Source organism: Denticeps clupeoides, chromosome 5 (genome assembly GCF_900700375.1).
Source record: "Denticeps clupeoides chromosome 5, fDenClu1.1, whole genome shotgun sequence".
Classification (NCBI taxonomy): Eukaryota; Metazoa; Chordata; class Actinopteri; order Clupeiformes; family Denticipitidae; genus Denticeps; species Denticeps clupeoides.
The window spans coordinates 11,858,350-11,994,586 of record NC_041711.1 but is presented as its reverse complement, the minus strand read 5'-3'; the positions used below and the strand labels follow the sequence as shown (position 1 = coordinate 11,994,586).

Below are 136,237 nucleotides of genomic sequence, written 5' to 3'. Positions count from 1 at the left end.
CGGAAGCAACCCAGTCACATCCATTCATGCACTTCGCCGCACTGAAACAAATTGATAAAAGGACTACAAGGGTAATCAGAGGGAATAAAGCAGGTGTATTTAACACAAATGCAACTGTACAACGTGACAAACCGACAATAACAAAGACACCTAACAGTTCCCCATGCATGTTGTGCCAGGACGCACATTGTCACGTCCATGCGGGCATGACGCGGCGGGTGAACGGAGAGGAGGACGAGGAGTGACGAGGAATGACGAGGAATGGAGGACGCTTTCACCTGACATCACGGAACAGGGGTTTAATGGTGAATCACAAGACAGGGGAGACATCCGAGACGTAGACACTAGTGAACACGGAACATAACTTCAAAGACCTGACAGCAGACAGAAACGAACAGGGCAGCTTTATACAATTAACACAGGTGAAAACGATTAGGGAACATTACACAGGACAACAATAAAACTCCGGTCCGGATCCTGATCCTGACCCGGACAGGAGTAACCCCCATTTCGGACCGGATCCTGACACACATGAGCTTCACAAATGCCCAGACTTCTTAAATATGTCTCTAGAAAATAGAAAGAAATATGTGAGAGAAATATGTGTTATGGACTGCAGACGCCGCCTCACTTGCGAAACCTGCACAAAGAGACATCCTGTGTGTCTTCATGATGAAAATTACAGTAACAGTTTGCAAAGACAAACACGTGTGAGTACGGAGAATGCAAATCACCTGAAACTGCAACAGCCATGTCACTTAATGTTGCCAGATCAGAACAGACCGTCAGCACCTCAATGATAGTCCCAGTATGGCTGTCAACCACCACAAATTCCACTCAAGGAAAAATTGGTCTATTCATTATTAGACACTCAGAGCGATGCTGTCTTTGTGGATCAGGATGTAACGCATGAGCTGCAGGCAGATGTTTGTCCAGTAAAGCTGAAATTGACTAACATGCTGGGTAAAAATGCTGTCATAAGTAGTGGAAGGGTGTCTGATCTCTTGGTGAGAGTTTATAACTCAGCCACAGTCATAAAGCTCCCCACGGCATACTCCAATGATTGCTTACCTGCTAACAGGGAACACATACCCACATGTGAAACAGCCAAACAGTCATTTACTGCCTATTGTAGATGAGATCCCTCCACTCCTCATCCTTATAGGTTATACCTGTCCCAGAGCTCTTGCACCTAAACAAGTAATCTTAGGAAAAGATGGTGAGCCCTATGCTATTCGCACAGACTTAGGATGGAGCATAGTAGGCAACTCAGCACTGTACAATGAAACGGATATAGACAGCAGCCTCTGCCACAGAGTCACAGTTAAAGAAATCCCTCACTCTACTCCAACAGATGCAATACTTGCTCTGGAAAGAGATTTCAAAGAGACGGACAGGAACGAATAGACTGTATCACAGGAGGATTTAACATTCCTCCAAAAGCTTGAGCAAGGCATAACACAGATGGAAAAGGGACATTTGGAGATGCCATTGCCATTTAGAGAAAAGCCACAAACTTGCTGAAAACAGACCAAACCAGTTCAAACGCAAACTCATGAAAGACGAAAAATACAAGGAGGATTACATGAAATACATTAATGACATCATCGAAAGAGGTGATGCAGAAGAGACTGATGATATCGGACTCCCTGGCAAGACATGGTACATACCACACCACACCATCTATCATCCTATCATCCTGACAGGTTACGTGTGGTCTTCGACTGCTCTGCCAAACACAAAGGTACCTGCCTTAATGAACATTTACTGATTGGCCACGACATGATCAACAGTCTTACTGGTGTTCTTGTGCACTTCAGACAGCACCACGTCACCCATTCCAAACCAAAATGTCCACATGACCAATGTCCACTAGCCAATAATGTTTGACAAGAAGGGAAGGTGCAGGGTTCCTGGATGCACAGGAAAACCCAAAGTTGTGTGCAAAAAAACTGGCAGGTACGTGAAAGTGTTCAGTAGCAGGCAGCGGCACGCACCAGAAACAGGTGGAAAAGAGTAGCAAGCATCTGGTTTCCATGGTGATGTGCAGGCTGAGGTGTGCGCTGCAGCGAGGAGCCGGGCAGGAGATGAGGTAAGGAGATGAGTTGTGGGGGTATTAGGTGCCACAGCTACAAATAGAAAAAGAGGCATAAGGTTTTTTTTTCATTTATCTTTCCAGAGGCATTCATCCTCCATTCATATTTAATATTACTAAAGCATTAAAATAACACAAAATGTGGATGTCTTATTTCAGTATTAGGTGCCTTTTTTGTTAAGTACATAACTCCACATGTGTTCATTCATAGTTTTGATGCCTTCAGTGAGAATCTACCAATGTAAATGGTCATGAAGAAAACATATTAAGGTGTCCAAACGTTTGGCCTGTACTGTATGTGAAGTTATGACTGGAACGTCTGGATTTCTACATTCTCATGTTAAATGTTAATCACAAAACATTTGTGGGTTTTTTTTTTATAGCAGATTACAGTAACCCTGAGCAAATCCTAGATTCTCATAAATCCAATATGTTGAACTCATAAGTGTCAGGACATCTGGACAGTGTCAGGAGAGAATATGGCATAGACGTCACTGCTGCATCGGTCTACTCTGGGATATGTGTGATGCAAACACAAGTTCAAGTTTAATGTTTAGGTGTGCGTTTTCATTCAGGTTTAAATGCATTATGTCTGTATAAGATGGAAGGACACTTGAAAAGAAAAAAAAGGAAGTAAAAACTGGGTGTCACAGGCAAATTTAATCTAGGTATGTGACTGGGATACATGTACCAATGAATGCTGCTGACAGTGTGGCCTTGATAGTGGGCAAGCAGCTGTCGTGGCCTCACAAAGAACATGGACCATGCGGTTCTTCAGGAGGTTCTTGGCCAGAATGCTTCCTTTCAGGATGTCCACCCGCTTTCTGTGAATCCTGTCTTTGCTGGTGAGATGAGGTCACCTGATGCAGAAATGGCCACCTCTCCAGGCTGGGTGGGCGTCCCTTCTGGCACTGGGAGCGTTGGTGAGAGAGGTAAAGAAGAACCCAAAGATGCAGTCAGAAGATGGAAGAAAGTTGTAGAAAGTCAAGTCGGGACTTTATGGCAGAGTGGCCTGCCAGAAGCTTCTACATTTTGGCCTTAAATCTAAGAGGTATGTGTGGAGAAAACCAGGCACTGTCCAATCCAGTCCCAACAGTGAAGCAGGGTGGTGGCAGCATCATGCAGTGGGGCGGTTTTGCATTTGCAGGGGAGGACGACTGGTTGCAATCAAGGGAAAGAGAAATGCAGCCAAGTACAGGGATATCCTGGACAAAAACCTTCTCCAGAGTGCTCAGAAACGCAGAATCACCTGTCCAATACAGTCCCAACAGTGAAGCATGGTGGTAGCAGCATTCTAACAAGACAATGACCCTGAGCACACAGCTAAAATTACGAAAGGGTGGCTTCACAACAACTCTGTGCCTGTTGAATGATCCAGCCAGAGTCCTGACTTAAACCCAATTGAGAATCTCTGGAGAGACTTAAAATTAGCTGTCCACCAGAGTTTACATCCAACCTGCCAGAAGTGGAGAGGATCTGCAAGAAGGAATGGCAGAGGATCCCCAAATCCAGGTTTGAAAACCTTGCTGTATCTTTCCCAAAAAGACTCATGGCTGTATTAGATCAAAAAGACGCTTCTACTAAATACTGAATACTTAGGACCATGTGATATTTCAGTTTTTCATTGTTTATAAATCTGCAAAAATATCAGTATTTTTCTGTCAATATTCAGTGTTGTATGTACATTAATGAGGAAAAAATGTACTTAAATCATTTTAGCAAATGACTGCAATATAACAAAGAGTGAAGAATTTAAGATGGTCTGAATACTTTCCGTACCCACTGTGTATGAATGGTTCTGGCCCATGCGTGTCTCACTCTACACTCCCTCTGCAGTTCTCTGTAGCCCAGACACAACTCCTTGCCACCTTGGTCACCTTTTCCCACTCGCTCATAAACCTCGGTCTTATCCTGAAGTCACAGATACACAGAGCGTACGAACCATCAAAATTGAAGTGAAAGTGAAGAGATCGTTGAGCAGAAATTCATTACATTACATTACATTAACAGCATTTATCAGTCACCCTTGTCCAGAGCGACTTACAATCAGTATTTACAGGGACAGTCACCCTGGAGATAACTCAGGGTTAAGCGTCTTGCTCAGGGACACAATGGTAGCAAGAGGAGTTTGAACCTGTGTCTTCTGGTTCATAGGTGAGTGTGTTACCCACTGCTTTTAACCATCACCCTTAGTGAGCAGTGGGCAGCCATGACAGGCACCCGGGGAGCAGTGTGTGGGGTTGGTGCTTTGCTCAGTGGCACCTCAGTGGCACCTTCGCGGATCGGGATTTGAACCGACAACCTTCTGAATACGGGGCCGCTTCCTTAAAGCTACAGACACGGAAATGGCACATCCTGGGGAAATCCCATTGTGGGACTGGGTCAAAGTAGTTATTCTGCACCAAGGCTCAATTTCAGATAGAGACTTCAGATTCAGTATTAGGGGACCAACAAGACCAAAAAATTAATTACCTCAGGAGACATTTAAATATGATGGCGTGCTGTATGGAATCCTTAAAGTCATTGACTCTGAGTTTAGTTACACGTGTAAGTGTTTGTGTGTGTAAAATAAAAAATCACTCAGCATTTTCAGAAAGTAGGTGGTTTCTACAGAACAGAACACAAGCAAGCGCGTTCACGCAGGCGTACCTCTTCCTGATCCAGCATCTGCTGCTGTATTTTCTCCACAAGCTGAGACTCATCATCCCACAGAGTAACAGGACATGAAAAAAATTGTGATAACCACATATATTCAAAGAAAAAAAAAAATTTAGCCTCCTTTAGCTAAGGCTTTAAATCAAAACTACCTAAACAAAACACAATTCCAAAGACATGCACATAAACGAACTTCACCAAAAACTCTGCAGGACCATGTCTGACGATGAATAAATTCCAAATAAATCAGCAGCCTTAATACAGTGCCATGTCCATGCCTGGACGTATGGTGTGTGGTGAATGGTGTTGATGAAGTTATTTCCACAAATGCTCCCACGATTCTACAGGCTCAGACGATTAAAACAAACTATTCAAATCGATCAATGCGATCGCGAGATATGCCTGCACGTATTGTACAGAATAACAGGCAAAACAGTCCACAACACAAGACAAGCGCCACTGTTTCTGTAGATTCTGAAAGAAGACCAAACTATGATGGCGCAGCAAAGAAGCAAGTTTTTTACGACTGAGGAGGTGCTGGATATTCTGGTGCAACACAGCAGTCCAGCTATTTGTACTGTTCAATCTTCATCTGATGAAGAGGATCTCCTGTGTGCAGAAGAGGTTGAGGCATTTTCAGATCCCTTCTTCTGAAAGGCATCTACTCTCTGTTTTAGAATTTATTATTAAAGAAGATTATTCATATATTTTTAATGTTTTCTCCCTATACTTGATGTTCTTTGTTGAATTGCTGAGTACAGTATTGTTTATTTCAAATCAGTTACATGATCAAATTTTTTACTTCATATATTTTCTACACCCACCTCTCTGCCAAGCGGTGACGGGATACTGCAGGATGCGGAATCTATAGGGTGAAAACACGTCTACACTGCAGAAAGTGCCAGGCGCCACGGTGCCTCACATCCAAAAAAAATGCAATGCCATGATACTCAATAATGTGTATACAGTTCATTTATTCCAGAGATTATTGGAATAGAAAATAGTTTATTCATGTTTTCATTTTAGTTTTACTTTTGATTGAAATTTGATTTTCAAAACTGTCCCAGAACAACAGTAATTAGTTGAAATGAATACTTATAGTTTTCTCTGTTTAATTTTGGGCATGTCCATTAAAAAAAGGGGTCCAGAGCTCATCAATCAGCAACACTTCTGTCTTCCAGTTGTATTTTATACAGGTAAGGAGCCTGAGTCCTTCGATATAGCAAATTGTCAGTGATACTTAAGTGTGGGAACTGTATGGTTTTTATGTGCGTTCCCATGCTGCAGATCTTACAAAAACATGGAAATCTAAGCTCACTGTCGTCCAGAATAAAAAAACTGCATCTTTAAGGTTACTCCATTTAAACTGCAGTCCACCTTCACTGACCCCACCGCTGCCAGCGCACTCAGAGTTTCCTCATTTTGCTCCACGTAGCGCAAGAGAGGAGGGAAAAAGTTCAGCCTGAATTGGGGACGGTGCAGCATGACATACCGCTGATCTGCATGGGGACAGACAAGAGTGGAGGAACTGATTGGGTGAGTCCAGGATTCGGACAAGTGCACCTCTTTCCTGGTCTGGGGATGTCGGGTGGTGTACTGACCTCTCGCTGCTTCCTGTATTTTGTCTCCGGCGCGGATGTCTCTCTCCTGGCTGATGACCTGTTCCAGCCAACAAGAAACACAGGACATCAACATTAATGTATTGTACCAAATTTAAATTGTATTACACTGTAATAAAGTAAACATTAGCAGGCAAATTCTCAACCGTTTGTAAGCGCTTCCATGATGCCTGCAGAACACCAGGAGTCGGTCTATAGTCTACCGTATACGGTCTACCATGTTGTCCCTTCACAGCATTGTCTTCTAATATCATGGGAAACATCTCTGGGTTCTGCACTTGAGGTTGCATCTGCATATTTTAGATCCTTTGAGCAGAGAACCAGGAGAAGTTAGCAAAGTTAGTTATCTAATTGTACATTGCTGTTAAAAAGTACTAAAATATAATCTTCAATTTTTAAGATGGACTAGTGGTGCAGGTTCAAATAGTGTTGGTGGACAAAGTGGACAATGAAATTGCAAGTATTAAGCTCTGGCCTCCACAGTCACAGGACCTGAACCCAGTCGAGATGGTTTGGTGTGAGCAGGACCGTAGAGTGAAGGCAAAAGGGCCAACAAGTGCTAAACACCTCTGGGAACTCCTTCAAGACTGTTGGAAAACCATTTCAGGTGACGACCTCTTGAAGCTCATCGAGAGAATGCCAAGAGTGTGTAAAGCAGTAATCAGAGCAAAGGGTGGCTATTTTGAAGAAACTACAATGTAAAACATGTTTTCATTGTAGTACATAACTCCACATATGTTCATTCATAGTTTTGATGCCTTCAGTGAGAATCTACCAATGTAAATGGTCATGAAAATAAAGAAAGTACATTGAATGAGAAGGTGTGTCCAAACTTTTGGCCTGTACTGTAAATACCTGGGCACCATCCTCGACCCCCTGCTGAAGTTCTCCTGCAATACAGAGGGGTTTCTCAGAAAGTGTCATCAACAGCAAAACCTCCTTAGGCAGATCAAATCCTCTGGAATCAGGAAATATATTTTACAGACTTTTTACTACTCCTTCATAGAGAGTGTCATATCATTCTCAATCATGTGCTGGTTCCATTCCACCAGCACGCAGCACGCAAATCGGATAAAGAGTGCTGTATTATTGGACTGACTAACTTAGGGTCATTAAAGACCCCTCACACTCTCTGAATTCTGCCTTTGAGTAGCTCCCCTCCAAATGCCGGTTTCGATGCCCTCGGCTGCAGGACACAGAGAAGGAAGGTCACCTTGGTTCTCAAAGTTGTTCTTCTTTTGATCTCCTGACATCCCTCCAAATCAACCATTATCACCCCACACACTTCTTAAAAGTATGCACCTTACTGCTTCTGTTATGTACAGTTATTTATCATTGTTCATAGCAATATACAGAAAATTGCGATTTTTATGTTGTGTCTAATGTAACAATGTGCAAATCTCGGTCTGTTTTACATTTTATTCATTAAAGCTGCACTAAGATCAGGCCTTCGTAGATGGCGTCCATAAGCATCATGAGATGTGGATGTTCTTTAAGTAGTTGTTTTTGACAGAGTGTCTGTACTACAGTGATCAGCGGTTGGTCATCACTTAATGGCTGATCAAAACAAATGTTTGCTTTAACTGTGATGTGCATAGTATGTCCACTCTGATACTGTCTTTTACATCAGGAAAAATAAGAGCATTCATGTAATAATTTGTGCCAAGCCAGACATGAGATTTAAAATAGCTTGATATAGGAATGCACAAAATAATAATAAAGTAATAAAGCTGACAGCACATCTTTGCCCTACATTACTTATAGTAACTGCTTGCAACACAGTCTTCCCCAGACTTTAAAAACTCTACAACACTAATAAGAGATCATAATAATGTAGAAAAAAACCATTTCAAATACCAAACCTGACCTGAAGTGATGGCTGCTGGCAAAATGAAAAATATAATCAGCTAGCTCTGATTTCAAAAGTGGTTATAAAATACACAAATATGAGTTATGCATCACATGCAATCAGCATTTCATCAGAATCTTTATGGTTTAATTACTAAAGCTAGCTAATATCTAATGCTAAGTTAATGCTTACCTGCTTTAATCAACATTATCTGGTGATGTGTTCATTGCCTCAAACCAATTTCGCAAAGTAAAGCCGGTAGCATCAAATACATTTTAATAATCTTACTTTGTATTAAGCGCAGTGAAAAATCCATTCACGGATCCTGCCACAGAGACATTTTTTTAAACTCCATCTGCCCCCTCCATTTCGTTAGAACCCCGCCTCCTCTACGATTTGACTGGTTCTCTCTCTGAACCAATCAATTTTCGTTCTGCCCTAAAAGAGAGAAATACAGGCACTACGCTTTTTCACGTCAGATGTGAAATATGTAAATATAACTATGATGTATGACAATCTCCAGCTTAGCACCAAAAGGTAAATTAGCTTTGCAACTTACTGGTACATTGCTGGTAGGCTAATTGCATGAAGTTAACAACAATATACTGAGGCCTGGTGCTGGTTGTCTCTGTGTGGGTTTCAGCATCGAGACAGGAGGAACGATCGCTGGATCCTTTTTATGGATTCCCATTTTTCCAAATGTACGATTAGCAAATGTCCAATGTGAGCTTCAGATAATAACTCTTAACTTTTCTCCCCATCTTCTATACCCAATATGGAATGATTTAATGACAGCATTATTAAAAAATATATACATTATAATTTGTGACATTACACACTCACCGGCCACTTTATTAGGTACACCTTGCCAGTACCACGTTGGACCATTTTGCCTTCTGTAGTTATATATATTTTTATTTTCACATTCTTGTGTGTTTGTGGCAGTCATAAACTGATGTAATCCTTAGATCATTTCAAGTATTTGGCTGCTGTTGCCCTGAGCATGGTTTCTTTCAGGCATCCAGCACGAGATTGATTCCTCACCAGTGCCATGTTCTCTGTAGGAAAACTGTTACAATTACTCAGAGGAATTAGCAGACTGTTGTAAACATCATGTTGAAGTTCTTCACAACATGGAAAACTTCCTGATTTATGGTAATAATAATAAAGTGAAGTGATTGTCACATTTGATACACAGCACACAGTGAAATTTGTCCTCAGCATTTAACCCATCACCCTGAGTGAGCAGTGGGCAGCCATGACAGGCGCCCGGGAGCAGTGTGTGGAGGGACGGGCGCTTTGCTCAGTGGCACCGTCAGTGGATCGGGATTCGAACCAGCAACATTACACAGGACGAACATGGAAACTCCGGTCCGGACTCGGGACTCCGGATCCGGAGTAAACCCCTGCCGGTCCGGATCATGAAAGTCACACATAGACCGATGCAGCAGGGACGTCTATGCCATATTCTCTCAGTCTGCTTCATATAATAATAACGTTGTTTAAATTTCAAGATAATCGCATCATAATTCTGGTTCTTCATGCAGGTCTGGATGATAAAGAAGTGGGCGAACATCTCAGTCAGATTTCTGGGGATTTATTTACTGTCTTTCTCATGCAAGGCTCCCACATAACGTAGAAGCTCCTTTATCTCATGTCAAAAGATTATTCTGTTTTCTTGAGCCTCATCACCGATCCTCTTCATGAGAACTCATTTTTGTGGAAGTTCAGCAGAAGCTGGACTAAGACAACCAAATACATTTCCCAGAAAGGGAGCACAAAGCATGAGCTATATGTCTTTGTTTGATGCTGCTTCTGCCCAGAATGAACCCTTGGTCTTCACAGTTCTGATGAGTTTATCTTGTCCAGGTACAGGTTCAAAGATGTCCTGACACTTGATGGAGATGTTTTGTCAGTGCTTTTTCAATCTGCCATACCACATGCATATGTGGTATATGAGTTCAACATATTGGATTTATGAGAATCTAGGATTTGCTCAGGGACACCTGTAATATGATATAAAAATTGTTTTGTGATTAACAAAAAAATGTTTTGTGATTAACAGAATGTGGAAATCCAGACGTTTCCAGTCATAACTTCATAACAGTACAGGCCAACGTTTGGGACACACCTTCTCTTTCAATGTGTTTTCTTCATGACCATTTTACATTGGTAGATTCTCACTGAAGGCATTAAAACTATGAATGAACACATGTGGAGTTATGTACTTAACCATAAAGGCGCCTAATACTGAAATAAGACATCCACATTCTTTTGTGGTTTTTTTTAGCAGGTTTAAATTAAAACACACATTATATGTAGTGAATACTTGTTTTTTCAATACAAAGAAATTCTGAATTGGTGAATTTTTGAAGTGAAGTGAAAAGTGATTAGTTAACACTTTCATGACAGTACAGCACCAAGTGCACACAGTGAAATGTGGTCTCTGCATTTAACACATCCCCTGAGGGAGACAGTGGGCAGTTATGATAGGCGCCCAAGGGAGCAGTGTGTGGAGACGGTGCTGATATCCAATCCCATCCTCGACCACCAGGTGAAGTTCTATCTAGAAGCCCAGTAATACTCCTGATACTTTATGTTCCCAGGATGTAGATACTCCTTTTGGTTCTAGTATAATCTATGTAAACCAAACACACATTACACCGTTACATACCTCCAGGTCCATGCCTGGAATGATTTTCACTGCCAGATTTCCTTTTTTGACAATAGTTTCACAAGTTAAGAAACATCATCTTGATTGGTGTGAAGTGTTTCATTGCTAATAGCAACCAACTTTAAGTACAGGCCATAGGAACACGGCCTGGACACAATTAACAGAATATAAAAGTACAGTCGCATGCTCACAATTGGCTAATGTGTATCCCACACAGCAATTTCAGTTTTCTTTTAAGGTTGACATATATAAATTCTAAGATGATTTTAGTGGGGTTTTTTTTACGTTAAACCCTAGGAGATTTTGAAAGGTTTATTAATGTTTGAGACTCATCTAAAGACAGGTAATTTAATCAGAATGTTCAGAAGAGAAAAAAATAATATTACAGTAATATTACTTCTGCCTGTTTTAACTACTTTAATTTAAATACAATTATGTTCATTTTTGCTCATCATCTAACCATTGGTTATCCACCTGGTGAAAGACAACACACATTTAAAGATTTAAACATTTTATTTTTCCTTATTTAGATGTAATTTCTTCTCCAAACAGGAGCAGTAAAGCATCGTGTCTAGACGGCGTCTCCTCTTTCTCCTCAAAATTAGTGCTGACCAGCTGGCTGGCGCTCCTCAGGGACATGTCCCAGGACCGCCTACAGAACTGCTGAAATGGGTGGGCCAGGGGGACATGAAATCAGGCAAGTGATCAACATTATTAGCGTTAACTGCTGGTTTTATAATCCATCAACCTGCTGAATAGTAACGTAAAAGAATTTCACAGCTACAGAGGACAGTTTGAATCTTTGCTGAAGTTAAAGGACGCTAGATTAGGGAATAGCCTCATTTAATGCATATAAAAATGCAAAAAAATTGCACATTAAAACGTTTTAGACATTAGATAAGCAGCCATTCTGAAAACAGACTCCACAGGGAGTTGAACCCTGCCCTGATCCTGAAGGTCAAGAGTGCCACCACTGGAGCCTTTTTATTTGCTTTTTTTTTTGCTTCTTCTGTTAATTATTAAACTGTTTAAGGAACTACAGGTTAAACGGTGCCAAGTTGTGTCCAATTCATCTCCAATTGGCCTAGTTGTTTTGTGGGGGAAACCGGAGAACCCCGGAGAAAACCCACGCTGACACGGGGAGATACATGCAAATTTGCAAATCTCCACACAGAAGGGACCGAAACTCAGATCTTCTTGCTGTGAGACAAAGTGCTAACCACAATGTCACCGTGCCGCCGCCCGTCACTAAGTACTTACCTTCATACTTACCTTCATGCTTACCTGTACTAGTGATCACTATTGGTGCTGCTAGTGCTACTAATAGTGGTACTAGTAAGGTGGAGGGAGGAGGGACATCTCGAAATCCATGTCCCAGATGACAGGAATGTTGTTCAGCTCCTCCACAAAGTCCTCCAGACTGGCTTCCTGTTGGGGTCCCTGTGGACTGTCTGCTGCTGGGTCGCTGGACATCATTTCTACCTCCATCTGGTCCTGAAGAACCCAGCACTCAAGCTCCATGGATGATGTGCTAGTGGAGGGCTGATGAGCGCTGGTGACGGAGGTGACAGGGACCACGCCGGGCAGAGGGGAGGCAGGACCATCCTGTACCTGCGGCCTGCTCCATGGAAGCAAGATGCCCATCTCCACAGCCAGGTCCCAGATTCCAGGAACAGAACTCAGCTCGTCCACAACGTCTTCTGGAAGAACAACCTCCTGAGTGTCTTCCTGCTGGGGTGGCTGTGGAGTAGCCTGCAGCTGCTGCATACAGGGAATGCTCCACAGCAGAGCTGGAGGGGAGTTAGTGTCCCTCACACATGCCCACGGTATACCTGAGAAGTACACTGACATGAATACATTGAGATCTTTGGTGATAATTTACAGACACTTGATACCTTACAATGGACCATATATGTTTACTGGATACACAAATACAGGATTTACAGTGAGCTGCACCTGTTGTTTGTTTTTCTTATTGATCCTGAGTTATGAATATGAGGAAATCAGTAGAATAGTCAAGAGAAAACACAGTATTATGTGGAGTTTCTTAATGTCTTACCAGTGTGAAGCATGTGAGCTGGTATTTTTGGCAGGATCTTGCGCGGTGGCCTCCTGGCGACTGGTGGTTCCTTGGCCTTCCGAGGGCGGCCCATCCTTCACCTGGAAAAATATCTCTTTATAACTAAGTTATGCTACGCTAAATTATGCTAAGCTAATCTCTCAACCATAAGCTAAAATGAAGAAACTACTGACTAAATTAAGTTAATTTAAGTCTAAACCGTAACACTAATTAATAACAATGCTAAAACAGTATAAGAAGTTAGCCTTTAAAAAGGCTTTTGGGGTAAAAAATTCTATTCGTTGTCTAAAGAAAGCAGGAGTAATGAAATAACAACTGGCTCATTCGGTGTTGCCTAGCAACTGTATGTTGTAAACATACCTTCACATGTAACAGCACTGAGCAGCCAATCAGGAGCCAAATATTAAAGCAGAAATATTTTATAATATGCACAATTACACATCAGAACTGAAAATTTATATATTTTTTGCAAACAAATGTTCAACATTTGGGGCAGTGGTGGCCTAGCGGTTACAGAAGATGCCCTGTAATTAGAAGGTTGCCGGTTCGAATCCCGATCCGCCAAGGTGCCACTGAGCAAAGCACCGCCCCCAAACACTGCTCCGTGGGCGCCTGTCATGGCTGCCCACTGCTCACTCAGGGTGATGGGTTAAATGCAGAGGACAAGTTTCACTGTGTGCACCGTGTGCTGTGCGGCTGTGTATCACATGTGACAATCACTTCACTTTATTTTACATGTTTATTTTACATGTTCAAATAAATGAATTAAACCTTTAGTCACTCAATGTTATTTCGTTTATTTAGTTTTACTGTGATCTAAAACTATTAGAGGTTTCATAGATTCATGGATTGAAATATCTATTTTAAAATATCTACTCAAAAGAGGGAAAGTACAACTTTAAGCATTCTTAAATGCAATGACTTCTTATGTCCACTAGGTGTCTCACTCCACTGTGGTCCCACTGAACAAAGCACCGTCCTCACACACTGCTCCGTACACTGTCATCGTGTGCTGTGCTGCGTTTCACAATGACCTTCACTTTCAAACACTCATATGGTAGTATGGTCTTAAAACGGTCTTAAGTATTCAGATAACTCTGCACGTGCCAAGCAGGCACCACCCTGTGGTGATACACCTCTGTGCATCATTTTGCTTGAGTACCTGTCCGAGTTACAATTTGATTGCTACTTGTAATACACTTTTTAATTTGTATAGATGTTTTGTGGACACCCTGTATAAATGTACCAGAGAACTTGCATGTTTTGTCAAAAAAAAAAAAAAACTTCACAACAATTCAGATTATTATGAATTATGTTCCCCACTAATGATGTATGACATTGAGAATATGGAGGATGTTCTGAGATAGTCCTTTTTGATGAGCTGAAGACAAGATAAAGTCCTACACAGGGCTCCTTAATTTCTGCTGGCACTGGATATAGCCTGAACTTGATGCCTCTACATTCAGTCCTGGGTCAGATATGGGAGTTTGATAGGTGGTCACGTGAAATATGTTTTCTGAAAAAACTTCAGACCATATGCAGGTTAGGTGAACATTTATAAGTATAAGGTAATTTAATATCAAGTGAAACATTAGAGCAGAAAATCTCCAAATTCCTCTCATTACTTAAACTATTTCATCTAAAAGATGAAAAGAAATTACCAGACATTGGTATTATGAGATGCTTTGCAAGTGTGTGTGTGTGTGTGTGTGCCAACGTGTTTATGTGTTTGTCCGGGAGTGTGTGAGTGTGTTTGTGTGTGTACACAGCTGTTTACAGCGCAGCTTGTTCTGTGGAGAGCAGGATGATTTGAAAAGTGTCGGCCAAGTGAATGAGACCAGCATGCCTTGCGGGTTTGTATGTAAAGGGAATTTACTTTTAGTGTGTGTGTGTGTGTGTGTGTGTGTTGGAAGCGGGACACCGTGGAATAGATGTGCAGCAGCAGGGGGTAAAAGTTGTCTGTTGGCTCCATCTGCGGACCTCAAGACGACTGAAGCGTCTCCTGTCTTATCATCCTGACGCCACAATAAAACTATAAAGTAACATACAGAACTTACATGTCACTGAATGCTACTACATTGAAGTTGAAGTTGAGCTTTATTCTCATTTCAGCTATATACATGTTAAGACAGTACATAGTGAAAGGAAATAACGTTTCTCCGGAACCGATGCTACATGTAACATTTGAACGATTAAGTTACATACTGACATTGGTTGATTATTGAAAATCTGTAATTAGGGGGATAAAGAATTAGGGGATCACCGCTGTAAACGCTGAAGAGTTTAAAACGCCAGTGAGTTTTAACATCAACTCAGCATCATCCTGTTCCTATGTCAAGTGGAGGATTACTTTACTTTAATTTACTTTATTTTGCAGACGCTTTTATCCAAAGCGACTTACAGGAGGAAGACACCAGCAATTCTCGTTCGATTTCTATTGAGGTTACAAAAACTAAGAGCCCTGATAAGGCCTAACTTGTCAACTTGTCTTGGATTACAGCAGGAGGGAGGAGGTCCATCATGTAGTTCTGCTAGACCTGAGGGTTTTCACTGTGGGAGACAGCAGAGACCCCAGCAGCAGCATCTCATCCATGTTACAGTGACCAACTCAGCTACGTCCAGGACCTCACGATCCTCTCTACGGATCTTCTCCATATACAGTGCTTTATGGAAGAGTGGCCCGACAAAAGCCTCTCCTCGGAGCAAGACACATGAAATCCTGCATGGAGTTTGCTAAAAAATCAAACACCTGACGGAATAACTTTATATTAGTTCATGTGATGCAGTATGAAATTTTATTATAGCGCTTCACTTAATTCGTATGACATGCATGCTCAGGTAAAAGTAACTAACATTTAAAGGGAATGTGAGCAGTTTTTTCTGTTGATGCAACCTGTACGGATATTTTATGTCTTACATGCCTCGCACCATATATTGGCCCTCATTAATCTCCACTCTTTATCCTGGGCCAACAGCAACAAAAGAGGAAAGGGAATGGACCTGGACCTGGTCTTCATTCGTCCGTCTCCACCTACCGACCTTTCTTCCACTCCACTTCACATCTCTGACCACCACATTCTGTCCTTCACCCTCACTTTACCTATCGGATCCAAGACTGACCACCATTAATTACTCGTTCTACATAACCTTCACTCGGTCTCACCTTCATAGGTATCTTCCTGCACTCTTTCACATCTTCCAACCTCTGACTCGTTCTTCTCCTTACCCCTGGAAACCACCACTAACATTCTCCTCACTTTTCCTTTCTATGGATCACCTCTGCCCTCTTACTTCCACACCCCTGCTCCCTGGCTATCTGAGACGTCGCACAGCAGTCGAAGGGAACAAAGAGGATGATGGTTAAAAGCAGAGGACACATTTCGTTGTGTCACCATGTGCTGTGCTGTGGTTTCACAATGACGATCACAAAAAAAAAAAGTGTCAACCTGAAATTGAACAAATAAATGTTAATTGGCTGAAGAAAAACATGAGCCATAGCTGATATGGATAGACCACAATGCAAAGAGGATGTGAGGCATGTGGGATGGTGACCTAGATGTTTAGTTTATCCCTAGATTGTCCAGCATATCTGCGACACTCAGGATGTTGCTGGAACAGAAAAATGAGCAGCAAGAGAGTCGTTTCCAGATGATGAAGAAGAGAGCGGCAGTTCAAACAGTCTGATCTGGAATTTGTTCCCTTATGTCATCATTGCAGTTGCTCTCTGAAAATGAGCACAAATGTATTTGTTTAGTTACTTCATGCAAAAGGCTGTAAAAACAGTGATTTTAGAATAATGAATAGAATTAAAACTGTCTGCACCAGACATTGTAATTGGTGAATGGTGTGATGATGTAATTTCCACTAATGTCCACTCAACTTCTATAGGTCGCTCCCCTCCTCATCCCGCCTCTCTCCTCCTCATTAGCATTTGAAAGCTACAGACATTCAAACAGAAATCTCATTTTTGGACTGGATCAAAGTGGTTGTAATTCTGCACAAAGGGACTTCAGATACAGTATTAGGGGACACCAACACTGATATAAAAGCAAAAAAATAAAATAATCACCTCAAGAATCACTCAGCATTTTCAGAAAGTAGGTGATTTTTACACAAGACTTGAAGAATATCGGGGAGTGGGTGGGTGTGTCGGGGAGTGGGCGGGTGTAAACGTACCTCTCCCTGATCCAGCATCTGCTGCTGTAGTTTCTCCACAAGCTGAGACTCATCATCCTACAGAGAAACGGAAAATGAATATATGTGGTTATCACAATTTTATCAAGGAAAAACTTATTTATTTAAAAATAATTTTATATCAAAACTACATAAACAAAACACAATTTTAAAGCATGCACATAAACAAATATTACCAAAAAACTCTGCTTGACCATGTCTGACGATTAATAAATTCCAAATAAATCGGCAGCCCGATACACAGCGTAAAAATCGCACACCTGCCGCACGCCTAAAAAGGGCAAAGACATTACCTGTGACGTCCCGTGGCAGAGTATGGGTGTGTTCTGTTTGTGTGTCTCTCTCTCTCTCTCTTGCTGTCTCTCTCTCTCTCCGTAATGTTGCAGGTGGCTCCATGATTGGACTCCTCCCACTTCCTGCCATGATTGGTGGGCTGTAATAGGGAAGAGGACTCAAAATGGCGTCTGCTTTGGGACAAGAGGAGGATGTGGTGTGAGGAGAGAGTGTTGTTGGTGATGCGAAGAGAGTGTTGGTGTGAAGCAAGAAGGATTGTGACCAGAAGACAAGAATAACTTAAACTGCCCAGACCTGTTTTGTGTGTGATTTGTTGTTTCAATGTCCTTGTTTGTAATAAACGGTTAGCCATAAGTGTTGTTGCTGCTCCTATGTCCCATTTGTTATGTCCCTGACCCTAGACCAGGGACGTAACATACCGTAACACAGCCTTCATGCCCGCACGTATGGTGTGTGGTGAATGGTGTTATTTCCACAAATACTCCCACAATTCGACAGGCTCAGACGATTAAAACAAACCATTCAAATCGATCAATGCGATCGTGAGATATGCCTGCACGTATTGTACAGAATTACAGGCAAAACAGTCCACAACACAAGACAGGCACCGCTGTTTCTGTAGATTCAGAAAGAAGACCAAACTATGATGGCGCAGCAAAGAAGCAAGTTTTTTACGACTGAGGAGGTGCTGGATATTCTGGTGCAACACAGCAGTCCAGCTATTTGTACTGTTCAATCTTCATCTGATGAAGAGGATCTCCTGTGTGCAGAAGAGGTTGAGGTATTTTCGGATCCCTTCTTCTGAAAGGTATGTACTCTCTGTTGTATAATTTATTTTACGATATTTTTCATATATTTTTCAGTTATATATTTTTTGTTTTCTCCCTCTAATTGTGTGATGTTCTTTGTTTATTTGCTGAGTACAGCATTGTTTATTTCAAATTAGTTATATAATCGAAATTGCTGGCTAATAAATGAATACATTTTACTTAATATTTTTTCTACCCCCACCTCTCTGCCAAGCGGCGATGAGATACTGCAAGACGAGGTGATCAAAGGGTGAAAACACTGCAGAAAGTGCCAGGAGCCACACGTCAAAAAAAAAAAACTGCTTCAAGCAATGCCATGATACACAATAATGTGGATACAGTTAATTTATTCCAGGGATTATTGGAATTTAACATAGTTATTTTATATCGTTTTAGTATTACTTTTAATATTTTTCAAATTTCAAATCAATACATTTTGTTCTTGTTTAGCCAGTTTTTTTTGCAAGTTGTTCTTTTGATTGGAAAATATAAACATAAAAATGGGGAATATACATATGATGTGATATTTTCAAAACTGTCCCAAAACATCTGTAATTAGTTGGAATGAATAACTACAGTCACAAGTAAGTTAAAAAAAATTGTTTCCTCTGTTTAATTTTGGATATCACTATTAAAAAGGGCTCCAGAGCTCATCAATCTGCAACATTTCTGTCTTCCAGTTGTATTTTATACAGGAGCCTGAGTCCTTCAATATAGCAAATTGTCAGTGATACTTTAAGGTTTGTACTGTATCTGTATATCGTATCTTGCTCAATCCAACAGGGCTAGCAGGGACGGGTCCTCCTGCTGTGCTCTTCTTGGGGTCAGAAGCGCCGTTTATCTTCCTCCCTCAGGTTAATCCGCATGCTGGGGACAACAGGTTCCCTATAATAAGTGCGTTCAAATGGACGGGGCAGAGCAGTCTAGCTGCATCGCCTTTGCGTTCCCACCAGCAACAAGGAGCGTGCGTTCCCATGCGGCAGATTTTACAAAAACATTGAAATGGACGATAAATGTCATCCAGAATAAAAAAACTGCATCTTTAAGGTTACTCCATTTAAACAGCAGTCCACCTTCACTGACCCCACTGCTGCCAGCGCACCCCGAGTTTCCTCACTTTGCTCCACATAGCGGAAGAGAGGAGGGAAAGAGTGCAGCCTGAACTGAGGACTTTGCTGCATGACATATCGCTGATCTGCAAGGGGACAGACAAGAGTGGAGGAACTGATTGGTTCAGTCCAAGATTCGGACCAGTGCACCTCTTTCCTGGTCTGGGGATGTCGGGTGGTGTACTGACCTCTCGCTGCTTCCTGTATTCTTTCTCTGGCGCGGATGTCTCTCTCCTGGCTGATGACCTGTTCCAGGCAACAAGAAACACAGGACATCAACATTAATGTATTGTACCAAATTTAAATTGTATTACACTGTAATAAAGTAAACATTAGCAGGCAAATTCTCAACAGTTTGTAAGCGCTTCCATGATGCCTGCAGAGCATCAGGAGTTGGTCTATAGTCTACCGTATACGGTCTACCATGTTGGTAAAGTTAGTTATCTAATTGTACATTGCTGTTAAAAAGTAATAAAACATAACCTTCAATTTTTAAGATGGACAAGTAGTGCATGTTTAAATAGTGTTGGTGGACAAAGTGGACAATGAACCTTTTTGCAACAGACATTGCAAGTATTAAGCTCTAGTAAGGATCATGTCTTCAGTATTGATATGTGCATATATATGAATAACCAGAATTTAAATAATTAATACATTAAAAATATATTTATATCTGACAACTGAAAATCAATGATCTAATTTCTTTGTATACATAAATCTATTTCTTCACTAAGACTCTTATTTGCTGACTTGTCCTCAGCTTTCAACACCCTGCACCCCCACATCCTGGCTAATAAACTTTCCTCCAACTTTCATCTGGACAACGAGACAATCCTGTGGATATTGGACTTTCTGACCAACAGATCACAGAGAGTACTGCTTAACAAAACTCTCTCTGACCTCTGTTATACCGCCATCTGTTATACCGCCACCTGGTCGGCTCTCTCCTCTGCTCCTCATCTTATATACAGATGACTGCAGGCACAGACACCCGGTGAAGGACGCCAAGGACACAGTCCTCCAGACTGTCAGGCCCCTCACACAACCATGGTCTGCTTCTGCAGGAGTTTGTGGACTGGTGTGACACCTCATGTCTGGAACTGGACATCAGTAAAACCAAGGAGATGGTGGTGATCTTCACCACTAAGCAGGGGGACCTGGCTGCAGCAGTTACCTCCATCCACAGGAAGCCAGTAGAGCTAGTTGAGGATTATAAATACTTGGGCATCATTTTCGATCCCCTGCTGAAGTTCTTCTCCAACACAGAGGAGATTCTCAGAAAGTGTCACCAGGCAGCTCATGTCCTTTGTAGTCAGGAAAGAAATTTACGGACTTTTTACTATTCCTTCATAGAGAGTGTCGTATCATTCTCAATCATCTGCTGGTTCCATTCCACCAGCACGCAGCACACAAACCGGCAAAAGAACGCTGTCAGGCAGACTCAGACTCCGATGTTGCTGACTGGAAAACACAGAGGAGGAAAATCACCTTGGTTCCCAAAGCTGTCCTTCTTTTGATCTCCTGACATCCTCCAAATCAACCATTATCACCTCACACACTTCTTAAAAGTATGCCCCTTAATGCTTCTGTTATGTACAGTTATTTATCATTGTTCATAGCGCAACATACAGAACATTTCTATTGTGTGTCACCCCAGGATCTTTAACCTTCTTTATACGAGGGCAATAACTTTACTGTATAACTAATCTGAACCACCAGCAGTAATAATGCTGACAGCACAGCTTTGCCCTACATTACTAATATTAACTACTGCTACAAACAGTCTTCCCCAGACCTTCAAAACCCTACACCACTAATAAGAGATCATAATAATGTAGCAAAAAAGCCATTTCAAATACCAAACCTGACCTGAAGTGATGGCTGCAGGCAAAATGAGAAATATAATATCTCCGTTTTTACAGCAAACTTTGATTTTCATAATTGGTTATAAATAGGCAAATATGAGTCATGCATCACATGCAATCAGCATTTCATCAGAATTTTCGTGGTTGGTTTACTAATAATGCTAGCTAATAGCTAATGCAAAGTGAATGCTAACCTGCTTTAAGCAAAACAATAATGCTCAAAGCCTTAAACCAATTTCTCAAAGTAAAGCCTGTACATTAAATACATTTTAAATAATCTTACTTTTGTACTAAGCGCAGTGAAAAATCCATTCACGGATCTTGCCACAGAGACATTTACTTTTTAAACTCCCACCTGCCCAATCACTTTCGTTAGACCCGCCTCCTCTACGATTTGATTGGTTCTCTCTCTGAACCAATCAATTTTCGTTCTGCCCTCGGAAATTTGTGAGTAAACTCCCACAAGAGAGAAATACAGGCGCTACTGCTTTTCACGTGTGAAATATGTATATATAACTATGATGTACGATGACGATCCCCAGCTTGAATATTGCTATTATATTAATAAGATTATATTAATAATATTGAATATTATTAAAAATATATACATTTATATTTAGTGACATTATACACTCACCGGCCATTTTATTAGGTACACCTTGCCAGTACCACATTAGACCATTTTGCCTTCTGCAGTACACTCACTGTCATGATCAGAAAACCAGTTTAATATGGACGGTTTTAAGCACAACTATTGAAATGTAAGTTCAATGGGCAATTGCCAATGCAATATTCAATTAGTGCATGTAAACTGATGTAATCTTTAGATCATTTCAAGGTTTTTTAATAAAAAATATAATAACAATTCACTCAATTGCATTCCGTTTTGCCATGGGTTTTCTACATATTTATTCAAAAGGAAATTCATTTTGCAAATGGCAATTCAATGTCCAAAGTGCTGATGCAATCCTTTTGTCATGATCCGGACCGGCAGGGGTTACTCCGAATCCGCAGTCCGGACCGGAGTTTCATGTTATTCTCGTGTAATGTTCCCTGATCGTGTTCACCTGGTGTCTATTTATATAATTGTATAAAGCTATCCTGTTTGTGTCTGTTCGCAGTCGGGTCATTGTGCGTGTTTATGTTCCCTTGTCTCGTGTGTGGTCTATATTAAACCCGTCGCGTGAAATCGTGCGAATGTGTCCTCCTTCATTGCCATGTCCAGCCCCACCCGTGACACCTTTATTAACAAATGACTAAATTGCAAATCTTTTGCTTTAGCAGAGTACATGGAAAACAACAAAAGTGGTCGACCAGTTTACAGTATCTTTTTACACTGATAATGTCAGCTCTATTCAGCTATTTTTGTACATGCTGTATATTTTTTCAGCTGGAAGAATTAATCAAATATTGCTGCTACCACTAAGTATTAGTATTGTTTAGTTTAGTGTATTGCTGGGTTTTCTTAGCATTGCTTCAAACTCATCTCAACAGGTTCCGAGAACAACGGAACTTCAATTACCTGAGATGCGAAAATAACCAGTCACCATACCAGCTGAATTCAGTTAACCTGAAACATCCTAAAAGAAGAGAAACGCATTCTTTTCTCCACATAATTTTGCCACACGCAAATATATATTTTTCATTAAGGTGTGTTTGGGTGTGTTTGTGGGACCCTACCCAGAGGTCCTTGTGACTTTAGAATGATTGTGCTAATGTAATCTAATGTGATCTATCATATGTGCTAGATGTGTTTACCATGAAACATCTCTGTGATGATGCAGAATCGAGATGCAGAATTTTGTTTTAGGTTGATGAGCTTTATGGTGCAATGGCCCAGACTTGGCAGATGTGGCCAGAATTGAAGTCCCTGATGTCCAGTTAACCCGGCAGCTTACGCCAGAGGAGCTTGCAAGACTGCCCAATCATGATGTTTCTATGAGTGAAGCACAGGAAGTTTACAACTCAACAGTAGAACAACTGGAGTACCTATTCCCAGACTAACATTCCTTTAGGCTGCCTGAAGTACAAATAGGATGTCAGGAATTCAGTAATGCAAATTGTCTAATACAGTCAACTCTAATACAGCACAAAAACACACAAAATCTTTTGAAACTCAATTTATGAATGACTTAAGACTGAAAGTACATAACAATGAATATACTGAATCTAAAACAGAAGTAAAAGCATAAAACAGTTGTAAACGCTAATTACAACGTATAATTCTGACAAAGGTCTCAACCAAAAATATCATAAATCTTAACTGCATGTCAAAAACAATGAGGGGAACAGCATTGTTACCAAATCAGGCCGTTCCGTTAACATCCTTAGGACCCCAGTGTCTTTCAACCCAGTTCATATCTGTGCCACCTGCCTTTCACATCTAGTAGAAACAAGATGGCACCAGACATGTTTGCTTGACACAATTGTTTCAAAGGAGTGAATGTTGCCACCATATTAAATAAACAGAAATAAATCTACTGACGTCTAAGTAAACATCAGTAGACCTTGTAAAAGATTGAGTGAGATCTCTACCGCCATCTAGTGGAGATAAGAAATCGTTGCAATTAGGAATGCTTGAAATTGTGCTTTTCCTCTCACGAACATTAAAAGTATATATTTTAAAATATATTCTTCAAGAATGAACCTCTATGCATCCTCTAGCAGTATTATTAAACAGTAAAATAAAATAAAATAATTAAACTAAATAAAATTCAGTTGCTATATGTTGCTAAATTTTATTTATTTGGACAGTAAATGTAAATAATTTGGCTATTCAAAAATATATCAAACATGTATTTTGACCAGAAAGAGATTTTCAGTTCTAATATGCAAAGGTGCAAATATGAATAGAGAAAATGTTTCTGCTTAAATATGTGGCTCCTGATTGGCTTCTCAGTGCTGTTCCATGTGAACATATGTTTACAACATACAGTCGCTAGGCAACACTGAAGGAGCCAGTTGTATTTTTATTACTCCTGCTTTCTTCAGACAAAAAATTCTACTTTTCACACCAAAAGCCTTTTTAAAGGCTAACTTCTTTTATTGTTTTAGCACTGTTATTAGTTAGTGTTTCTGTTTAGACTTGATAACTCTTAATTTATTTTGTAGTTTCTTAATTTTAGCTTATGGTTGACAGATTAGCTTAGCATAATTTAGCGTAGCAAAACTTAGCTTAGTATAACTTAGGTTAGCATCATTTATTACCTGCTCACTTTTGTTTTTTAGGACACATAGAGAGATTTTTCCAGGTGAAGGATGGGCCGCCCTCGGAAAAAGACCAAGGAGCCACCAGTCACCAGAAGGCCACCTCGCAGGATCCTGCCAAAAATACCAACTCACATTCTTCACACTGGTAAGACATTAAGAAACTCCACATAATACTGTGTTTTCTCTTCGGTATTCTACTGATTTCCTCATAATTCATAACTCAAGATCAATAAGAAAAACAAACCACAGGTGCAGCTCACTGTAAATCCAGTATTTGTGTATGCAGTAAACATATATGGTCCATTGTAAGGTATCAAAGTCAGTAAATTATAACCAAATATCTCAATGTATTCATGTCACTGCACTTCTCAGGTATACCGTGGGCATGTGTGAGGGACACTAACTCCCCTCCAGCTCTGCTGTGGAGCATTCCCTGTATGCAGCAGCTGCAGGCTACTCCACAGCCACCCCAGCAGGAAGACACTCAGGAGGTTGTTTTTCCGGTAGATGTGATGGACAAGCTGAGCTTTGTTCCTGGAATCTGGGACCTGGCTGTGGAGATGAGCTTTCTGCCTCCATGGAGCAGGCCGCAGGTACAGGATGGTCCTGCCACACCTCTGCCCAGTGTCACCAGTGCTCACCAGCCCTCCACCAGCACATCATCCATGGAGTTTGAGAGCAACGAGGACCGCTGGATTCTTCAGGACCAGATGGAGGAGGAAATGATGACCAGCGACCCAGCAGCAGACAGTCCACAGGGACCCCAACAAGAAGCCAGTCTGGAGGATTTTTTGGAGGAGCTGAACAACATTCCTGTCATCTGGGACATGGATTTCGAGATGTGCCTCCTCCCTCCACCTTACTAGTACCACTATTAGTAGCACTAGCAGCACCAATAGTGATCACTAGTACAGGTAAGCATGAAGGTAAGTATGAAGGTAAGTATTTAGTGACGGGCGGCACGGTGACATTGTGGTTAGCACCTTGTCTCACAGCAAGGAGATCTGAGTTTCGGTCCCTTCTGTGTGGAGATTTGCAAATTTGCATGTATCTCCCCGTGTCAGCGTGGGTTTTCTCCGGGTTCTCCGGTTTCCCCCACAAAACAACTAGGCCAATTGGAGATGAATTGGACATGAATTGGCACTAATTTTACCTGTAGTTCATTAAACAGTTTAATAATTAACAGTAGTAGAAAAAAATTAAAGCCAAAAAAAAAGGCTCCGGTGGTGGCACACCTGACCTTCAGGATCAGGGCGGGGTTCAACTCCCTGTGGAGTCTGTTTTCAGAATGGCTGCTTATCTAGTGTCTAAATGTTTAATATACGTTTAATTACTTACTGCTCATATGCATTACATGAGGCTATTCCCTAATCTAGCGTGATTTACCTTCACCCCCAGCAGGTGACTGCTTTATAAAACCAGCTGTTAATGCTAATAATATTGATCACTTGCCTGATTTTATGTTCCTCTGGCCCACCCATTTCAGCGGTTCTGTAGACGGTCCTGGAAAATTGTGGTGAGAAGACACGTCCCTGAGGAGCCGCGGTACTCACAATCAGTGAGTGAAACCTGGAGCCAGCTGGTCAGCACAGGTTTTGAGGGAGGAAGAGGAGACATCGGCTAGACCCGATGCGTTACTGCTCTCCTGTTTGTGGAAGAAATGACATCTAAATAAGAAAAAATAAAATGTTCAAATCTTTAAGTGTGTGTTATCTTTCAACATGTGGAAAACCAAAGGTTAGCACCATAATGTTAGGTTAACTGATCTATGCGACCGACGGTTTAAGGCCAAATACATAATGTAAAAATAATGTATTTGGCCTTAAACCGTCGGTCGCATAGATCAGTTATAGCACGTAAAGAAGCAAATCACAAACCGCCATATATTTCGTGGCATGTGACGTGTGGCATTCGGTGACTATTTACATTTACATTTACGGCATTTGGCAGACGCCCTTATCCAGAGCGACTTACAACGTGCTTTCAAGTTACCATCGATGAAGAGATCAATTCCGGTTCACTAGGACCCCAACTATGAATACATCTATTTAATTCACTCTGTTGTAGATTCTGTACACAAAGTTTGACAAGAAAATTACAATTTAATCTAAATATTCTTTAAAGAGGAAGGTCTTGAGCTGCCGTTTGAAGGTGCTCAGTGACTGAGCTGTTCTGACCTCGAGGGGAAGTTCATTCCACCACCGAGGGGCCAAGACGGAGAAGAGTCTGGATGAATGTTTTCCTTTTACCTTCAGAGATGGAGGGACCAGGCGAGCAGTACTGGAGGCTCGGAGTAGACGAGGTGCAGTGCGAGGTGTAATGAGGGCTGTGAGGTAGGATGGTGCTGCTCCATGTTTGGCTTTGTAGGCCAGCATCAGTATTTTGAACCTGATGCGTGCAGCTACTGGGAGCCAGTGAAGGGAACGTAGCAGAGGGGTGGTATGGGAGAATTTGGGAAGGTTGAAGATCAGTCGTGCTGCTGCATTTTGTATGAGTTGTAGAGGTCGGATGGTACATAGAGGTAGACCAGCTAGAAGGGAGTTGCAGTAGTCCAGTCGTGAGATTACTAAGGACTGAACCAGTAGTTGGGTGGCCTGGGTTGACAGGTAAGGGCGGATTCGTCTGATATTGTAGAGAAGGAATCTACATGAGCGGGAAAGATTGCTGATGTGAGTTGAGAAGGAGAAATATGTGTTATGGACTGCAGACGCCGCCTCACTTGCGAAACCTGCACAAAGAGACATCCTGTGTGTCTTCATGATGAAAATTACAGTAACAGTTTGCAAAGACAAACACGTGTGAGTACGGAGAATGCAAATCACCTGAAACTGCAACAGCCATGTCACTTAATGTTGCCAGATCAGAACAGACCGTCAGCACCTCAATGATAGTCCCAGTATGGCTGTCAACCACCACAAATTCCACTCAAGGAAAAATTGGTCTATTCATTATTAGACACTCAGAGCGATGCTGTCTTTGTGGATCAGGATGTAACGCATGAGCTGCAGGCAGATGTTTGTCCAGTAAAGCTGAAATTGACTAACATGCTGGGTAAAAATGCTGTCATAAGTAGTGGAAGGGTGTCTGATCTCTTGGTGAGAGTTTATAACTCAGCCACAGTCATAAAGCTCCCCACGGCATACTCCAAGGATTGCTTACCTGCTAACAGGGAACACATACCCACATGTGAAACAGCCAAACAGTCATTTACTGCCTATTGTAGATGAGATCCCTCCACTCCTCAGTTGTGAAGTAAGTCTCCTTATAGCTTATACCTGTCCCAGAGCTCTTGCACCTAAACAAGTAATCTTAGGAAAAGATGGTGAGCCCTATGCTATTCGCACAGACTTAGGATGGAGCATAGTAGGCAACTCAGCACTGTACAATGAAACGGATATAGACAGCAGCCTCTGCCACAGAGTCACAGTTAAAGAAATCCCTCACTCCACTCCAACAGATGCAATACTTGCTCTGGAAAGAGATTTCAAAGAGACTGACAGGAACGAATAGACTGTATCACAGGAGGATTTAACATTCCTCCAAAAGCTTGAGCAAGGCATAACACAGATGGAAAAGGGACATTTGGAGATGCCATTGCCATTTAGAGAAAAGCCACAAACTTGCTGAAAACAGACCAAACCAGTTCAAACGCAAACTCATGAAAGACGAAAAATACAAGGAGGATTACATGAAATACATGAATGACATCATCGAAAGAGATGATGCAGAAGAGACTGATGATATCGGACTCCCTGGCAAGACATGGTACATACCACACCACACCATCTATCATCCAAAGAAACCTGACAGGTTACGTGTGGTCTTCGACTGCCAAACACAAAGGTACCTGCCTTAATGAACATTTACTGATTGGCCACGACATGATCAACAGTCTTACTGGTGTTCTTGTGCACTTCAGACAGCACCACGTCACCCATTCCAAACCAAAATGTCCACATGACCAATGTCCACTAGCCAATAATGTTTGACAAGAAGGGAAGGTGCAGGGTTCCTGGATGCACAGGAAAACCCAAAGTTGTGTGCAAAAAAACTGGCAGGTACGTGAAAGTGTTCAGTAGCAGGCAGCGGCACGCACCAGAAACAGGTGGAAAAGAGTAGCAAGCATCTGGTTACCATGGTGATGTGCAGGCTGAGGTGTGCGCTGCAGCGAGGAGCCGGGCAGGAGATGAGGTAAGGAGATGAGTTGTGGGGGTATTAGGTGCCACAGCTACAAATAGAAAAAGAGGCATAAGGTTTTTTTTTCATTTAACTTTCCAGAGGCATTCATCCTCCATTCATATTTAATATTACTAAAGCATTAAAATAACACAAAAGAATGTGGATGTCTTATTTCAGTATTAGGTGCCTTTTTTGTTAAGTACATAACTCCACATGTGTTCATTCATAGTTTTGATGCCTTCAATGAGAATCTACCAATGTAAATGGTCATGAAGAAAACATATTGAATGAGAAGGTGTCCAAACGTTTGGCCTGTACTGTATGTGAAGTTATGACTGGAACGTCTGGATTTCTACATTCTCAACTTTAAATGTTAATCACAAAACATTTGTGGGTTTTTTTTTTATAGCAGATTACAGTAACCCTGAGCAAATCCTAGATTCTCATAAATCCAATATGTTGAACTCATAAGTGTCAGGACATCTGGACAGTGTCAGGAGAGAATATGGCATAGACGTCACTGCTGCATCGGTCTACTCTGGGATATGTGTGATGCAAACACAAGTTCAAGTTTAATGTTTAGGTGTGCGTTTTCATTAAGGTTTAAATGCATTATGTCTGTATAAGATGGAAGGACACTTGAAAAGAAAAAAAAGGAAGTAAAAACTGTGTGTCACAGGCAAATTTAATCTAGGTATGTGACTGGGATACATGTACCAATGAATGCTGCTGACAGGGTGGCCTTGATAGTGGGCAAGCAGCTGTCGTGGCCTCACAAAGAACATGGACCATGCGGTTCTTCAGGAGGTTCTTGGCCAGAATGCTTCCTTTCAGGATGTCCATCCGCTTTCTGTGAATCCTGTCTTTGCTGGTGAGATGAGGTCACCTGATGCAGAAATGGCCACCTCTCCAGGCTGGGTGGGCGTCCCTTCTGGCACTGGGAGCGTTGGTGAGAGAGGTAAAGAAGAACCCAAAGATGCAGTCAGGAGATGGAAGAAAGTTGAAGAAAGTCAAGTCAGGACTTTATGGCAGAGTGGCCTGCCAGAAGCTTCTACATTTTGGCCTTAAATCTAAGAGGTATGTGTGGAGAAAACCAGGCACTGTCCAATCCAGTCCCAACAGTGAAGCATGGTGGTGGCAGCATCATGCAGTGGGGCGGTTTTGCATCTGCAGGGGAGGACGACTGGTTGCAATCAAGGGAAAGAGAAATGCAGCCAAGTACAGGGATATCCTGGACAAAAACCTTCTCCAGAGTGCTCAGAAACGCAGAATCACCTGTCCAATACAGTCCCAACAGTGAAGCATGGTGGTAGCAGCATTCTAACAAGACAATGACCCTGAGCACACAGCTAAAATTACGAAAGGGTGGCTTCACAACAACTCTGTGCCTGTTGAATGATCCAGCCAGAGCCCTGACTTAAACCCAATTGAGAATCTCTGGAGAGACTTAAAATTAGCTGTCCACCAGAGTTTACATCCAACCTGCCAGAACTGGAGAGGATCTGCAAGAAGGAATGGCAGAGGATCCCCAAATCCAGGTTTGAAAACCTTGTTTTGTTCTTTCCCAAAAAGACTCATGGCTGTATTAGATCAAAAAGACACTTCTACTAAATACTGAATACTTAGGACCATGTGATATTTCAGTTTTTCATTGTTTATAAATCTGCAAAAATATCAGTATTTTTCTGTCAATATACGGTGCTGTATGTACATTAATGAGGAAAAAATGTATTTAAATCATTTTAGCAAATGACTGCAATATAACAAAGAGTGAAAAATTTCCGTACCCACTGTGTATGAATGGTTCTGGCCCATGCGTGTCTCACTCTACACTCCCTCTGCAGTTCTCTGTAGCCCAGACACAACTCCTTGCCACCTTGGTCATCTTTTCCCACTCGCTCATCAACCTCGGTCTTATCCTGAAGTCACAGATACACAGAGCGTACGAACCATACGCTTGGTTAAAATTTGAAGTGAAAGTGAAGAGATCGTTGAGCACAAATTCATTACATTACATTACATTAACAGCATTTATCAGTCACCCTTATCCAGAGCAACTTACAATCAGTATTTACAGGGACAGTAACCCTGGAGATAACTCAGGGTTAAGCGTCTTGCTCAGGGACACAATGGTAGCAAGAGGGGTTTGAACCTGTGTCTTCTGGTTCATAGGTGAGTGTGTTACCCACTGCTTTTAACCATCACCCTTAGTGAGCAGTGGGCAGCCATGACAGGCACCCGGGGAGCAGTGTGTGGGGATGGTGCTTTGCTCAGTGGCACCTCAGGATCGGGATTTGAACCGACAACCTTCTGAATACGGGGCCGCTTCCTTAAAGCTACAGACACGGAAACGGCACATCCTGGGGAAATCTCATTGTGGGACTGGATCAAAGTAGTTATTCTGCACCAAGGCTCAATTTCAGATAGAGACTTTAGATTCAGTATTAGGGGACCAACAAGACCGATATAAAAGCAAGTCATTGACTCTGAGTTTAGTTACACGTGTAAGTGTTTGTGTGTGTAAAATAAAAAATCACTCAGCATTTTCAGAAAGTAGGTGGTTTCTACAGAACAGAACACAAGCCAGCGTTCACGCAGGCGTACCTCTTCCTGATCCAGCATCTGCTGCAGTAGTTTCTCCACAAGCTGAGACTCATCATCCCACAGACAAACAGGACATGAAAAAAATTGTGATAACCACATATATTCAAAGAAAAAAAAATATTTAGCTTCCTTTAGCTAAGGCTTTAAATCAAAACTACCTAAACAAAACACAATTCCAAAGACACGCACAGAAACGAACTTCACCAAAAAATTCCAAATAAATCAGCAGCCTTAATGCAGCCTTCATGCCCGAAAGTATGGTGTGTGGTGAATGGTGTTGATGAAGTTATTTCCACAAATGCTCCCACGATTCTACAGGCTCAGACGATTAAAACAAACTATTCAAATCGATCAATGCGATCGTGAGATATGCCTGCGCGTATTGTACAGAATTACAGGCAAAACAGTCCACAACACAAGACAGGCGCCGCTGTTTCTGTAGATTCTGAAAGAAGACCAAACTATGATGGCGCAGCAAAGAAGCAAGTTTTTTACGACTGAGGAGGTGCTGGACATTCTGGTGCAACACAGCAGTCCAGCTATTTGTACTGTTCAATATTCATCTGATGAAGAGGATCTCCTGTGTGCAGATGAGGTTGAGGCATTTTCAGATCCCTTCTTCTGAAAGGTATGTACTCTCTGTTTTAGAATTTATTATTAAAGAAAGATTATTCATATATTTTTTATGTTTTCTCCCTATACTTGATGTTCTTTGTTGAATTGCTGAGTACAGTATTGTTTATTTCAAATCAGTTACATGATCAAATTTTTTACTTCATATATTTTGTACACCCACCTCTCTGCCAAGCGGCGACGGGATACTGCAGGATGTGGCATCCATAGGGTGAAAACACGTCTACACTGCAGAAAGTGCCAGGCGCCACGGTGCCTCACATCCAAAAAAAATGCAATGCCATGATACTCAATAATGTGTATACAGTTCATTTATTCCAGAGATTATTGGAATAGAAAATAGTTATATTCATGTTTTCATTTTAGTTTTACTTTTGATTGAAATTTGATTTTCAAAACTGTCCCAGAACAACAGTAATTAGTTGAAATGAATACTTATAGTTTTCTCTGTTTAATTTTGGGCATGTCCATTAAAAAAAGGGGTCCAGAGCTCATCAATCAGCAACACTTCTGTCTTCCAGTTGTATTTTATACAGGTAAGGAGCCTGAGTCCTTCGATATAGCAAATTGTCAATGATACTTAAGTGTGGGTACTGTATGGTTTTTATGTGCGTTCCCATGCTGCAGATCTTACAAAAACATGGAAATCTAAGCTCACTGTCGTCCAGAATAAAAAAACTGCATCTTTAAAGTTACTCCGTTTAAACTGCAGTCCACCTTCACTGACCCCACCGCTGCCAGCGCACTCAGAGTTTCCTCATTTTGCTCCACGTAGCGCAAGAGAGGAGGGAAAAAGTTCAGCCTGAATTGGGGACGGTGCAGCATGACATACCGCTGATCTGCATGGGGACAGACAAGAGTGGAGAAACTGATTGGGTGAGTCCAAGATTCGGACCAGTGCACCTCTTTCCTGGTCTGGGGATGTCGGGAGGTGTACTGACCTCTCGCTGCTTCCTGTATTCTGTCTCCTGCGCGGATGTCTCTCTCCTGGCTGATGACCTGTTCCAGCCAACAAGAAACACAGGACATCAACATTAATGTATTGTACCAAATTTAAATTGTATTACACTGTAATAAAGTAAACATTAGCAGGCAAATTCTCAACAGTTTGTAAGCGCTTCCATGATGCCTGCAGAGCATCAGGAGTTGGTCTATAGTTTACCGTATACGGTCTACCATGTTGTCCCTTCACAGCATTGTCTTCTAATATCATGGGAAACGTCTCTGGGTTCTGCACTTGAGGTTGCATCTGCATATTTTGGATCCTTTGAGCAGAAAACCAGGAGAAGTTAGCAAAGTTAGTTATCTAATTGTACATTGCTGTTAAAAAGTACTAAAATATAATCTTCAATTTTTAAGATGGACTAATGGTGCAGGTTTAAATAGTGTTGGTGGACAAAGTGGACAATGAAATTGCAAGTATTAAGCTCTGGCCTCCACAGTCACAGGACCTGAACCCAGTCGAGATGGTTTGGTGTGAGCAGGACCGTAGAGTGAAGGCAAAAGGGCCAACAAGTGCTAAACACCTCTGGGAACTCCTTCAAGACTGTTGGAAAACCATTTCAGGTGACGACCTCTTGAAGCTCATCGAGAGAATGCCAAAAACTGTGCAATGCAGTAATCAGAGCAAAGGGTGGCTATTTTGAAGAAACTACAATGTAAAACATGTTTTCATTGTAGTACATAACTCCACATATGTTCATTCATAGTTTTGATGCCTTCAGTGAGAATCTACCAATGTAAATGGTCATGAAAATAAAGAAAGTACATTGAATGAGAAGGTGTGTCCAAACTTTTGGCCTGTACTGTAAATACCTGGGCACCATCCTCGACCCCCTGCTGAAGTTCTCCTGCAATACAGAGGGGTTTCTCAGAAAGTGTCATCAACAGCAAAACCTCCTTAAGCAGATCAAATCCTCTGGAATCAGGAAATATATTTTACAGACTTTTTACTACTCCTTCATAGAGAGTGTCATATCATTCTCAATCATGTGCTGGTTCCATTCCACCAGCACGCAGCACGCAAATCGGATAAAGAGCGCTGTATTATTGGACTGACTAACTTAGGGTCATTAAAGACCCCTCACACCCTCTGAATTCTGCCTTTGAGTAGCTCCCCTCCAAATGCCGGTTTCGATGCCCTCGGCTGCAGGACACAGAGAAGGAAGGTCACCTTGGTTCTCAAAGTTGTTCTTCTTTTGATCTCCTGACATCCCTCCAAATCAACCATTATCACCCCACACACTTCTTAAAAGTATGCACCTTACTGCTTCTGTTATGTACAGTTATTTATCATTGTTCATAGCAATATACAGACAATTGCTATTTTTATGTTGTTAACTGTTGTATGTGTGTGCTGCGCCACTGCGCCTTTTAAATTGCCCCTCGGGGACAAATAAAGTTCTTTGAACTGAGTTCAATGTGCAAATCTCTGTCTGTTTTACATTTTATTCATAAAAGCTGCACTAAGATCAGGCCTTCGTAGATGGCGTCCATAAGCATCATGAGATGTGGATGTTCTTTAAGTAGTTGTTTTTGACAGAGTGTCTGTACTACAGTGATCAGCGGTTGGTCATCACTTAATGGCTGATCAAAACAAATGTTTGCTTTAACTGTGATGTGCATAGTATGTCCACTCTGATACTGTCTTTTACATCAGGAAAAATAAGAGCATTCATGTAATAATTCGTGCCAAGCCAGACATGAGATTTAAAATAGCTTGATATAGGAATGCACAAAATCCTCCTCCTCCTCCTAAAAAACAACAACTGCTTGGATGACCTCAGGATCTTTAACCTTCTTCATTCGAGGGCAATAACGTTACTGTATTACTAATCTTAACCACCAGCAGTAATAAAGCTGACAGCACATCTTTGCCCTACATTACTTATAGTAACTGCTTGCAACACAGTCTTCCCCAGACTTTAAAAACTCTACAACACTAATAAGAGATCATAATTATGTAGAAAAAAGCCATTTCAAATACCAAACCTGACCTGAAGTGATGGCTGCAGGCAAAATGAAAAATATAATCAGCTAGCTCTGATTTCAAAAGTGGTTATAAAATACACAAATATGAGTTATGCATCACATGCAATCAGCATTTCATCAGAATCTTTATGGTTGTTTAATTACTAAAGCTAGCTAATACCTAATGCTAAGTTAATGCTAACCTGCTTTAATCAACATTATCTGGTGAGTGTGTTCATTGCCTCAAACCAATTTCGCAAAGTAAAGCCTGTACATCAAATACATTTTAAATAATCTTACTTTTGTATTAAGCGCAGTGAAAAATCCATTCACGGATCCTGCCACAGAGACATTTTTTAAACTCCCATCTGCCCCTCCATTTCGTTAGACCCGCCTCCTCTACGATTTGACTGGTTCTCTCTCTGAACCAATCAATTTTCGTTCTGCCCTAAAAGAGAGAAATACAGGCACTACTGCTTTTCACGTCTGATGTGAAATATGTAAATATAACTATGATGTATGACAATCTCCAGCTTAGCACAAAAGGTAAATTAGCTTTGCAACTTACTGGTACATTGCTGTGTAGGCTTATTGCCTGAAGTTAACACAATATACTGAGGCCTGGTGCTGGTTGTCTCACTGTGGTTTCAGGATCGAGACAGGAGGAACGTCGCTGGATCCTTTTTATGGATTCCCATTTTTCCAAATGTACGATTAGCAAATGTCCAATGTGAGCTTCAGAAAATAACTCTTTAACTTTCTCCCCATCTTCTATACCCAAATATGTAGATGTGCCGGAGTTAAATGGTTACACTAGATTTATAAGTGTATTTCTTCTTTCTTGTGTCTTTTGTTTTCTTATTTTCTAAAGACTTTTATTTTGTTTACCTGTATTCTGATGTGGGTAAGGGAATTATAATGATAATCCGGGTGTTTGTTTAATTGTAGAATGTTAAAATGTGTTAATGTTTCTGGTTATGTTAAATATGTTTCTGTATTTTTGTTTGTTCAATTTATGGTAATTATAAGAAGTTATGTGGGTTCTAAAACTTGATCACCCCCCCGAAAAGTGGTTGGATGCGGCCGTGCCCTTGGGTTAGTGGGTTGGAGACCCGGTTTAGTCCTCTTAGACACATGGCATGAGCTGTGAGAGGTGCGTGGGGTTTGTGTGTAAAAAGTTATTTCTTCTATTTTAATTTATGTACATATTCGGAATATTTTGCATGTGTGTTATTTTGTGAATATTTTTTTATGTTCTGTTATTACTGTATATTGTAGAGAAAGGTGCAGAGAGACGCAGTTTGTGACGCGATGTTCTGACGCGACCTTGCTTTTGTACAGGTATGCGGTATTATAAATTGTGAATACTTTATGTTATTGTTCAGTTCTCTTAGACACATGGCATGAGCTGTGAGAGAGAGAGGTGCAGAGAGACGCGGTTTGTGAGGCGATGTTCTGACGCGACTTTGATTTTGTACAGAATACAGTTTGCACGGAAAATCTCGTGGGTGTCGGCTCGTCATTACGGTTCAAGAAAAGAAATAAAAAAATTACACAACGCAGAAGAAGAACCGCTACATAATGATTTAATGACAGCATTATTTAAAAATATATACATTTATAATTTGTGACATTACACACTCACCGGCCCACGTTGGACCATTTTGCCTTCTGTAGTTTTAATTTTTTCACTCAGCAGCAGTTTCTTGCTACAGATTTATTGAGACATATTTTATTTCACATTCTTGTGTGTTTGTGGCAGTCATAAACTGATGTAATCCTTAGATCATTTCAAGTATTTGGCTGCTGTTGCCCTGAGCATGGTTTCTTTCAGGCATCCAGCACGAGATTGATTCCTCACCAGTGCCATGTTCTCTGTAGGAAAAACTGTTACAATTACTCAGAGGAATTAGCAGACTGTTGTAAACATCATGCTGAAGTTCTTCACAACATGCAAAACTTCCTGATTTATGGTAATAATAATAAAGTGAAGTGATTGTCACATTTGATACACAGCACACAGTGAAATTTGTCCTCAGCATTTAACCCATCACCCTGAGTGAGCAGTGGGCAGCCATGACAGGCGCCCGGGGAGCAGTGTGTGGGGGGACGGCGCTTTGCTCAGTGGCACCTCAGTGGATCGGGATTCGAACCAGCAGTCTTCTGATTACAGGGCTGCTTCCTTAACCGCTAGGCCACCACTGCCCCATAGTGGGGTAGTGGTGAGCATAGCTGCCTTCCAAGCAGTTGACCCGGGTTCGATTCCCGGCCAACGCAGTCCTCCTTTTTTTTTCCTGCTTTTATGCCATGGAACTTTTTAAGCCAAATTCAGACTAAGTTCATATCTTCACCTCAAGCGTTCTGTAACACATCCGGATCTTTAACGACCTGTTGAATGGTAGTGTGGCCAAGCAGTCTAAAGCGCTGGATTTAGGCTCCAGTCTCTCTGGAGGTGTGGGTTCAAATCCCACCACTGCCATTATGTTTTAAAGCACAAGTAACTAATTGTAGTGTTTTTTTTAAAGTGTTCATCAAGCAGCCAAGCCAAACACAATACACCCACAGCACACAGTTGAAGGTGCTCAACTCACAATCAGTAACATTAATGCTCTATCTTTTTACAAATCCCACAACTGCCTTTATGATTAAAACAGCAGTGAAAGTTATAAATTAATAAACACAAAGCATGCATTCTGTAAAATTCATGCTCTGTTATGTCACAGACACACTTTTTTTTATCTGGCCATGCATTGCTGCTGTTGCCCTGAGCATGGTCTCTTTCAGGCATCCAGCACAAGATTGTTTCCTCACCAGTGCCATGTTCTCTGTAGGAAAAACTGTGACAATTGCTCAGAAGGATTACCACTTTTGGGTCTAGATGCCATTGGTCATACCACAACATGGAAAACTTCCTGGTTTGTGCTTTGGTTGTATAGTGGTGAGCATAGCTGCCTTCCAAGCAGTTGACCCGGTTCGATTCTTGGCCAAGGTATTTATAATTCTCAACTAGTTCTACTGGCTTTCTGTGGATAGAGGTGGTAACTACTGTAGTCAGGTTTCTCTGCTTGTTGGTGAGAGAATCCTTGGTTTTCTGACGTTCAGTTCCAGACATGAGGTGTCACACCAGTCCACAAACTCCTGCAGAAGCGGACCATGGTTGTGTGAGGGGCCTGACAGCAGAGACTGGAGGACTGTGTCATCAGAGTCCTTCACCGGGTGTCTGTGCCTGCAGTCATCTGTGTATAAGATGAAGATAAGAGAAGAGAGCACGCAGCCTTGTGGTGACCAGGTGGAGGTATAACGGAAGTCAGAGTATGTTTTGTTAAGCAGTACTCTCTGTGATCTGTTGGTCAGAAAGTCCAATATCCACAGGATTGTCTGGTTGTCTAGATGAAAGTTGGAGGAAAGTTTATTAGCCAGGATGTGGGGTTGCAGGGTGTTGAAAGTTGAGGACAAGTCAGCAAATAAGATTCTTGGTGAAGAAATACATTTATGTATACAAAGAAATGAGATCATCGTTAGTCATGTAGACAGTTTTTAAGTAATTTACTTATTTATTTCTGGTTTTTCATATAGATGCACAAATCAATACTGAAGGCAGGATCCTCACTAGAGCTTAATACTTGCAATGTCATTGTTCACTGTGTCCACCAATACTGTGACCACTAGTCCTGCACCACTAGTCCATCTTAAAAGGTTGTTTTATTATTTTTTAACATCAATGTACAATTAGATAACTGACTTTGCTAACTTCTCTTGGTTCTCTGCTCAAAGTATCCAAAATACGCAGATGCAACCTCAAGTGCAGAACCCAGAGATGTTTCCCATGATATTAGAAGACAATGAGTCTCAAACAGGAATAAACTTTTCAAAATCTGCTAGTGTTTAACATAAAAAACCACTCAAATCATCTTAGAATTTATATATGTCAACCTTAAAATAAAACTGAAATTGCTGTGTAGGATACACATTAGCCAATTGTGAGCGTGTGACTGTACTTTTATATTCTGTTAATTGTGTCCAGGCCGTGTTCCTATGGCCTGTACTTAAAGTTGGTGCTGTTAGCAATGAACTCTTCACACCAATCAAGATGATGTCTCTTAACTTGTGAATCTATTGTCAAAAAAGGAATCTGGCAGTGAAGATCATTCCAGGGCAGAGGTCGAAAAAAAAGGCATTGACATGGAGGTAGGTAATGGTGTAAATGTGTGGTGGTTTACATAGATTATGCTAGAACCAAAAGTAGGGTTAGGGTTGCAGATGCAACCTCAAGTGCAGAACCCATAGACATTTCCCACGATATCAGAAGACAATGCTGTGAAGGGACAACATGGTAGACCGTATACGGTAGATTATAGACCAACTCCTTATGCTCTGCAGGCATCATGAAAGCGCTTACAAACTGTTGAGAATTTGCCTGCTAATGTTGACTTTATTACAGTGTAATACAATTTAAATTTGGTACAATACATTAATGTTGATGTCCTGTGTTTCTTGTTGGCTGGAACAGGTCATCAGCCAGGAGAGAGACATCCGCGCCGGAGAAAGAATACAGGAAGCAGCGAGAGGTCAGTACACCACCCGACATCCCCAGACCAGGAAAAAGGTCCACTGGTCAGAATCTTGGACTCATCCAATCAGTTCCTCCACTCCTTAAAGATGCATTTTTTTTATTCTGGACGACAGTGATCTTATATTTCCATCTTTTTGTATGATCTGGCGCATGGAAATGCACTGTTGCTGGTGGGAAGTCTCCTGACAGCATCTCTGGAGCTCAGCTACAGTCAGCTACATCTGGCCTGTTCCTATGTCAAGTGGAGGATTTTGCAGACGCTTTTATCCAAAGCGACTTACAGGAGGAAGACACCAGCAATTCTCATTCGATTTCTATTGATTTTGAGGTTACAAAAACTAAGAGCCCTGATAAGGCCTAACTTGTCAACTTGTCTTGGATTACAGCAGGAGGGAGGAGGTCCATCATGTAGTTCTGCTAGACCTGAGGGTTTTCACTGTGGGAGACAGCAGAGACCCCAGCAGCAGCATCTCATCCATGTTACAGTGACCAACTCATTCTCACGTGAAATTGTGCGAATGCGTCCTCCTTCATCGCCATGTTCAGCCCCACCCGTGACACCTTTATTAATTTTTGAATAACAAATGACTAAATTGCAAATCTTTTGCTTTAGAAGAGTACATGGAAAACAACAAAAGGTGGTCGACCAGTTTACAGTATCTTTTTACACTGATAATATCAGCTCTAATCAGCTATTTTTGTACATGCTGTATATTTTTTAAGAATGAATCAAATATTGCTGCTACCACTAAGTATTAGTATTGTTTAGTTTAAGGTATTGCTGGGTTTTCTTAGCATTGCTTCAGACTCATCTCAGCAGGTTCCAAGAAGAACGGAACTTCCATTACCTGAGATGTGAAAATAGCCAGTCACCATACCAGCTGAATTCAGAAGAGAACCGCATTCTTTTCCCCACATACTCTTGCCACACGCAAATATATATATTTCATTAAGGTGTGTTTGGGTGTGTTTGTGGGGCCCTACCCAGAGGTCCTTGTGATTTTTAGGTTGATGAGCTTTATGGTGCAATGGCCCAGACTTGGCAGATGTGGCTGGAATTGAAGTCCCTGATGTCAAGTTAACCCGTCAGCTTATGCCAGAGGAGCTTGCAAGACTGCCCAATCATGATGTTACTATGAGTGAAGCACAGGAAGTTTACAACTCAACAGTAGAACAACTGGAATACCTATTCCCAGACTAACATTCCTTTAGGCTGCCTGAACTACAAATAGGATGTCAGGAATTCAGTAATGCATATTGTCTAATACAGTCAACTCTAATAGAGCACAAAATCACACACAGAATCTTTTGAAACTCAATTTATGAATGACTTAAGACTGAAAGTACATAACACCAATGAATATACTGAATCTAAAACAGCAGTAAAAGCATAAAACAGTTGTAAACGCTAATTACAACGTATAATTCTGACAAAGGTCTCAACCAAAATATCATAAATCTCAACTGTGTGTCAAGAACAGTGAGGGGAAAAGCATTGTTACCAAATCAGGCCGTTCCTTTAACATCCTTAGGACCCCAGTGTCTTTCAACCCAGTTCATATCTGTGCCACCTGCCTTTCACACCTAGTAGAAACAAGATGGCACAAGACATGGATAATATTTAGCTGCACATTCTGAGCAGCTGAATAAGCGCACATAATATATGTCAATTACATTCTACATGAGGAACCTTTTTTCAGCCAAACACCGTCTGTTGGACACTGTCATCATGGGAAGGTCCCAACTGATCGGCAAGTGGTTAACTTGGTCTCGTTCAGCAGTTAAGTCGTTGTTCTTTTCAAGCTGTGAAATCACAGTAAACATGCAAAACTGATCATGCTTAAAAAAAGACATAAAAACACTTAGATACATATGCATTTAAACACAGACAAGATATAAAAAATGATGATATAACTGTACAACTTGTGTTGAATTCTGTTGACTGAATATGAAATATCTATAAATATATTCTACATTTGCACTTACAAGTGTAACAATGTCCATAACATCAAGGTCATTGAGTGTTTAATACCATGGTAAAAACATTGGATCAATAAAACACACACTGACCAGGGAAATCAAAAGAAGCTACTCTGAGAAGTGGAATGAATAGTTTTTGGCCAACAACCCTGCGTCAGTGTGGAGAGACATTACCAGCTACAGACAACAGACCCCTGTTTTAGGGAACAAAAGCCTGGCATATGACCATAAATTCTAATGCAGGTTTGAAATTGGCATATTTATACATGTCACCCAGCCCACCCCAGAGACAACGACCCCCGAAAACTCCTGAAGTTTGAAGATGACGCCACCATCACTGGACACATTCAGGATGGTGACTAATCTGCATAGAGACATAAAGCTGAGCTGCTGGTACTCTGGTGCAGTCAGCACAACCTGGAGACCGTGTAGACAAGGACCATCTAGCACATCACTATTGTACTTTATGTGTACCTGTATTATCTTAGCAATCATTAATATTTACAATGTGTGTATATACGATTTGATTAGATTTGATTTTGGTCGGAGATGCTGGATGGGTGGAGGGTGAAGATGAAGCAGAGGCCTGAGATGCTGGACGAGCACTGTAAGTAAAAATATAGAGATGAATGAAGCAGCCACATCACCACTGTAGTGTGTACATGGTAGATTATCAGATGGTTACTTACGTTTCACAGACGTCAACATGGTTCATCATGGAATTCTGGCCACAGAACATACAAGTCACCATGCACTGTGTTAGTGGCTTATCCTTCAGTGTCTGTATGAGACTGTAATGAGAAGTCTTGTCCTTAAAAATAACATAGACGTAGTATAATTAGATAAAGAACGTATACAAGTATGATGGTTATACCTGTGCTTTATTAAGGCAGGTTTTAGGTTTGCCCTCAACTTCCACATCCCACAGGCTATTTCACATTCATCCAATCTGTTAACATAAAAGTAAATGTTGCCTGATGTGCATAAATACTGTGTTGTGTACCCATTACTGGGGCAATCAATCACTGCAAATGTTCGGTAATGAGACAGTAACATACTGGTAAATTCAGCAAATGTGCAAAATTTATCTGTAAGTGAAAAATACTGTTCTGGTTATTGAGTGACAAAATAACAAAACATTTTTACAGTGTAAACATTGGCCTTTGGTTAAACAGCCTATACATTTAAAAAAGTTAAACAAGCTACACCTGAAACCTCTTCGTGAATCATTTTTCCCCGCGTTCCACCCGCTCCATGACGAGTAGATGTTCCAGCACTTGACACAGTCGCTGACCTTTCTGAAGGTTGATTTGATTTGAATTCATAATTTCCACTTATTAAAACGCAATTGTTTTAAAGGAGTGAATGTTGCCACCATATTAAATAAACAGAAATAAATCTACTGACGTCTAAGTAAACATCAGTAGACCTTGTAAATGATTGAGTGAGATCTCTAGTGGACATAAGAAATCATTGCAATTAGGAATGCTTGAAGTTGTACTTATCCTCTCTTGAACATTGAAAGTATATATTTTAAAATATATTCAAGAATGAACCTCTATGCAACCTCTAGCAGTATTAGTAAGCAGTAAAATAAAATAAAATAATTAAACTAAATAAAATTCAGTTGCTAAATATTGCTAAATTTAATTTATTTGGACAGTAAATGTAAACAATTTGGTTATTCAAAAATATATCAAACATGTATTTTGACCAGAAAGAGATTTTCAGTTCTAATATGCAAAGGTGCAAATATGAATAGAGAAAATGTTTCTGCTTTAATATGTGGCTCCTGATTGGCTACTCAGTGCTGTTACATGTGAACATATGTTTACAACATACAGTCGCTAGGCAACACTGAAGGAGCCAGTTGTATTTTTATTACTCCTGCTTTCTTCAGACAACAAATTCAACTTTTCACACCAAAAGCCTTTTTAAAGGCTAACTTATTTTACTGTTTTAGCACTGTTATTAGTTAGTGTTTCTGTTTAGACTTATTATTTATTTTGTAGTTTCTTAATTTTAGCTTATGGTTGTGAGATTATTTTAGCATAATTTAGCATAGCAAAATTTAGCTTAGTATAACTTAGGTTAGCATAATTTATTACCTGCACAGTTTTCTTTTTTAGAACACAGAGAGAGATTTTTCCAGGTGAAGGATGGGCCGCCCTCGGAAAAAGACCAAGGAGCCACCAGTCACCAGAAGGCCACCTCGCAGGATCCTGCCAAAAATACCAACTCACATTCTTCACACTGGTAAGACATTAAGAAACTCCACATAATACTGTGTTTTCTCTTCGGTATTCTACTGCTTTCCTCATAATTCATAACTCAAGATCAATAAGAAAAAAAACCCACAGGTGCAGCTCACTGTAAATTCAGTATTTGTGTATCCAGTTTTGTGTATCCAGATATGGTCCATTGTAAGTTATCAAAGTCAGTAAATTATCACCAAATATTTCAATGTATTCATGTCACTGTACTTCTCAGGTATACCGTGGGCATGTGTGAGGGACACTAACTCCCCTCCAGCTCTGCTGTGGAGCATTCCCTGTATGCAGCAGCTGCCGGCTACTCCACAGCCACCCCAGCAGGAAGACACTCAGGAGGTTGTTTTTCCGGTAGATGTGGTGGACGAGCTGAGCTTTGTTCCTGGAATCTGGGACCTGGCTGTGGAGATGAGCTTTCTGCCTCCATGGAGCAGGCCGCAGGTACAGGATGGTCCTGCCACACCTCTGCCCAGTGTCACCAGCGCTTACAAGCCCTCCACCAGCACATCATCCATGGAGTTTGAGAGCAACGAGGACCGCTGGATTCTTCAGGACCAGACGGAGGAGGAAATGATGACCAGCGACCCAGCAGCAGACAGTCCACAGGGACCCCAACAAGAAGCCAGTCTGGAGGATTTTTTGGAGGAGCTGAACAACATTCCTGTCATCTGGGACATGGATTTCGAGATGTGCCTCCTCCCTCCACCTTACTAGTATCACTATTAGTAGCACTAGCAGCACCAATAGTGATCACTAGTACAGGTAAGCATGAAGGTAAGTATGAAGGTAAGTATTTAGTGACGGGCGGCCCGGTGACATTGTGGGTAGCACCTTGTCTCACAGCAAGGAGATCTGAGTTTCGGTCCCTTCTGTGTGGAGATTTGCACATTTGCATGTATCTCCCCGCGTCAGCGTGGGTTTTCTCCGGGTTCTCCGGTTTCCCCCACAAAACAACTAGGCCAATTGGAGATGAATTGGACATGAATTGGCACTAATTTTACCTGTAGTTCATTAAACAGTTTAATAATTAACAGTAGTAGCAAAACATTAAAGCCAAAAAAAAAGGCTCCGGTGGTGGCACACCTGACCTTCAGGATCAGGGCGGGGTTCAACTCCCTGTGGAGTCTGTTTTCAGAATGGCTGCTTATCTAGTGTCTAAATGTTTAATACATGTTTAATCACTTACTGCTTATATGCATTACATGAGGCTATTCCCTAATCTAGCGTGATTTACCTTCAACAAATATTCATACCATCTCCTGTATCTGTGAAAGTCTTTTACGCTGCTATTGAACTACACAGACACCCCCAGCAGGTGATTGCTTTATAAAACCAGCTGTTAATGCTAATAATATTGATCACTTGCCTGATTTTATGTTCCTCTGGCCCACCCATTTCAGTGGTTCTGTAGACGGTCCTGGAAAACTGTGGTGAGAAGACACGTCCCTGAGGAGCCCCGGTACTCACAGTCAGTGAGTGAAACCTGGAGCCAGCTGGTCAGCACAGGTTTTGAGGGAGGAAGAGGAGACATCGTCTAGACCTGATGCGTTACTGCTCTCCTGTTTGTGGAAGAAATGACATCTAAATAAGAAAAAATAAAATGTTTGAATCTTTAAATGTGTGTTATCTTTCACCATGTGGAAAACCAAAGGTTAGATGATGAACAAAAATTAACATAATTGTATTTAAATTAAAGTAGTGAAAACCAGAAGAGGAAAATATTACTGGCCCAGTACACAAAGGGCTTAACGCATTTGGCCTTAAATCGTCGCATAGATCAGTTATAGCAGGTAAAGAAGCAAATCACAAACCTGCATATATTTCGTGGCATGTGACGTGTGGCATTCGGTGACTACGTCACATCTAGGTCCAGCTGTATTACAGCGTCCACCTTTATCCTCTGTCCACCACAGTGGAGTGGATGGTGAAGGATAGAGAAAAGAGAAGAGTGAGTTAGTGATGAGTTAGTCAATCTTAAAGTCAATATGGAATATTGAACATACTTAACCCTGAGCTGCTACTGGGGGACTGTCCCTGTCACTACTGACTGTAAAGCACTCTGGATAAGGCCGTCTGATAAATGCTGGAACCTGTTCGGTGTTCCAGGTCAAGTGCATCCTAGATCATGTTCTGTTGATCTAGTGTTCACACTTACAGGACATTCACATGCTCACTTCACATTGCATGATGTATCAATTTTTATTATTTTTCTCTTCTGAACATTCTGATTAAATTACCTGTCTTTCGATGAGTCTCAAAAATTAATAAACTTTTCAAAATAAACTTTATGTTTAACATAAAATACCACTAAAATCATCTTAGAATTTATATATGTCAGCCTTAAAATAAAACTGAAATTGCTGTGTTGGATACACATTAGCCAATTGTGAGCATGCGACTGTACTTTGATATTCTGTTAATTGTGTCCAGGCTGTGTTCCTAATGCCTGCATTTTGGAAAACACCACTTGCAGAGTTCAATTAAGCAAAGCTGAAGAATTTTATGCATTAAAAAGCACATTCATTCCTTTTCACACATATATGTCAATAGATATATTCAGACAGATTTTACTTTAACTTTATATTTTGTGATATGAAGATGACAGAAGTTGTGTGCAAAAAAACTGGCAGGTACGTGAAAGAGTTCAGTAGCAGGCAGCAGCACGCACCAGAAACAGGTGGAAAAGAGTAGCAAGCATCTGGTTACCATGGTGATGTGCAGGCTGAGGTGTGCGCTGCAGCGAGGAGCCGGGCAGGAGATGAGGTAAGGAGATGAGTTGTGGGGGTATTAGGTGCCACAGCTACAAATAGAAAAAGAGACATACGTTTTTTTTACTCAGTGTCATTTATCTTTCCAGAGGCATTCATCCTCCATTCATATTTAATATTACTAAAGCATTAAAATAACACAAAAGAATGTGGATGTCTTATTTCAGTATTAGGTGCCTTTTTTGTTAAGTACATAACTCCACATGTGTTCATTCATAGTTTTGATGCCTTCAGTGAGAATCTACCAATGTAAAATGGTCATGAAGAAAACACTTTGAATGAGAAGGTGTGTCCAAACGTTTGGCCTGTACTGTATGTGAAGTTATGACTGGAACGTCTGGATTTCTACATTCTCAACTTTAAATGTTAATCACAAAACATTTGTGGTTTTTTTTTTTATATCAGATTACAGTGTCCCTGAGCAAATACTAGATTCTCATAAATCCAATATGTTGAACTCATATACCACATATGCATGTGGTATGGCAGATTGAAAAAGCACTGACAAAACATCTCCATCAAGTGTCAGGACATCTTTGAACCTGTACCTGGACAAGATAAACTCATCAGAACTGTGAAGACCAAGGGTTCATTCTGGGCAGAAGCAGCATCAAACAAAGACATATAGCTCATGCTTGTGCTCCCTTTCTGAGAAATTTATTTGGTTGTCTTGGTCAGCTTTTGCTGAACATCCACAAAAATTAGTTCTTCATGAAGAGGATCGGTGATGAGGCTCAAGAAAACAGAATAATCTTTTGCATGAGATAAAGGAGCTTCTACATTATGTGGGAGCCTTGCATGAGAAAGACAGTAAATAAATCCTCAGAACTCTGACTGAGATGTTCGCCCACTTCTTTATCATCCAGACCTGCATGAAGAACCAGAATTATGATGCGATTATCTTGAAATTTAAACAACGTCTTATTATATGAAGCAGACCTGAAAGAATATGGCATAGACGTCACTGCTGCATCGGTCTATGTGTGACAAAAACACAAGTTCAAGTTTAATGTTTAGGTGTGCGTTTTCATTAAGGTTTAAATGCATTATGTCTGTATAAGATGGAAGGACACTTGAAAAGAAAAGAAAAGAAAAGAAAAGGAAGTAAAAACTGGGTGTCACAGGCAAATTTATTCTAGGTATGTGACTGGGATAAATGACCAATGACCGCTGCTGACAGGGTGGCCTTGATAGTGGGCAACCAGCTGTCGTGGTCTCACAAAGAACATGGACCATGCGGTTCTTCAGGAGGTTCTTGGCCAGAACGCTCTGCAGACCTTTCAGGATGTCCACCCGTTTTCTCGTTTCTGCCACACCCTCCGCCAACACCAGCTGGTGAACTCAGCAGAGATGGGGTCACCTGATACAGAAATGGCCACCTCTCTAGGCTGGGTGGGCGTCCCTTCTGGCGTTCCTTCTTTACTCCAGTGGGCTCTGAAAAAAATAAACAGCATGAATTTATAAAAATGTTAAACAAAAAGTGGTTTATTGAGCCGATTTAGATCTTGAGCAATTTTTAAAAGTAACTGACCATTTTCTTTTCATGGATTTTAATGAAGAAAGCAAGAAGCATAATTCACCATGATATGGTGGACGTGTCTTTTTCCATTTACTTTTATGAAGAAGAATTTCCCAGAATTATATTAATAATCAAATTATTACTGAAAACATGATCTTTTAAGGAGAAATCAGGAAGTTTGGGGAATAACCAATAATGAATGGTTATAAATGGTTATAAAATGGTTATAAAACAACCTACCCTCCTCCACACGACTAGCCGAGACTATCACCACTTTTAAGAAGAAGGTGAAAACCCTCTTATTCCATAAATATTACAGACAAATTTAACACATACACATGCATACACATTTAACAAACAAATACAAAATGTATAAATACATTATAATTTTTCTTAGTCTAGCACCCAACACTCTCCGAGCATGTTCTTCAATGACAAGTCTAAGCCTTATCAGGGCTCTTAGTTTGTATACTTGATATTCTATAGAAATCGAACGAGAATTGCTGGTGTCTTCCCATTGTAAGTCGCTTTGGATAAAAGCGTCTGCCAAATAAAGTAAAGTAAAGTAAAGTAAAGTAAATGCACTCATAGAATAAACAATCTGTTGTTCCAAGATCAGTTTAACAAAAAGAACAACTTGAGCTAAACTGACCTATCGGGGGGAAGAGCCTTGGTGAGAGAGGTAAAGAAGAACCCAAAGATCACTGTGGCTGAGCTCCAGAGATGCAGTCAGGGGATTGGAGAAAGAAACACAGAATGGGCCGGCGGTTGTTGTCTTGTTAAAAACCAGGCACTGCTCATCACCTGTCCAATACAGTCCCAACAGTGAAGCATGGTGGTAGCAGCATTCTAACAAGACAATGACCCTGAGCACACAGCTAAAACTACAAAGGAGTGGCTTCACATCTAACCTGCCAGAACTGGAGAGGATCTGCAAGAAGGAATGGCAGAGGATCCCCAAATCCAGGTTTGAAAAAACTTGTTGCATCTTTCCCAAAAAGACTCATGGCTGAATTAGATCAAAAAGACGCTTCTACTAAATATTGAGCAAAGGGTCTGAATATTTAGGACCATGTGATATTTCAGTTTTTCAAATCTGCTAAAATATATGTATTTTTCTGTCAATATTCAGTGTTGTATGTACATTAATGAGGAAAAAATGTATTTAAATCATTTTAGCAAATGACTGCAATATAACAAAGAGTGAAAAATTTAAGAGGGTCTGAATACTTTCCATACCCACTGTGTATGAATGGTTCTGTCCAATGCATGTCTCACTCTACACTCCCTCTGCAGTTCTCTGTAGCCCAGACACAACTCCCTGCCACCTTGGTCATCTTTTCCCACTCGCTCATCAACCTCGGTCTTATCCTGAAGTCACAGATACACAGAGCGTACGAACCATCAGCAAGAGGGGTAGTAAGAGGGGTTTGATCCTGGGTCTTCTGGTTCATAGACGAGTGTGTTATCCACTGCTTTTAACCATCACCCTTAGTGAGCATGACAGGCACCCGGGGAGCAGTGTGTGGGGATGGTGCTTTGCTCAGTGGCACCTCAGTGGCACTTTGGGGGATCGGGATTTGAACCGTCAACCTTCTGAATACCTTAGCTTCCTTAAAGCTTAGGCTTTAAATCAAAACTACCTAAACAAAATACAATTCCAAAGACACGCACATAAACGAACTTCACCAAAAAACTCTGCAGGACCATGTCTGATGATGAATAAATTCCAAATAAATCAGCAGCCTTAATACAGCCTTCATGCCCGAAAGTATGGTGTGTGGTGAATGGTGTTGATGAAGTTATTTCCACAAATGCTCCCACAATTCTACAGGCTCAGACGATTAAAACAAACCATTCAAATCAATCAATGCGATCGTGAGATATGCCTGCGCGTATTGTACAGAATTACAGGCAAAAAAGTCCACAACACAAGACAGGCGCCGCTGTTTCTGTAGATTCTGAGAGAAGACCAAACTATGATGGCGCAGCAAAGAAGCAAGTTTTTTACGACTGAGGAGGTGCTTGATATTCTGGTGCAACACAGCAGTCCAGCTATTTGTACTGTTCAATCTTCATCTGATGAAGAGGATCTCCTGTGTGCAGAAGAGGTTGAGGCATTTTCAGATCCCTTCTTCTGAAAGGTATGTACTCTCTGTTTTAGAATTTATTATTAAAGAAAGATTATTCATATATTTTTTTGGTTATATATTTTTTATGTTTTCTCCCTGTACTTGATGTTCTTTGTTGAATTGCTGAGTACAGTATTGTTTATTTCAAATCAGTTACATGATCAAATTTTTTACTTCATATATTTTCTACACCCACCTCTCTGCCAAGCGGCGACGGGATACTGCAGGATGCGGCATCTATAGGGTGAAAACACGTTTACGCTGCAGAAAGTGCCAGGCGCCACGGTGCCTCACATCCAAAAAAAATGCAATGCCATGATACTCAATAATGTGTATACAGTTCATTTATTCCAGAGATTATTGGAATTGAAAATAGTTATATTCATGTTTTCATTTTAGTATTACTTTTGATTGAAATTTGATTTTCAAAACTGTCCCAGAACAGCTGTAATTATTTGAAATGAATACTTATATTCACAAGTAAGTTAAACAGTTTAATTTTGGGTATGTCCATTAAAAAAAGGGGTCCAGAGCTCATCAATCAGCAACACTTCTGTCTTCCAGTTGTATTTTATACAGGTAAGGAGCCTGAATCCTTCGATATAGCAAATTGTCAGTGATACTTTAGTGTGGATACTGTATGGCTTTTTTGTGCGTTCCCATGCTGCAGATCTTACAAAAACATTGAAATGGACGATTAATGTCATCCAGAATAAAAAAACTGCATCTTTAAAGTTACTCCATTTAAACTGCAGTCCACCTTCACTGACCCCACCGCTGCCAGCGCACTCAGAGTTTCCTCATTTTGCTCCACGTAGCGCAAGAGAGGAGGGAAAAAGTTCAGCCTGAATTGGGGACGGTGCAGCATGACATACCGCTGATCTGCATGGGGACAGACAAGAGTGGAGGAACTGATTAGGTGAGTCCAAGATTCGGACCAGTGCACCTCTTTCCTGGTCTGGGGATGTCGGGTGGTGTACTGACCTCTCGCTGCATCCTGTATTCTGTCTCCGGCGCGGATGTCTCTCTCCTGGCTGATGACCTGTTCCAGCCAACAAGAAACACAGGACATCAACATTAATGTATTGTACCAAATTTAAATTGTATTACACTGTAATAAAGTAAACATTAGCAGGCAAATTCTCAACAGTTTGTAAGCGCTTTCATGATGCCTGCAGAACACCAGGAGTCGGTCTATAGTACCGTATACGGTCTACCATGTTGTCCCTTCACAGCATTGTCTTCTAATATCATGGGAAACGTCTCTGGGGTCTGCACTTGAGGTTGCATCTGAAATCAATAAATGATGTTACAAATACATTTATATCTGAAAAAAACTGTCTACATGACTAACGATGATCTCATTTCTTTGTATACATAAATGTATTTCTTCACTAAGACTCTTATTTGCTGACTTGTCCTTTGCTTTCAACACCCTGCAACCCCACATCCTGGCTCATAAACTTTCTTCCAACTTTCATCTAGACAACCAGACAATCTTGTGGATATTGGACTTTCTGACCAACAGATCACAGAGAGTACTGGTTAAAAAAACTGACCTCCGTTATACCTCCACCTGGTCACCACAAGGCTGCATGCTCTCTCCTCTGCTCCTCATCTGATACACAGATGACTGCAGGCACAGACACCCGGTGAAAGACGCCAACAACACAGTCCTCCAGTCTCTGTTGTCAGGCCCCTCACACAACCATGGTCCGCTTCTGCAGGAGTTTGTGGACTGGTGTGACACCTCATGTCTGGAACTGAATGTCAGAAAACCAAGGAGATGGTGGTGACCTTCACCAACAAGCAGACCTGGCTGCAGCAGTTACCACCTCCATCCACAGGAAGCCAGTAGAACTAGTTAAGGAGTATACAGTACAGGCCAAAGTAGTTGGTAGTTTTTGAAAGAGTGTCTGTACTACAGTAATCAGCGGTTGGTCATCACTTAATGGCTGATTAAAACAAATGTTTGCTTTAACTCTGATGTACATAGTATGTCCACTCTGATACTGTCTTTTACATCGGGAAAAATAAGAGCATTCACGCTCTTCTTGATCATCCTAATATCCTCTGGTGTAACATAGTATTGACGATTGCATCTATCTGTATCAATCTTTCTGAGACCGTTAGTCCTTGTTCAAGCCACATGTCAATAAACGCCAGTAGTTCTGGGTCAACACGTTTTTTTTATACCCTCTTCTTTAATGCTGATATTATGTCTACTGTCTTTCAGCATTTTGTGCACAATGGCACCTGTAAATCCAGCATCCTACATTATACTGAAATAAACATAGACCCTGGTTTTGTTTGGTTCTCCATTGCTACGCCCTGTTGCTGTGTTTGATCTCTCACATGCGTAATAGTAATAATTCGTGCCAAGCCAGACATGAGATTTAAAATAGCTTGATATAGGAATGCACAAAATCCTCCTCCTCAAAAACAACAACTGCTTGGATGACCTCAGGATCTTTAACCTTCTTCATTCGAGAGCAATAATGTTACTGTATTACTAATCTTAACCACCAGCAGTAATAAAGCTGACAGCACAGCTTTTCCCTACATTACTTATAGTAACTGCTTGCAACACACTCTTCTCCAGACTTTAAAAACCCTACAACACTAATAAGAGATCATAATTATGTAGAAAAAAAGCCATTTCAAATACCAAACCTGACCTGAAGTGATGGCTGCTGGCAAAATGAAAAATATAATATTATTTTGCGTATTATAAAATACGCAAATATGAGTTATGCATCACATGCAATCAGCATTTCATCAGAATCTTTATGGTTGGTTAATTACTAATGCTAGCTAATATCTAATGCTAAGTGAATGCTAACCTGCTTCATTGCCTCAAACCAATTTCGCAAAGTAAAGCCTGTACATCAAATACATTTTAAATAATCTTACTTTTGTATTAAGCGCAGCGAAAAATCCATTCACGGATCCTGCCACAGAGACTTTTTTTTTTTAAACTTTCACCTGCCCCATCCATTTCATTAGACCCGCCTCCTCTACGATTTGATTGGTTCTCTCTCTGAACCAATCAATTTTCGTTCTTACCTCGGAAGTTTGTGAGTAAGTTAAACTCCCACAAGAGAGAAATACAGGCGCTACTGCTTTTCATGTCCGATGAGAATATGTATATATAACTATGATGTATGACGATCTCCAGCTTAGCACAAAAGGTAAGTTAGCTTAGCAACTTACTGGTACATTGCTGTGTAGGCTAATTCTTCTGCATGAAGTTAACACAATGTACTGAGGCCTGGTGCTGGTTGTCTCTGTGTGGTTTCAGGATCGAGACAGGAGGAACGTCGCTGAATCCTTTTTATGGATTCCCATTTTTTCCAAATGTACGATTAGCAAACTCTTTAACTTTCTCCCAGTCTTTTAATATGTAATGATTTAATGACAGCATTCTAAAAATATATACATTTATAATTTGTGACATTACACACATCACCGGCCACTTTATTAGGTACACCTTGCCAGTACCACGTTGGACCATTTTGCCTTCTGTAGTTTTAATTTTTTCACTCAGCAGCAGTTTCTTTCTAGAGATTTATTGAGACATATTTTATTTCACATTCTTGTGTGTTTGTGGCAGTCATTATGTAATACATTTCTTTTCCCCGAAATGAATGAAGTTTCTGATTCTAAAGTGCCTTAATTCTCAAAGCTGACAGAAACATTCCTTACAAATTTGGGTTTAAATTGACGTGATAGCATCATGCATTTGCTACAGATTTTATGGCTGCACATCCATGATTCAAATCTCTCGTCACACCCTATCAGAAAGATGTCTGATTGGATTGAGATCTGGTGACTGTGGAGGACACTGCAGTGCAGTCATCTCACTGTCATGATCAGAAAAGTTTTATATGGATAGTTTTAAGCACAAATATTCAAATGGCAGTTCAATGGGCAATTGGCAATGCAATATTCAATTAGTGCATGTAAACTGATGTAATCCTTAGATCATTTCAAGTATTTTGCTGCTGTTGCCCTGAGCATGGTTTCTTTCAGGCATCCAGCATGAGATTGATTTCTCACCAGTGCCATGTTCTCTGTAGGAAAAACTGACAATTACTCAGAGGAATTAGCAGACTGTTGTAAACATCATATAGTTGCACCACCACTCACTACTACAGCCCATCTCAATCTGGTCTGTATTCAACCAACAGCAAATACCAATTTTGGGTCTAGATGCCCTTGGTCATTTCACAACAAGGAAAACTTCCTGGTAGGTGTAATAGGGGTGAGCATAGCTGCCTTCCAAGCAGTTGACCCGGGTTTGATTCCCGGCCAACGCAGTACTCCTTTTTTTATCCTGCTTTCATGCCGTGGAACATAGCCAAGTTGTTTTATGGTGACCCTTTAAAGTTCATAGAGTGGAGCACAAGTTTTAAAGCTCTTATAGAGAGACAATGCTCAAATCCTGCAGACAAAAATACATAGCAGGAGAGGCAAAATCTACTCTTGAAGGCAGCTTCTATAGTAAAGATGAAGAAGCCTATAAACAGGTATGGGAAAGGCTCAATGCAAGATATGGACATTCCTTTGTGATTTCAGGGAGAAACTTAAAAAGTGGCCAAAAATTTGTGGAAAAGAATGTCAAACTGAGAGAATTCAGTGATTTTCTGCAAACATGTAGTGATGAAATGCCTCACACAAAAGGTCTACTAGTGCTAAACGATTGTGAGGAGAACCTTTATTTCTAAGGAGGTACATATAGCTTGTAACCCTGTGTCGTCCTTATACGTGTTAAAGTCACCAGCAGAAAATCCAGTAAGAGAAACTAAACGCATAAAAGCAAATGTTATCAATGTAAAATCACCTCAACCAGATACCTCAACCACTGCAACTAAGCCTATTTTAGAGGAAACTAATCCAAGAGACACTGACAAACAAAGAAAAAGAGACATACCACCACAAAACTCAAGCATGAACAAGTATGCTTGCTGTGGAGGAAACCACACCGTACATAAGTGTCCAAAGCTAACAGAAATGTCTGAGGATGATAAGAAAAAATATGTGCATGAAAACAAGCTGTGTTTTGCATGCCTGAGGAAAGGTCATAATTCTAAGGACTGTAAAAAACAGAGCTATGTGCAGCATATACAAAAAGAGCCATCCAACTCTGCTGCATGAAGATCGCTTTCCAACAATCAAACCTACACAAAGCATAGCAGAAGAAAACATGTCCTCACTATCGTGTTCTGTGGAAGGAGGTGAAAACGGGAGCACGTCAATGATTGTACCAGTGTGGATCTCAGCAGCTAATGCTCCTAATACTGAAACCTTGGTTTATGCCCTATTAGATACGTAAAGCACCAACGCATTCGTTGATCAGGAAGTGTGTGAAAAGCTGCAGGCAGCGACTGAGCCAGTAAATCTAAAGCTCGCAACCATGGTCAAAAGAGACACTATTGTGAAGAGTCAAAGATTGCAAGGACTTAAAGTCAGAGGAATCTTCTCCAATACCTCCCGCTTACACAAGAGACTTTATTCCTCTAGAGCGCACACACATTCCTACATGTCAAACAGCTAGCAAATGGAAGCATCTAGCAAATGTTGCTCAAGAGATTCCGACCTTAATGGACTGTGCAATTGGATTGCTGATCGGCTATGACTGTTCCAGAGCCCTAGCTCCTAGAGAGGTCATCACTGGAGGCGATAACGAGCCTTATGCTGTTAGAACAGACCTAGGCTGGAGCATCGTAGGAGGGCCACCACAGTCTGTCAATGCAATGGATGTAACTGGTTTATGTCACCATGTGTCTGTGAAAGAGATACCCCTTGTAACTCCATTTACCATTATTAAGGTACTTGAGTCAGATTTCGCAGATACCAAGCCCGAGGAAGCGGCTAAAGAGAATCCCAAGGAAGCAGCTAAAGAGAATCCAGAAAAAGCAGCAGCTGAGAATCCAGAGGAAGCAGCTCTAGAGAAGCCCAATGAGAGCGCTATTACAAAAACTGTTGAAGAAGAACCTGAAAATCAGGTTCAAACAAACATGATGGTTTTACAATGAAGCTGCACAGGTGCCTGATATATGAATCTTTTGGGCCACTCCACTTTTGCAACCGAATGCCACTGCATTTTAATGGCAAGCGGTGCTAGAATATTTAGATGAAAATATCCCTCGCAATGAATGGACACTGGGTAGAGTTGTAGATACTCATAAGGGTGATGATGGACTGGATAGGACAGTGACACTACAAGTCGGAGACAGAAAGCTGGGAAAGAAGGGTGAACGCTTACATAAACCATTCATCATAGAAAGACCCATACAAAAGTTAGTTGTTCTTGTGGAAAGTAATTAAAAGTTTTAATCTACTGTTGTACATTGGAAATGTGACTAAAGAGTCTTAATGTTCATTTCTGAATGTGTGTGTTTTGAAGAAGTCGTTTATTTGGAAATTACCCATTGATGTATTGCATGAAGCATCTTCATTGTATCAAAGGTAATGTGGTGGAAGTGTAGCTGGCGCTATAATGGACCATTGTAGGAAGTCAGTAAGCTATGCGATTTCTTTTGTTAATTTGGATTAATTATTGCATAATAATTTATTGCAATGAGTAACATTTGTGTTTATTATTGTGATCAATATGAATTTGAAATATTGAATTTGTTTATTTTAGTTTTCACGGTGTTCCATCAGCGTTTCATGACCTGTATGAAAGAAATAAACGTCAGTGGATATCAGTACGAAGCGTGAAGTCCTTTTGAGCAGACCAGAGTAGTTACAGATGATGAGTCTTATAGTTAAAGTTGAGGTTGCTAAGAACTGGACACTGGTGTAGTTGCTGCCGTCGCCACTAGTATCTGTATGTAAATGATCTGTTGTAAATGCTTGTGATCAAATATGATTTGAATGTAACCAGTGGAAAGTTTTATGGACATGCATGTATGAGCATGTAAATGAACATGTCTTCAGGCTCTGTAGAGCACATACGTTTCCTGTTCTGCTGTGGTATAAGGGTTTATTTGTGTTCCATTCCTTTCTCATTTAGAAAAGAGCTGCTGAGCTGCTTCCTGATTGAGTCACAAAAAGGAACTTCAGAATCGACCAGACACTTACTGCTCAGTCAGAGGGAAGTTCTCCATCAAACGCACGTCCTGACTTACCGTCTTACTTTAAACAGGAGTCTGCTGAAGGTGAGATAAATATTATTATCATTTTTACCTCAACAATGCTCAGCCGGCAATGATTTACTTTACTCTCCGGTTTAATATCATGTAGACCTGGAATGCCCTTCAAGGTGCTTACATCTGACTAAAATAAAAATACATTTAGTGTCTGAATGTAGACTTTTTTCCATAGATGTGGAAAAGGGTGTTCAGTGCCAGGAAACTGCAGCTTTTAAATGCTGCACCCATTAATTCCACATCAGGGATGTCAAACAATGAAATGTGTCTTCTGCATTGGTGAGCAGTGGGCAGCCATGACAGGCGCCCAGGGAGCAGTGTGTGGGGACGGTGCTTTGCTCAGTGGCACCTTGGCGGATCGGGATTTGAACCGGCAAGCTTCTGATTAGGCCACCACTGTCACCAAGAGGAACTAACCCAGCCTGTTTGGTGTAACCCAGCAGACAAAGTATACTATTTTTAGTATTTTGGCATGATTAACAGCTCTCAGCATGTCTCATGCATTTAGTATTAATGTCATGTCTATTTTCATTTCTATCTGCTTCCATGTGCCCCTGAAGTAATGATTCAGTAAAATACTGCAGTTAATACAGTGTGGAAGAGTAGTTTTATAGAAAAGAAAAAACATAATGCATGTTGCATAAGTTATAAATATATTTCTGGGTTTGGTGCAGTTATACCTGCTGTGAGAGATCAAATGGACGGGACCCCACGGCTCATATTTCTCTATGGTATTCTGTCAGGTTTGTGGGTTTACATACCTGTTAATTATAAGGAGTCTTAGTCTGGAGAATAATAAGAACAATAATAGTAATAATAATAATGATCTTGATCATTAGCTGACTGTTTGTTATTAATTCTGGTGCAGGGGCTTTTATGGCAGACTGGCCAATTGAGATACCAACAAACATTGAGGCACTCAGTGGATCTTGTGTTTTTATACCGTGTTCGTTTGATGTTGAGCCTTCTTATGACAGCGAGCTCCCAGATTCATATGGAGTCTGGCGGAATGGAGATGTCGATGTGATTGTTTGTACTACAAATGGAGATTGTCCAGGGACTGTCAGAGCAACAATTGGGAAAGTGAGTGAAAAGAACTGCACAACAGTCATTGAAGCTGTTCCCAGTTCCTTCACACAGGCACTTAATTTCAGGGTTGAAGTCATAAAATATACATTCAAGGCAAAAACTCTGTACATGGATGTGAAAGGTAAGTATTTATTTTTTATGCCTAATATTGACATTTAGAGTATTATACAAAGTGTTATGAAAGTCCAAAATGCTTCCTCACCCAGATTCTCCACCCAAACCCACGTTGCATCTTCACACTGTGGAGGTGGTGGTGGGGGCATTAATGACCCTGAGCTGCTCTGCTGCATCCCCCTGCCCCACTGACCCCCCAAATCTGACATGGAGCCCTGGCCTGGGTAACATTGAGGAGACACTAGAGGAGAAAAAGGACAAAACTAAACAGAAGATCTCTGTTCTTAAATTCATCGCTTCACTCCTCCACCATGAGCAGCAGGTCATCTGCTCTGCTGTGTATAAATTACAGAGCGGTGAAATCGTCTCCTCTGTGTCAGATCAGATTATACTCAGTGTTCAGTGTAAGTTTCTTATGGGGGAGAGTACATCTTGGTCTCTTTCTATAAAAGTAAAAAATGACTGTATTGTATTGTATGTGCTACATAAACATTCAAAGTATTTAATATTTCAAGCATTCATTGAAACTTTGGTTGAATTCTGTAGGATGTTGTTTGAATGTTGTCTTTTTCTTGCAGTTTCCCCCAGGGACACCACTGTCAGTCTCTCGGGCTCAGTGCTGGAGGGCCAACCTGTAACTCTGACCTGCAGCAGTCAAGCCAACCCCCAGGTGACCAAGTACACCTGGTACAGAGGGGGACAGGTTTACTCATCAGGATCTTCTCTCAACTTCAATCCAGCAAAAGTCGAAGATAATGGAGTTTATTTCTGTGAAGCAGAAAATAAGCATGGAAAGGACAAATCAACATGTTATCAGCTCAACGTTCAGTGTGAGTGTTAAGCTCTACTTTTATTTTTTTTGTGTGGTTGTTATTTTATTTGTACAAGGATGACATTCCTATAGTACAAATTATGTGTATTTAAACCAAAGACAGCTAAGTTCATAAGAAACCAGCAAATCATCCTCACAAATATAGAATTAATTACCGAAAACACCACACAGAATATGAAATGAGTGATGATTTTACTTCATGCTGTGGAGGAATCTTGTGATTGGTTTCTCTAGGTTGGCTGGAACTTGTCATTAAGTTAGAAATCGGATGTTAATATAGAAGCCAACATAAAAGAAGAATCGACATTCTATTGTCTTTTTTTCATTTAACCCTCCAAATTCCATCAGAAACTCCAGTCTGGAAAGGTTTATGTCCTTGGATCAATTTTGAAACTGATAAAATAAGAACTATTATTTTATCTGTGTAAGACTGTCATTACCCTCACCAGTGGGCTTTAACAAGTGGTTGAGAAGCCCTGCACTACAGCATACAACCTTATCTGTTGTGGTAGTAGAACTGAGGAGTAGCAAGGGAAGGTCGTATAACTGCATTTGCATTTTACATACAATAAATGTGTAATAAAATTCACAAATAAGACAGGAAACAAAATGACCAGTAATGAAAGTGATCCATTATCCTCCAAAGTCACAACACTGTCTAGTTTTTTAGCTAAAATGGATGTGTGAGTGTGTATGTATATTTGTAATGTGTGCTGTCTTTTCAGACCCTCCAAAAAACACATCTGTCACTATCAGCGCTTCTGGGCCTGTGTTTTGTTACAGATCTCCGCTTCTGAAATGCGAAGGTAAATCAGAATTACAGAATTACTTACTGTGTTCTGTGGGAGAAAGTGGCAGTTTCCGTTCTTATGTGTTTTCCTGTTTCAGGTGATGACAAAGTCTCAGTGTTACTCGGCTCTTCTGTGACTCTGAGGTGCAGCGCTGTGTCCAATCCTCAAATGTGTAACTACACATGGTACAAAGTGAATGAAAGTGGGCCTGCAAGCTTTGGGGAGACACTTAACTTCAACATGAGCAATCTAGAGGACAGAAGAATGTTCTACTGTGTGGCACAGAATGTTCATGGTTCAAAAAACTCCAGTGTTCTGCATGTAGATGTCAGCAGTAAGTAAAACAACAACAGGATGGTAAACCTGTAGAGTTGAGGCTAGCTGAGATCTATAGCTTCTTCTGTAGGTTAATCATCTTGTTTCATGTGAGATTTCATGAATCAAGCCACATGACCTCTCCTGCATCCATAATACACAAATGGGCAGTGGTAGCCTGGTCCACACGCCATTTACAAGGGATGTGGCCAAGCCAAGCAAAATGAACTTGAAAATGTTCTTTTTCATTACTGAACATAACTAAATCTTCTTCTCCTCTCCAGCTGCTCCTCGAATCTCTCACTCCACCTGCAGCAGAAGCGGAGCTCAGATCAACTGTTTCTGTGAGAGCCTTGGGAATCCCTCTCCTACACTGGAGTGGCGTCTCCCTGCCAATCTCCATCATCAGTCGACCAATGAAACTGTGGACAGCAAAGGTGTGAGGAGCTTCCTCACCATCCATCCCGCAGGAGAGGACACACCTACTGTGCAGTGTGTCAGCACCAACTTTTTAGGTTCTGCAAATGTTAAATTTTCCCCCTTGGATTCTTCTAAACGTAAGAGACCTCTTTGTTTCATAGCTGTAACTGGTCTGCTCTCTAAATCAATTTTGATGAAAGGTCCACCTTAGTGAATATGCACTGTGTGGATTATCAAGACTTCATATGTTTGATTAAATGAGAAATAACCTTGATTATTGCTATATTTACAGAAGATCCCATGCCAGCTTTGCATGTGTCCTCTCTGCTCATTGGAACAGCTGCTGGGGCTGCAGCCATCGTGCTCTTGTGTTCGGTTGTACTGCTGACGAGAAGGTAAGGACAGTGAATTTAGAATTGAATGTCCATATTCAATAAATATGCTTTATATTTTAAATAGATTTTAGAATATTTTATCATGTATTAAGCAATTAGTGTAAAGTGAAATTGATCATATAAATATTAGGAAATGAATGGAAAAGCCGATTCGTTGATTTTTGTCGACTTTCGATGCCCCCTGAGCGAAGACAACAAGTCGTGTCACTGTTTTTATTTTATATATATACTTCTACTTCTCAACTTTATTGATGGATGAATCTATCTGAAAAAAAAAAAGCTGTTAATGCCCAAATCAATATGCAACATATGTGTGAATTTTTTCTTACACAAAAATGTAAATTCCTAACTATAAATCTGATATATGTGCTCATTTTGGCCAAAAATGCTTTAATTTAATTTGAAGGGGAAAAGGAGCCATGACTTCACACAATAGACCTGAAGATGCTGCAGGACTCGTCCATAATGATGGGGTGAGTAGTGACATGCCCACAGTCATGATCTTTTCTCAATTTAACAGAATTCAGGAAGTCAAACTGCACACAGCCTCAGTCAGACCACAAGTTTTTGGCTCACTGTTACAGGAATACGAGACAGGAGCAAATAAAATATTGTGCCATGCAGTGGGGAGAAGACAGGAGACAGAGCATGTGTTGGTGAAGACGAGGAAACCCAATTGCGGAGTGGCGCAAAATAGGCAGGCGAGTCTCCACCATTTTACTCGTTGGCATTGGTCTGTAGACACCCACGGAAGTGGACGCTCGCATAAACAAGACTGGAGATGGTAAGGCAGGATCAGGTAAAGGGACGAGGACAAGGAAGAAAAGGAGGAGCTAAGTTGAGTTGATTGAGTGCTGCATGCTTAAATAGCATCTGCCTTACCTGGGTCACGTGAACGCAGTACTGATGGTTTTGAAGAAGATGTTCTAAGCTTCTACACTGTTGCAAACCAAAAACAGGGAGATCTAAATTAACAATGAAGATCATCCTGAAATAGTCCTAATAGCCTAAATCACTTCACTTTCTCTTCAAAAAGTCTGTTGTGCTTGACCGCATCCTATAGTGGAGTGTGTAATGTCCACGTACATCGCACCCCATTTCACCTCACCCTAGCGGATAAGGAAGTGGCCCCGTAATCAGAAGGTTGCCGGTTTGAATCCCGGTCCGCCAAGGTGCCACTGAGGTGCCACTGAGCAAAGCACCGTCCCCACACACTGCTCCCCTGGCGCCTGTCATGGCTGCCCACTGCTAACCAAGGTTAAAAGCAGAGGACACATTTCATTGTGTCACTGTGTGCTGTGCTGCACTCTTTCACAATGACGATCATAGGAACATGCTTTGGTCCTCCGATGTCTTATCTCCTCTTTACATTTGTTTTTGTATGTCATGTACCTATTTTTTTCAATTCCACTGCTGTTTCCACTGCACTTCAGTGTTCAGCACGGCCTTTTCTTCCACTTAGATAAGATTGTTTACTTTTCCATGTGCATGTAAAACATGGCCATCATGATTTCTATTTTTATCCGAGTTCCTTTGTTTACTTTCTGATTACTATTGAAATGAGGCTGTGAGCTTTTTCTTATGTATTTCTCATTTTATCTTTTATCCTGGAATCTTAGGAGGCCTCTGCTGTAGCCAATGCTACAGATGTAGGAAACAATCCAGAGGTGAGGAGGAAAGAGTCTCTTCACTATGCCACTCTGGACTTCCCCAAATGTCATGCTAAAGGTGGAGGGTCTAATGAAGGGGGTCAAAACATATTGGGGGATGCATGCCAAACCACAGAATATGCCGTGGTCCGTCACAAACATCCAGGTTCTGATGGACAGGACACCAAGGGTGAAGTGCATCACAATGAGGAGAACCTGTTGGGGCAAACTAGAAAACACCCACAGGCAAAGATGGGAGATGAACTTGATGAGGCAGAGGAGGTGGTTTACGGGAACATCATCAAGCAGAAGAGATTGGCATAAATGGCATGACAAAGGAACATTTTCAAAATTATGTTTTATTTTTAAAAAATGTAAGTTCATCTCCCCGTCACTCCAAATGTGAGTCCCATGTCTCCTTCATAGTTTAAAATATGGAAAACAAGCTTTAGACTTGAATCATGATTAATAGTGTTAAATTCAATGCAAAATTAAATTACAATTTTTAATCGTTTGACAGTCCTAAAATTGTTATGAGTAAAATGGAATGTATGTAAGTATGTAATTAGAAGAAAGTGATCTTAAAAAATGACATATGATTATATAATGATTTTATTTAACATATGCATTTTACCTTATTTAATGTTTACCATGCTATTACCATGTGTGAAGTACAGGTTCACAAAAGTAGAAAAGGTTGTTTAGTTTATGAACGTGGAAACTGATATTTCTGCAAACTTCCCCTTTAAAATAAAAAAAACTGAAAGCTGTTAATCTATTTTAATAATTTCTGTGGATAACAGTTACTGCGAGAGAATCCATGGGAAGTTAGGAGATTTTTAAGAAGGAGTACACGGTTTTCGCACTATCTTCACCCAGACTGGAGCCTCCTGAGTGAGTCTTGCTGTGACTTTGGTTCTGCTTGAAGGCGATGACACTGTAGTTCACCTCTGTGTCCTCATCGCTGTCATTGCTTTCCCAATCTGCATTTGCAGCGTGGCGCAAGTGACTGGCCCCAGAAAAGTTCTCATAGTCAGATTGTTCCAACGATGTGTCCTGTCCAAAGAAAAAAACACTGTTACTTTTGCTCACATTATTTTCTGTTGGTGTGACCAATAAAGAAGACAATTAGAAGCCAGTCAGTAAATTTCTCTTTTAATTTTTGAATATAATATTCATATTATTTGAATATAATTAACAGATTGCCTATTTAAATGATTATTAAAATGCAGCAATCTGTTTTATTTATTTAACCTGCTATTATCTAGTAGGATACGTAATTCTGAATGGCTGGTAGGGTTGTATTAAATCCAGTTAAAATGCTACAACTATAAGTAACCAGTCTCAATGCATTGAAGTAGAGCATCATGAAAAAGAATTCAGAGAACTATGAGAGAAACTGGGCTGCTAGAATCGATCCATTGAAATGTATCCTAAATACATTTAAAGCATGTTTATTATTCAGTTTGTTCCACTACTTCTGTAAAATGAGTAAAAATGGGCCACTTTTAAACTGGTGATGACAAACCTCTATCTTTGACTTTGTTTTGACCTTTGCATAGACAACGTCAGCCTCTTTAGTCCTAGAGTCCCCGGAAGAACAGATGAATAAGCTGTTACTGGCAAAGTAAAAAGATGGCAAACTCTCATTGTTTACTCTTAATTTAGTAACTTTTTTACATTTTTGATCTGTTGTCCCTGAAGTTCAGAGTTGCATAGTTGACAGCATCATCCATTTCATCTGCACACTGATTTCTTTCTGCTTGGCGTGGTGAAGGATTCTGTGAAAACTGTGAACTAAGTGTAACTGTACATGGGAAAACACTATGCCAGTGGACAATTCACTTATTTTACCTTTTTCATGTGTGGCATTTTCAAAACATCGTAGACAGTGTGAATTTTGGAGTGTGGCCTACAGAAGAGACGTTTTTAAATGATTGTTTCTTCAAAAATTGTCATCTGTGTTTCTTCAAAAATTATGTCATAATTTCTTGTGTCTGACATGGGACTGGTCTTACTGGTTTTCTGGACGCTGTCTTCTTGCCTGAGGGTTCTGCTGGCTGCTTGATGTGGACATTAGAGGTTCCACGTCCTGCATAATCAGGTTCTCAGTGGTGCCGATATGTGAATCCTAAATCAATCACAGAAAAAACACTTTGTAAGATATGCTGTGCTTTAAAAATTTTTTAAGTTTTTAAACAAAAAGCTCTTTGCAAAAAGTAGAATGTTTGGATTATTTAAAAAAAATTGTACCAAAAGTAGGGCATTTGATGTGTGGAGACATGAAGACTCTTCGCCATTCTGCTGTGCAAATTTCCTCTTGTGGATTCTTTAGCATTGGGAACACACATAATTACTGGTAAAAATGCACATGTGTATTTATTTGTTTAGTTTATGAATTATGAATGATTTTATTAAGTTCAGAACGTGCTGATTGCACTGTACACTGTTATTCCATTTTCAATTGAAAATGTTCTTCACTGGACCCCACCTGTACAGAAGAAGGACCAGGAAAATCACAATGAAGAGAAGGAAGATGAGCAGAAGAAACCAACGTCTGAGTTCACCTGACAACACAGATTAGTGATAACTGCAGTCAGGAACAATATCATCATGTAAAATCCTCCTCTGGTCAGCATTTATGTATTTAGGAAAAACAGAATATCACAGTTTTAAAGAAGGAAGAGTTCTGCTGATTTTGGAAGTTTGCCCACTAAAAAAGAAATGATCAGTCTATAAATTCATTGGTAGTTTTACTTGAAGAGAAATAGAAGAATTTTTTTTTTTTCAAAATAATAAGCATTTGATCCTCTATCAACCAGCAATATTTCTTGTTCCCAGTTGTATTTTATACAGGTGACTTTGGGACCTTCTCATTAACTCCCAAAACTCATTACCTGTATAAAAGAATCAATCCATCTTTGCATATTCCAAACTCTGCACCATGGAAAAGACCAACGAGCTTTCCAGGGATGTCAGGGACAAGATTGTGGACCTACACAAAGCTGGTAGGGGCTACAAGACCATCGCCAATCAGCTGGGCGAGAAGGTAACATCAGAGAGATAATTCACAAATGAAGAACCATAAAATTACTGCCAATCTCCCTCAGGCTGAAGCTCCACTCAAGATCTCACCTTGTGGCGATCCAATGATCATGAGAATGGTGTGGAACCAGCCTAGAACTACTTTGGAGGAACTTGTCAATGATCTCAATGCAGCTGGGTCCACAGTCACATGAAAACAGTTGGAAACACTCGACGCTGTGAAGAATTGAAATCCTGCAGTGACCGCAAGGTTCCCCTGCTCAAGAAAGCACGTGTACAGGTTCACCACCGAACATCTAAGGGGTGTCCAAACTTTTTTCAATGAGGGCTGCACATATTAAAATATATGATAGGCTGGGCCACCCACTAGCAGCGAGGGATATACAGTCCCTGTTCATGGCTGCTCACTGCTGACTAAGGGTGATGGTTAAATGCAGAGGACACATTTCATTTTTTTTTTTGAGGTGCTTAAACATTGGTCATAGCCATCCTACACACCTGTTTTTACACAGAAACGGAGTTCTGGCATTGTAAGAGATGAACAGTGGTTGCTTTCCCATTCTGTGCATACGACCCATCAACAACAATATCTGGCCTCAGTGATGTCAACAAAGGTTTTGCCACCAAGAACTAAAGCACTTTTTGAAAAAGGGATCAAATACTTATTTCATTCATTAAAATGCAAATTCATTTCTAACTATTTTGAAATGCTTTTTGTCACTGATCAAATAAACCTATCAATCAAATTAAAGACTGAACATTTTTGATAATGGCCAAACAAGGGAGGAGCCTGCAAACATGATTGACAGCTCTCACACACCCTTAAACACCCTTAAACAATTTGCACTTTAATGCAAGCATTCTGTAAATGTGACAATAGTGAAAAATGCTCTCTAAATGTTCTCTATGTTTGGATTCATAAAATCATGTGAACACCACTCACTGGTCTGGAACAGCTGTATGTTCTCTGAGCGTTTAGTGGACAACTCATTCTCAACCACACAATAATATGTCCCTGGTTCAGTGGGTGCCACAGTGATATTTTGATGAGATGACACTGGGTGGTCCACCTCATAGGTGACTTTGTACCACGTGTACTTGTGTGGTGGGGGGTCACTCTCTGCAATGCACGTCAGGGATACAGGCGTCTTCATATCATTCTGTGACCTGCCGGTGATGTTGTGTTTGATTGTTGTTTCCTTTGGTGCATCTGTGGAGAGAAAAAATATGGTTCATTCAGATGTTCATCATTATTAATTGGTTATGCAAAAACTGAATGTCTAGCCACCATGCCAGTGTAGTCATTAAATAAAATATTTACAGACTAAATAACCTTTAAAGAAATTCCTTTTTCATTTCCAGAGAAGATTTGCATATCGCAGACAATCATTTGGAGTGAAGGGGGGAAAGCAGAAGGACTCTTCATGTCTGGAGAATCGACTCTTACAACTTCAACATAATTAATGCATGTCAAGGGCTTATTTATGTGGACAAAAGAAATTCTCTGCCACCAATTAAATTATTTAATGATGTAAAACAGAAGGTAATTTCCTCCACAAAAAACTACAAAAACTCATTTTGCTTACAGAATGCAAGTGTCAGGATTGCCTGCAGCTGGGCTCCACACCTGACTCCAATCCTGACGCCCCATAAATGCCGGATGTTTCAGCCCCTTCTAGGTCTCCGGCATTTTTGTGAACTTGACATTGTAACCGTGTAGGTGTTCGTAATTTCAATTCTGGCAATCGTCACACGCCTACGGGTTTGTTTACGTTCGTTTGTGTTGTTCCCTTTTATTTCCCGTTTTTGGCCACCGCGCCATTGTTTCTTTTATTTATTGTCCGTTAATAAAAACCCCTTCCCAGCATGTCAGACCTCTGCGCTTCCTTCCCCCGTAAGTCCGTAGTCGTGACAGCATGTTGCTAGTGACCATAATTATTTCACAGAACAAAAGGTAATTTTGTTCACCCAGTGCTTTATACCACCTACAGAAAGGCACTATATGTTGTCATCTGCAAAACGTATTGTGTGCAGAAAATTGCCTTCGGCAACATGCAGTCTGTGGAAAAAATGACTTTCTGTTGTTGAGGAAATAAATTTTGTTAACAAAAAATATTCTGTTCTCCATACAATACAGTAGGCAGGGGCTGACATCAGCTTGAATCACTGCTTTTGATTTCTGTGCACATAATAAATTGAGGATGTGAAGGGGTGGTTGTCTTCCTGCAGCAAGTTCTAAGTAGATTTTGTCATTATATAAATAATTTGGTGGCACAGAGTAGAGAAAGGAAAAAAAAAAGGAAAGTGAAGTGATTGTGAAACACTGCAGCACAGCACACGGTGACACAACAAAATGTGTCCTCTGCATTTAACCATCACCCTTGGTGAGCAGCCATGAAAGGTGCCCAGGGAGCAGTGTAAAGGGCACCTTTGAACCAGCAACCTTCGGATTAAGGGTCTGTTTTGTTACACACTAGGCCAACAACTGCCCTACTATTATTTTGTGTATGGAAATAAGCATTTAACACGTGCCGCCACATAACATACCAAACTTCACAAACCAACATGATGTTGTCCAGCCACGAAATACTCACACTTGACTCTGATGTTCACAGACGAGGAATTTACGCCAATTTCATTACGGACTTCACAGGTGTACTGACCCCTGCTTGCTGCAGAGAGATGTGTAAGGATCAGGGTTTCACCCTCTCTCCTGTCCCCAGAATGGAGCCAAGTGTACGAGGACACACTGGGGTGGGCCTGAGTCGTGCAGGTGAGGGTCAGCCTCTCTCCCTCTGTCATCACAACATGGGGGTCCACCCGTATACTCACATTTTTAGGAGCATCTGTTGAGTCAGGCAAAAAGAAGACTATTTATTTATTTAAGTTCGTCATTATGTATTATTATTTTTTTCCTATTTTCTATTCAAATGTATTTCATTTTTTTTTCACAAACATGACTGGGAATGAAAGAATTGTTTTGTTTTGTTAACCTTTTGCTTACAGTTTACATTCAGAACTTTAGTCACATTGTTTTTGCCCTCAGAGTTTTCGGCTACGCAGGTGTAACATCCAGCATGTGTGAAAGACACCTTCAGCTCAAACTGCAGTGAGTTGTTGTATGTTGAATACAGTTTCTGGGGAATGGCACCATCCCTAAGCAGTGTAAGTCTGGCGGTGGGGTTGCTCTTTACTGTACAAATGATCACCAGCATTTGAAACTCTGTGATGGAGGAATTCATGATGAGATTGAGGTTGTGAGGGCGATCTGCAGAGGAGACAGGATAAGCATGATTTACTTCAGACCAGAGATGGGGAACCTTTGAAAGTGAAAGTCATTACTTGTCATTACCACAGCAAATGGTTAGTGGTCAGCCACATTGGCAGTGGGCCTGTATGGGACTGCAAACACACGTGCTGTACAGGGAGCTGAGCCAGCTCTGTTTCCTAGGGGGTAAGGAAGCGGGCTCGTAACCGAAGGGTTGCGGGTTTGAATCCCGAACCGCCAAGCTACCACTGAGGTCGCCCCCTCTGCTCACCAAGGGTGATGGTTAAATGGAGGGGACACATTTCATATCACGCACCATGTTCCACCCATTGGTGGTTGCCCGCATTCTGTGGAGTGCATTAGAATGAACACTGCTATGCAGCGAGACTATCTGGTAAGGATGCAAATCACTCTGAATAAGAGTGTCTGCCAAATGCTGTAAATGTAAATGAGATCTGGCACTGTGGTTGGAATGGAGCTGGACGCTTTAATGTTAGTGAAGAAGAGGAGAACTGTCAACAAACTGTTATCCAACATGGATGATGCCCTCCACCATCTACACTTTGTTTTTACTTTGACTTCAACTTGTAACAAACCTGCTTAATAGTTCTGAGGCCAGGAATGTTTAAACATAACCCTTTGGTGGATAATAACATTTTTGACCAGGACAGGAGTGAGCTTCAAGGAAGATCTCTGAAAACCACATGGGTAAACAACCCAACCAGCAGAAAAGGACTGTGACTCACAGAGAACATTGAGGCTGATCCAGCTGGAGTTGTCCCCTGCAGAGATGCTGTTCTTTGCCCTGCAAACGTACTTGCCGCTATCTTGCACTCTAATTTGCTTGAATTGCAGTATTTTATTTGTCTCCGGGAGCCTCTCCGAAGCAGAGGAGTGTCCTGGATCATAGTACCAGAAGTGCACATGAGGAGAAGGGTAGGCATTTGCCTCACATCTCAGATCCAGGCTTGATCCCTCCTTTACTGTGCTGGAGTCTAAAATGATCTTTGTATTTTGCGGCCCATCTGTAGACAGAAGGTTTTCATTTTCAAGCCAACAAATAATTTCCAATTCTACACACTTCAATTAGACCGAATGCAACCAGAAGCATTTAATGAAAATCACATGATCTTACATTTCACGTTGATCTGGAGCATGTTAGAAATGCTGCCCACTGAATTGTTTGCTTGACAGCTGTAGTTACCAGTATCCGCAGGTTGTACGGAGGAAAATAAGAGGTTACAGTCGGCTGTTTTAAATTCACTGTCTTTGTACCAGGTGCAGTCATGTCTTGGGTTGCTCCTCTGCACTGTGCATTTCAGTGTGAGTGGGTCACCTTTTGTAATGTCTGACAAATCAGGGTCAGCATGTACATGTACATTCTCTGGTGCATCTGAAATGAAACGATACACTTATCAGCCATGACACTATGACGGGTTAAGTGAATTTTGACAAGTGAATACCTCTGCTAACAGGTGGGACATATTAAGTGGACGGGGGGGGGGGGGCTTTGAGAAGAAGGCAAGCTGGTGGAGGCAGTGTGATGCTTTGGGCAAAAGTACAGTTCTTCATGGAAGCGGAATTCCCTGATGGCAGTGCCCTCTTCTAGCAGAATAATGGGCCCTGTTGCTTAGCTTAATTCTGATTCATGGAGGAACCAACTTACAGAACTCCACAGTGGGTCATAGCTGTTTTGCAAGCAAAAGGGGGACCTACTCAATATTAAGTGTACTGAAATATACTGTTATGATAGGTGAAGAATTTGGTTGCTCTGGATAAGAGCATCTGGTAAATGCTGTAAATGTAAAGCCAATAAAATTTATATCTAGGGGTAAGAGATAAAATGCCAGTATACTGGTCTATGTCATATGAGTTAATTATCACACCAAAATTATCAAAGATTTACTTCATGGTTAATTTTATGTGCCAGAGAAGCCCCATCAGAGCATGAAAGCTTTTGATGAGCTCTGAGGACCTAAATTAATTCACAATCGATTTTGTAGGAAACTTATGGTCCTCCTGTAAATTATGCACTTCTAATCTGACCGAAAACAAACATGCTGATAAAGACATGCAATAGTATAATCTTTTTCATTTATCATTATTATTATTCATACATTAATGTAATTATGACATTTATTGTTTAAATAGTTATTGTGGTTATTATTATATTATGAAATTGAAAATTTTGGGAACAAAATTACATTGTACAGTCACTGTAACAGTTCGAACCAAAAAGCCATCCTGGTTGCCACGTGGTTGACATGACAGCACTCGCCCATCATCCTGCTGGTCAGCTCTGAATTCGAGAACTGATGTCTTATTGCTTTTTGAACTGTTGGGGGGCGATTTGAAGCGTGGATCCAGGCCAGAGGTCAGCCACTCTGGAGCAGACTCACAGGCAGCAGATGTTGAACATTCCAGGTTTACATCTTCATTCTCCAGCACAATTACTGAAGGTTTAGTTTCGACCTGGCATGGATTGTCTGCAAGTATTGGAGAGGTAGTTAATGACAAACAAATACAAAAAGCATTGTTACAAAAAAAAAAAAAAAAAAGTCTCACCTTCTATTTTGAGTTCAAATTTATCAGTGATGTATTTGCATTTTGATCTACTGACCCGGAAGCTGTAATATCCTTCATCGGTCTTTTGGAGGTTACATATCTGCAGGCTGCAAGAGTGACTGTCTACTAGGGCTGTCCTTCCATCATACTCTTGGGCGACTGGGTGGACTGCTGTGTTGCTTCTCACAATGATGCCTATGTGAGTGTTGTTTGTCCATACCCAGTCTTTAATCCAATACTCTGTATCATACGGGCTCCGGCCTGTAGCGGAAACCGTGCACCTTATGGTCACACATGATCCTGCTTTGGCCGTAGCACTCTTTTTTCCTTCTAATTGAGTCACGCAATCTGCATTCAGTCGAATCAAGGGAAGAATAACATGAAAATCTGGTATGTTGAAAGTTAATGTACTTGATGAATCTGAATAATGTCGCACCAAGATAAAAGTCACCAACATACCTTCAGAATTTGACTCAGATTTTGAATGTGACGCTTCAGGTGGAAAGGTGAAATCAGTGGTTTAAAAAAAAATAAAATAATAATAAAACATTTTAAATATGTTGATTCAGATGCACTAAAAAGCACAACACATTCCCCATACCTGTCATTAGAAGAAGCGTAATCCCCCAGCGCAGTAACATGTTGCTGTCCTATTGAAGCACGCAGAAGACCATTTCACATGAGTGTGAACAGGCACACACATTTATAAATGTCTTAGACAGGAAGAGGTTCAAGCGTTGATGTGCACCTGTCAGTGACTCATGCTGAGTTTTGACTACTTAGTAAATGTCGTTATGGTTCAGTTGAGCCCATGCAACGCACTACAAAAGGTTCATTGAATGCCAGAATGATGCAAAAAATTGAAAAGATTTATATTCTGAATATGACTGCAAATATGAAATTAATCTATAATTCAACCTGTTTCTTCTTAGTTCGGAAATTACTTGTGCAGGACTAAATGTTTAAATTAAGCAAATAATTCAGATATAATGACACAAGACAGAATCAGTCACTCTTCACAAAAACCTGGTATGTTTACATTTACATTACATTTCATACATGTCAAAATATACATTGCGTAAAATTCTGTTAAATGCAGAGAATTGTTTATATACCATAACCATGCAGAATTAACGCAGATATTCATCTGTAGCATATCATATAAGCAGACTGCTTACCTCTCCACAGAACGTTGCCTTTCTGATAATTGTGTCAGGTGGTTTAGCTTTTGTGTGCATTTTGAACAAAAGATAACTCCCCTGGGTCTTTGCATGTGCAACCATGTGCATAAAGAAATCAAAGAATGTTATTATGGCACATAAACACGGTTTCCATCTTGTAAGTGAACCCAGCTGTGTTTCCTGTGTGCATCTGGTGTGAATACATTACTTTAAAATGTAATAAACTGTTTTATATAATATAATACAAATATAATCTAACTTTTTAGACAATAAGATCATGCCAAACATTTACTATATTTACTAAATAGTCCTGAAAATAACAAGCTGAGCATAATAGTGAGAGAATGTACTGATATCTTTAATAAGAGCATTCTCCCTTCATCTTTAACAGCTGTTGTACAAACAAAATGTGCTGTAGATATGCTGTAGAATATTGCGAAACATTATGGCACACCACAAGGTTATAGCAATATAATTCCCATTTATCTGAATTCCAGTGGCCACGTCAGGACAGACTCCAGCTTTACAGACTTCCCTATTTCTGTTGCTTCCACCTTTTCTGTTCCTACTGGAAAGTGACACACAAAGCGGGTTTTACAAAATCCAAACTCCTGTGCTGATAGCAGGATCCCAGGAACATATTGACAGGCTGCTCCGGAATTAGCGGATGACACTGTCCAGACTCTGAAGAGGTTCAGAGTGTGACTGCAAGTTCTAATCAACGGTGGTAGTAGCCTAGTGGGTAATACACTCGCTTATGAACCAGAAGTCCCAGGTTCAAGTCCTGCATACTACCATTGTGTCCCTGAGCAAGACACTTAACCCTAAGTTGCTCCAGGGGGGGGACTGTCCCTGTAACTACTGAGTGTAAGTCGCTCTGGATAAGGGCGTCTGATAAATGCTGTGAATGTAAATGTAATCTTCAGTAACAGTAACTCAGAATTTTTCCATTCAAATAATTAGCAATAAAAAAGGAAAAAAAATGTCTGAACTAAAAAGAAATTGTGCATATTTCTGGCATATTTCTCTCAGACTGTGGACCAGCCAATCAAAAAAAAAAAAAAAAAAAGGTCTACACAATCAGAAAACAGCAGTAGTGTATCTGGGCAAAACGCAACGCAACAGCCAATGAAATGTATCCGGAAATATTTGAGTTATTCTCCTACTTGTAATGAAATCTTCCAAAAATGTTGTTGAGCATCAGTTTTTAATACTGAATATAGCCTAAACTTTTACAGCCTGTGAGCATGTGGTAGTAAGTAGAATAGCCTAGAATAGCCTGTACAGTGCATCCTGAATGTATTCATAGTGTATCAGTTTTTCTGGCCAACTTTTGTGGCCAACTGTGCTTAAAAATGTTTTATGGAGTTGTCTAACCATAGTTTATACCGCCTAAAAATTATATAAAAGCAACTAGTGTAGTATTACATTTATGTATAGTCCATTTTTACATCATGTAATTCAAAGTATCTTTGATTCAAAGTAAATTCTATATCAAATTTTTTTTTTTTACTTTTTCTTTGTTGGATTGGCTTCAGCTGGAGACATCACCTGTGGCCAATCCAGACTGTGGATAAGAGGCGCCGTGGTTCCGCCCTTCGGCGGCTCCAACATTTTCGTGAACTCTTTTTAGACCTTGCAACTGTTCTGTTTGGTGTTGTTTTGAGTTCTGGCAATCGGCACACGCCTGCAGGCTAGTTTTGGTTCTCCCTTTTGTTTCCCCAGTTTTCGGTCGTCGCGCCATGTTTTCTTTTCTGTTTATTAATAAACCACTGTTCCCAGAATGTCCAGTCTCTGCGCTTACTTCCCCCGTCAGCTCGCCGATGTGACATTCTTAAGTAGATTTTTAGATGGGTACTTTTACTTGAGTAGAAATTTTTAAGTACATTTTTCACCTCTGACTTTTACTAAATAGTGTCCTAGTATAACCTTTTTTTTCTACTATAGCTGTGTGTGATGCAAGGTGATAAATGTTGCAGAAGATAGGAGTACTGAGAACCTTCCAAGAAAAATAGGAAAAAGCTTCTGGTCAACGTGAAGCCGGCCACTGGGGAAGCATGCGTCACTTGTACATAACCAGTGGCTGTAAATATTCTACACATTAAAGTATGTGCATATTACCTTCTGCCCACAAAGCCACCAGTTACAAAGCTCATTAAATACAGAGCATGCACAGGATTTAACTAAAGCAGAATCTACTGCTTAATAACATGATATCACTCAGTTAACAACTGTTCAACACTTGACACTAAACATCCAAATGGGTACCATGCTTGTGCACTTTTCATCACCTGCAACGAATGAGGTGTTATTGCGACTGCTCTGCATAACAGAGTCACTACTGCCATCTATGGTCAAAGATGAAAAACGCCCTCCAGGTTAAGTGAGTGAATTTTGTATGAAAATATGCAGCAAGCAAGGCATACTGTGCACAAACTAAAATGTTTCCTCTGCATTTAATCCATCACCCTTAGTGAGCAGCTGGGAAGGGTGACATGTATTGGGACGATACCTTGCTCAAGGGAAAGTCTTTTTTTTTTTTTTTTTAAAGAGTCCAATTTTTTTAGCCGCTAGGCCGTAACCACTACAAAAACAGAAGCAGGTGGGTATCCATCTCCACTACCTGAGCCGGCTCCACCCTGAGGAAATACATGAAGTCTTATCTCAAGATCCTCTTCCCTGTTGTCAGAGCAGTAGGATGGATGTTCTACACAACATCACCTCTTTTTCTCTTTCCACAACAAAAACCAGAATCCCAAGTTGGAACTGTTATGTCCCTGGTCTAGGGTCAGGGACATAGCAAATGGGACAAAGGAGCAGAAACGCCAAAACGAAGTTATTGCACTTGTGGCTAACAGGTTATTACCAACAAAGACATATAAACAAGCAACACACACAAATCAGTTCGGGTCAGTCAAGTTATGATTCGAGTCTATGTTATTCTTGTCTTCTGATCACAATCCTTCACACCAACACCCTTCTTATCTTGTCACCTATTACAGCCCACCAATCATGGCCTGATGACATCCTGCAACATTACAGAGAGAGAGAGACAGACACACAAACAGAATACACACAATACAAGGGTTCGGACAGGACAGGCACAGGACAGAGTGGCGCGGGCAGAATCGACTGGTTCGATTTGCCAGCCAACTGACAAACGTGACACGATCGACAATATTGAGCAACATCGGATTTCAACCCAGGGCCGAAAGAAATGGCGCAAAATCCATTTATATGTTTTTGTTACTCCTAAGTGTCCAGACATCACGTTGTCACGCCCTAAACACAGCACCTGAGACCGAAACTTAAGAGGAACCACCACTTGATATACTGAATTCCAACCTACGTCATCAGCAGTTGGAGGATTCCACTTCCTCATCAAGATCCCTTTATCCCAGAAAAAGGCTACCGAATTTGCACTTATGGTGGCCTTGTCAACAACAGGCGAACGACACTGTGTTTAAGTGTCCTGGGACATGAGCGTTTTACTTGCAGGCAGCGACACTGTCTCATCACCCTGGACAGTAACAGCGTGCGTCCGCGGCGCTCCCTCCACCACTCCGCCGTCTGATGGCGCTGCACGGGAGACCAGAGGGTCAGAAACAGCCATAAACATATCATACAAATCACCCGTACTCTGCCGGCGTGCCAAGCAGGAAAAACTGACTCAGAACCCGGCACCACCGAAGAGGGTGGAATCCGGAATGGGAAGAACCTTCCCTGCAGCCAAATCGATTCCCAAGAATAAAATCGATTCCCTGCATAGGCAGTTCGGGGCGCACTGCAACTTTGCACGAACATGAAAATAAAGCACAGTGCAGGTTTACAACGTGCAATGTCACTTTAACGATGCCTAACTCAATACCGCACACCAATACAAAACGTGTCATCAGAAAAGGGCCAGACATTCGCTAAAACAAAAGACTGCGCAGCTCCGGTGTCTCGTAAGATGCGCACTGGCACTGCACTGCACTGGCACTGCACTGCACTGGCACTGCACTGCACTGGCACTGCACTGCACTGGCACTGCACTGCACTGGCACTGCACTTCAGCAAGCACAAAGAGTCGTAAACAGAGTCGACAATAGCGGGGTCACTCGCAGCAGACTGGACAAACAAACCCTTTTTTGGTGAGGGTGGGGTGGTAGTAGCCTAGTGGGTAACACACTCGCCTGTGAACCAGAAGACCCGGGTTCAAATCCCACTTACTACCATTGTGTCCCTGAGCAAGATACTGAGTGTCTCCGGGGGGGACGACTGTCCCTGTAACTACTGATCGTAAGTCGCTCTGGATAAGGGCGACTGATAAATGCTGTAAATGTAAATAGTGAGGATTTAGGAGGTGAATCGTGCTTTTTTTATAGGTTTTGGGTGGCCGGTCTCGTGACAATAAAAACATGCCCGACCATCACTAAATGAAACGGGCGAAGATCGAAATACGTTTCGATCCCGTCGGAAACTCCCATCCCGATCTGGTTTTCGTAAGACTGAAGAAAACACTACCTTATGAGTAAGCACGAATTCATCTGCGCAGACACTTTCAGATGAGTGGCAACAGCTTCCGGGACGCAGTTTTTAAATTCCTCCAAAAGGATTAATTCACGAAGCTGTTCCCACGTACTGACCTTACTGGAAACACACCACCGGAGAATGGTGTGTGTGTGTGTGTGTGTGTGTGTGCGTGTGTATATATATATATACCATTCTCCATCCACTAAACTAGATATGTGATATGTCTGGAAATCACTCGGGTACATAATTACACATGAATACAGGAAACAGTCACTCGTAATATACTTTTAAAACTATACTACCGCATATCTACTCCGGAGACTTCAATCGTTTCGAATAGTATATATAAATAAAGACATTAAAAAGGCAGAGAAAGCGTCTAAATAAAGAGAAGCCGTCTCACGTTGCAGTAGCGTGTGACGTCACGACATGAAATCAGCGCGCGCCAGGAGGAACATGGGGACCTTAAGCGCCCCGTCAAAAGTTCCGGAAGTCTAGGAAAGGTGCTCAGATTACTTATGTGGAGTTTGCCAGAGAGAAAGAAGCTTTGTTTAACCGGTGGTATGTTTCCAGTAAGGTCAGTACGTGGGAACAGCTTCGTGAATTAATCCTTTTGGAGGAATTTAAAAACTGCGTCCCGGAAGCTGTTGCCACTCATCTGAAAGTGTCTGCGCAGATGAATTCGTGCTTACTCATAAGGTAGTGTTTTCTTCAGTCTTACGAAAACCAGATCGGGATGGGAGTTTCCGACGGGATCGAAACGTATTTCGATCTTCGCCCGTTTCATTTAGTGATGGTCGGGCATGTTTTTATTGTCACGAGACCGGCCACCCAAAACCTATAAAAAAAGCACGGTTCACCTCCTAAATCCTCACTATTTACATTTACAGCATTTATCATATAAATGCTGTTATATATATATACACACACACACACACACACACAATATATTAGTGTGCGTGTGTTATATATATATATATATATATATATATATATAACACTAATATATTGTGTGTGTGTGTATATATATATATATATATATATACACACAGATATTTTGAAAACTCATCAACTGTTTTCTCACACTATTTAGTGTATAGTGAACTTTTTTTTTTAAAGTGAAGTGATTGTCACATGTGATACACAGCAGCACAGCACACGATGCACACAGTGAAATTTGTCCTCTGCATTTAACCCATCACCCTGAGTGACAGGCGCCCGGGGAGCAGTGTTTGGGGACGGTGCTTTGCTCAGTCGCACCTCAGTGGCACCTTGGCGGATCAGGATTCGAACCGGCAACCTTCTGATTACAGGGCCGCTTCCTTAACCGCTAGGCCACCACTGCCCTTCTTATATTACGTAGTTGCTATATTCTCTATGATATTTATGTTTTGCTGCTCTTGTACTGTCTTTTTATGCCATGACAATGTAAATTTCCAACTTGTGGGACTAATAAATTATAATCTTTTTTTATCTGACGTCTGGTCACCTTACCTAAAAATTAGGGGGAACATTTTTGCCAGGTACCCAGGATATAACCGCCCCTCCACCAATACTACATCAGCAACATGTAATTATGTACCTGAGTGATTTTCAGACATTGCCATACTTCTTATCTTAAATAATAGGGGGGAACAATATTTACTGGTACCCAGAACATATGGTTCCCCCCTGTTAAAACTGGCATACAGGAACTCTAGACCACAGTATTAATATTACTACATCTGCAACATGTAATGTGACTGAGAATCTTCACAGCTAATATAAAACATGTTTTGCAGTTCTTTCACCTTTTTGTTAAGTACATAACACCACATGTGTTCATTCATAGTGTTGATGCCTTCATTGAGAATCTACCACTGTAAATGGTCATGAAAATAAAGAAAATACATTGAATGGTGTGTCCAAACCTTTGGCCTGTACTCTAATTCATATTATGCTCCTTGTCTAAAGAATGATCAGGAATTATTTTTTGTATTTAGATTGCAGTTTCATTATTTAATATTTTAAACTGTAGATGCAGGATAAGATGGACCAGATAGATATGTTCACTACTCAGTGAGACCAAGTGCACACGCAGGGAAGAAGAGGGTGTGAAGTAACAACTTGATTCAAAGCTGAAACAGGTCTGTCAAGAGAAGAATTTGACAAATATGCCTCATCATGCCTAAATTCAGTGAAAGTAAGGTTTATTTTCAAAAAGTTTATTTCAGACATTAAGTGCTTTCAGTGTTAAAAAGAAATCAGATGAACTCAAACGATAGAGTGAATCTCAGGTTACACATAAAAAAAGTGTTATGTTATATGAAGCAAAAGAAATCTATAGATCGCAGATTATTGGTTACGAGTTTACTAGAGTGGTTCCGTGGTTCCGTGGTTCCTTTCCATGCATTTCTAATTTCCTGCAGGGACTAATCCTAAAGACTTCAGTGAAAATAAAAATATTATTTCTCTGCACCGATGACTGCTGCCACTATTTTCTCAGCGTCTGCCCCCATGTCATCGATGGCACTGTTGAGAGCCTGCAGCATGACCGTGAAGGAGTGGCTGACTGAGCGAGCCTTGAGCGGCATGGCCATCTCCATCAGCCGGGTGGTGTTGGTGCTTGTGTTCTTCTCCGCCACCGACAGGCGTCTCTTCACCTCAGCTTTGGTGACCTCAGCAGACAGCGCACAGGAGCGCAGCTCCTTTAGCTTCCCGGCATCCACACCCCGCTGACGCGCCAGTCTGTCCAACGACTCGTCATCCAGGCCAAGTGAAGTCTGCGCCTTGCTCAGGATCCGCAGGCCCACGCTGGCGTCCACCATGGAGGCCACCAGAGGAACGGGGATGGCTGACACCCCGCCTGACAGCGAGGCAGCTGCCCACACCAGAGCCTTGAAAGCATCTCTCTTGCGGGTGACGATGTCGGCAGAGAAAGCAGGGAGGGACATCAGCAGAGCGTGGGCCCGCACCTCGGGGAGGTCTCCCTCCATCTCCTTCAGCAGTTCAGGGAAGTCGAGTTTCTCTAAAGCTGCCGGCCGCAGGACGAAGACCCTGGGTCGGGCGACGCCTTGTGCTTTCAGCAGCTCGACGCTGACCTTTCGCCTGGCATCCAGAGTGGCGTCCGTGTCTTTCTCAGATGCCAAGAGGGCAAAGTAGATGGTGTCCCTCTGCATGGACCGAGTCTCCATCCACACAGCCACGCTGTTGGGATGCAGGTCTTTTGTAAATGTCATGAGCACGGCGTTGTAGCGCTGAACTTTGAAACGCTCCATGTATTCCTCAGGATCAAAGTCTGGCTTGGTGGGCACAGCGGGCAAATCAAAGAGGCGGAAATCAGCATTTTTGGGGTTGGGGTACATGGCTAGTTCTTCTGGGGGTCCGGTGGAGGGAAAGATGGCCGCCCCTTCGTCTTCCACCCCAAGGCCCCGGAGTGAGTTTATAAAGGCGACTTTCTCAGGCCCCCTTTCCCCTGCCACACCAATGTTGAGGCGGCTGATCAGCAAGTCCTCCACAGCGTCCCTCACATCTGATAGCTTGTTCTTCTCGATGGAGTCCTTAAGTGTCTCTAGCAGATTCAGACCCTTCAGAACATCAGCCATGTCTGTTGAGTGTTTTAGAACAAGTGAATTTTATGGAATATTTTATGCATATCAACAAATTCCACAACTTTAGCAAAATAATATTTGTACCCTTTATATCCTTGTTTATGTAGAGAAACACTTTTATCAACTCTATTAACAAGTAAGAACACAAAGTTTCTCACCTCTGTTCTCGGATGTTAATAATCCTTTAAATGACAAGCAGCAAAAACCCAATCAAATGGAGAATGCAAGCATAAAGTACAGAGAGAAGAGTTTCCAGAAACACTGACCTTGCATTCTGTCTGTGAGTCGCTATTTAAAGTTTCTCCGTCGTAGGTGGAACATTCTAATCCCCTAATCCCACCCTTAATCCAGCACAAACACACACACACACACACACACACACAGACACACACACTTATTCACATACAAACCCATCAGTGCTCATCAGTCCTGCAGCAACTGGCATGCTGAGGCCTCAAAATTATATGGAATCATAATGAAATCATTAAGTACACTGCTCAAAAAAAAGGAACCACTTAAACAACACAATGTAAATCAAAGTCAATCACACTTCTGCAACACTGATTGACAATCAATTTCACATGCTGTTGTGCAAATGGAATAGACAACAGGTGGAAATGATAGGAAATTAACAAGACGTCCCCAATAAAGGCGTGGTTCTGCAGGTGGTGACCACAGACCACTTCTTGGTTCCTATGCTTTCTGACTGATGCTTTCACTCTAGTGGTAGCAGGAGACGGAATCTACAACACACACAAGTGGCTCAGGTAGTGCAGCTCATCCAGGATGGAACATCAATGCGAGCTGTGACCAGAAGGTTTGCTGTGTCCATTAGTGTGGTGTCCAGAGCATAGAGGCGTTATCAGGAGACAGGCCAGTACATCAGGAGAAAAAGGAGGAGGCTGAAGGAGGGCAACAACCCAGCAGCAGGATGCTACCACCGCCTTTGTGCAAGGAGGAACAAGAGGAACACTGACAGAACCCTGCAAATGTGCATGTGTCTGCTCAAACTGTCAGAAACAGACCCATGATGGTGGTATGAGGGCCCCACGTCCACAGGTGGGGGGTTGTGCTTACAGCCCAACACTGTGCAGCACGTTCGGCATTTGTCAGAAAACCCCAAGATTGACAAATTCACCACTGGCGCACTGTGCTCTTCACAGATGAAAGCCGGTTCGCACTGAGCACATGTGACAGACGTGACAGAGACTGGAGATGTTGTGGAGAACGTTCTGGTGCCTGCAACTTCCTCCAGCATGACCGTTTGGCAGTAATTCCTCCTAATGCAAGATAATGCTAGACCTCATGTGGTTGGAGTGTGTCAGCAGTTCCTGCAAGATGAAAGCATTGATGCTATGGACTGGCCTGCCTGTTCCCCAGACCTGAATCCAATTTAGCACATTTGGGGAATCACGTCTCCACCCACCATCGCCATGTTGCACAACAGACTGTCCAGGAGTTGGCAGATGCTTTAGTCCAGGTCTGGGAGGCAATCCCTCAGGAGACCATCTGCCACCTCATCAGGAGCCCAGGCTTTGTAGCGAGGTCATACAGAAACATGGAGGACATTTTGACTTGTTTTACATGACATCAAAGTTGGATCAGTCTGTAGTGTGTTTTTCCACAATTTGGAATGTGACTCCAAATCCAGATGAATTTGATTGCTGTGATTTTGTTGTCAGCACATTCATTCAGATTTACAGCATTTACCAGACGCCCTTATCCAGAGCGACTTACAATCAGTAGTTACAGGGACAGTCCCCCCCTGGAGCAACTTAGGGTTAAGTGTCTTGCTCAGGGACGCAATGGTAGTAAGTGGTATTTGAACCTGGATCTTGTGGTTCATAGGCGAGTGTGTTACCCACTAGGCTACTACCACTCAGATATTCAACTATGTAAAGTATTTAATAAAAAATAAAAAAAATCATTCAGATTTAGGATGTCTTAAATTTGTGCTAAATTTTTTGAGTAGGAATATTATATACCCATTATTTACCGTTAAACTAAAAAAAAAAGAATTGTGCTTGCTGTGTGTCACAACGACAAAAACAATCACTTATATTTAATTTGTTTATGAAATATTTGGCTAATCAAATGGATGCAAAAATGGAAAAAACATAGATATGACACTTTATGGGTGTCAGCATGTGGATGGTTAAAATAACAGAATCAGTACTGCTGGAACAGCTAGGGACTGTTAAATCTACGCCCAGCATATGAATTGACAGTGCTGTCTGGGGATGGTTTTATAATATTTACTGTAATGATTACTACATTCTGGTATGTAGTAATCACGTGGCTTTTTGCTGAGCATATAATGTGAAGAGTGGAAGGGTTGACCTGTATACATATTTAAATGCATATGGTAAAAAGAGGCATGCATCACCCCAACTCAGTATTTTGATGTATCCCCATGCTTTTAAAAACTTGTGTAGCATGTGCACTGTACTGAACACAGTGAAACAAGAAGCATTCTGGTGTAATCTGTGACATTAGGGTGGAAAACTGCAAGTCTGCAAGTTCTGAAAGAACTGGGGATGCATTCATAGTGTGCCCCAGCTAGATGCGTTCTTGCTACCATGGACAACCATGTAAATGATGGAAATCTGGACAACACTGATGCTGACCTTTGACCCTCAGTTATGCATGGCAGAAGATTGGATACAGCCCATAATGGTACATTTATTTCAGAAACTGGACAAGTACAAGGTGCAGAACATGTTTTTACTAAAGTTGCATAAGTGTACACTGCAAGCAAAAAAATATTTCGGGCTTCTAAATCCTACACCAATCATCTGATTTTTAAAAATGGTTACTGTACCTATGAGAACATTACAGAGTTGCACAAAACAGGAAGAGTGTGTTTGCAAGGGCATCGCAACAGCTTTAGTTCATGGCATGACATTGTGACATGACATTATTTCTCTAATTTCCGGGATGTGGTGTCTGTTTTAAGATAAGTTGCCAAACCATTTAAGCCCGCATCTCTCAGCATTTAGTGGAACTCTGTCCTGACCATTCTACTGGTGCTTGCACACCCTCTCTTTTTAGAGCCTAATTCACCAAAGGCACCGAGGACTTTTCTTCATGCTGAGCTCTGCCCCCTTCTTCAGCAACTGGTTCCTGATCTTTCTTCCCTTCCTCCGTCTTCTCCTTCCCGTCCTCATCATCTTTTTTCCTGGCCTGATCATCAGGCTTCTTTTCCTTCTTTATCTCTGCATACTCCGTGTCCAAGTCCTTCTTCTGGCCCAGGACGCTGGTGTCGTCCCTCTTCTGCAGCATGGAGTAATTGATCGTAGCGTAGTCCACGTCTTTCTCTGGGCTGGTCGTCTTCTCCCCATTAGTCACTCCTTCAGCTCCTCCTGGGAAGGTCACAATGCCTTGAAGAGGCACCTTGTCATATCCTGCTTCAACCTTTGGAATACACGCCACTCATTAGAAAATGTCCTCATTAGGGTCTATAATCTGCGGAGAAAGATGTTAGAATAGAAGTGTCTAAGCTTCAGCATAAATGAGTGGGTGGTAGTAACCTAGTAGTTAACACGCTCGCCACACTCAAATCCCACTTACTACCATTGTGTCCCTGAGCAAGACACTTAACCCTAAGTGTCTCCAGGGGAGACTGTCCCTGTAACTACTGATTGTAAGTCGCTCAAGGAAAAAGGGCGTCTGGTAAATGCTGTAAATGTAAATGTAAACGAGAACATCTAGAATTATGATGGACTAGTTAATTAAATTAATCTACATTCCATGTACAGTCTATTTGCTTCTTACCCCACTGCTCCAAAAAGGTCAGACTGTAGTTACACATCTTCTGCATGCTACCTGTCAGATGTTCGATAAACATCACTTTTATCACTTTTTATCACTTTTATTCATTTGTGAAAAGTCTTTTGTCTCTTTATTCGTTCAATATGATGCAATTAAAATGTTTAAAATAGATTCCAGGTAACATTTTAGATCCACTTGCTTAGTAAGACCTGACTAACTAGACCAGCCAGCAGCTGGGCTTTAGTCCTATTCTCTTCAGGTAGAAGGTGACTCACAAGGTACATTTTCCGAAGATTCATCTTACCTTCGAATCATCACTGGACACACTCGTAAAGTACATGCCGGCTTTGAGCTCTTTGCGTTTTGCTTTTCTGCTAGAGTAAAGCATTTGTAAAAATCAAGTGCATGTAAAAGTCAGAGATGAAAATACACACATCACTGCATCCTTTTTATTATCTGTTTTGTCACCTTTTGCAGCAGAGGCAGATACAGAGTACAATGCCGATGACAATTGCTGAGAAGGCAGCGCCAACTACAAATGGGAATATGGATTTCGTGTCCCATGTAAACCATTCACAAGAGGTCTCATTCATTCTCTGTGATGGAGAAACACCTAGCCAAAAAGGTGAAGTAAATTGTCAACGTTCAAATGTTGTGAAAAGTCATGCATACAGTACACAAGTGAAAATAGCAAGAATCCATAGCACAGACAAAATTACAGATAATACAGAGGAAGAGGGAGAGCATGAAGATCACATGAAGAACAGGGGAAACGGGGAAATGACAGTCTATGAGAGTAAAGCCCTTACTTTCATTTTTGAAAGTAGTCACTGGACCGATGGAAGTGAAGTTGTCTAAAACAGAGAAATTATATAACACAAGAATGTTCATAAAAATTAACTAAATCAGCAACCATTAGCAATCAGCAACCAAGTTTATGCAACCATTTCTGCTACTTTTTAATGCGAGTAGTCCATCCACCCTGCGTGCAAAGTGACCCTAGACCCTAGTCACACTAGAGCAACTCAGGGTTAAGTATCTTGCTCAGGGAAACAGTGGTGGTAAGTGGGGATTGAACCTGTGACTTTGTGGTTCGTAGGTGAGTGTAGGCTACAACCACCCAAGACCAAACCAACAAGCCCAATTCTACCAGATGTTTCCAGTAAAATAACCAAAACCACAAATATAAATATCATCATGCTGTTATTTTCTCATGAACCAACGCATAGTCTGCAATCAATTTGTATCAATTATATTTTTGCTTTTTGTGTTATTGTCTATTTGAATGTCACACTGTAAAACATATCCCACTTGCCTTTCTTCCAATCACCTTATTTGTTCATGCCATAGAAGTGTCCAAAACCAAAAAGAACCATATTTACAGTATATGGAGAGGCGCAGGAACAGAGCGAGGATGAATAATTAGAGAAAAGAATGAGGAAATGACTGTAAAGTGTCTTACTTGTGTTTTTTTCAGGTTTAGATAAAATATCCTTTGCAGAGGTTGAAGTGGCGTTGCTTTGAACCACTGTGATAAAGAAAACTGATATCAGTATGAGATCAAAACCCAGGATTCAGGATTCAGTATAGATTTACAATGGAAAAAAGATGACAAAGGATATGCAGTAAGTAAGAAGGGAGAGGGTGAAGACTCAACTCAAAAACCAAAAAGGACCATATTTACAGTATATGGAGAGGCGCAGGAACAGAGCTAGGATGAATAATTACAGAAAAGAATGAGGAAATGACTGTAAAGTGTCTTACTTGTGTTTTTTTCAGGTGGTTTAGATAAAATATCCTTTGCAGAGGTGGAAGTGGCGTTGCTTTGAACCACTGTGATAAAGAAAACTGATATCAGTATGAGATCAAAACCCAGGATTCAGGATTCAGTATAGATTTATGAAGACTCAACTCAACTATTAGGGTGCATGTGAAGAACTGAAAAGAAGATGAGGACATGGCTGTTTATGGTAATGAAATCCTTACTTGTATTTTGTTTGATTTTTGTAGCAGATTTTAAATTGGACTGGTTCAGGGACGTCCCCTGCTATAATGAAAGATCATTATTAATTGCAAAAACCTTTCATTTAATCAACAAGCCAACCTGTAAACTTATTGAACTTGTCATTAGCACAAATAATTTGATGACCTTCTCCCAAATCAGAGTCTGCAAAAGATTATATATGTCCGTTTAAGTTTCTGTGAAATATCAGGTCAAATATTTATAGCAAAAATATTAAAATCAATACAGTAAAATTGCAAAAATCCTACCGCTTCTTCTTTCTCTTTTCGTTCTCATCTGTTCCTGTTCCTGTTAATGGCTCATGCAGTCAGGGACTTCCTCTTGGCTGTTGAAAACTTCTCATGCATTCTCATAGCTTAATTTAATAATGTCATGAATATAAAAAGTCCAAGGTGTCTATTTGATGGTTTGTCATATGAAGATGACCAGTACAATTCATGTAATTCAAATAAAAAACTTAAAGGGCATGAGATTGCAATAGGGTTTATAAATAGAGCATCATGATGCAGGTGGCAAAGGGAGGAAACAACAAGTGTCTTCATGCTGAACAAGTAACGGGAAGTGAAACTGCATTCTGAATGCCTGTCAAACTTCCCCCTGACGAATGACCTCAGGCCATTTCATGTTTGATAAAGAAATAAATAATTAGTTCGGCAAACAGTAAAATGTTGATATTAAAAAAAATGCACTAGCACACACAAAACCAGAAATTTTATGCTTGTGAATATCATGAAGGGGTTACATAAAATTTTTTGGGACTTCTTTGCTACTCATACTGATTAGCAAAAGCTTTAAGATTAAATGCTGACTCACAGGCAGAGAAATGGCACCAACCCACATTATTAATGCATTAATAATTAATGCCAATAATTAATACATTACTGCATTAATTGTGCCACGTGGAGGCGTGCCGGGTAGCGTTGTGGCCACACACTTCCAACCGGCTTCAGTGCGTGTGTAGTTGGCACGGGTTTCCTCCGGGTTCTCTGGCGACCTCCTGCCATTTAAAAGCATGCACGCTAAATTAATTGTTTGACTCCAAATTGAGGTGTGAGAGTGTGATGTCCAGTATGGGCACAGGACGCCAACACAAACAACACTGATTCTCCTCCATCCAGGCCAGTTTTGCCACTGCCTGCAATCACTGTTTTCTGTCAGTCTTTGTTTGGGTGATGCCTCGGCCATCCTGGGCTAGCTGGGTGCTGCACATTGCATGCGTGCAAGGGTTCTAATCAGATCGTTTGGTGTTGGTGATTGGAACCCTTTGTAAGTTAGTTTCTCCCTCATATGCTTGTATTGCATTGTTAATGTTATTTTTCATATGCTTTCATATGTGGTTTTCAGTTTACTGTTTGATTGTTTGTTTCAGGCCATTGCACTGTGTTTTAATTTTTTTTATTAAAATCCACATTTCCCTAACTGTCGAGTGTTTGCGCCTCTCCCTTTTCACCCCAACATGGCATGACAGTTTGTTATACAATATAGACATTGATATCTAGACTCTATGTGCAGCAGATCTTTGCATGTTTGCAGAGGCCAAATTCATTTTGTTTGCTGGAGGTTGAGCATAGAAATGATATTCAGCTGCCTTTTCATGCACAAAATGTAGTTCAGAATAAAAAATAAAAAAAAACAATATATTTAAATGCACAATTAAATAAACACCAGGGTTTGATGTCCAAATGAGATGGAGAAATATCAGGTGATCAAGGTAACTTGGAATGCAAGGTCTGTACATAATTTGACTTTTTATGTGCATATGATCATTAAGTCGCCTGAATGTGATTGATTGAGACAGAGCTCATGGGCCAGTTCTGACTACTCACCGTCTTTAGTGCCAGGATTGCCGTTACCTTACCCGCAGCTTTGTGATTGACTTGAAGAATGAATCTTATTGGTGAATATGTGAACAAATTGTTTGTTATTTGCAACCATGCATAGTTTCGAGATTTGAAAAAAATTGCATACAAATACAGATCACTTGATGCATATATCTGTTCATTTTTTGGTGAATACAAATTGTTTTCAGTGCGAGCAAACTTCTATTTACGGGTGCAAATTGAAAGTATGCATACAAGTATATATGCCACTATTCCTGCTCCATTCTCTCACTTTCTCTACGTTGCGGTGTGGTGTTGCTCGTCTCCCACTCTCTCGCCTCTTTGGCCTCAACCACGGCCAACAAAAGTCGGTTCTGCTCTCATCATCGGGCCACACCAGCAGCCAACCACCCGCCTGCTCCAGCAGTCAGCGTGAGTCAGCTCCACCACAGTCCATACAGAACAACCGTTTCAAGTCATGCCAGCATGTCTGAAAATGCGCCCTCTTACTTAAATCATGACAGTTCCAAATAAGGAAAAAAACACAGAATCGTTTTCTGCAGTTTATTTTTCTGGTAAGAAAGATGGTATCATTTGAGGCAGAACAGTTTTAAACCAAAATGAGGCAAGCAAACATCATAAATATACTGTCATTAGGAGCTAATTTATAGATTGCAGATTTCTTGTCTAAATTATTTTGTCAATGTAGAAAAATTATCATCACCACACCATGAATTTTATGTAAATCTCCTATACAACACACAAAAATTAGAACATAAATTGGCTTCTTATAATTTTCCCATTTATAGAAAAATAAATAAAACATTGCAAAACATTTGCCATGTTCTTGAGAAGAATTTGAGATGTTATTTTGCCTTTTGCGATCATTTTCACATAATTTTAAATATAAGCATGTCCGTATGCATACATGCAGTCTATGAACTGTGGCTTTAAACCTACCAAGGTGCTATTTTCAGCATTTTATGAACATAAGAGTGTTGTTTCTGGTTAACAAATTAGTACATAAAGTCTGATTATTTTGCAAATATGTTTGAGAGGCTCAACATATTGGCATATTCAGAACCTTGGTGAATAAATGATCACAACCTCTTGTTTAATTATCATGTATCATAGCACATTCATTAAATATTTATAAGCTTGTGTCTGAGAAACACTTCAAGGGAAGTACATGACTTGGCCCATCAAGGGTAGCAGTTTTTGCAGGTTTTAATTTCTACCCCCAGATTGCCACAAATAATGAGCAAGAGGAACCTAATTAATGCAGAAAAATGTGTTACGGTTGAGGGTTGAGGGCAGCATTACAAATCTACAAACACTGCTGATCCCAGTGGGTTGAGATATTATTTGTGGTTTATCCACATTATCCACACACATATATTGTCTGGGCAAACACTTGGTCCAAGTACCTGGAGTTTGTCAGGATGACCTTAACCTGCCCAACTCAGTGACCAACGTACGGAATTCTGTATATTCTCCTGTTCTGGAATATTCCCCATGTATGCATGAGATCTTAGAACAGGGTTTTCAAAAGAAACAGACAAATTATCATGTATGTACCTCAAATTTTTAAGGGTATCATACGAACCATAGAAATGTCTGCCTATAAAAATGCCAGCACTGAAACAGGTAGCATTTTGTGAAAATACTATTATACAGGTATATAACAGACATTTCAAACTTTGTATTATATTCCTCAGCAATCTTGTTAAGACCATTTAGAGTTCCGGTTTTGTCTAATTTGATCAAGACAGTCACAGTGAACACAATAAAACAATCACATGGCAAAAAAGACCAACAAAAAGAGCTTCAGTTGTATAACATTGTACAGGCTCGCAGGCTAATGGCATGGTGGGAACAGCTCTTGGCTTTTGGGCCGAGACAAAAGCACACTCCCCCAACACCACGTTTGGAGACGCTAAAAAACAAAAAAGCAACGTCCCTCGTTCCCTGACACTTTGGTTTTCAATGGACACAGCAAGACAAGAACTTGTAGACATGGTCAGTATAAAAGTATAAAATAAATAAATAACACATATTTCAAATTAAAACTGGGAAATGGCAACAATGAGAGGTGTTCAGATGTTTGTTTTTGCATCTTTGTTGCATGAACTGTCCACTGGTTTGGGTTAAACGGCTTGTAGTGGAGTGCGATGGGTGGGGGGGGGGGGGGGGGGGGGGGTGCTATGAAGTGAGTTCATAGGCTTGCTGAAGCTGTGTTGAAGGATGGGTGAGCATTCCAGAAGCCCCTGTGTCCAAGTTCGCCGAAGTGTCAGGGAAGGATCGCGATTCATTTGGCCTTGATTTCCGAGTAGTCGCTGCCATTATCGGCCCTCCCCTGTGCCCCTTCCCTGGGCCTGCCCCTGATGAACTCCAGAGCGGCATAGTTTAGCTCTTGTCTCTCCAGGCCTGCCATTGAACCCACAGGTTGATAATCCCCCTCTTCTCCCTACAAGAGTGGAAGAAAAAGGGATAATAAGAAGGCAATATCTGAAACCGGCACGAAGAAAGGCCCTAATGTCAGATATCAATGGTATTAGTGAGGCTACATGAGCTGAAATTAGCTTTGCTATCCAAACATGTGTTCAACAAGAACATTGTTAGCAATTACAGTCCTTTTCACTTGCTAACTAATTATTAGGGCTGTCAAAATGAATGCCTTAATTTCTGTGAATAATTCTGTGATTCATTTTTTTAACATGTGCACAATTAACACCACTGCAATTTGTTTACTTCCTGTCCAGAGTCTGACATAAGACACGAATACTAAATTCATCCTAGCCACACAGAGAGTGGAAATCGGGGGACTATTTTCAGAACATTTTTGAAATGGAACTATTGAGAAAACCAAGGTCATTTGCACTAAACGGTGATTTATTGAAAAAAAATTACCGAATCATTTCCTTGTCATAGCCCTTCTGAGACACACTTGTCTCACTTGTCATAGTTTTAAATTTGCAGCATAGCATTGATTCCCTGTGTCATGTGGAACTCATGTTTAACACGAGTTAACATCTGAGTCGTTATCGCAGAAGAAAAAAGCATTCATAATGTGTTAGGAACCTGTTTATGATTGGACAGAAGGTTTGCATGGAAACCTTTTTAATGTTCTGCTGTAGACAGACCCACGACTCAGTTAAGAATGAAACTGTTGTGATTAAGAGTCACAATGAATTATTTCAAACTTTTGCTATTATTTGAAACAAAACTCAATGGACAGCCCTACTAATTATGAATATTTTAGTGCTAACAGCTTGCTGAAGACACATCAGGTGCACATGAGACAAAAATGGAGTTAGAAAAAGTTGAGTTATTTTGATGATTCTTCTGCTTGTGTATTGTGGAAGCAAACTTTTTAATGGACAATTCTTTTTTCTCCTCATGAATGGAAGTAGTAATTCTTGCCCTCTATGTTTAAGCCTTACCGTGCCACTCTCTTCTAGGATGGAGTTAAACTTTGAGCCCAGCAGCTCAGTCTTAAGCTGTTAAGTTAAGGGAAAAGAAAGAGAGACAGATGCAGAGGAGCAATGAAGGAGGAGAGAACAGTGGTCTGGACAGGTACAGCTGAGGCAACAAAAAAACGTCATCCACACAACCTCAACTCAGAAGTTTAATCAGTGGGAAATTAGCAAGGTAATAAGCAAGCAAGCAACATGCATTTGACTCTTAACTCATTCCTTTTCTTCTGAGCATGTGCAAAACACCCACACCATACTTGTCTCGGTGCACGATCACATGAAGGCCTCTGCTGCTTCAAGGTTTTGGTTTGTGCATTGTTATTAAAGGTATACAAACATAGGTGGGCTTCAGTGGAAAAACAAATTACAGTTGAATTTACGAATGCCCTTCTCATGACCAACGTTCATCATTTTTGGGGTTAAATATAAGCCAGCCCCACCATATTCATCAGTGTCACGTCTCACCACTTTTTTCCTGAGACTCTGTTTGTCCTTCTTGACTGCGCTGTAGTACATTGACGGGTTCTCCACTTTAGTGACCAGGTCCTGCCCAGGATTGCCATTCTCTCTGGGGGACGGAGCCATAGGATCAGACTCTGTCTCACTGCTACAGTAGCTCTGGGCAACACAGTAAGCCTGGGCATCCATTATAAAACCCATTTTAAGCCTCGCTCCCACTCACCTCGAGGCCCCCTGTCAGAACACTGTAGTTATGTATGGTTTAGTTGCTTGGATGGAAATCGTTTTCATGGGCAATTTGGTTTTCATTAAAACAATGGAACGATGGCGAGATGTATGCTGAAGCACTTGAGGTTAAGTGCCATTTGCTTTGCTTTAGCTTAGTAGTTCAGAAAAAACAAAGCAATGCTAGAGCGGGGAATTGAACCTGTAACTCTGGTTAGTTTGGTTCCCTAATGTGAATGAATGGACATATTTGGTCTCTGTATAAAGTGTCATCATAGTTTGTCACCATAACTCATCTAAGCAGTTGAAGTCTAAAACAATGTTTTAGAATGGATGACTAGGCTTTAGTGTTCCCTAGTATCTCAAATAATGAGAATACAACTACAGTAAAAGAGTGGTAGCAGTCAAAATACAGTTGTGATACTTGAAAAACTTTTTCCTTTAACATAATAATTCAAATACATAAACTCATTTTGTTAATAACTTGTTAATAATTTTGCATGCTACCACTCAAACATGACATTATATATCAAGCTAAATATTGAACAAATGCATTGAGACTAAGGGCACTTCTTTTGAGCTGGTGCTCAGGGCAGCGCTGCACACCAAGCATCTTGCTTGACAGCAAGTGTAAAATAAAGCATTAATTAGATAAAACAGGAAGGAATAATGATGTCTGTACCTGTGATGTATTGATGGGCATAAATTAGAATGAGGAGGTAGCCTGTGTGAGAGCTGTCAATAACCAGGCTCCTCCCACTTTAAACTCTATTTATGAAAACATCATTAATGATTGGGCTCTGGGTGACAGAAATAAATACACACCAACACAAACCCTCTCGTGGGAATTCCCCTCCGGGATGAATGAAGCATCTACAGTGGGTACGGAAGGTATTCAGACCCCCTTAAATTTTTCACTCTTTCTTATAGTGCAGCCATTTGCTAAAATCATTTAAGTTATTTTTTTCCTCATTACTATACACATAGCACCCATTCTGAAAAACACAGAATTATTGACTTTTTTGCAGATTTATTAACAAAGAAAAACTGAAATATCACATGGTCCTAAGTATTCAGATCCTTTGCTCAGTATATATTAGAAGCACCCTTTTGATCTAATTCAGTCTTTTTGCTAGTTGCTAGTTTTTCACACCTGGATTTGGGGATCCTCTCCAGTTCTGGCAGGTTGGATGGTGAACGTTGGTGGACAGACATTTTTAGGTCTTTCCAAAGATGCTCAACAAGTCAGGGCTCTGGCTGGGCCATTCAAGAACAATCACATAGTTGCTGTGAGGCCACTCCATTATTTTAGCTGTGTGCTTAGGGTCATTGTCTTGTTGGAAGCTGTGTGCTTAGGGTCATTGTCTTGTTGGCCCAGTCTGAGGTCCTGAGCACTCTGGTGAAGGTTTTTGTCCAGGATATCCATGTACATGGCTGCGTTCATCTTGCCCTCGATTGCAACCAGTCGTCCTGTCCCTGCAGCTGCAAAAGATGCCCACAGCATGATGCTGCCACCACCACGCTTCACTGTTGGGACTGTATTAGACAGGTGAGAAGTAGTGCCTGGTTTTCTCCTCATATACCACCAAAAAGTTCTATCTTGGAACTCCATGTGGCCTTTCATATGTCTTGCATGGAGGAGAGGCATCCGTGAGACCACTCTGTCATAAAGCCCAGACTGATGGAGGACTGCAGTGATGATTGACTTTCTACAAGTTTCATCCCAAACATCATCCATTTAAGGATTATGGAGGCCACTGTGGTCTTAGGAACCTTAAGTGCCACAGAATTTTTTTGTAACCTTGGCCAGATCTGTGCCTTGTCACAATTCTGTCTCTGAGCTCTTCAGGCAGTTCCTTTAACTGAGAAATGCACCGTCCCCACACGCTGCTCCCTGTCATGGCTGCCAACTGCTCACCAAGGGTGATGGTTAAAAGCAGAGGACACATTTTGTGATGTGCATCGTGTGCTGTGCAGAGTTTCACAATGACAATCATTTCACTTTCACTTTCATTTTCACAGGTGTGTTGAAAGTTCAAAAAGTATAATCAAACACAACCGGACTCAAATGAAGGTGTAGAACCAGCTCAAGGATGAGTAGAAGAAATGGACAGCACCTAACATATGAGTGCCACAGTAAAGGGTCTGAATATATAGGACCATGTGATATTTCAGGTTTTCTTTGTTAATAAATCTGCAAAAATGTCAACAATTCTGTGTTTTTCTGTCAACATGCGGTGTTGTGTGTACATATATGAGGGGGAAAAAAATAATTGAATGGCAGAAATGTAAAAAATAGTGAAAAATTTAAGAGGGTCTAAAAACATTCTGTACACACTGCATCTATCCAAAAGGGTAGTTAGTTTCTTGTTTGATCTATTTTAGAAGAGGTCCGGCCCTACACTAGCAAACAAACCCCATGCTTAGTGTGTAGCACTATGCTTAAAGCCAGCTCAAAAATAGTGCCCACAGATTCTGTTTCCACCTCCACTACACCCTAAACCATGGTCACATGTTAAAGCAAGGCACTCACTTCTTGTTGTTATGGCCGACATATCTGACTGCTGCGATGATGAAGGCGATGACTGCAACTCCTCCAATGGTGCCCACTATCACTGCCATCATGTACTTTTCTGCAAAATGGAGAAGAGGCATGATTTGTGAACATTTGCCATGTTATCGGCAAATATTTGTGTTGAAAATCACTGCAGTCTGCGCAAGGCTTAACTGTCCTTTTGATTTTAGACTCCCTAGACATGTTGTGACGTTCTGGGATCCCATGGCAACCAGAGGACGTGACACTTAAGTGTTGATTGTGTGTGATGTGGCTCGTCTGTGTGTAAAATGTGTTATACATTGCACAGAATGCATTATACAACACACAAAACCAAACTGCTTAAATTTATTCTACACTGAAATTAAATATATAAATAGAAAGAGTCATTGGCTCCACATAGGAAGCTAGGAAACTGGAAATATAACTACCATACCATACAATACCAACTTTATCTATAAAGCACTTAAGCATTCAGTCCATATGGGCAGAATAGACGGCTTTTCAAGTATGACTTAAAACCTGAGAGTGAGGAAGCAGTCTCGGATCTGCAGAAGTAAAGGCGCAGCCCCCTCAATGCCTTCGCTTAGTTTTAGGCACACTAAGGCGCAACTGACCAGTTGACCTTATAGTCTGGGAGGGTGTGTAACTAGAGTAAACTTATTGTAATTAACAGCTCACTGTAGCTAGCTGGTTGGTTGTAATATTTTCTGCCGATGTTTCATGTTGAAATTGTATCATTTTCACCATGACTTAGAATCACTGTGCTTCAGTTAGCAACTCTATATGCATTACATTACATTTCAAATGACAAAAAATTACAAGCACATTTCAGTCAGACTAGTGAAGATGCCTTCTGTTGTGCTTATTTTTTTCAGGCAGAATATGAAAGTCTCATAATATACATCACCATGGACATAAATTCTGATAGCAGGTGAGTGACTGAATGTTGAAAGACTTTAAATAATTTGTAAATGACACAACATTTAATGGCAGAGATGGAAGCCACATGAAATTCTTACTCTCTTGCTGCAGCTCCAGCTGGACTGTCTCGGTGCCGTATATGTTGGTGATGCTGCAGTGGACGTGGATTCCAGTGCCCCCATTGCCTGTCCGTTCACCCTTCTCACGCAGCTTGATCATGCCGGTGGATGTGTATCCGTCTGTGTGGGTGTAGTAGTTAAAACGGCTCTCTGTCTCGTTTATGGTGATGTTAAGGTCAGGCAGGTAGAACTCAATGGCTGGCTCAGGGTTCCCCGATGCCATGCAGACACACTGGACGCCCTCCCGAACCACTGTGCACTTTGATTCGTCCAGGAGGATTGGAGCAACTGGAGACATAAAAAGTCATGTCAAGGAGGACGGCGTGGAGAGGGAAGATGCATGAAGTGGGCGAGTGTTTCTGACTCACACTCGACTGTGATGTTGAGAGAGCTGCTGGCGCGGCCATATTCGTTCTCAGCCAGGCAGCGATACTGGCCGTTGTGTTGAGGCGTGATGTCCAGCAGCTCAAGCTCTGACAGTTCGTCGGCTGTGATGGTGCCCACCAGTTCGCCGTCCTTCAGCCAGGTCAGTGTGGGGGCAGGGTTTCCCTGAGTGCTGCAGAACAGTGAAATGGAGTTGCCCTCCTGTACCGTCACAGAGTGGTTTACCACTGGATCACGAGGAGGGTCTGCAAAGAGAGATCAAGAATGAAAGTCATACAGTCTTAACTCAAACAAGAATCTGGGATAAGGTGGGGAAAGCTGAATGAAATCAAAATACTAGAAATAAGGTGATATTTAGGAAGACTAACAGTCAGTGTTTCATGTGTCATTATTCAAATCTATTCAAACCATTAAAAAAAAATCATACATACCATACATATCAAATACATACATAAAAAGTGACTGGATGTAGATGTGTATATAGCAACTTATAATGTAAGTAATTTAATGTGAAGGTTTATCAAAATTACCACCCCTTGTTGTACCCCAAGTACCAGATTCACTGCTAATTTTCAGTAAAAAAAAAACTGAGAAATGACATGTACATAAGAATTCACAGCCTTTGTGCAATACTGAAATTACAAGTCTTTTTTAATATGATGCCACAAGCTTGGCACTCCTATCCTTAGTCAATTTGGCCCATTCCTCTTTGCAGCACCTCTCAAGCTCAGTCAGGTTGGAGGCATCGGTGCAGCCATTTAAAGATCTCTTTAGAGATGTTCAATCGTATTCAAGTCTGGGCTGTGGCTGGGCCACTCAAAGACATGCACACAGAGTTGTCCTGAAGCCACTCCTTTGATATCTTGGTTGTGTGCTAAGGGTCATAGTCCTGCTGAAAGATGAACTATGAGTGGTCTGGAGCAGGTTTTCATCCAGGATGTCTCTGTACATTGCTGCAGTCATCTTTCCCTCTATCCTGACTGTCTCCCAGTTCCTGCAGCTGAAAAACATCCCACAACATGATGCTGCCACCACCATGCTTCACTGTAGGGATGGTTTTGGCCTGGTGATGAGTGGTGCCTCCAAATGTGACACCTGGCATTCATACCAAAGAGTTCAACCACTATTTTTTTTTTATGGTCTGAGTGTCCTTTAGGTGCGTTTTGGCAAATTCCAGACAGGCTCTATGTGCCTTTTACTAAAGAAGTAACTACTAACTTCCGTCTGGCCATACAGGCCTGATTGGTGGATTGCTAAAGAGATGGTTATTCTTCTAGAAGGTTCTCCTCTGTCCACAGAGGACCTCTGAGAGAGTGACCATCAGGTTCTCTCTGTCTATACATTATATAGACAGTTGTGTGTCTTTCCAAATCAGGTCCAATCAACTGTTTTTTCCACAAGTGGATTCCAATTAAGCTGCAGAAACTGCATGGATGATGGCAAAGGCTGTGCATACTTCTTTATATGCTTTCTGGATTTTTTTTAGTTTGAATAAATTTGGCCAAAATGTATTTAATTAATTTTAAAGTGAATCTGTAACATAACAAAATGCGGAAGTGATGCGCTGTGAATACTTTGCGGTTGCACTGTATATACTTAGACACCTGACAGATCTTTTGTGGCTAAATAGTGTGTCACTTCTATAATATGTTGAAGGCAGGTAGTCAGCTATAGCAGCTTTTTGTATGTTTTCTTGTTGTAACATATAATATGCACTGAGGTGGTAGTAGCCTAAACGGAAACACAATTGCCTTTTTACCACTTAAACCCCACATATTACCATTGTGTCCCTTAGCAAGACACTTAAATCTGAAACTACTGATTGTAAGGCACTCTGGATAAGGTTGTCTGCTAAATGTAAATGAAATGTTAATGTATGCATTACATGGGCACAAATGTCTGGCCTGTATTTCTTACATCAGTTGGCCTAGTTGTTAAGGAAGCAGCCCTGTAATCTGAAGGTTGCCGATTAAAATCCTGGTCCGCCAAGGTGCCACTTAGCAAAGCACCGTCCCCACACACTGCTTCCCGGGCACCTGTCATGGCTGCCCACTGCTCACCAAGGGTGATGGGTTAAAAGCAGAGGACACATTTTGTTGTGTGCACCATGTGCTGTGCTGCAGTGTTTCACAATGACAATCACTTCACTTCACTTCGAAATCCTTGTTGTGGCATTCATCTGTCTTCCTGTGATGACTATTTCCATGCAAAATTCCATAAATGTAAATGTATGCAATACATGGGCAAAAATGGCCTATAGTTGACCAGGAGACCGATGAGGATGTGGCGCCACCTGGTGGACCAGTGTGTTGATTTCTATGTGTGTCCAGTCAAAACCTGCCTGTCCAGCTCTAGTCTTGGTTTGTGTGTAACCAGCGTACTGAGAAGCATCCTGCCCTCTGCCCTCAAGCTTTATTCATGTTTATAATATGTTCCAGCTTGTTAATAAAGAAACGGTGTGCCTTACACTTGACAGCCAGGTACATGGAAGTGTTCATGATCCCGTAGCCATTGTCAGCCAAACACGTGTAAACCCCCTCCTGTTCCGGGATCAGGGCTTCCAGGTACAGAGAGAAATTGGACGCCATTTCCCACTGAAGCTCCTCTTCGCCAAAGTGCCAGGAGATACGAGGCACCGGGTTGCTGTCTACATCACAGTGCAGCATCACCGAAGTGCCCTCCATCACCTCCTGGGACACGTTAACCCACACCGATCGAGGGGGGTCTGCAAAAGAGCAAATATTTCACACATAAATGGGATTGTGTTTGTCTGAGAATCTCATCTCGTGTATTTTTTTTAGATTTTTAACAACTCACATTTGACATCTATTGAGATGATGCGCTCATAGACAAAGGTGGTGTTGGGGAAGTGGACACGGCAGCCCAGCAGCTGGCCATTGTGTATGGGTCGCGGCGTGAAGGTCAGCGTGCTGAACATCACTGCAGTGTTGCTGTCCTCCTCATACTCCGAGGTAAAGATTGGGTCGGGAAGGTAGTCAGTGTACATCCAGTGGATCTCAGGGCTCATGTCTGGACAGTTGTCTGGCACATAGCATGTCAGGTCCAGGCTCCTGTCACTGACAATCTCATCTGGTACATCAATGGTGGGTTGGTCTGCACAACAGTGTAAAAGACAGGAATGCAATATAATAAGTGAGAAAATGAAAATGAAAGAGAAAGTGATAAAATAAACCCGGTACCTCTATGTGAATCTAAGTTGATCAAGAAATGAATTAAGTTCTAACCTCTACTCAGAAAGACCTTAATGTACTGTTACTGGTCACTAGAGGGCGTACAAGAGTCACTCATTGACAATAGAATCCAGTGAATTGAACATTGAATAGAAAAGATCTATATTTGTATGCCCTGTAAAGATTAATCTCTGTTCCATACTTCTTGTGTGGTTGTTTAATCTTGATCAAGTTATGTTTATAGAATTTATGCATAGAGAACAATGCAGCCTTTAACAAAGTAAAGGTCATCAGGAGTTTTAATAGGAGTTTAATGCAGTAAACATGCTTCTGCAAACTTACCCAGTACCCTCAGGTCAGAGTAGTCTGGATACGTGTAGACGTTAGCACCCCCTAAGTCCGCGCGAAAGTAGTATTTCCCAGAGTGCTCAAGGCCAATGTTGCTGATGAGAAGGGTGCAGTTCTTCTGATGCAGGTCACCCAGCAGCTTTGTGCGGCCTTTATAGCTCTCATGCACAATGTCTGTTCGAGACTTGAATACGACCGGAGGAAACAACTGGGGGTAGGGGTGGCCGAAATACCAGATGCCATGCGTGCCGCGATACGGACGGATGCCTGAGGGGTACATGAACGTGCATGGGATGACCACACAGGAGTTGGTCATGGCTGAGATGTCTCGGGGCATCCATACATTCCACTGACCTCTGACACCTGCCAAATTTAAACCCAAAAGAAAGAGTTTAGGGACTAATATATAATTCTAAATTGTAAGAGCTTCACCTTGCAGTTCATTTGTAACTGAGGACAACATGTAACTACACAAACTTATTAGTTCACCAAAATTAGCTCCTGCTAAGTAAGCTTGATGAGAAGAAGGGTAAACCACATGCCACAAATAGGTCATGACACATCTTGGAAATCCAACCGCCCACATCATGTTCGAAAAAAAAGAGGCCACACCCACTTTTCATACCAGTTCTCCAGGGGTCGGCAACCTTTAAGACTTAAAGAAACATTTGGACTCAGATGAAATTTTATTTATTTAGAAAGAAAATTGTTAGTGGGGGGGGGGGGGGGGGGGGGGGGGGGGTTTCACGTGTGTGGATGGGTTTGAGGTGGGGGGAATGCTGTTTTCTACCAGCATGAATAAGCATATAGAATCCGATGACATGATGAGTGTTTATTTATCCAGAAAAAGTGTAAAAGAGGAGATCTGGTCACCCTGACCTAGCGGCGCAATTCTAACTGTACACAATTTACTTATAAACCTAATGTCAACATATGCAAGTCATTAAACAATAAATATTGCAAACAACTGTTTACTCACTACAAGAGCCATCAGATTTTGAAACGCTAACTAAACAAACTGATTAACAGCTCTGATGGGGGTGGCCAGGCAGAGTAGTGGCACATATACATATACGGCATTTGCGATGCATATTTTGATCGAAAAAAAAAACATATTGCATTTTAATGTTACAAGACCGCAATAATCTTCACATTTTTAACTACAATTTAAAATAAACAACTGTTCTAGTGGGTAAGAAAATGGACCCGTAATCAGAAGGTTGCCGGTTCGAATCCCCGAGGTGCCACTGAGCAAAGCCCGTCCCTGCACTGCTCCTTGGGCGCTTGTCATGGCTGCCCACTGCTCACCAAGGGTGATGCAGGGTTAAAAGCAGAGGACACATTTCGTTGTGTCACCGTGTGCTGTGCTGCAGTGTTTCACAATGACAATCACTTTAAAATATTTTTTAAATATCCTTTGTCATAGTGTCCATATTCAGTATGTGAATGTTGTAAAAAGATTTTACCGGTAGACTGCTGTACAGATACAGGATGTTATTTAAATGTACATTATAAATAGTGAGAGAGAGAGAGAAAGAGAATAATGGATGTTATACCTTTTATTACCAGCAGTAATGGCAACAGCAGATCCCAGAACATCATGATTTCAGTTGAACATAGACCTCTGTAACACAGGCAGACAAGGTAAATGTTGCAGTTTTCATATTAATAATCACTGTCTGGACTTAATGAACGTTTGCATTTATAATTACCTCCAGTGGACACTGTCTCTGACGTGTGGTAGGGACTGATGTATGATGTACTGACGGCTCAGCTGACCCTCAAACTTCTGTAAGACATCATTATAAAGAAAACACATTAGCCAATGAGATGGACACTGGTTGGACACACATAACACCTGCTCGTGCCCTACAGAGCCACAGTGTGAGCTGGACTAGAATTGTACATTTATCCGAGTCATACGTCAACTCTGTGTCTGGAATCCGCCTCGTATAACGGCAGCCGCTGTTCAGCAGTATGACGCATCACCATCCCAGGGACCCCCGTCAATCTCCCCATCCCCACCCCTCACCAAGCCACAGCACAATGGCATCATCTCTGCCACTCTGCCCCAAGATGATCAAACCTGGGTGGCACACCCCCCTTCCCCCCACACACATGATGTCACGCCGAACGTTGTGTGGGCTCACGTCTCGCTCAGAGTGACTGGCGGAGAGCAGCCTGGGGCCACAGATGGAGGGCCTAAGTGTGGATTGTGTTGGAAATCTCGATGATTATCATATTAGAGCCTCCCCAGACAACCCAGAGTCAGAGACAACTTTCCTAAGGGGGGGGGGGGGGGGGGGGGGGGGGGGGCACACATGAATAAAAGAGCACATTCTGTTCGATTGTGAAGGACGGGCTGCATTAAGGGTGCATTTACATTGACGTAGACACGCAATCATTATTCACACATACAATCTCCCACATGTTGGGGCATAATGCACGTAACAGACATGCGTCACATTCTCAGTGGGGTTAACGTTAGCAACATCAGCAAGATCTAATTCCTTAATACTGTAACACTGTACATCAGCGATGGTTCCAAGAGAGCCACGGGTCACGTTGTGGCCAGCACCGCCACCGAGAACAAACACGGCCATTCAGTGTGGACAAACAAATGACACACAGCACCGCCGGCGTTGACCAGCGCAGCACTTGCCTCATGCCCGCTCCCAGATCCCTGTTCTAGCTGCTCCCGAGCCCAGTGGCGTTCTCCGATCTGTTTTTTGATGGGCCCCGTTCCAGGTCTGGAAATGAAGAGAAAGGGGCATGGGGAGACGATGAGGGGATCGGCCGAGGGGCAGGGAAGGCGTCGGCCCGTCTGAATGTGCGTCGTGGGCAGCTCTGAATATGCATTCAGACATTTCTTCCCGTGCTTGAAGACCCACTCCACACATTCCTGTGCCCTCTCCTCATCTGCACTACTACATCTACACACTAACTTAATACCTACCCTACATGCACTACATTCCAGGAAAATGGCGATTAAACACAAAAATCGATGCTCTACTGCAATGTTGAACAATCTGTTTATGGCAATATACCACGATAAGAAGAAATTTACATGAAAATTAAATAAGGCTGTTACACTCGTAAAGGCATAAGTGAATGTGTTGAATTCACTTTTTAAAAAACATATTTCAGTATACATAGTGAGCAATTTTTTATATTTTATTGAAAATGTTTACATATAAAAAATTAAAAAATACTAGCAAAGTACCCTTATAGCACCAAGTGCTTCTGTCATTAATAAATACAATTTAAAAAAAAATTATGCATATCCTTTTGGAAGTAGAAAGACCTTTTGTTTGATCTTTCATTTGGAGATTCATCCAAAATGTCACTTACGCCCATATGGTTATATCACCCCTTGATATAAAAAGATAACAATGTGTCTTCACTGATGTCATAAGTATCTAATAGTTCACAACCAAATCCTCCCAACAGTGGTTTAAATGTGGTTTTGATAATTCGATAATTTCAATTGTAACATTTAATATAATTATGTCTGACCAAGCAAAAATTGCAAACAGTACAGCCAAGGCCTTGGACCACACCGCATTGTTAGAATTGTAATATGTGGAGAAATGCCCATCATCTTGACATCTTACAGTCCAAACAGCTATGATTTTCCACATGCGTTTGAGCCGGAGGAATAATAGATACCCTGTCTGTCCAACACAGGCCACTTTGTGAAGGGCACAAGCAGAAGAATTTTTTTTTTTTCCGGAACAGGCCCTCTCACAGCTTGCACTGCTGCTTGCCTGTGATGCACGCTCCAACATAAGCCCAGGCCCCCACTACAAGAACTGCGGCAGCAGATGGTTCTTATGATGGTCCTCCACCCACTCAGCAGAGCACACACACTCACACTGCGATTCACACTCTACATAGGTAACATATAACATCAGTGCATCCAGGTACATGACTTCTCATTGTGGTTTGAAAATTATAATATGCAAACATGTGTATTATAGAATGTATAAATTAAGAATCTGACCTTATCTATTTGAAAATAAAGCAACTGCAGTGTAACCTGAGAAACAAGCATTCATGTTCCTGGAAACTGTGATCAGTGTATATGTGTTGGGCGTGGTTTACTGTAAAGGCTTGGTTTCTGCATTCCAAAAGATGACCACAGGGCCTTTTCCACAACAACACCAAATATTAGTAAGCATTAAAACCTAAAAACTGACTTACTTATCCCAGCTTCTCACAGTAACACATAGGTGTACTGCGCTAGATAATATTCTATAATTATGCCCGTATGCTGGACTTTATGCACGTTTAGACTTCAGTTTCAGTGTTAGTCAAAGGCTTCAGTGTTATGCAAATGCTGTAGGAATCGAAGACGCAACAAGAGTGGTTTCAAACCTTAAAATCAAGGTAACTGGCAAATTCAAGAAGGAGGTGAATAACTCACCAGAGTGTTGCTTTCAACGTATATCCCAGGCCTCTTCCTCTCTCGGACAGTCAGCCCTCATGCGGTCCCCAGCTAGCTAGTAGACCACTTCTGTACCATGATCCATCAGCGTCAGAACCCCCCCCCCCCCCACACACACACACACACTCGCCTCCCACCTCGTCCTCCTCCCACCCGGATCGGCCCAGCACGGGGCGTTGTTGTGAGCCATTCATAAATTCTTGACCCCTTCAGTGTTTTGTGCCACAATGGCTCACACTGTCCCCCCCAAGCACAACAAATATTGGTGAGGCCACGGTCACAGTCAAGCCTCTACCATCTGAGGAGGGCAGAAAGATGGGCTGGAAATGATGGGAGGAAGACTTTAGGGGGAGAGGATGGCACATAATTTTCCTGCGTTCAGCGGAAACAATTGAAATGTTTTATTGTGGCACAGTGGAGCGCATAAAAAGACACCCTTTACATTTACACATGTTGTAAACAAAGTATGATGGCCACGTTTTAAAACACATAAACCATGCCACCCCTGGTGCCAGAGGAAGCAAGAACCCAGGGTTAGAAATAGGGTCTGCTTAACGAATGTCAGGGTGATGAATACAAGCCATGTAAGTTTATGAAAGGGTAGAATGATTGTGTCATGAAATTGGCTATGAATGCTTGACTTCAAAGAAAGTGAAACCAGAGAAAAAAATCACCCAACCACATTAAGGAACAGAATGGTTGCTGCACTGAAAGTAATCAGCATATCAGCCAGACAAGTACAGACCAGTAAGGATGCAAATGTGGCCTTCACAAACACACACTCACACAACACACACACACTAGCCCACTCGGCCTCCACACAGCGGCCATTGTCTCCGACGTCCAGCGCAGAGAACAGAACAGGACTGCTGGAGCCTGACACCGTGCAACACAGGGGAGTCGATGTGCACAGCTAATTGTCTTTTAGCTCACAACAATTCCCCTTTTTGTCCTTCCCTCTCGCTATAACATCTCTCACTCATGTGTGTGTGTTGTTCTTCTGTCATTTATTTGACAGTTTACATATAACCTACTGACAATTCACAAATTCACACCTCCATCCAAATTGCCAGAAGGTGTGTGTATGTGAGTGTGTGTGTGTATGTGTGCATCCTGTAGTGGACTGGGGCCCCGCCCAGGGTGAGTCCCTGCCCTGTGCTGAATGACCCAGGATAGGTTAGTAGTATACAGTTTTATTATAATAGTGAACTATGTGATTATGTCAAGATTCTGATCACATGGTGTCCTACAGAGAATTCATTAAAGTTGGAATTTCCATGTGAGGAAAAAAAGCGGTTTTGGAGATGTTAAGATCAAACCAACCAGACATCCTAATTAGGGTCCTTGTCAAAGTCACCTCAAATCCCTGCTCTTGGTCACAGTAGCCTAGTGGGTAACACACTCGCCTATTAGAAGACCACAAAGTCTCAGGGGGACCACTACCATTGTGTCCCTGAGCAAGACATTTAATCCTGACCTGAGTGTCTACAGGGGGACTGTCCCTGTAACTACTGATTGTAAGGCGCCCTTGATAAAGGTGTCTGATAAATGCTGTAAATGTAAATGACAGAAGGTGAAGCTTGGGTGGCATTACAGTTACAGTGGGCCATGAATTTATTTGACATCAACTGCATCATCAAGAAATAAGCAGTAAATAGCCTTTTGGCACGGACTGCACTGTCCCTGCTGCCCCACCCATCCCAGACCCTTCCTCACATTTCTGTAGAGAGCGTGACGTCAGCACGTCTCAGGTTGTGGGCCAGAAAAAGATTCATTGTCCACCAATAGAGACAGAGTTGGCTGGTGCCTGGGAATACCGGCCGCCGGTACAGGGAGCGAAAGAAACAGAATCAACATATAGATGAAATTAACATCTCCGAGCCCCTCAGAAATCGCTTTATGACGAGCCAGCATTACAACTTGGTCATTTTTTGATTAAATCACAATGACGTTGCAGAAACTGGGTCTAAAAAATCACGATAGACTCAAGAAATGAATCATGTGGCACAGACCCAGCCTGCAGTCCGATAAACCCAGAAATATATCCATCTGAAGCCGTCTGACAGATGTGACGGTTTTGATTGCTGAACAAATTAACTCATATATTTGAACAAGGCAACAAGGAAATCTTTGAATATGTTTCACACACCCACACACTACCACAATATATTTTATACATAAATATATAATAAAAATATATAAAAGATTCACACCATCAGTCTTCGAACTCATTTCATCCCAAAGAATGCAAATCTTTTTCAAAATATAAAATCAAATGTTTGAACACAGGTCGTAATCTTCAAAATGCGCTGCACGGTATATACTGCAACGCCTTAGTAAACAAGTACAATTGGTTTAAGCATATACGGCATAACATTTACATTTAGATTATGTTGTGACAGAAATGTTTCAAAATTGTTTAATTTTAGCATTAAACATGTAAAATGTATTAAAGTTTATTTGCATTACTGAAAACAGCTTTATGTAGCTCCTTATAATAAAAGTCCTACCTTAGATGAGCAGTGCTGACGACAAGCAAAAAGGCAATGCCAGCGATGCCAGATTGTCACAAGCCTCTCCTTCTCTCTCTCTCACCCTCCCTCCATCTCTCTCCCTCATTTCCCTGCTGTCCTTTCCTCTGCTTTTCTTCAGAAAAAAAAAACCCTCTAATTATAGCCCAACCAGGGAACTGTTTACATCAGATGACCACCATTCCAGATTATTTAACATTAAAACCAACAAAAAATCTTGCTTAGAGATTATGTGTGGTTGATAAAGTTAATCTCTATATAGTATACTCATATATAGTGTGTACGTTATATATATGGGGAAAAACATATATATATAGTTAGAATGTGAAGTATTGTGCTGGTATAAAGGAATTACAGGAATTACAGTGAAGTGATTGTCACATGTGATACACAGCAGCACAGCACACAGTGCACACAGTGAACTGCATTTAACCCATCACCCTGAGTGAACAGTGGGCAGCCATGACAGGCGCCCGGGGAGCAGTGTGTGGGGACGGTGCTTTGCTCAGTGGCACCTCAGTGGCACCTTGGCGGATCGGGATTCGAACCGGCAACCTTCTGATTACGGGGCCGCTTCCTTAACCGCTAGGCCACCACTGCCCCCCCTAATCAGAAAGTTGTGGGTTTGAATTCTGAGCTGCCAAGGTCCCACTAATCAAGGCACCGTCCCCACACACTGCTCCCTGGGTGCCCACTGCTCACCAAGGGCGATGGTTAAAAGCAGAGGACACATTTTGTTGTGTCACCATGTGCTGTGCTGCAGTGTTTCACAATGAAAATCACTTCACTTTCTTTCTTTCAGATGGTTTCAGAATAAAAGAAAATCAGAGAACGATGCACCACTGGTCCTTATGAAAGTTGCTTTGGAATGGTGGAGTCAGCAGGACTATGACACAACACTATAAAGATACTCAATCTTCCTTTGGCTACTCATGTTAGGGGTCGCCACAGAAGATCAGGCTGTGTGGCTGTTCACACAACTGATCCGGTACAAGTGTTACACCAGATGCCTTTCCTGATGCAACCCTGCCCAATAACCTGTCACCTGCATCCCCAGTGGCTGGGTTACTATAAAGATAATAACAATGTCAAATAACAAAATAACTCAAGCATATGAGGGGGAAAAGGGTCTGCTGTTCTATAAAGCTTTAAATGGTCTCGCCCCGCACTACCTAAGAGATCTTTTAGTTATTTACAACTAATATGGTCAACGGGTGTGGGGTCACTACTGGTACCCAAGTACAGAAGGTCACAGCTGGAGCTCCACTCTATGTGATTTTGGGCTTTATAAGAAACACATGTTGTTATTCCAAAATGGATTAAATGCATTTTTCCTCTTCAAAGTGAAACATTGAAAGTGAAGTGTTTGTCATTGTGAAACACTTCAGCACAGCACACGGTTACACAAAGAAATGTGTCCTCTGCTTTTAACCATCACCCTTGGTGAGCAGTGGGTAGCCATGACAGGTACCTGGGGAGCAGTGTGGGGACGGTGCTTTGCTCATTGACACCTTGGCAGTTCAGGATTTGAACCGGCATCCTTTGAATATGATGCTACAAGCTTGGTACACCTACCCTTGTATAGAATTCTGAGAAGGAAAAAATTGATTTTCATCTATTTGGAATAAGGCTGCAACATAAAATGTGTAAAAAGTGATGCACTGCATATGATTTTTGCCTGTATATTCCATACATTAGATTGCTCAAACTGAACAAGAGTTTTGTAGTCTAATACTGTGGTATTCTGTGAGGCAGAATACTGCAGTTGTCTTTATTAAAATCAGTGTGCTCATTCTTAGTAAAGACAACTGATAGTAGATTTTAAATTAAGTAATTTTTTACTTTTACTCAAGTAGATTTTTAGGTGGGTACTTTTTAGACTTGAGTAGAATCTAAACAAAGTAAAGATTCTTTTACTTAATTTTTCAGTATTCCTTCCACCTTTACTTCGAACCCACAGCCTTTCGATTACGGTAATAATTTTGTCCACGCTAGGCCACACCCCTGCCAAAAAGAATGACTAATTACTTGATGTGCTCTTATTTACATGTTATAAACTGGAGTAAATACAATCAGTGAAACAATCAACAATCACTTTATTAGCTGCAGACAGTTGGAATTCAAATTTGTTGAACTTTTTTGTTGGACTGTCATCTACAGGCTGAACCGCTGCAAAGTGCTTCATTGAATATAGTACATAAAACATTTAGTCCTGAAAAATATTCCTGCAATTCAGCAAATGGAGTTTAGAATATGGTATTCAAAGCTTTCCATACCTTTAAATGCTTTATTTAACAATACAAAAAGATTAATTTGACAAAAGTTAAAACACAAAAGTACACAATTAAAAACTTAATTTAAAATGCACATACATTTATGGCATGTAAAACAGCTAATCTTTTTGTAAAAAATACATTTTTTACATATATAATAAAAATAACCCTAAAATGAAGAGTAACCATGTGTAACCATGAAGAAAAAAAATGTACACATTGTTGCATTTTTAAAAACACTATACAGCTGTACCACTATAACTTTGACTGGATTACATAATGCACAATGCTATTGCATTGGTAAGGATGGACATACAGAAATTGAGTCATGTTTGGCCACAAAAAAAAAAAAGTAGATCAATAATTACACATCATTACTGCTTTCTCCTATACACTCAAGAAATAAAGAATAAAAAAAGGGAAAAACACGCGCACAGAACACTAAAGATTTGTGTTATTTAAATGCAAAATAAATTTCAGCCTGTTTTAATCAAAACAATATTTACAAACCATGTAGGGTCACAAAGACAGGGAGGAGACGAAGACATCTTAGACCACCAAGCTCTCACGGCTCACTGCCCCATTCTGGAAGAAAATAAAAGAGGGTCTCATGATCCACGACAGGCAATAGAAATGCACCTGAATCTGACCGGAGTCGGTGACCTTACTTTTCGCAGGTTGCTTTTCTTTGATGAGGGCACACTCTCGTTGTCGCTGTAGGAAGGTGGTGCTTGTTTGCCATAGCCATGGTAATCTGGGTGACCGGAGGGTGGCACCAAAGGCAGAGGCGGCACCCCCCGGGCGCTACTGGCCTTGCTTCGGTTGCTATCGCTGTCCAAACGCTCCCTGCTCCTCCCCCTCGACTGCTCGCCCAGCTTCTTGCGCTCGAGAGCTTCGCGCAGGAAGCTGTCATCATAGGCATCACGCCTGTCACGGTTGTGCTCCAGGTCGGTCAAGTCGTCACGGCTACGGCTGCGCCGGCCCATGAAGCCGGCCCCACGGTGACTCTCTCTGCGTCGGAGGCCATCAGGGGAGTAATCACGTGGGCGGCGGTCGTCACGGTTGCGCTCATAACCTGCACGTCCACTACTGCTCCACTCATCATCAGAACTGTTTTACACAAAGGAGAAGAGAAACCAAATGAACAAAGCAAAGAACCTCGGACAGTATCGAGAAACTTTTCAACACAAGGACACTGCAGCTCACCTCCTGCCACCACCTCGTCCTCTGTCGTCATAGCGCCGGCCTTCACGGTAGTCATCGTCACGATCTGGATAACGTCGGCTCAGGTCATCTAGATCATCCATGGAGCGGGTGCGTCCACGTGCAGCCATGTTTGTCTGTGGGGGTCCATCGCCCCGACGGTAACGGTCGTCACGGGCCCGGGCAGCATGCTGAGAGACGCTGCTGATGGTGCTCATGTTCTCCTCCACATCATCGTAAAGTGTGTTCAGTTGAGGAGGCCGTGAGCGCCCCCTAGTCCTCGGGTCTGGCGCATCGTGCAGGGAGCTCACTTCACTCATCCCATCAACTGACAGGAAAAAAAAAAAATTTAATTCACATTTTTAGTTGAAAAAATTATTTACCAGAGATCAGTATATTGTCTACAAACACATTTTACATTACTGTTTCTATTTTGCCAGTGTGGGGGAAAAATGCTAACTATGTAACCCTCTATTTAAACACACAGGTTTGTCACTGATGCGATTCTCTAAAGCAGTGTTTGTCCTGGAGGAACATCTGGCACAACGTCTTCAATCCAGCCCTACCTTAATTAGGCTGAGGTGATTGTTAATGGCCTAATAATGAGTGAAGATAAGTCGGTTGGAATGAAGACGTTTGGTAAGACTGCTCTAAAAGATATTTTAATCTCAGTTCTCAGTGGGACAAAATGCACTGCAAACATCTAACCAGATTAATGGAGAAAAAAAACGGTCACCCCGTATCTCTGTAGAACAGGTGGAATTCTGTTAACAGCATCATTTACAGTGTCATACTCCTCCGTACGCGCTCAGTGAAACATGCACTGGGAGATTGCTTTGTGTTTTCAGCAAACTACTACGGTCACAATTATATGCATAATCAAACATAGGACACTGTAAAGGAGAAGCTCTTCACTGAAAGAACAGTAAAAGCCCAGAAAAAGACCCACAGCGGCTGTATTTGCCTGCAGCATCTCCCGGACGACTGGGATCAAGATTGGCCAGTTCTCGCTCCATGTAGTACATCACACGTGTGGGGTTTCCATCTGGATTGGCCTGAATTCGGTATCCACTACGAGCTGGGAGGGAGGGGTTAAAAAAGGGGGCCAGTAAGGACACAATGGAAGAAAGTACCTGGAAAACGATTTCTTGAAAACAGAGGGGTGAATGCCACACAAGTTTCAGAATGTGTATTACTTACTTTGGCCACCTCCCATGTCGTGGTCTTGAAGCAAAGGAACTTGAGATCCCTGGCCAACTACAAAAAAAGCAATAAAGGCACAAAATTAAATTGTAATTATTTTATTAAAAATTGTAAATACTAAAGCAGTGTCTGACATGGACAAGATGAGGTAATTGTGGTACATACCTGAGCTGGCACTGTCATAGTCTCTGCCATATCCGTTGGATGGGGCCATACCGACACCTTGGGGTATTGGCAGCATGGGGATGGCAGGTGAGGGTCCCCCCATGCCGTAGGCAGACTGGGCATACATGTTGGGGGTGTAGACGGTGGGGGCGTAGTGACTGGGGATTCCCGACTTTACTGCTTTTCCAGCCTCATATACTGCAGGTGAACAGAGCCAATGATGAGAATGAAACCCCTGCTTGGCCAGCTCACCATTTCAGTTGGGGGAAAAACTACATATATACTTCTCTTCATCTCCTAGTAACTACAGGAACCACTGAAAAGGCTTATTATAACTTTAGATTGAAGGGGGGCTTGACCTCATACTTCATAAAGATGGTGTCGTTTTAAAATAATTGTCTTCAATTAGGGCCAGCTCAGTTCTAAAATGCCCTCTGGACCCAGTGGACGTGGTGGCTACGCCGTCATCTCCCACCCCTGCAGGAAACCCTGGTATTTCCTGCCAAGCACTGTCAGCTAACCACACATACATAGACTAACACACACATCCAGTACAACATTTTCTTATGTTCAACCTGTGTATGTATGTGTGTGTATGTACGTGTGTGTGTGTGTGTGTGTGCATACACATTTTTAATACAATCCACTTTCCTCCAGACTATTTATTTCTATAGTGAATTTTATCTCTCTCATAGGAACTTCAAACAACTCAGCACCCTGCTTTACAACTAATCAAGTTGCTTGAGAACTTCAGTTAAGTGCTAAGATTACAGGTGTGGATTACTCACAGGCCCGGGGGCAGCAGCAACGCTCCGGACAGCAAGGGCAGCTCACGAGGCAGCAGCACGTGTGGGGACAGCACTGGCACCAGCAGATGCCAATGAGGAGAAGCACTAGTAAGAAGCCCAGGACCACCAGAACCACCAGGAGCTTGTCTGATGACAGAATGATACATGGAGAAAGAGAGACAAAGTAGAAAAGGGGGAGAGAATGTGAGGGAGAAAAAAAAACGTAATTTATCACTGTTCGTACAGGGCTTCATGGTGACCTCAGGTTAACCACTTTAAAACAGGCCATGGCTTAGCTTAGTCATAGCAGTAAGCTGTTAGTCATCACAAACTGTTCTTGGAAAGTTTCTCAATACAGAATCATAAGTTCATGTAGGTTTAATATGTTTAACAATATCTCATAAAATAAAGAGATTAGATGAGATGACTCTACATTTGTCATTAATTTGCCTACATAAACAGCATTGTGTGGTTTTGTATGTATATTTTCGTATGTAAATATTTAATGTATTTAAAAGGAAATCCCGCAGGCATCACCACCATGTACAGCACATATTTTCTTTTTTAAATCATAAAAGCAAGCAATAAAATAAATCCTTTCTGGACACTGAAATGATCTGTAAATAATTAGATTTATGAGTGGTGAAAACTTTAGAGATTTTGGTTTGTCCAACTTGTTTTAGATTCAGAATGAAAAGAAAAAAATAATAAAAAAAAATGACAGCAGCATGTGAAGTCATTCCTCATCTTAGTAATATACGTGTCATGGTGAAGCCTTCGTGTCAGGAGCTCCATAAATACCAATAAATTATCAAATTATGTTTTTTCTTCACATTCATGATATTGTGGGTCTTATACTTTGAATAGGTTTGGATATATATGAGAAAACACATTTGATCAGCATTTTGTAAGTGAACTAATAATATTTACACATAATGCAAAGATGTCAGCGAGCACAAACCTGATATCTTTATATTCGCTCTAGACTTTTGTACCAGTTCGTGTTTTTTTTTTTTATTATGGCCCATGTGTTCCCTTTAATTTAAACCATTAAAGCCAGGTCGGAGCTGTTTTTGTATTTTTCTTTTGTGTTATTAATATTTAAACAGCACGTGCACACAGATTGGGCCGCCACAGTAGCTCAAAGTTACACCAATTGGTGGAAATGATCATCAAAAGAAAGGTTGGTTCAATTTTTTTTTGGACTCAATAAAGAGGGCACTGGTGGTACTAGTAACAGTAAAAGTACCTTCCATGACTAGTAACTCAAAGCCAGGTAGGAGGTCTGTAGTATTTGACTTTCTCTCTGTGAAAGAAAGATAAAGCCGTGATTACTGAAAAAGGCCCTACGCTGTTTACTCTGAGTGACTAACCGACCAAAGTCCTGGCAGCTGACGTTTAAATGGGTGGTGGGGGGAGATGCCACATGCATTCATGGAAGAGGAACAAACCCTGTGGTAAAGGGGGGGTCATGCAGAACTCACCAAGCACAATAAGCTCTGAGAAGCATTCGCCATTTCCCGAGAGATCCTGAGAAGAGCTCACGGAGCAGTAATACACGCCGCTGTCACCCCATGCTGTCTGCACAATGTTCAGGTCCGCATCTGTGGAGAAAAGAGACCATACTGTTTATGTTCTGTCTGTGGGGGTCAGCAGAGGTCGATACCCAGGGTACTACTTTCACAGCACTATATTAGACGTGCCGCACTGGGAGTGTCAGTTTAAACCTAGTCTAAAATAGTTTTTGAATGGCAAACTCAATTGAAGTCTAGGACTAGCCTTAATCAATGAATGGAAAACTGGCCCTCTGCATCTCATGAGGACTTTTTGTTGGTGTGTAATTATTTCAGAACCCTAAAGGTGAACCTTAATAAGCCTGTGGGGATGATTGACAACTCACAGACCCTACTTCCTCAATCTAAGTCCTATTGAAAGCCCTCCTGTCATATGCACAAAGTCCTGTCTCCTATATTTTCCTCCAGATCTCTACAGTAATATCACCTGTATATGCGGGTACCGGGGGCGTCAGTCAGGCATTGCAGGGCCACTCCCACCAACAAGGAAACCATGCAGTTAGACTATCAGCATTATGATGGGCAATCTACTGAAATGCAACTCAACTCCAGCATTCGCAAAGCTCGGGGAAAACAGGAATCTGTGTGTTACATGCTAGGCTAAGAAAGGAAATGAAACCCCTCACCATTAACGATGCTGATCTTGCGCCCTTGGTAATCTGGTCCCAGGGCGACAGCCATCTGCTTCGAAGCGACGATGCGGACGGTCCGGGAATTGTCAGGACAATCGTTCACTGGGTTGTAATTGGGATTGTTCTGGGCCAGAGTGTTGTCTACACTGCTGGGGTTGAGGGCCAGGCTGATGGGGTCCTGGCAGTACGATTTGTACTTCCAGGTGATCAAGGGCGGCGATGTGGCTGAGGTCTGGAACTGACACGGAATTGTAACAGGCTGGAAAAGCATGACCACGTACCTTTTTCCTGGGCACGTGACACTGATGCCTGTGGCACTGCCTGAAAAAATGAAGAAATGAGGAGAAACAAACTTCAAAAAGACAGGTTGGCAGTAGCCTAGTGGGAAATACACTCGCCTATGAATCCCACATACTACCATCATGTCCCTGTTTAATTCCAATTTCAAAGAACTTTATTTGCCCCAGAGGGGCAATTTAGAAGGCACAGGGGAGCAGCTTATGTATAACACTTGTTACAATAGACACAACGTAAAAATTTTCCTTGTATTGCACTATGAACAACATAACAGAGGCAGTAAGAACATCATTTAAAAAGGTGTGGGGTGATAATGGTTGTTTTGGGGGGGTGTACAGAGTTCAATAGAAGGACAGCTTTAGGAACAAAGGTGACCTTCCACCTCTGTGTCCTGCAGCTGGGGAGCCACTCAAAGGCAGAGTTCAAAGGGTGTGAGGGGTCTCTAATGACCTTGAGTGCCAGCCTGCATGTCTGCTGGTCAAAGATGTGTGATAAGGATCTCACATGCAGTCCAATGATCTTGGAGCACACGCTGACGGAGCTCTGTGGCCGATTTCTGTTCTGCATGCTGGTGGAACGGAACCAGCAGACGATGGAGAATGATATGACACTCTCTATGAAGGAGTAGTGAAAGGTCTGTAAAATGTCTTTCCTGACTCCAAAGGACTTGAGCTTCCTGAGGAGGTATTGCAACTGATGACACTTTCTGAGGATCTCCTCTGTGTTCGAGAACTTCAGTAGGTGGTCAAAGATGGTACCCAGGTACTTATACTCCTCGACTAGCTCACTTAACCCCCGAGTGTGGCTCTGGATAAATGCCGTAAATGACGCTCATTCCGGGCCATCAGCGAGCAATCCTGACTCGAAACGGAAGTAACAGGGCAGGGCTGCGTGGGCTGCCCGGACACGCAGGGCCCTCCCACGGTTTAAAAACTAAGCTCGGGCATCTAATCTGAAACCACCCAAACTATGCAGTAGGAAACGTGCAAAAGTAGACTTTATCCACAATGCATCGGCTTTAATGTAAAAAAAAAAAAGAAAACTTGAAAAAAAAGAACTTGACGGGCCGCTCGGCTTTGTTTTGTTAGAGCTTCGCCATTTTGTGATGAAGGGTTAACCGAAGTAAACATCCTCCAGAACTTACTCTACACCTGACAACTAATTAACTACATGTAAACGGAATTCAGTTCTGTCCGAAGGTAATGATTTCCATTTTGTGAGCAGAGGAAAAAAAAAAGTAAATCTCCGATCCAACAACTTACCTGTTAGGGCGAGGACGGCCGCGACCATTTCCAGTAACATTTTTATTCTTTCAGAAGTCGACTAATGCCCAAGTAATAAAAATAAAACACGGACGAAAACTCAACAGGCAGCACCTGTCAGAAACGACGGTCCCGCGGGTTCATGCTCATTTTAAGGCAGGTTCGTCCACCATTTTGCGTCCTGAGAAAGGTATGGGAGCGAAACCAGACAGGTGAGGGCAGAAAACGCGGACGCCCAGAAGACGAGTTCCGGGGGCCGCACGGAACAGGGACATGACGGATGGTCGATTTCGTGCATTTCTCAGTAAAACAACACTCGGGTAAAAAAAAAAAAACGTCTCTTTACAACATTACATAAAAGTTCATTGTTTTACTTATCTGTAAAGCCAATTCTGTAAAGCTGCAGGGCTGCTCCCCCTACGGATGAAAACATGAATGGTATGACCCTGGCAGAAACTTATTTACCACCGACAGTCACGCCTGCTTTCAGTACGTAGGTGCAATCTATATTTAAGTCAGTATAATGTCATACAATACAACATTTTTTTTGTCTGATAAGAAATTTACTCCAGTATAAAGCCCTCAAGTGAAAGCCCTCCCTTTAAATTACCACTTGAATAAAATTCATACGTATTTGCCTTCAAATGTACTTATGTACCAAACATAAAAGTACACTGATTTATTATGTTCTATTATTAGTGTAAGAGAGCTCTCTCTTAATCAACTAATTTAGGTGTCACTTTTATCAGAAGGCCTTTCATTTGTCTAACATTCATTACAATGATCATAACCACAAAACATTGAATGCAAACAATTTCTATAAGGTGAAACACATTAACTTTTGAGTAAAAGTATAGTAACAACCCTGGCCAAGTCTGATTTGGGATCTGGTGTTGGTAGAAATTTCAATGAAAGCGACTTAGAACGAGGAACTGATAGTGGAGCAGAAGAGGGGAGAACAACCCCCATCACCATCAACAATGCTGAGGTGCAGATAGTGTGCAGCTTCCTTTTCCTGGCAGCGGCATGAGCCCTCACACTCTCTGGATGTTCTGTGTTCTACTGAGAGCATGCTATCATGGACTGGTATGGAAACACCACCTACTACAACCACACATAATAAAGCCAGTACCTGAACTTGAATGGAGATTATTGTGTGTATGGTTATCTGTAATATAAAAGAAATAAATATAAGAACAAATCAGTGTTCAAACAGATCAAACTAATTCAACATGACAAACGTCTAACAAGGAAAAAGTTATGTGTCTACTTTAGCAAGCACATTATTTATTTAAAATCATTTTAAAGACTAAAGGACACAGTGGCATGTCCCTCGCGCAGTACAAGCTAAACAGGAAAAATATTTTATGTTTTGCATATTATTTTCACATTATGATTATTATATCAAATGATCTGATCAAGTATGTGGTAGCCTAATAAAAATGATGAGCCATACCAATTAATTAATATTGAAGCCAATATTTTAGTCACCTTTTTCCAGTAAAAACTTCAAAATGCCCGGTACAGGTAATTAGGTTAACTGATTAGCTATAATGATTATGAGAGTCCGTAAAAATGAGTAGAAGTCTACATCATCAAAATATTCCGAGGACCTGGAGATATCTCTGTGCATAAAGGACAAGTTTGAAGACCTTTATTTGACACCCATGGTCTCCAGGCCCTAACATGACACTACATCACTCATTGGCATGATTGTGTCAATGACATTACTAAATGGGCCCAGGAACATCCCCAGAAACCACTGTCAGTAAACACAGTCCACCTTGCCATATTTCACAGTCCAGCTAGCCATATTTCATGTCCCGCTGAACGAGTCCAAATATGACCTTGTTGGTAATAATCTGCGCCGTGTCCTCTGAGTGTTCAGGTGTTTGATGGCTTGTGGAAAGATGCTATTGGTAAAGCTAATAGCTCCATACAGCAGGCAGAGTGTCTTATTAATTTATTTTAATTTATGATTGTATAAGGCATATGCAAAAACTCAAACCATGCAGTTGCTCATGTTCCACTGTGTCGCTAGACGTAAGCCATACTTAAACTTGACAGGAGGAAAATCTTACCAGCCATCTCTGTGATGCCCTGCACCCACTCGATCATTGAATCATCACATGCCACACCCACTTTACACAGAGCGCCTGTCCACAAAGTGATCATGCCGTCAGTGCGCGTCTATGAACTGACACCCGTGGAGTGATTTCCTGCAAATGTCCCATTTCGTTTTTTCTGTTTACAGTATGTTTGGTGGTTCAAATAATTGTTCCTGTTTTTGCACCTGCGTCCCTAACCTTTTTCTCCTTCCCTACGCATTCCAGTCTGACCTGGCCTTGGGGGATTACTTTTCAGTATTCCTAGCTATAAAGTTCACATTCATGTGTAATTTGTCTAACAAATGTTTGGCTTTGAACAGTGTTTGATAAATAATCTTGAAATGTTGAAATGAAACATACCATTCAGTGAGGCTCTGCATGGGCAAACTGAAAAATAATCAAAGATAAAAGCATTTTTTGATAGCCTTTGCAGTCCCAAAAAACATTTGTCATGTACTTTCTTTTAATGTTTAAAATGGTGAATTGTTTACTAACTTAATTTGTAATTAAAGGCAATGCAAAATTAAAAAATTAATTTAAAGTGAAGTCATTGTGATACACAGCAGCATTTAACCATCACCTTTAGTGAGCAGTGGGCAGCCATGACAGGCACCCGGGGAGCAGTGTGTGGGGACGGTGCTTTGCTCAGTGGCACCTTGGCGTGTTGGGATTTAAACCGGCAACCTTCTGATTATGGGGCCACTTCCTTATCCCACTTCTGACAGATAATCCTGTTTTTTAAATGCAATTTCCCACTTGTGGGATAAATAAAGGTTGATCTTATCTTATCTTAACCGCTAGGCCACCACTGCCCCGCTAGGCCACAACTGCTCCACTGTATGGTGCAGAAAGTATTTAGCACCTACGAACAATCAACAATTCAGGCCCTCATTGTGATGCTTCACCATAGCACCTGCACCTCTGTGTAAGCCACACACATGTCAGTGCAACCCACCCGTACACTTCCTGATCTTTCCACTTTAAATCTCTGGTACACACGCGAGTGGGAGTCCGATATACACCTACGTGATGTTGAGTTTACTTGTGAATGTTCTGTTTTCTGTGCCTGGGACCCTTGCCTTCACTCCTACCCCATGGCAAGACACTCACAGAGCTGTTAATTCTTCCTCAAGAAGCGTGTCTATCCTTCACTTGTTCCCTGTACTAATGGCGCCTGTTTGAACTCCTTATGTGTATAAAGGACACCTGCCCACACGTTGTGGATCATTGTAAATCGCGCAGGGGGCAGAGGTGGCCTAGAGGTTAAGGAAGTGGCCCCATAATCAGATGGTTGTTGGTCCTAATATTGATCTGCCAAGGTGCCACTGAGGTACCACTGAGTAAAGTACAATTCCCACACTCTGGAAAGGATGAATGGAGCCATGTATTGGGCAAAAACCTCCTTCTATCAGTGAGATTATTGCTGGATCTTCCAGAAGACCCGGGTTCGAAACCCCACTTACTCACATTGTGTCCCTGAGCAAGACACTTAATCCTAAATTGTTCCAGGGGGACAGTCCCTGTAACTACTCATTGTAAGTCGCTCTGGATAAGGGCATAAATGCTGTAAATGAGTAATGGTGAGCAATCGACCTCACACAAAATGAGTAATAAACACATTGCCCGGGCAATGAAGGAGTGACTACATAAAAAGGTTCTGGAGTGGCCTAGCAAGTCTCCAGACCTCAGTCCAATAGAGAATCTGTACCCACCGACTGCACCAAAACATCAGAGCTCTTGAGAAGATCTGCATGGAAGAATGTAATCTGCATGGAAGCATGGTGAAAACCTAAAGGAAACATTTGACATCAGTCATTGCCAACCAAGGTTTCATTATATAGCTTTTGCTATTGACCAAATACTTGTTTTCTGCACCATTATACAAATGAATTCTTTTTTTATTAATATTCTATTTTTTATTAATATTTCAAACCTCTTTTTTTGCCCCACTGTATATAACCATGGCATTTACAGTTTTTTTCTGTACATTTAACTCCAAAAATGTCATTAGTTTCTCTGCTGACTAAATATGTTTGCACAGTATTGTATCTTCTCTGGAATTTCCACTAGATGCACCACAGCAGCTTCTACAAATTTACAGCCTGTAAATTTGGGCTTAACTTCATCCATTTCGGAACCATTGGCTATCTGTAGGGTGGATGCTGTAAAGTCCACAGTTGCATTTACAATCGTAATAATTGTTGTGGTGTAATTTGTACAAATAGGGTGGTAGGAGCCTAGTGGGTAACACACTCGCCTATGAACCAGAAGACCCGGTTTTGAATCCCACTTACTACCATTGTGTCCCTGAGCAAGACACTTAACCCTGAGTGTCTCCAGGGGGGGACTGTCCCTGTAACTACTGATTGTAAGTCGCTCTGGATAAGGGCGTCTGATAAATGCTGTAAATGTAAATGTCAAATGTCAAATATAAACAGTGGATGCGAACTTGTCAGTCAGGCTGCAGGTTTGTCCTTCATTCTAGAATTATAAGTTGAGGAAGTGTACAACAATCATAAGAAAATATAATATACATCAAAAGGCATTGTCAGGATTTACTTAGAAAGAACAATCCTCACGTCAGAGGCGCATGGTGGGATGATGTCTGTAGATGATGTCAGCATATGTGTTCCATATAGAACAGGACATTAACTGACCCAACAAGAGAGTTGAACACAGCAGGGTTGCATCCTGTAATAACATAAGGCATTATTATGACATGCTTAGCTATCTTACCTCTTTGGGTTTTATGAGTATATGCCATTATTTTAGGCTTACTTGTAGCTAGATGCAAAAAAAAATGTACCAGGTCTTTTTACACTAGGAATACACTAGGTAGGTGGAATTATCAGTATGAGGATCAGCCCCAATACTATTAAAATCCTATTAAATAGTAGTAGTAATAATAATTATTAAAAACAACAACAACAACAATAATAATATGTAACTTTCATATGAGACCATTTTTGGATGTGTGAACAAGCTCAGCATTACTCCCAAAGTGCTGTACCAACATAGTAATAATACAGTAAGTATTAAATACTTAAGAAATAAAAACATAATTAATTAAAATAAATTAATCTCAGAATGCCTGTGTGTAAAGGTATGTTTTCAGTTGTTTTTAAGATGGATGGAGAGAGCTTGATATACAGTGGTAAAGCATTCCAAAGTTTTGGAGCTATAGCTGCAAAAGCTCTATCGCACATGGATTTTAAGATTGCCATCCAGGTTATGAAATGTGTCATGCCCACCACTAGTCCAACAATCCATGTTTTGGTATAAAAGGAGTTATATAATAATCTGTAATGATTTAGCTAAGTGGGAGCATACAGAGGACAATACAGGTGATAAAACTGACCCGTGTGGGACCCCATACCTACGGAGTGCCACAGAGGAAAGGAATTCACTAACAAGGTTCGCTGGCTGAGAGGGGAGTCGAACCATAAAAGTGTTGTACCTTGAAAACCGGCCCACTGTTCTAAACGGATGAGCAGGATGTCCTGGTTTGTGGTATGAAATGCTGCACTGAGGTCCAGGAGAATTAAAACAATATTTTCCCCTGGGTTGACTGTAATAAGTTGGTTGTTTGTTACACGTAACAGTGCAGACTCTGTAATATTAAGACTTCTAAAACCTGACTGAAACAGTGTTTTTATTTAAATGACTTAAAACTGAGCTAGAAGAATTTCCTCTAAAAGCTTTGACAAAAAGGGAAGTTTAGAAATTGGCCCGAAAGGTGTGGTTCTTTCCACAGGGCCCTTGTCAGTTCATAGAGGTATTAATATTTGCTGTATGTCTTGACCAATACATCCAAATGTTTAAAACGTTTAACTGGGAGTGAATCTGTGACTAAAACTGAAGTTTTCAAGTGCCACCAAAAATGAAAAAAAAAAAAAAAAAAAAAAAAACTCACTGAAACTTGGTACACTTACATTTACAGCATTTGGCTACAGGAAGCCAGTGGGGGGGAGTGTAGCAGTGGGGTGGTGTGGGAGAAAAACCAGTCGTGCTGCTGCGTTCTGTATTAGTTGCAGAGGCTGGTGACCCAGGTACTTTACTTGTGGTTTCCATAGTTGCAATTTGTTTTTGCTGACTTTGTGCCCTTCCTTAGCCAAATGAATTAAGAGGGCCACAGTGTCTTCTTTACATACTTGGAGAAGCCAGTAGTATGTCATCAACGTAAAGTAAAATCTGACTTCCCCCTGGTGGTTGAAATTTGGACATGCAGGCATGCATGGCTTGTGAATATATAGTGGGGCTTTCACAATAGCCTTGGGGAAGTCTAGTGTAGGTTTAACGCTTCCCTTGAAATGTAAAGGCAAACCAAAATTGACTGTCTATGTCTATGAGAAATGAGAAAAAGGCATTGCTAATGTCATTCTCCATCCTACTGAGGGAGCTTGCTTTTTTACAGGAAATATGGGTGTGTTACACGGGGAATCATTGCATTCAACGATAACCCCAGCTTTTTGTAGATCACGTATAACCGGTGTGATGACCTGTAATGCATCAGGTTTGAGAGGGTACTGCTTAATGCAAGGACGATATTCAGTTTTGGGTCTGATTTGTACTGGTAAAATGCCTTTAATCAGTCCAACATCAGACGGTCCTTGTGACCACAATGATTGGGGAATTTGAGCCAGTTGTTCGTATTCTTCGTATTCTTCAGTGAGCAAAAAATGTCACTGGTTCCTGGAGTCCATATGTACTCCAGCCTTGGTCTGTATTGTCCAATACAGCCATTTTCTGGTGAAGCCTGTCTGTGCACTATATTCCATCCTGTCACCCAGGTTGGTCCAGTCCCTTGCACTGTCACCTTGTTGCACAGTGTTACCTAATGACTTCCAGCTCCTCTCTCTCTGTTTTTGTACAGTGAGATGTGAGGCGGGTACCAGGACAGAACCTTGTGGAACACCAAACTCTACTTTACTATGTGATGACGAAACACCATTGATGTCCACAAACTGATATCGGTTGGTCAAATATGATCTGAACCATTCAAGGGCTGTTCCCTTAATCCCGATAACATTCTCTAACCTGGCAAGGAGAATAGCGTGATCGATAGTGTCAAACGCTGCACTCAGATCAAGCAGGACAAGCAGCGAGATGCGTTCCTGATCAGAGGCCAACAGCAGGTCATTAACCACTTTAACCAGCGCTGTCTCAGTGCTATGATGGGGTCTAAATCCTGATTGATATACTTCATGGATGTTGTTACAGTCTAGGTATGCACTCAGCTGCTGGGCTACGACTTTTTCTAAGATTTTTGATATGAACGGAAGGTTGGATATCGGTCTATAATTTGAAAGCTGACTGCGATCAAGATCCGGCTTTTTAATCAGGGGTCTAATGACTGCTACCTTGAACGAACTTGGTACGTGGCCGGTGCTAAGCGACGAGTTAACAATTTTGAGGATAGAATTTATAATATTGGGTGCTATTTGCTTAAGGAACCTTGTTGGAATCGGATCCAAAGCGCAAGTACATTGATTTGACAACGAGATTAATTTGATTAATTCATGCTCTTTAATAAGGTTGAATCGTTCTAATCGGCGGTCTTCTATTAGAAGATTATTTTCCATGGAAATATCAGCGGAGCTATTTGTTGTGCTTTTAATCTTCTCTCTATTCGCGACAATTTTAGTATTAAAGAAATTCATAAAATCATCGCTACTATGATGATATTGAGTGGTCGCATCCGTTTCTGTCTTATTCCTGGTTAGTTTGGCTATAGTTTCAAACAGGAATCCGGGATTATTTTTGTTTTTGTCTATTAACGAGGACAGATACGTTGATCAAGCCGTGCTAAGAGCCTTCTTATAGTTAAGTAGGCTCTCATTCCAAGCTATTCGGAATATGTTTAGTTTACTTTGACGCCATTTGCGTTCTAATTTCCGGGCGGTCTTCTTAAGCGAGCGTGTGTGATCATTATACCAAGGAATTAAGTTATTATCTCTTACAATCTTCCTTTTGAGGGGAGTGACTATATCTAACGTACTATGCAGTGTTAATTCTAGACATTTGGTCGCTTGGTCAAGTTCAGCGGGGTCTGACGGTGAGTTTATCAGCGTTGATAAATCTGGTAAGGTATTAATAAACCTCTGTGCCGTACTTGATGTAATTGTCCGTTTGTCTCTATAACGAGGGGGATTGAGTTTGTTGTGTCTGAGACATATTTTAAAAGCGATGAGGAAATGATCTGAGACCATTTCAGATTGCGGAAGAGTAACTATATCATCTATATTTGAACCGAAGGTCAACACAAGATCGAGCGTGTGACCACCTTCGTGAGTAGGTCCTGTTATATGTTGGTTAACTCCAACTGAGTCTAATAAAGACAGGAATGCTGTTCTTAGTGAGTCTTCTAATTTATCACAGTGGATGTCAAAGTCGCCGACAATTAGGGCTTTATCCACAGATACAACTAAGTTGGAGACAAAATCTGTAAATTCACTAAGAAACTCAGAATAAGGTCCAGGGGGTCTATAAATAATAATCAATGGAATGAATTTAGGATTTTTATTTTGTGAGACTACATGAGTTATATTGGTATGTAGAATCTCAAAAGAGTTAAATCCTTGTCCGGGTTTATGAGTAATACTGAGGTTATCCTTATAAATTACTGCGACGCCACCTCCTCCAGTTAAGTGAGGTTGGTGTACATAGCTGTATCCAGGAGGACTAGAATCGTTCAATGTTACAAATTCGTTTTGTTTTAACCAAGTTTCGGTCAGGCACAGTACATCGAACCCCTGATCTGTAATCATTTAATTGACAATTAGCGTTTTAGGTGTGAGAGATCTAACATTTAATAATCCTATTCTTATGTCGGGGGTGCTGGTGGTACGTTCAGAAGGAGTGATAGTAACGGGTAGTAAGTTGCTGAAACAGACACCCCGTCCAACCCATGGAACAGACACAGTGTCAGCATATTTATGAGTTTTATTATTAACGTTTCTTGTAGAATCTCTTGTTTTAATAGAGCAAGGTAAAGACACAGTAGTATACACGCTGGGTGGCGGCTCTACGCAGATGGCAGGCGCTCGGTTTAGCCGGTCTGTCTGCTGCCTGGTCTCGGCTCTGGCGAGTCAGTTTTGTTTTTTGGTTCTAAGACTATGAGCCAAATTTTTAGACAGCTGAGTGGCGCCCGCCCAGTTGGGGTGGATGCCGTCTCGCCCAAAAAGACCAGGCTTCCCCCTAAATATTGGCCAGTTATTAATAAAGCCCACTTTATTTTTTGGACACCACTCCGACAACCAGCGATTTATATCGAGGAGCAGCTACAGGTCTCGTCGCTACGCCGAAACTGCGGTAATGGGCCAGAGCAGATTACTGTATCCGACATCGTTTTAGCCAGTTCAAGCATCTCTATAAAATTATCTTTAGTTATTTCCGACTGGCGTAGCCGGACGTCGTTAGCGCCGACGTGAATCGCTATACTGGAGGACCTGCGGTTATTTTTTTCCAGCGCTTTTAAATCTGCGCGGATGTCGGGCGCTCTGGCTCCAGGAAAACAGGGTTTTATTCGCTGGTGCCGGTATCCTCACGTTTCCAACTATAGAGTCGCCAATGACTAGAGCCGGTGGACTGTAGGACCCAGCGGATGCCTCGCTGAGGGGGGGGAAGCGGTTCTGAACGCGGACCGGTGTGTGGTGCCCAGGTGGTGGGGGAGCTTGGCGGGAAGGTCGCTTGCGTGATTTACGCCGAGCCGTCACCCAACTGCCCTGCTGTCCGGAGGGCGCTACTGGTACCGGCGCCGGGGTAGACACACTCACCGGCTGACTGGGCTGGTGCGCGTCCGGGACTAGAAAAGAGTCAATTAAGACTTCTGTTTCCCTAATTAAATATAAATTTCGGATGCGCTTCTCTAGCTCGGCTATTTTCTCCGTCATTTCAACAAGTCTCCTTCACTTCCCACAGGTGAAATCCTCACTACTGACGGAGTTCGTCAAGCTGTACATTTCACACACTGAGCAGGTCAAAAGTTTGAACACACCTTCTCATTCGATGTGTTTTCATGACCATTTACATTGGTAGATTCTCACTGAAGGCATCAAAACCATGAATGAACACATGTGGAGTTACGTACTTTACAAAAAGTGGAGACCTGGCCTCCACAGTCACCGGACCTGAACCCAGTCGAGATGGTTTGGGGTGAGCTGGACCGCAGAGTGAAGGCAAAGGGGCCAACAAGTGCTAAACACCTCTGGGAACTCCTTCAAGACTGTTGGAAAACCATTTCAGGTGACGACCTCTTGAAGCTCATCAAGAGAATGCCAAGAGTGTACAAAGCAGTAATCAGAGCAAAGGGCAGAAACTAGGATGTAAAACGTGTTTTCAGTTATTTCACCTTTTTTTGTTAAGTACATAACTCCACATGTGTTCATTCATAGTTTTGATGCCTTCAGTGAGAATCTACCAATGTAAATGGTCATGAAAATAAACAAAACACATTGAATGAGAAGGTGTGTCCAAACTTTTGGCCTGTACTGTAAGTTCACAAGTTTGTCATTGTACATGTACAAAAAGAGTATACAATATAGGCACATGTTATATGTAGTAAAATTACAATTATTCTTTAATCTTAATTAATTAAAAAACTGAACAAATATATGCGAAATATATATAGGAAAGTACACTTACAAACATATATGGCCCGATTCTGGCTCCATTCAAACCGCTCGTTTCCGTCCAGCAAGCTTGAGAACTGATCGGAAACAGAAACTTCAATGTAAATATTAACACTCCAGTGCGCTTTTTATATTTATATCCGGTTTGCCCAGCCATTTCTCGACATTATGCTGGCGGCAGGTGACAAGTGACTTCGCGGGCTGCACGGAGTCACACTTTCAGAATTACATGGCGGACGAAGAGGGAGGCGAGATGAAGGCAAGAATGAAGACGCTAAACCTCACCTACCGACGGCGTGAGGACCAGCAAAGGAACGAAGGTCGCTCTTGGAGACAAACATATATATTTTAACATCGATAAAAAAGACAGATCGATAAATGACCAGATCACTGAATATTTTCATTCATTTCCGTCGTTTGCTTTCCCGCGCATGGCTGCGGACTAAACCACTGTTCCTGTTCTGGGGGGGTTAAATTAAAATGACGATTAAAATGCTAAATATTGTTCAACGCAGCGTTAACCGTCACCCTTAGTGAAAGCCTGGATTTTCATTTGTTGGACTTTGTAAAAATATATATATATATATATATATTTGTATTATTTATTTTTGTTCGAAAATTTAGTATGAATGATATTTTAATACTACGAGCATTTGATTTTTCAGCGGCATTTCAGTAATACCGAGCACACTGCTTCACACAATCCACCATCACACATCATTTTCACTTCCCTTTATTGTTAAAACCAGAACAATATGACAGAGCCCTGAACACGTCGGCAATGAGATGGAATAAATAAATACACACAGCACCGTTATAATAGGAAACGTAATGCGGTACAAATATGCAAAACTGGTGAAAACATGTTGTGAATTTCTCATTTATTATTTGAAAATCCTAGTAAAGTATTTTAGTACATCTGAAAACAGACATACTAATTACAGAAACAATAAAATTAGAACCAAATTCACACCAGTATATTATTGTAAAAGGTTTTTAACTTTTGAATGATGTACAGGCCAAAGGTTTGGACACAACATGTTTTATATTTTAGTATTCTAACCCCCCTTTGCTCTGATTACTGCTTTGCACTCTCAGCATTCTCTCGATGAGCTTCAAGAGGTCATCGCCTGAAATGGTTTTCCAACAGGAGTTCCCAGAGGTTTTTAGCACTTGTTGGCCCTTTTGCCTTCACTCTGCAGACTGTCCCTGTAACTACTGATTGTAAGTCGCTCTGGATAAGGGCGTCTGATAAATGCTGTAAATGTACTTTTGGCCTGTACTGTATAAAGTCAAACATTACATTAGTGTTGGTATCAATTTAAAGTAGATAATTAAACGTCAAACAAATCGTGAGGAGAAGTGAGATGTTTAAAAAGCATCTACATCCATCCCATTCATCTGATCTTCTTCTTCTAAAGCAGCCACAGCAGGAACACGATGCTCTGCACAATGCCTGCGGATGGAGGACCATGGCATGTTACACACGCTGTTATAACTCCTCTCTTCTCACACACGGTACACACTGATGCCGTAATCGAAAGGTTGCCGGTTCAAATCCCGAACCTGAGCAAGGTACATCGAACTGTCTTTTGAAAGGAAATCCTTTTAACATTTTATACTCACAGAGTACGAAAGCAGCACCTATAAAACAAAGAGAAAATAATCTGCAAATTCATATCATATAGCACATATAAATATATTTAATATACCCACAACATGGCCAGTTAGATTATAAGTTGTTTTCCAGTTTGCAGCATAATGCACTACATGTTGACCAATTAATTAAACCAGTAATAATACACGAGATTAGACATGAAGGACACGCACCTGATGAACACCCTGTAGCTGAATCTGTAGAATAGAACCATAAATATCAAAGACGACCACAAAGCATTATCATGAAAACTGCAACTATGAAAACCCCTTACCATGAGCTGGAGGCGACACTGGGGTCGTTGTAGGATGGGTTCCTTGGGAAGAAATGAAAAAGATGTGCTCTTACCAAAATTCTCTTTAAGCGTCTTTTTTTTTTTTTTTTTGGACTTACCTTTCAGTGTGTACACGGCGACACAGTCTGAAGGGATAAAAATGCTGGTTAAAACTTTACCAAGAGGCTGAGAATTGGCAAATCTAATCTAATTTCATATCCAAACCTGTTTTCTTTAGCGGAATTGGATCCTTATTGTCCCCATGGTCAATCTCTAGGACATTTGTCTCAAGGTTCCCCTTTGTGTTCACAACGTTGACTTTAACAGCGTTGTTTCTGCTGCAGATATAAACTTCATACGGCGTTCGGCTGCAATTTTGAAACTGGCCATCACTCTAGAAATACAAGGTGAAGAAATGCAGGTCAGGCATTGGAGTCCATGCTGTACATGCTGTACAAAAGTCATGCTGAGCAGAGCCGCGTCTCACCTCAGTGGGGCATGATGGGACGTCGCCTGCAGAATAACATATGGACCTCATGTGCAGCATGATATTAATCGGGTTCCCAGGATAAAACGGAAAAGTTGCCATGAAGCATCCTGTAATAAAATAATTAGTTATCAGGGCCTGGGGCGACGGAAAGAAGGGTGCAGGTTGCCAGGGGCAACGGGACAAAAAGCAGTGCGAGTTGCAATATTCCAGGGATGCAAAAAAAAACAAAAAAACTTACTCCGTACAAAACTGCAGACTCACACACATAGGAAGTGGGTGTTGTATTTTTTTCTGCGATTTTGCACAACCCAGGAAACATTTATTTCGACAGTGATTGTCATTGTGATGCACCTCACAGCACACGGTGACAGAACAAAAGCTGTCCTCTGCTTTTAACCATTACCCGGCAAACCCTCTGATTAAGGGGCCGCTTCCTTAACCGCTAGGCCACCACTGCCCCACATGGAAATGTCCATATTCATCAGAAATCTATGTGCACATGAGCAAAGTTCCCAAGTCAATTAAACAAGTGCGTTTTCAGTGGCCCAGAGCTTTAGAACTTGTAATAAAATGCCCTTCGTCTAGTTCCCCCGTGAAATGATCTGTGAAGACGGTGTCTTCATTTCTAATGGCTCAGGATGTCGAGTGGGAACGGAGATCGTCGCCATATGCAGATTTAACCCGCTTCCTGGGTTTAAGGTGGAACGCGCAGATCCTTCAGTGTCGCGGTTCAATTTGTGAGCCGGCTTAAAAACTCGATACGGTAACGCGCGCTAAAAACCAAACATCGCCACTTCTCGTCGAACGTAAACGCCACCGGCAACATGCCCGGCCATGTCCCGGGTGGATGTGAAGATTCTTATTCTTACCGGACGGCCGCGCCGCATCCAGGGAGGCGACGCAGAACAGCAGCGCAGCGTGACGATAGAACACAGCGGCCATTGCGCGAATGCTCAATATTATTAATATTCCAAGATAATTTTCCTGCTGGCAGCGAGCGGCGCACGTGGCTTGATGAATGAAGGTGTGTGTGTGTGTGTGTGTGTGTGTGTGTAGGGGGGGGGTGGCGGTGGGCGGAAACTTCGAGACAGTAACGGCAACCAGAACAACCTTTTTTATTTTATTTTATGCAATGATGTAATTTTAATGCAAATTCATCGAAATGCCAGTAAATGCATCTTGCTCTTCTTTAAAAAGAAATTCCTTCAACTAAAAACGCAATGTGCGTTAACTTGTGTTGTCTTTGTGTCGTGTTGTGTGATATTGATGATACTGATGATCTGAAACATTAAAGTGCGACAAACAAAAGAAAAAAGGTACAAACTAATTCACCCAGGTCATATTTCCCACCTCCCCACCTACCCACATTCACCTACCTCCCCAGGTCATATTACGTTCAAAAGTGAAAGTGAAGCTTTTAACCATCAACCTTGGTGAGCAGTGTGTGGTCAGTGGTACCTCGTCGGCTCGGGACTCGAACCGGCAACGTTCTGATTACGGGGCCACCGCTAAAGGTACAAAACAGCATCACAAAAGATGTGTCCTCTACCCTCCACCCTACCATCACCTGGAGGAGCAGTTTAGTACCGGGAGGTTTCATATTGTACCATGTGTACACTTGTATTTCTCTCTGTGTGTGTGTGTGTGTGAGTGACTGCATTTCACAACTTCATTGGATTACGAAAAAAAACCACACAATTACACCATGAATAAATAGGCCTAATTAATTGCACATTTCGCAATTCTTAAGGCTAAAGCTGGTAATTCAGTTAAGTTATATGGAATTAAATTGTACGCTAGTTACCACCCTGTGGTAAAATGGAGTTAGTGCGAATTTTAATTTTATTGTTTTTTATTTAGTAATTATTATTACTGTTGTTTACCACGTTACTGTTTACCCCACGTTTGCCATGTATGCAACACACTTTTATATAAAAGGTTTAGTATATCCCTGACCTTCATTATGTCACGTCCATGCGGGCATGACGCGGCGGGTGAACGGAGAGGACGACGAGGAGTGACGAGGAATGAAGGACGCTTTCACGTGACATCACGAAACCGGGGTTTAACTGTGAATCACAAGACAGGGGAGACATCCGAGACGTAGACACTGGTGAACATGGAACATAACTTTAAAGACCTGACAGCGGACAGAAACGAACAGGGCAGCTTTATACAATTAACACAGGTGAAAACGATTAGGGAACATTTCACAGGACAACAATAAAACTCCGGTCCGGATCCTGTTCCGGACCGGAGTAACCCCCCTTTCGGACCGGATCCTGACACATTATTGATAATCTTAATGATATTTCATCTTATTGTATATAGTAATATATTAGTATTTATTTTTTCCCCAAAATATCTGTTATTTGAGCAATTGTCAATGTTACCAGACTAATATTACCTGTACTGCAGCAAACCACAAGGCAGTGACTGCAATACTATCAGTTTCTTATTTCAGGGCTGCTCCATTTAGGGAAAAGTCATATTGCGATTACTGAGTTCAATATTGCAATATGATAGATGATACTTGCTTACCTATCAGTTAAAATGAAAACGAAAACTTTTTATCACTGCAAATGTTAATTCCCAATACTGAAACTTAATAAAAACAAATAATGAATAAAGCAAGAAATATGTAAGAAATGTGTAATACATATAGTAGAATATACAAGTTTATGTTGTTGCATTTTTAATTACAATTTCACCTTCGCCAACTTCATATCCACTCCAACCTGGACTGCCGTCGTGACGTCATACTGACGTCGTGATCGCGCGGCGCTGCACTTGTGAACTCAGAAGTACGCAGCGCGCCGTAAACAGTGGATTACTGACAGATTGAAAGCTTCTGTCATCTGATTGAGAAAAAAGTGAATGTAGGAAATAGTCCCTCCCCAGTGGACTATTCGTGGTTTAGTATGGTTTAGTAAGATAATTTTATTATAAGGAGAACTCTACTCTCAGATCACCAACTACTCTCAAGGCCCGCCCCTTCCCTGTTTCTGATTGGTTTGTTGGTTGAGAGTGACAGCTGCACCTCTTAGATCGAGTGTCAGGCTACTGGGAGAACGTGATATTTCTTCACTTATTTTGCAACCATGTCGGTATGTTGGAAATCTGAATGCTATCAGCTCTGCACTTATCAATAACCATAAAGTCCCATTTAATTTATAAGTGTCATCTTCCTCTTTTTGCCACAGTGAGTCACAGGTCCTTGAGGGAAAATTTTGTGACATTGTGAGAATTATTGTAATCATTCAGAAATGAAAAAATACAGAATTGCAATACAGAAATGATACTCTGTCCCTGGTGCCAGATTTCGTTGTGAAATCCAAGTATAGATCTCTCCAGAGCAAAATGGGAGTATTGTTCTGTGACAGGAACACCAATACTCTAAAAATGGCCGTTTCTGTAATTCAGAAATCATGTACCGAAGTCTTCTGAAAATCTGCTCCAATTCACCACAAAAACAATCACCAAGGGTGAAACAGATAAATGACATTTTATTATATTATAAGACAGGAGTCAACACAATAATTTACTGTCCAGCCACTAAAAGTGAAGCTTCCTGACTCACGAGTCACTGCAAGGGCCCCAACTGCAGCGTCTCCATCTTGGAGCACCACCAAGATGTCTCTCAGGATGTCCTGTTCAATTAAATATAACACAATTGTTTTCACTAAAAATAAATTTCAAATGCAAACCTGCAAGATGTTCAGTAATTGAGCGCCAGTTACATCTAACCAAAAAAAAAAAAAAAGTGCAATTAGCATCAGCAATTTCTAATGCATTAAACTAAAAGTAAAATGCAAACATGTTAAAATACATTCACCATTTCTTTGCTGGCTCTGGATTCGGTGTTAAAAACAAATCTGCATACCTTGGAGGAAAATGTTCCAGAAGCCCACCATCTCCTGACATTTCCATCTCCAGGAACGTCTGACTACAGGAGGTCACATTAGACATAAGGGGAGAAAAGACCATTTTTAAAAAAGTAGAAAAACTAAAGAGAGGAAATCAAGGCGATGGAGATGTGATGTATGATCACAGATTTTTTTATGTTTAAAGAATGGATTATATCATAGAGAACCATCCTTCAATGCACACTCACTGCCATATTTATCCTGTGGCAGGCGATGTGGGCTGATATCACTTGTCCTCATGGCATAAAGGGCAGAATAAATAAACGTTCATTGTGTTTTATTACCTGAGGCACTGGCTGGTCCTTCAAATGTACAGTCATGTGCTGCAAAAAAAAAGTAGTCATTACGGGTCAAACTAGCATTGTGTAAATATATAGCATTAGACACAAAAAACTGAGATAATTAAAGCTCTGGCACAGGATGGTAAAAGTGAGTCTTGCCTCCTCGGAAATATTGCAGGAATGCAGTATTGAAATTAAATCAAAAGAACAGGACATCCAGTAATAAACATTTACAGCATTTACCAGACGCTCTTATCCAGAGCGACTTACAATCAGTAGTTACAGGGACAGTCCCCCTCCTGGAGACACTCAGGGTTAAGTGTCTTGCTCAGGGACAGGATGGTAGTAAGTGGGGTTTGAGCATGGTTCTTCTGGTTCATAGGTGAGTGGGTTACCCACTAGGCTGCTACCACCCTCATTGATACATTGAAAAGACATACAAACGCAAAAACTCCAACAGAAATAAACTACTCACCCAAGAGTCATCTGAGGAACCACGTCTGTCTTTTTCTGTCCTTCTCCTGTCCTGCTCCTCCGTGGACGGGCGTTCAAGTTCAAGTTCAGATTTATTTTTAAAGCACTTTAGAACATCGCGGTTGACCAAAGGGAAGACAGACACGGCGAATTAAAAAAAAAAAGTGTTTTAAGGGAGCAGGAAGGGAGTTGGCCTGATGTTCTAAAGTTTTGGAGCGGCGACTGAAAAAGCTCGGTTTCCTCCTGGTTTTAAGGACAACGAGCAATGGACGTTCTGCCGACCTGAGAACGTGGAGGAGCGTCCGACTGAAGCAGATCGGACAGATACTGTGGGCCAAGGCCATGGAGAACAGAAGAATTATAGAACCGATCCGACAACGAACCGGGAGCCGATGTAACGATGCTCGTGTTTTTTTGTACCAGGTAAAAGCCGCGCAGCAGCATTGTGGACCAACTGAAGTCGATCAAGTGACCCCTGGTTAAAGCCCAACGTAAAGTGAGATTCGTGATAAAAGCGTGGATTAAAATCTCGAGGTGACGCGGGGAGAGATGTGGTTTGACTTTCGACAGTTGTCTCGGTTGAAAAAAGCTGCTTTTGACCACAGATCTGATCTGTGAGTCACATGTTAGTTCTCTGGTTAGGCTTGGATCGCTGGAAAAACCGATGACCTCAGAAAATGACGGAAATCGACACTTAGTGCCAAATTTATAGCGGACAATTTTTTATGAATCGGAAAAAAAATATTCTGTAAGAATATACGTGACGACCACTTACAGTCAAAAACTCAGATCAGAAACAGAGAAAAGAGCCAAACAAGCGCCAGCGAACAAATCAGCTGATTCAAAACGTGGTATTATTATCGTGGTTTCAGTTCATCATGCAAGTAGCCGCAACTTTATTTTTTAGCATTCCAAGTCTCCCCAATATTTATTTATTTCATACGTTTTTAAATGTTGAGGTCAAACGTGAAGCACTTTTATTTTACAAAAGGAAGAAATGCACATATGCAAATGCAAACTGAACCAAAGTTTAAATGCCCAAACACTTTGTTGAACAGTGATTAAATGTGATTTGTCATATTGCAGGTTATTTCTTCCCCACCCACTTCATAATCACATAGTTTTAGGTGAATAAATATGTTTATAACACAAAACATGGAATTCAGAAAAGGGAATAATACGAATTTCATAAAGTCCTGTGTCTGGAACGTGACTACAATACAGCCAATCAGGGCGCACAAGAAACGCCCATGTTAGTTTTTACTCTGCATAGATTAGCCTCTCCCGTGAAATCCATTCCACTTGATTTTTTTACTGTATTTTGGTAAATCCACAGACCAAACGCTACTATGAATATACTGTTACTTTATTTTTCTTCGCTTTTGTCGCTTCCGCGCTGGTTTCTAATTATATTGCGAATTCTTCCCTGCTCGGTTTCGATTACAGGTTAGTAAAATTTCTCCAGCACAAATAGTCGAATTTGACCCTGTAAGAAAAAATATATATTTACCCCTTTTCCTCTCTCACATCGACCACCTAAACAAATAGTTACGCAGCATTTCACGGAAAATTCGACTTTTATCCAGCAATCTGTGATCGAAACAGATTGTCTGTGCTTCCGGATTTTCTCTTCCTAGTCGCATCTCAAATTAAATCATGTAATTACTTCGATCCCGCGAAAGAACATGTATCATGTTCCACTAGTTTTTTTTTTTTTTTAA

General features: G+C 41.3%; 6 protein-coding genes and 4 long non-coding RNA genes across 27 annotated transcripts; 2 read left to right on the top strand and 8 right to left on the bottom strand.

Moving 5' to 3' along the window:
* Nucleotides 1-2,107: 2,107 nt before the first annotated feature.
* Nucleotides 2,108-3,963, bottom strand: LOC114791355 (uncharacterized). Its single transcript, XR_003749982.1, has 3 exons — nt 3,875-3,963; nt 2,787-3,006; nt 2,108-2,129 (listed from the first exon to the last, which is right to left on the bottom strand). It is a non-coding gene; the product is annotated as an uncharacterized LOC114791355 (long non-coding RNA).
* Nucleotides 3,964-28,626: 24,663 nt separating this feature from the next.
* On the bottom strand, nt 28,627-30,553 carry LOC114790921 (uncharacterized). The gene is made up of 3 exons (XR_003749875.1): nt 30,420-30,553; nt 29,350-29,569; nt 28,627-28,681 (listed from the first exon to the last, which is right to left on the bottom strand). It is a non-coding gene; the product is annotated as an uncharacterized LOC114790921 (long non-coding RNA).
* Nucleotides 30,554-53,150: 22,597 nt separating this feature from the next.
* LOC114790394 (sialoadhesin-like) lies at nt 53,151-63,748 on the top strand. 5 transcript variants are annotated; one of them, XM_028980427.1, is made up of 14 exons: nt 53,151-53,272; nt 57,103-57,247; nt 57,414-57,686; nt 57,913-57,981; nt 58,107-58,448; nt 58,534-58,845; nt 59,020-59,271; nt 59,999-60,079; nt 60,162-60,398; nt 60,664-60,936; nt 61,092-61,194; nt 61,601-61,667; nt 61,779-61,895; nt 62,814-63,747. In XM_028980427.1, exons 4-14 carry the CDS (start codon nt 57,936-57,938, stop codon nt 63,165-63,167), a joined length of 2,184 nt encoding a protein of 727 aa, XP_028836260.1. In that variant the 5' UTR covers nt 53,151-53,272; nt 57,103-57,247; nt 57,414-57,686; nt 57,913-57,935; the 3' UTR covers nt 63,168-63,747. The 5 variants fall into 5 exon arrangements, with proteins under 5 accessions (XP_028836260.1, XP_028836261.1, XP_028836258.1 ...); XM_028980428.1 differs by lacking the exon at nt 57,414-57,686 and having other exon boundaries at nt 61,095-61,194; nt 62,814-63,748; XM_028980425.1 differs by lacking the exon at nt 57,414-57,686.
* Nucleotides 63,234-77,835, bottom strand: LOC114790392 (B-cell receptor CD22-like). Its single transcript, XM_028980424.1, has 18 exons — nt 77,821-77,835; nt 72,900-72,986; nt 72,323-72,371; nt 72,181-72,213; nt 71,722-72,069; nt 71,361-71,642; nt 70,292-70,549; nt 69,903-70,181; nt 68,893-69,156; nt 68,483-68,734; nt 66,832-67,098; nt 65,335-65,410; nt 65,097-65,172; nt 64,862-64,974; nt 64,698-64,755; nt 64,524-64,633; nt 64,372-64,426; nt 63,234-63,899 (listed from the first exon to the last, which is right to left on the bottom strand). The coding sequence occupies exons 2-18, from the start codon at nt 72,957-72,959 to the stop codon at nt 63,672-63,674; spliced, it is 2,808 nt and encodes a 935-aa protein (XP_028836257.1). The 5' UTR covers nt 72,960-72,986; nt 77,821-77,835; the 3' UTR covers nt 63,234-63,671.
* A 1,754-nt stretch (nt 77,836-79,589) lies between these two features.
* Nucleotides 79,590-81,324, bottom strand: LOC114790768 (interferon-inducible GTPase 5-like). Its single transcript, XM_028981092.1, has 2 exons — nt 81,166-81,324; nt 79,590-81,003 (listed from the first exon to the last, which is right to left on the bottom strand). The coding sequence occupies exon 2, from the start codon at nt 80,999-81,001 to the stop codon at nt 79,862-79,864; it is 1,140 nt and encodes a 379-aa protein (XP_028836925.1). The 5' UTR covers nt 81,002-81,003; nt 81,166-81,324; the 3' UTR covers nt 79,590-79,861.
* Nucleotides 81,325-83,664: 2,340 nt separating this feature from the next.
* On the bottom strand, nt 83,665-87,332 carry LOC114790003 (uncharacterized). Of its 5 annotated transcripts, none has more exons than XM_028979562.1 (8): nt 87,050-87,332; nt 86,696-86,825; nt 86,543-86,611; nt 86,241-86,306; nt 85,588-85,632; nt 85,247-85,391; nt 85,083-85,152; nt 83,665-84,421 (listed from the first exon to the last, which is right to left on the bottom strand). In XM_028979562.1, exons 2-8 carry the CDS (start codon nt 86,706-86,708, stop codon nt 84,062-84,064), a joined length of 768 nt encoding a protein of 255 aa, XP_028835395.1. In that variant the 5' UTR covers nt 86,709-86,825; nt 87,050-87,332; the 3' UTR covers nt 83,665-84,061. The 5 variants fall into 5 exon arrangements, with proteins under 5 accessions (XP_028835395.1, XP_028835397.1, XP_028835396.1 ...); XM_028979564.1 differs by having other exon boundaries at nt 85,083-85,149; XM_028979563.1 differs by having other exon boundaries at nt 86,696-86,822.
* On the top strand, nt 86,187-97,769 carry LOC114790004 (uncharacterized). The gene is made up of 3 exons (XR_003749746.1): nt 86,187-86,748; nt 96,214-96,269; nt 96,371-97,769. It is a non-coding gene; the product is annotated as an uncharacterized LOC114790004 (long non-coding RNA).
* Nucleotides 89,172-107,332, bottom strand: mag (myelin associated glycoprotein). 7 transcript variants are annotated; one of them, XM_028979561.1, is made up of 13 exons: nt 107,259-107,273; nt 102,964-103,051; nt 102,014-102,090; nt 101,858-101,925; nt 100,296-100,664; nt 99,580-99,876; nt 99,230-99,487; nt 96,747-97,007; nt 96,358-96,666; nt 95,315-95,414; nt 92,563-92,665; nt 92,065-92,121; nt 89,172-91,088 (listed from the first exon to the last, which is right to left on the bottom strand). In XM_028979561.1, exons 4-13 carry the CDS (start codon nt 101,901-101,903, stop codon nt 90,930-90,932), a joined length of 1,959 nt encoding a protein of 652 aa, XP_028835394.1. In that variant the 5' UTR covers nt 101,904-101,925; nt 102,014-102,090; nt 102,964-103,051; nt 107,259-107,273; the 3' UTR covers nt 89,172-90,929. The 7 variants fall into 7 exon arrangements, with proteins under 7 accessions (XP_028835394.1, XP_028835393.1, XP_028835392.1 ...); XM_028979560.1 differs by lacking the exon at nt 107,259-107,273 and adding an exon at nt 104,728-104,832; XM_028979559.1 differs by lacking the exon at nt 102,964-103,051 and having other exon boundaries at nt 107,259-107,332.
* A 2,023-nt stretch (nt 107,333-109,355) lies between these two features.
* lsr (lipolysis stimulated lipoprotein receptor) lies at nt 109,356-116,920 on the bottom strand. Of its 4 annotated transcripts, none has more exons than XM_028981719.1 (11): nt 116,677-116,920; nt 115,112-115,438; nt 114,396-114,515; nt 114,161-114,217; nt 112,912-113,058; nt 112,124-112,321; nt 111,956-112,012; nt 111,720-111,833; nt 110,759-111,083; nt 110,221-110,662; nt 109,356-110,137 (listed from the first exon to the last, which is right to left on the bottom strand). In XM_028981719.1, exons 1-11 carry the CDS (start codon nt 116,714-116,716, stop codon nt 110,102-110,104), a joined length of 1,863 nt encoding a protein of 620 aa, XP_028837552.1. In that variant the 5' UTR covers nt 116,717-116,920; the 3' UTR covers nt 109,356-110,101. The 4 variants fall into 4 exon arrangements, with proteins under 4 accessions (XP_028837552.1, XP_028837551.1, XP_028837555.1 ...); XM_028981718.1 differs by having other exon boundaries at nt 111,705-111,833; nt 116,677-116,918; XM_028981722.1 differs by lacking the exon at nt 114,161-114,217 and having other exon boundaries at nt 116,677-116,916.
* A 261-nt stretch (nt 116,921-117,181) lies between these two features.
* LOC114791148 (uncharacterized) lies at nt 117,182-127,844 on the bottom strand. The gene is made up of 6 exons (XR_003749922.1): nt 127,704-127,844; nt 127,428-127,491; nt 121,364-121,475; nt 120,497-120,573; nt 119,145-119,171; nt 117,182-117,844 (listed from the first exon to the last, which is right to left on the bottom strand). It is a non-coding gene; the product is annotated as an uncharacterized LOC114791148 (long non-coding RNA).
* Nucleotides 127,845-136,237: the final 8,393 nt, after the last annotated feature.

What these genes read in the sequence shown, in the direction of transcription:
- LOC114790394 (XM_028980425.1), top strand. Translation starts at nt 57,936, where the DNA reads ATGGACGGGACCCCACGGCTCATATTTCTCTATGGTATTCTGTCAG. An exon ending in TCTCTATGGTATTCTGTCAG is followed by an intron (nt 57,982 to 58,106) that starts GTTTGTGGGTTT and finishes ATTCTGGTGCAG; the next exon opens with GGGCTTTTATGGCAGACTGG. An exon ending in CCCCTTGGATTCTTCTAAAC is followed by an intron (nt 60,937 to 61,091) that starts GTAAGAGACCTC and finishes CTATATTTACAG; the next exon opens with AAGATCCCATGCCAGCTTTG.
- LOC114790392 (XM_028980424.1), bottom strand. Translation starts at nt 72,959, where the DNA reads ATGCACACAAAAGCTAAACCACCTGACACAATTATCAGAAAGGCAACG. An exon ending in CATCAAATGCCCTACTTTTG is followed by an intron (nt 64,975 to 65,096) that starts GTACAATTTTTT and finishes TGATTGATTTAG; the next exon opens with GATTCACATATCGGCACCAC. An exon ending in AAATGCCACACATGAAAAAG is followed by an intron (nt 64,634 to 64,697) that starts GTAAAATAAGTG and finishes CTTAGTTCACAG; the next exon opens with TTTTCACAGAATCCTTCACC.
- LOC114790768 (XM_028981092.1), bottom strand. Translation starts at nt 81,001, where the DNA reads ATGGCTGATGTTCTGAAGGGTCTGAATCTGCTAGAGACACTTAAGGAC.
- LOC114790003 (XM_028979562.1), bottom strand. An exon ending in ACCACCTGAAAAAAACACAA is followed by an intron (nt 86,307 to 86,542) that starts GTAAGACACTTT and finishes TCTTTATCACAG; the next exon opens with TGGTTCAAAGCAACGCCACT. An exon ending in GACTACTTTCAAAAATGAAA is followed by an intron (nt 85,392 to 85,587) that starts GTAAGGGCTTTA and finishes CTTTTTGGCTAG; the next exon opens with GTGTTTCTCCATCACAGAGA.
- mag (XM_028979554.1), bottom strand. Translation starts at nt 103,455, where the DNA reads ATGTATACTGAAATATGTTTTTTAAAAAGTGAATTCAACACATTCACT. An exon ending in GTCGGCCATAACAACAAGAA is followed by an intron (nt 92,666 to 95,314) that starts GTGAGTGCCTTG and finishes TCCGTCCCCCAG; the next exon opens with AGAGAATGGCAATCCTGGGC. An exon ending in TCCTAGAAGAGAGTGGCACG is followed by an intron (nt 91,089 to 92,064) that starts GTAAGGCTTAAA and finishes CCACTCTTGTAG; the next exon opens with GGAGAAGAGGGGGATTATCA.
- lsr (XM_028981718.1), bottom strand. Translation starts at nt 116,716, where the DNA reads ATGTTACTGGAAATGGTCGCGGCCGTCCTCGCCCTAACAG. An exon ending in CTATGACAGTGCCAGCTCAG is followed by an intron (nt 112,013 to 112,123) that starts GTATGTACCACA and finishes CTTTTTTTGTAG; the next exon opens with TTGGCCAGGGATCTCAAGTT. An exon ending in TGCAGGCAAATACAGCCGCT is followed by an intron (nt 111,084 to 111,704) that starts GTGGGTCTTTTT and finishes TTTTCCTGTCAG; the next exon opens with TTGATGGGATGAGTGAAGTG.